At 40.9% G+C, this 144,179-nt stretch overlaps 3 protein-coding genes and 2 long non-coding RNA genes across 10 annotated transcripts; 3 read left to right on the forward strand and 2 right to left on the reverse strand.

Moving 5' to 3' along the window:
• Nucleotides 1-18,198: 18,198 nt before the first annotated feature.
• LOC139179751 (uncharacterized) lies at nucleotides 18,199-24,770 on the reverse strand. Its single transcript, XR_011564098.1, has 3 exons — nucleotides 24,642-24,770; nucleotides 22,333-22,464; nucleotides 18,199-18,289 (listed from the first exon to the last, which is right to left on the reverse strand). It is a non-coding gene; the product is annotated as an uncharacterized lncRNA (long non-coding RNA).
• LOC109556087 (guanylate-binding protein 6-like) lies at nucleotides 24,650-45,128 on the forward strand. The gene is made up of 7 exons (XM_019957129.2): nucleotides 24,650-24,767; nucleotides 27,330-27,457; nucleotides 30,410-30,519; nucleotides 30,723-30,919; nucleotides 33,634-33,879; nucleotides 34,932-35,212; nucleotides 39,790-45,128. Exons 1-7 carry the CDS (start codon nucleotides 24,740-24,742, stop codon nucleotides 40,075-40,077), a joined length of 1,278 nt encoding a protein of 425 aa, XP_019812688.2. The 5' UTR covers nucleotides 24,650-24,739; the 3' UTR covers nucleotides 40,078-45,128.
• A 7,080-nt stretch (nucleotides 45,129-52,208) lies between these two features.
• LOC109556085 (guanylate-binding protein 6-like) lies at nucleotides 52,209-80,091 on the forward strand. Of its 4 annotated transcripts, none has more exons than XM_070780046.1 (11): nucleotides 52,209-52,355; nucleotides 56,725-56,920; nucleotides 60,571-60,698; nucleotides 63,388-63,497; nucleotides 63,708-63,904; nucleotides 66,079-66,324; nucleotides 67,339-67,619; nucleotides 71,143-71,355; nucleotides 75,046-75,148; nucleotides 75,468-75,661; nucleotides 78,157-80,091. In XM_070780046.1, the coding sequence occupies exons 2-11, from the start codon at nucleotides 56,752-56,754 to the stop codon at nucleotides 78,271-78,273; spliced, it is 1,758 nt and encodes a 585-aa protein (XP_070636147.1). In that variant the 5' UTR covers nucleotides 52,209-52,355; nucleotides 56,725-56,751; the 3' UTR covers nucleotides 78,274-80,091. The 4 variants fall into 4 exon arrangements, with proteins under 4 accessions (XP_070636147.1, XP_070636161.1, XP_070636155.1 ...); XM_070780054.1 differs by lacking the exon at nucleotides 52,209-52,355 and adding an exon at nucleotides 52,378-52,610; XM_070780057.1 differs by lacking the exon at nucleotides 52,209-52,355 and adding an exon at nucleotides 60,088-60,175 and having other exon boundaries at nucleotides 56,794-56,920.
• Nucleotides 80,092-80,480: 389 nt separating this feature from the next.
• On the reverse strand, nucleotides 80,481-89,568 carry LOC139179752 (uncharacterized). Its single transcript, XR_011564099.1, has 2 exons — nucleotides 89,442-89,568; nucleotides 80,481-81,437 (listed from the first exon to the last, which is right to left on the reverse strand). It is a non-coding gene; the product is annotated as an uncharacterized lncRNA (long non-coding RNA).
• A 69-nt stretch (nucleotides 89,569-89,637) lies between these two features.
• On the forward strand, nucleotides 89,638-115,469 carry LOC109556089 (guanylate-binding protein 4-like). Of its 3 annotated transcripts, none has more exons than XM_070780037.1 (11): nucleotides 89,638-89,776; nucleotides 93,668-93,863; nucleotides 98,016-98,143; nucleotides 100,295-100,404; nucleotides 100,606-100,802; nucleotides 103,884-104,129; nucleotides 105,032-105,312; nucleotides 106,774-106,986; nucleotides 108,196-108,298; nucleotides 108,624-108,817; nucleotides 114,542-115,469. In XM_070780037.1, the coding sequence occupies exons 2-11, from the start codon at nucleotides 93,674-93,676 to the stop codon at nucleotides 114,764-114,766; spliced, it is 1,887 nt and encodes a 628-aa protein (XP_070636138.1). In that variant the 5' UTR covers nucleotides 89,638-89,776; nucleotides 93,668-93,673; the 3' UTR covers nucleotides 114,767-115,469. The 3 variants fall into 3 exon arrangements, with proteins under 3 accessions (XP_070636138.1, XP_070636128.1, XP_070636137.1); XM_070780027.1 differs by lacking the exon at nucleotides 114,542-115,469 and adding an exon at nucleotides 109,680-111,972; XM_070780036.1 differs by lacking the exons at nucleotides 89,638-89,776; nucleotides 114,542-115,469 and adding exons at nucleotides 89,910-90,031; nucleotides 109,680-111,972.
• The last annotated feature ends 28,710 nt before the right edge of the window (nucleotides 115,470-144,179 follow it).

Below are 144,179 nucleotides of genomic sequence, written 5' to 3' on the forward strand. Positions count from 1 at the left end.
ATATCATTCATTAATTAATACTCATCAAGTAAATGTATGACAAGGGATTTCACCACCCATCGCCTAGCAGAAAATTTTTCTTAATATAAATGATTTCTCTCTTTCAGAGGAAAAGTACTTTCCTGTTGGGTATATGTTCTTCTATGAGTATCAAAGAATTTAGTATCATTTTAAAGATTTACTATTCACAGAAAGGCTCCTTCATAGCTCCGTTGGTAAAGAATCCACCTGGAATGCAGGAGACCCTGAATCGATTCCTGGGTCAGGAAGATCTCCTGGAGAAGGGATAGGCTACCCATGCCAGTTTTCTTGGGCTTCCCTGGTGGCTTAGCTGATAAAGAATCCGCCTGCAATGTGGCAGAACTGGAGTGGATCTCTGGGTTGGGAAGATGCCCTGGAGAAGGGAAAGGCTACCCACTCCAGTATTCTGGCCTAGAGAGTTCCATGGAGTTGCAAAGAGTCAGACACAACGTAGCGACTTTCACTTTCACTTATTCACAGAAAAGTATAAAACTAATAAACTGCAATCCCAATAGTGAGTTAAAAATGCCATTCATGCTGCTGCTGCTGCTGCTGCTGCTAAGTCGCTTCAGTCGTGTCCGACTCTGTGCAACCCCATAGACGGCAGCCCACTAGGCTCCTCTGTACCTGGGATTCTCCAGGCAAGAGTACTGGAGTGGGTTGCCATTGCCTTCTCCAGTGCATGAAAGTGAAAAGTGAAAGTGAAGTTGCTCAGTCGTGCCCGACTCTTAGTGACTCCATGGACTGCAGCCTACCAGGCTCCTCCGTCCATGGGATTTTCCAGGCAAGAGTATGGGAGTGGGTTGCCATTGCCTTCTCCGTTAAAAAAAATGCTGTTCATAATGGAATGCAAATGTTCAAAGCTCTGATTTATTTATTGTTGTTCTTGTTTATTCACTAAGTTGTGTCTGACTCTGCAATCCCTTGGACTGTAGCCCAGTAGGCTCCTCTGTCCACGGGATTTCCCAGGCAAGAATACTGGAGTGGGTTGCCATCTCCTCCTTCCCAACACAGGGATCCAACCCACATCTCCTGCTTGGCAGGCAGATTCTTTACCACTAAGCTACCTGGGTAGACTCTGATCTACTTATTATTGATATATAAATACTGTGCAAAACAGAACAGTATTGCACCTATTATGAACTGAGTTATTCACAGCCAACATGCCCAAATTTGTTGATAACAATAACTTTGATTATCTAGAAAAGGGTGTGGAATATGGGCAAAAAATTCATTCCTTCATATTATTGATGAATTAAAAGTCTTAAAGAAATTCCTCTTCATAACAACAGAAAAAGAGAACACTTTATATTATTGAATAAGCAGTACCCAGTATGTGTATCAGTAGATTGAAATGACTAAAAAGAATAAACTCATGTTAATTATATATCTAAGCAAATGAGTCCTTTACTATTGCAGTTTTTAGCCAGTATAGAGCATGTTTCCTTAAGATCAATGAGATCTTATTTTCTGTTAAGCAGATAGGATGGCACAATTTACTATTACATGCTAAACTTTCTGTACCTTGCTTCAGAGAGTCAAACTCATGCTAAATTAGAAACTGAATAATCGATATTTTGGATACTTGAAAGAATAATCTAATGTCTTTCATCTCCCTGAGAAGAAATGGTTACAGCCAGGATTGAACCTATGTTAAGATTCCAAGGTGTCAAGGAGCCTGTAGATACAACTACCATATATCCTAGCTATTCCAAGTTTGTGGAATAGTACAGGGTAAACTCCGGGAGTTGGTGATGGACAGGGAGGCCTGGTGTGCTGCAGTCCATAGGGTCGCAGGGAGTCAGACATGACTGAGTGACTAAACTGAACTGAAACGAACAGGAAATTACCCAAAGTACAGGAAAACAGTAATTCAAACTGATATAGGCACTGAGATCTTCTTTGTAGCATTATTTATATCAGCCAAGATATGGAAACAACCGAAGTGCCAGTCAATGACTGAAAGGATAGAAAGATATGAGATATATATATATATAATACTCAGCCATAAAATAGAATCCAAGTCTGACATTTGTGACAACATGCATGGACCTTGACAGTATAATGTTGACTGAAATAGGTCAAGTGAAGAAAGACAAATGCCATATGATTTCACTCACATGAGGAGACAAAAAAAAAAAAAAAAAAGCAAATGAGCAAACAGGGTAAAACAAACAAACAAACAAAGCCCTCATAGATACAGTGAACAACTGGTGGTCACTAGAGGCAAGGGGGGACAGGGCGGAGGAGGCAGACAAATGGTGAAGGGGGTCAACTGTATGGTGATCACTTTTTGTGTAAACAGAAATCAAATTGTAATACTTAACATGAAACTTTTGAAGTTAAAAAATAGGGAAAGGATCCTTACCCAGCTGTCTCCAAAGAAAATTTCTAAAAAGGAGATGGACAAATGGGCTTTCTTCAGGTTAGAAACATGAAGAATTCACCATCACTTACGTTTACCTGGCACATAGTATATAAGAACATTTACTTGTCCCTGGTATCAATGTTTTGGTTTGTTTGCCACATAAATAGTAGATTTTTTGATCAAAGTAAGAAGCTGGTTTCCTAGCATTAGTCCCATTTCAAAGCAGTCCTGCCCCTACTTTCATTTGCAATCTCACTTCTAATAACCATAGACTGCATTTCACACTTTGTCCTAAAATAGACACCAGCATTTTACATTCATGAAGAAAGGTGGAGATAAATTTTAGAACTTACCATTTATAAAATGTTAATCAGACAAAACAAGAAATGAAAGGCAAGGGAGGAGACAGGCAGAATTCATTCATTGTTGCCCAATTTTTCTCAAATTAGAGTTAAATATAGCCTGAAACTCTATGGACACACTGACTTATCATTTGAGTACCTGACACCAATTCCTTGAAAGCTTAGGTAAGAAATAACTTTTGAGAGCAGCCGAAATGGCATTGTAGAAAGACCCTGAGCTTACTCCCTCTCATGAGCACACCAAACCACAAATATCTGCAGAGCAGACATCAGTGAAAAAGACAGGAACACACCAGAATAGATCTTCTACAATTAAAGACATAAGGAGGGAATGACAAGGAGATGGGTAGGAGAGGCAAAATCATATCATCAGATCCCATAGTCCCTGGGTGAGTGACCCTCCAACTGGAGAATAATTATCTTGCAGAGGTTCTCCTGCAGGAGTGAGAGTTCTGAGCCCCTCTGCAGGCTCTTAAACACAGGGCTCCAGCACAAGGAAGATGAGCTCCAGAGCAAGTGGCTTTGAAGGCCAATAGGGCTTAGTTGCAGAAACCCCACAGAACTTGGGAAAACAGAGACTTCAGTCTAAAGGGGTTCACACAAAATTTCACCCACACGTGGACCCAGGGGAAAAGCAGTAACCTGATAGGAGCCTGGGCCAGACCTACTGGCTAATTTTGGAGTCTCCTGGAGAGGCAGGGTAGTGATTGTGGCTCACTCTGAGGACATAGACACTGGAAAGTGAAAGTGAATGGGTTATCACTCACTTGTGTCTGACTCTTTCCAACCTCATAGACTGTAGCTCACCAGGCTCCTCTGTCGATGGGATTTTCCAGGGAAGAATACTGGAGTGGTTTCCCTTGCCCTCCTACAGGGGATCTGCCCCACTAAGGAATTGAACCTGGCCCTCCCAAATTGCAGGCAGATTCTTTACCATCTTAGCCACCAGGAAAGCCCATAGAATACTGAAGTGGGTTGCCATGCCCTCCTCCAGGGGATATTTCCCACCTGCAGATCAAACCCATGTCTCTTACATTTCCTGCATTGACAGGTGGCTTCTTTACCACTAGCACCAACATTGGGGTGGCAGCCATACCTGGGGAACTTTGAACCACATGAACACTCTCGGCAGCTGCCATATTGACTCTTTAGTGCCGAGATTTTTCCCTACTCAATACACTGAGGACAATTTAAGAGACCCTTATACCATTAAGCTCACACATATTTGCATTGTAGTATAGGAGTCCCAGAAGGAGAAGAGAGAGTGGAAACGGGATGAAAGTATAACTGAAGACATAATAGCTGAAATCTCCCAAACCTGGGAAAGGAAACAGTCACTCAAGTATAGGACGTGCAGAGTGTCCCATATAGGATGAACCCAAAGAGGAATATAGACCAAGATACACTGCAATTAAAATGACAAAAAATAGGGGGAGGAGCCAAGATGGCGGAGGAGCAGGACAGGGAGAACACTTTCTCCCCCACAAATTCATCAGAAGAGCATTTAAACATCGAGTAAATTCCACAAAACAACTTCTGAACGCCGGCAGAAGACATCAGGCACCCAGAAAAGCAACCCAACTCTTCAAAAGGAGGTAGGAAAAAATATAAAAGACAAAAAAAGAGACAAAAGAGGGAGGGACGGAGTTCCGTCCCGGGAAGGGAGTCTTAAAAAGAGAGAAGTTTCCAAACACCAGGAAACCTTCTCACTACCGAATCTGTGCCGAGCTTTGGAAGCACAGAGGGCAACATAACAGGGAGAAAAAATAAATAAACAATTAAAACTCGCAGATCGCGAGCCCTATGGTAACTCCCTCAGTGGAGAAGCAGCGCAGATGCCTGCACACGCCATAGGCAAGCGGGGGCTGGGCAGGGAGGCGCGGTGCGGGCTGCATCGCTCAGAGTAAGAATCTGGCCTGAATACCCTGAGCGCTATCTGAGCGAAATAATTTGGGCTAGCAAACCAGACTGTGGTATATCTACCACGGGAAAAGCCAGCCCCAACCTAAGACACCGCCAGGTCCGCGCACGGAACAAAGGACTGAACATAGATAGCCGGCTGCAGACTTTCCCCTCTGGTGACAGGCAGCCAGAGCTGGAAGGGGGCAATCACAGCCCCAGAGAGACATTATCTATAAAACTGTAAGCAGGCTTCTTTGCTAACTAAAAGTTCTTGGGGGTCTGGACGGTTAACATCTGCCTGAGAAGGTGCGCCGGTTGTACACCCAGGTAACCGAGTGGCGGGGAGGCGGTAAGTCGCAGCATTGGCATTCGCCAAACACCTCATCACCTGAGCTGCTCGAACCTGGGAAGAGCACAAAACGCAGGCCCAACTGAGTCTGCGACTCTGAGGACTACCCAAGTGCCTGAACCCGAGCGGCTTGGACCTGGGAGGTACATGCAGCCCAGGGCCGGCCTTGGATTGATCCCGGAGGAACAACCTAGAGCCCGAGCAGTGTGGGCAGGGAGGCTACACGCGCCGTGAGCGGGGGCAGACCCAGTGTGGCTGAGGCACTGCGAGTGCACGCCAGTGTTACTTGTTTGCAGCATCCCCCTCCCTCCCCACAGCGCGACTGAACAAGTGAGCCTAAAAAAAAAAAAAAAAAGTTTCTTCCACTGTCCCCTTTGTGTCAGGGCGGAAACCAGACACTGAAGAGACCAGCAAACAGAAGAAGCTATAACAGAGGGAAACGCCCTGGAAGCTACAGGCAATAGATGAAAACCCTGTGGTTACTACAGACTACATAGGAAGGGGCCTATAGATCTTGAGAAATATAAGTCGGACCAAGGAACTAGCCAAAAATGAACTGAACCCACAATACTCACAACAAAACCAGAAAAAGTCCTAGATATATTTTCACTATTTTTACGATCATTCTTTCTTTCTTTCTTTTTTTTTTAATTAAAAAAATATTTTTAAGTCCTCTATTGTTCCTTTAATTTTCACTTTTATAACCTATTACTTTGCAAAAAAAAAAAAAGACCCTAATTTTTTCTTCTTCAGCAAACTTCATATATATATATTTTATAATTTTTTGACCTTGTTTTTTTTTTTTTCTTCTTCTTTTCTTTAACATTGTATTTTTGAAATTTCAAACTCTACTCTAGTTTTTCAATTTTAGCTTTTTGGTATATGTTATCAATTTTGTACCTATAGTTCTTTTTATAATTTTTGTGACTTTTTTTTTTGTTTTTCTGTTTCTTTCTCTTCTTCTTTTATATAACATTGTATATCTGAAATTCCAAATTCTACTCTAGATTTTTAATTTATGCTTTTTGGTATTTGATATCAATTTTGTACCTGTATTTTCTTTATGATTTTTGGACATTGTTTTTGTTTGTTTGTTTGTCTTCTCTCTTTATGCTTCTTCTTCCTTTTTTTTAACATTGTATTTTTGAAATTCCAAACTCTACTCTAGATTTTTGATTTTTGCTTTTTGGTATCAGTTATCAATTTTGTACCTATATTTTCTTTATAATTTTCACAACCTTGTTTGTTTTTCTTTGTTCGTTTTTTTCTCTCTTTCTCTTCCTTCTTCTTTTCTTTAACATTGTATTTTTGAAATTCCAAACTCTACTCTAGATTTTTAATTTTTGCTTTTATGTATTTGTTACCAATTTTGTACCTTTAAGAACCCAATCTTCAGGACCCATTTTTCACTAGGGAGCGAGATTACTGGCTTGACTGCTCTCTCTCCCTTTGGACTCTCCTTTTTCTCCACCAGGTCGCCTGTGTCTCCTCCCTAACCCCTCTCTACTCTACCCAACTCTGTGAATTTCTGTGTGTTCCAGACGGTGGAGAACACTTAGGGAACTGATTACTGGCTGGATCTGTCTCCCTCCTTTTCATTCCCCCCTTTTATCCTTCTAGCCACCTCTGTCTCCTTCCTCCTTCTTCTCTTCTCTGTATAACTCCGTGAACATCTCTGAGTGGTCCAGATGTGGAGTGCACATAAGGAAGTGACTGCTGGCTAGCCCACTCTCTCCACTATTGATTCCACCTCATTTCATTTGGGTCACCTCTAACTCCCTCCTCCCTCTTCTCTTCTCCATGTAATGCTGTGAACCTCTCTGAGTGACCCTCACAGTAGAGAAACTTCTCATCTTTAACGTAGATGTTTTATCAATGGTGCTGTATAGAAGGAGAAGTTTTGAAACTTCTGTAAAAATAAGACCGATAACTAGAAGCAGGAGGCTTAAGTCCAAACCCTAACTCCAGGGAACTCCTGACTCCAAGCAACATTAATTGACAGGAGCTCATCAAACGCCTCCATACTGACACTGAAACCAAGCACCACACAAGGGCCAACGAGTTCCAGGGCAAGACATACCAAGCAAATTCTCCAGCAACAAAGGAACACAGCCCTGAGCTTCAAAATACAAGCTGCACAAAGTCACCCCAAAACCATAGACATCTCATAACTCATTACTGGATATTTCATTGCACTTCAGAGAGAAGAAATACAGCTCCACCCACCAGAACACTGACACAAGCTTCCCTAACCAGGAAACCTTGACAAGCCACCTGTACAAACCCACACACAGCGAGGAAAAGCCACAATAAAGAGAACTCCACAAACTGCCAGAATACAGAAAGGACACCCCAAACTCAGCAATTTAAACAAGATGAAGAGACAGAGGAATACCCAGCAGATAAAGGAACAGGATAAATGCCCACCAAACCAAACTAAAGGGGAAGAGATACGGAAGCTACCTGATAAAGAATTCCAAATAATGATAGTGAAATTGATCCAAAATCTTGAAACTAAAATGGAATCACAGATAAATAGCCTGGAGACAAGGATTGAGAAGATGCAAGAAAGGTTTAACAAGGACCTAGAAGAAATAAAAAAGAGTCAATACATAATGAATAATGCAATAAATGAAATTAAAACCACTCTGGAGGCAACAAATAGTAGAATAACAGAGGCAGAAGATAGGATTAGTGAATTAGAAGATAGAATGGTAGAAATAAGTGAATCAGAGAGGATAAAAGAAAAACGAATTAAAAGAAATGAGGACAATCTCAGAGACCTCCAAGACAATATTAAACACTACAACATTCGAATCATAGGGGTTCCAGAAGAAGAAGACAAAAAGAAAGACCATGAGAAAATACTTGAGGAGATAATAGTTGAAAACTTCCCTAAAATGGGGAAGGAAATAATCACCCAAGTCCAAGAAACCCAGAGAGTCCCAAACAGGATAAACCCAAGGCGAAACACCCCAAGACACATATTAATCAAATTAACAAAGATCAAACACAAAGAACAAATATTAAAAGCAGCAAGGGATAAACAACAAATAACACACAAGGGAATTCCCATAAGGATAACAGCTGATCTTTCAATAGAAACTCTTCAAGCCAGGAGGGAATGGCAAGACATACTTAAAATGATGTAAGAAAATAACCTACAGCCCGGATTATTGTACCCAGCAAGGATTTCATTCAAGTATGAAGGAGAAATCAAAAGCTTTTTAGACAAGCAAAAGCTGAGAGAATTCTGCACCATCAAACCAGCTCTCCAACAAATACTAAAGGATATTCTCTAGACAGGAAACACAAAAACGGTGTATAAACTCGAACCCAAAACAATAAAGTAAATGGCAATGGCATCATACTTATCAGTAATAACCTTAAACGTAAATGGATTGAATGCCCCAACCAAAAGACAAAGACTGGCTGAATGGATACAAAGAAAAGATCCCTACATATGTTGTCTACAGGAGACCCACCTCAAAACAGGGGACACATACAGACTGAAAGTGAAGGGCTGGAAAAAGATTTTCCATGCAAATAGGGACCAAAAGAAAGCAGGAGTAGCAATACTCATATCAGATAAAATAGACTTTAAAACAAAGGCTGTGAAAAGAGACAAAGAAGGTCACTACATAATGATCAAAGGATCAATCCAAGAAGAAGATATAACAATTATAAATATATATGCACCCAACACAGGAGCACCACAGTATGTAAGACAAATGCTAACAAGTATGAAAGGAGAAATTAACAATAACACAATAATAGTGGGAGACTTTAATACCCCACTCACACCTATGGATAGATCAACTAAACAGAAAATTAACAAGGAAACACAAACTTTAAATGATGCAATAGACCAGTTAGACCTAATTGATATCTATAGGACATTTCATCCCAAAACAATGAATTTCACCTTTTTCTCAAGCGCACATGGAACCTTCTCCAGGATAGATCACATCCTGGGCCATAAAGCTAACCTTGGTAAATTCTAAAAAATAGAAATTCTATTTCTAAAAAATAGAAATCATTCCAAGCATCTTTTCTGACCACAATGCAGTAACATTAGATCTCAATTACAAGAGAAAAACTATTAAAAATTCCAACATATGGAGGCTGAACAACACGCTGCTGAATAACCAACAAATCACAGAAGAAATCAAAAAAGAAATCAAAATTTGCATAGAAACGAATGAAAATGAAAACACAGCAACCCAAAACCTGTGGGACACGGTAAAAGCAGTCCTAAGGGGAAAGTTCATAGCAATACAGGCACACCTCAAGAAACAAGAAAAAAGTCAAATAAATAACCTAACTCTACACCTAAAGCAACTAGAAAAGGAAGAAATGAAGAACCCCAGGGTTAGTATAAGGAAAAATCTTGAAAATTAGAGCAGAAATAAATGCAAAAGAAACAAAAGAGACCATAGCAAAAATCAACAAAACCAAAAGCTGGTTCTTTGAAAGGATAAATAAAATTGACAAACCATTAGCCAGACTCATCAAGAAACAAAGGGAGAAAAATCAAATCAATAAAATTAGAAATGAAAATGGAGAGATCACAACAGACAACACAGAAATACAAAGGATCATAAGAGACTACTATCAACAATTATATGCCAATAAAATGGACAACAAGGAAGAAATGGACAAATTCTTAGAAAAGTACAGCTTTCCAAAACTCGACCAAGAAGAAATAGAAAATCTTAACAGACCCATCACAAGCACGGAAATTGAAACTGTAATCAAAAATCTTCCAGCAAACAAAAGCCCAGGTCCAGATGGCTTCACAGCTGAATTCTACCAAAAATTTAGAGAAGAGCTAACACCTATCCTGCTCAAACTCTTAGAGAACATTGCAGAGGAAGGTAAACTTCCAAACTCATTCTAGGAGGCCACCATCACCCTAATACCAAAACCTGACAAAGATCCCACAAAAAAAGAAAACTACAGTGAACTACTATGTTCACTGATGAACATAGATGCAAAAATCCTTAACAAAATCCTAGCAATCAGAATCCAACAACACATTAAAAAGACCATACACCATGACCAAGTGGGTTTTATCCCAGGGATGCAAGGATTCTTCAATATCCGCAAATCAATCAATGTAATACACCACATTAACAAATTGAAAAATAAAAACCATATGATTATCTCAATAGATGCAGAGAAAGCCTTTGACAAAATTCAACACCCATTTATGATAAAAACTCTCCAGAAAGCAGGAATAGAAGGAACATACCTCAACATAATAAAAGCTATTTATGACAAACCCACAGCAAACATTATCCTCAATGGTGAAAAATTGAAAGCATTTCCTCTAAAGTCAGGAACAAGACAAGGGTGCCCACTTTCACCATTATTATTCAACATAGTTTTGGAAGTTTTGGCCACAGCAATCAGAGCAGAAAAAGAAATAAAAGGAATCCAAATTGGAAAAGAAGTAAAACTCTCACTATTTGCAGATGACATGATCCTCTACATAGAAAACCCTAAGGACTCCACCAGAAAATTACTAGAGCTAATCAATGACTATAGTAAAGTTGCAGGATATAAAATCAACACACAGAAATCCCTTGCATTCCTATATACTAATAATGAGAAAACAGAAAGAGAAATTAAGGAATCAATTCCATTCACCATTGCAACGGAAAGAATAAAATACTTAGGAATATATCTACCTAAAGAAACTAAAGACCTATATATAGAAAACTATAAAACACTGGTGAAAGAAATCAAAGAGGACACTAATAGATGGAGAAATATACCATGTTCATGGATTGGAAGAATCAATATAGTGAAAATGAGTATACTACCCAAAGCAATTTATAGATTCAATGCAATCCCTATCAAGCTACCAACAGTATTCTTCACAGAGATAGAACAAATAATTTCACAATTTGTACGGAAATACAAAAAACCTCGAATAGCCAAAGCGATCTTGAGAAAGAAGAATGGAACTGGAGGAATCAACCTACCTGACGTCAGGCTCTACTACAAAGCCACAGTTATCAACACAGTATGGTACTGGCACAAAGACAAAAATATAGATCAATGGAACAAAATAGAAAGCCCAGAGATAAATCCAGGCACCTATGGACACCTTATCTTTGACAAAGGAGGCAAGAATATACAATGGATTAAAGACAATCTCTTTAACAAGTGGTGCTGGGAAAACTGGTCAACCACTTGTAAAAGAATGAAACTAGAACACTTTCTAACACCATACACAAAAATAAACTCAAAATGGATTAAAGATCTAAATGTAAGACCAGAAACTATAAAACTCCTAGAGGAGAACATAGGCAAAACACTCTCTGACATACATCACAGCAGGATCCTCTATGACCCACCTCCCAGAATATTGGAAATAAAAGCAAAAATAAACAAATGGGACCTAATTAACCTTAAAAGCTTCTGCACATCAAAGGAAACTATTAGCAAGGTGAAAAGACAGCCTTCAGAATGGGAGAAAATAATAGCAAATGAAGCAACTGACAAACAACTAATCTCAAAAATATACAAGCAACTCCTCCAGCTCAACTCCAGAAAAATAAATGACCCAATCAAAAAATGGGCCAAAGAACTAACAGACATTTCTCCAAAGAAGACATACAGATGGCTAACAAACACATGAAAAGATGCTCAACATCACTCATTATCAGAGAAATGCAAATCAAAACCACTATGAGGTACCATTTCACACCAGTCAGAATGGCTGCGATCCAAAAGTCTACAAATAATAAATGCTGGAGAGGGTGTGGAGAAAAGGGAACCCTCTTACACTGTTGGTGGGAATGCAAACTAGTACAGCCACTATGGAGAACAGTGTGGAGATTCCTTAAAAAACTGGAAATAGAACTGCCTTATGATCCAGCAATCCCACTGCTGGGCATACACACTGAGGAAACCAGAAGGGAAAGAGACATGTGTACCCCAATGTTCATCGCAGCACTGTTTATAATAGCCAGGACATGGAAGCAACTTAGATGTCCATCAGCAGATGAATGGATAAGAAAGCCGTGGTACATATACACAATGGAGTATTACTCAGCCATTAAAAAGAATTCATTTGAATCAGTTCTAATGAGATGGATCAAACTGGAACCTATTATACAGAGTGAAGTAAGCCAGAAGGAAAAACACCAATACAGTATACTAACGCATATATATGGAATTTAGAAAGATGGTAACAATAACCCTGTGTACGAGACAGTAAAAGAGACACTGATGTACAGAACAGTCTTATGGACTCTATGGGAGAGGGAGAGGGTGGGAAGATTTGGGAGAATGGCACTGAAACATGTAAAATATCATGTATGAAATGAGATGCCAGTCCAGGTTCGATGCACGATACTGGATGCTTGGGGCTAGTGCACTGGGACGACCCAGAGGGATGGTATGGGGAGGGAGGAGGGAGGAGGGTTCAGGATGAGGAACACATGTATACTGGTGGTGGATTCATTTTGATATTTGGCAAAACTAATACAATTATGTAAAGTTTAAAAATAAAATAAAATTTAAAAAAAATAAAATGAAAAAAAATAAAGATAAAGAGACAATATTGAAAGAACCAAGGGAAAATAAACAAATAACATGCAAAAGAACTCCCATAAGCTATCAGCTAATTTTTCATCAGAAAGTCAACAGGCTAGATGAAAAATGGCATGATATAGTTAAAGTGATAAAAGGGAAAACCCAAAACCAAGCTTACTCTATGCAACAAGGCAATCATTAAGACTTGATGGAAAAATCAAAAGCTTTATGGATAAGCAAAAGCTTAAAGGGTTCAATACCACCAAACCACCATGACAACAAATGATAAAGGAATTTCTTCTAGGCAAAAAAGGCCACAAGTAGAAACAAGAAAAGTTATGAAATGAAAGGCACACCAATAAAGGCAGACGTACAGTAAAGGCAGAAAATCAGCCACACATAAAGCTAGTATGGAGGTTACAAGACAAAAGTAGTAAAATGGTCTCTAATCACAGATCAGATCAGAACAGATCAGTCGCTCAGTCGTGTCCGACTCTTTGCGACCCCATGAATCATAGCATGCCAGCCCTCCCTGTCCATCACCAACTCCCGGAGTTCACTCAGACTCACGTCCATTGAGTCAGTGATGCCATCCAGCCATCTCATCCTGTGTCGTCCCCTTTGCCTCCTGCCTCCAATCCCTCCGAGCATCAGAGTCTTTACTAATGAGTCAACTCTTTGCATGAGGTGGCCAAAGTACTGGAGTTTCAGCTTTAGCATCATTCCTTCCAAAGAAATCCCAGGGCTGATCTCCTTCAGAATGGACTGGTTGGATCTCCTTGCAGTCCAAGGGACTCTCAAGAGTCTTCTCCAACACCACAGTTCAAAAGCATCAATTCTTCTGTGCTTAGCTTTCTTCACAGTCCAACTCTTGCATCCTTACATGACCACAGGAAAAAACCATAGCCTTGACTAGACGGACCTTTGTTGGCAAAGTAATGTCTCTGCTTTTGAATATGCTATCTAGGCTGGTCATAACCTTCCTTTCAAGGAGTAAGCGTCTTCTAATTTCATGGCTGCAGTCACCATCCGCAGTGATTTTGGAGCCCAGAAAAATAAAGTTTGACACTGTTTCCACTGTTTTCTCATCTATTTCCCATGAAGTGATGGGACCAGATGCCATGATCTTTGTTTTCTGAATGTTGAGCTTTAAGCCAACTTTTTCACTCTCCACTTTCACTTTCATCAAGAGGCTTTTGAGTTCCTCTTCATTTTCTGCCATAAGGGAGGTGTCATCTGCGTATCTGAGGTTATTGATATTTCTCCTGGCAACCTTGATTCCAGCTTGTGTTTCTTCCAGTCCAGCGTTTCTTCCAGTCCAGTGTTTCTCATGATGTACTCTGCATTTAAGTTAAATAAGCAGGGTGACAATATACAGCCTTGATGTACTTCTTTTCGTATTTGGAACCAGTCTGTTGATCCATGTCCAGTTATAACTGTTGCTTCCTGACCTGCATACAAATTTCTCAAGAGGCAGATCAGGTGGTCTGGTATTCCCATCTCTTTCAGAATTTTCCACAGTTTATTGTGATCCACACAGTCAAAGGCTTTGGCATAGTCAATAAAACAGAAATAGATGTTTTTCTGGAACTCTCTTGCTTTTTCTATGATCCAGTGGATGTAGGCAATTTGACCTCTGGTTCCTCTGCCTTTTCTAAAACCAGCTTGAACATCAGGAAGTTCACGGTTGACATATTGCTAAAGCCTGGCTTGGAGAATTTTGAGCATTAGGAAGTCATGAAACACCTGGAGTAACAGGGAAATTTGGCCTTGGAATACAGAATGAAGCAGGGCAAAGACTAATAGAGTTTTGCCAAGAAAATGCACTGGTCATAACAAACACCCTCTTCCAACAACACAAGAGAAGACTCTACACATGGACATCAGCAGATGGTCAACACCGAAATCAGATTGATTATATTCTTTGCAGCCAAAGATAGAGAAGCTCTATACAGTCAGCAAAAACAAGACCAGGAGCTGACTGTGGCTCAGACCATGAACTCCTTATTGCCAAATTCAGACTTAAATTGAAGAAAGTAGGGAAAACCACTAGACCATTCAGGTATGACCTAAATCATATGCCTTATGATTATACAATAGAAGTGAGAAATAAATTTAAGGGACTAGATCTGATAGACAGAGTGCCTGATGAACTATGGAATGAGGTTCATGACATTGTACAGGAGACAGGGATCAAGACCATCCTCATAGAAAAGAAATGCAAAAAAGCAAAATGGCTGTCTGGGGAGGGCTTACAAATAGCTGTGGAAAGAAGAGAAGCAAAAAGCAAAGGAGAAAAGGAAAGATATAAACATCTCAATGCAGAGTTCCAAAGAATAGCAAGAAGAGATAAGAAAGCCTTCCTCAGAGATCAGTGCAAAGAAATATAGGAAAACAACAGAATGGGAAAGACTAGAGATCTCTTCAAGAAAATCAGAGATACCAAAGGAACATTTCATGCAAAGATGGGCTTGATAAAGGACAGAAATGGTATGGACCTAACAGAAGCAGAAGATATTAAGAAGAGATGGCAAGAATACACAGAAGAACTGTACAAAACAGATCTTCACAACCCAGATAATCACGATGGTGTGATCACTGACCTAGAGACAGCCATCCTGAAATGTGAAGTCAAGTGGGCCTTAGAAAGCATCACTACCAACAAAGCTAGTGGAGGTGATAGAATTCCAGTTGAGCTATTCCAAATCCTGAAAGATGATGCTGTGAAAGTGCTGGACTCAATATGCCAGCAAATGTGGAAAACTCAGCAGTGGCCAAAGGACTGGAAAAGGTCAGTTTTCATTCCAATTCCAAAGAAAGGCAATGCCAAAGAATGCTCAAACTACTGCACAATTGCACTCTAAACACAAGAAGCAGTTAAAAAAGACACAAAATAACTAGATGTAAAACAGGCTATCAAAAACAGCAATCTTGAAGGGAGGAGAGTACAGATGCAGGGTTTTGAAAATGTATTTGAAAATGAGAGATCAACAACTTAAAACAATCACCTATACATATAGCCTGGAGAAGGAAATGGCAACCCACTCCAGTATTCCTGTCTGGAGAATCCCATGGACTGAGAAGCCTGGCGGGCCACAGTCTATAGGGTCACAAGTAGTTGGACATGACTGAAGTGACTTAGCACGCATGGATACACATAGCTTTTCATTAAAAAAAAAAAAAAAGAAACCTCTTGGTAACTGCAAACAAAAAAATCTATAATAGATACACACACACAACACAAGGAAAAAGGAATCTAAACATAACATTACAGTTAGTCATCAAATCACAAGAGAAGAGAGCAAAAGATGAAGTAAGAGGAAAAGAAGACCTACAAAAACATTTCCAAAACAATTCACCAAATGGCCATAAGAATATACATATTGGTCATTATCTTAAGTGAAAATATCCAAAATGCACCAACCAAAAGACACAGAGTGGCTGAATGGAAACAAGTCAAAACCTGTGTATATGCTGCCTACAGAGGTCACTTCAGATCTAGAGACACACACAGTGTGAAAGTGAGTGTATGGCAAAAGGAGTTCATGCAAATGGAAATCAAATGAAAGTCAGAATAGCAACACTTGACAAAGTACTCTTTAAAATAAAAGAGAGAAAGACACTACCTAATCAATCAAGGGATCAATCCAAGAAGAAGATATAACAATGCTTATCCTCTGGCTCAGACAATAATCCACCTGCAATGCAGGAAACCTAGGTTTGATCTCTAGGTTCTGAAGATTCCCAAGAAGAAGGAAATGGCAACCCTCTCCAGTGTTCTTGCCTGGGTAATCCTATGTAAAGAGGTCTGTGGGTACAATCCATGGGGTCACAGACGAGTTGGCATGACTCAACAATGAAACAACAACAAAAATACACGTGCACTCAGCATAGGAGCACCTCAATATACAAGGTAAATCAGACATGTAACAGAGCAAGATAATGGAGTAGTGTGTGTCTCCTCACACAGGGCATTAAGTAGGCACTGGTGGGGGTCCTCAGACACCTAAGGAGACAGGAGGAAGCCCCTCGGTACCAGGTGAGACTTGGGAAAGAGGAGAAGGAGGGAAAGTAGAGGCAGGGTGGGATCAGTGCACCTGTGGGTTTTGGGGGTGTGGAGAGGCTCTGATGCTCAGAGGGGCCCACTCACCAAAGTGGGATCAGCAGGAGCAGAAAGGCAATTCTGTGGATCCAATGATTGGAAGGGAACCCTGCCAGTATATCCTCTCACCCTCTGAGGCTCAGGCAAGCCTGTTGGGGTGCCCTGCCTGAACCCCTACTCTCCTCTGCCCCTTCAGAGTGAAGGCACAGTGAAGGGACTGGTGAGAATGGAGAGTGACCTTGAGGGGTTTGAGGGAAAGGCTGCCAGAGACTCTCCTACCTGCTCAGGCCCTGGCCAGCCTGATGAGGGCCCAGGCTTGAAATTTCAACCCCCAGGGCCCCTTCTGGGTGAATGGATCCTGGGCCAGAGCACCCCACCTTAGGCCTCTTCTAGCCATGTAGGTCCCCTCTGGGACACACCCACCCCCTAAGGGCCTTTCCTGGTGCATGGGACCCCAGGCCTGAAGTGCACTCCCTGGGCCCCCACCCGCACCAAGGCCTGTTATGGAAATGTGGGTCTTGGCAGCCCGAGTGCCACCCTTGACAGGGTTTCCTGGCTGTGTGGGGCCAGGAGGACTGAGCACCAGCTCAGTCCAAGGCTTACTCTAGCTGCACCAGCCCTTGCAGGGATGCCTGTGGAAATCTGCATCTCTGATGGCCTGCACAGGCACCTGTGCTCAGAAGCAGCTCCAGGAGCAAACGCTGGTGAGAAAAGCACACACAGAGATGGACTGACACAACAGGACCAGAGAGCTGCCTAGGAGCCTTGGAGGCCTGCCTGGGGGTGCGGGGGTTGGTTGTAGCTCACTGCGGGAGTAAGGCCACTGAAAGAGAAGGCACCAGGGAATTGTTTATTTTTTATATTATTATTATTGTTGTTTTATTTTTTTTATCTTATTTTCAGTTTTTATTTATTGATTGATTTTGCTGTTGCGGTTCTCGTTTCTTTGTTGTTGTTTCATTTTTATTGTTATTTTTTATTGTTTTATTTTTATTTTATATTGTTATTGTATGTTTTTTATTCTTTTCATTTTACCTTAGCTTTTATTGTGTGTTATTGTTCTTCTCCTTACTGCTCGTTGCTTTTTGTCTTTTTCCCACATAGCATGACTTGCAGGGGCCTGGATCTCCGGCCAGGGATTGGGCTTGAGTTTTTGCGCTAAATCCAGTCCAGTGGACTAACAGAGAATATCAGGTCCCAAGGAATATTAATTGGTGTGAGATCTCCTGGAAGTCCTTGTCTCAGCACCAAAACCAATAGATGAAAAGATGTAACATGTTCCAGGGTTGGAAGAATCAATATTGGTCAGATAACTATACTACCCAAGGCAATCTACAGATTCAATACAATCCCTATCAAGTTACCAATGGCATTTTTCACAGAAATAGAACTAAAATCTCCTGAAGTTAGGAAGGAGACACAAAATTAGTAAACAGAAATCTATTGCACTCAACAGACTAAAAATGAGCCACCAGAAAGAGAAATTAAGGAAACAATCCCATTTACCATTCCATCAAAAACAATAAACGACATAGGAATAATCTTACCTAAAAAAAGTGCTGCACTCAATATTCCAGAAAATTTGGAAAACTCAGCAGTGGCCACAGGGCTGGAAAAGGTCAGTTTTCATTCCAATCCTAAAGAAAGGAAATGCCAAAGAATGCTCAAAATACCCCACAATTGCACTCATCTCACGCTCTAGTAAAGTAATGCTCAAAATTCTCCAAGCCAGGCTTCAGCAATATGTGAAATGTGAACTTTCAGATGTTCAAGTTGGATTTAGAAAAGGTAGAGGAACCAGAGATCAAATTGCCAATATCTGCTGGATCATGGAAAAAGCAAGAAAGTTCCAGAAAAACATCTATTTCTGCTTTATTGACTATGCCAAAGCCTTTGACAGTGTGGATCACAACAAACTGTGGAAAATTCTGAAAGAGATGGGAATACCAGACCACCTGACTTGCCTCTTGAGAAACCTGTATGCAGGTCAGGAAGCAACAGTTAGAACTGGACATGGAACAAAAGATTGGTTCCAAATTGGGAAAGGAGTACATCAAGGCTGTATATTGTGACCCTGCTTATTTAACGTCTATGTAGAGTACATCATGAGAAACGCTGAGCTGGATGAAGCACAAGTTGGAATCAAGATTGCTGGGAGAAATATCAATAACCTCAGATATGCAGATGACACCACCCTTACGGCAGAAAGCAAAGAAGAACTAAAGAGTCTCTTGATGAAAGTGAAAGAGGAGAGTGAAAAAGTTGGCTTAAAACTCAACATTCAGAAAACTAAGATCATGACATCTGGTCCCATCATTTCATGGCAAATAGATGGGGAAACAGTGGAAACAGTGACAAACTTGATTTTGGGGGTGTTCCGAAATCACTGCAGATGGTGACTGCAGCCATAAAATTAAAAGATACTTGCTCCTTGGAAGAAAAGCTATGACCAACCTAGACAGCATGCTAAAAAGCAGAGACAATTCTTTGCCAAAAAAGGTCTGTCTAGTCAAAGCTGTGGTTTTTCCAGTAGACATGTATGGATGTGAGAGTTGAACTATAAAGAAAGCTGATCGCCGAAGAATTGATGCTTTTTTTTTTTTTTTAATTTTATTTTATTTTTAAACTTTACATAATTGTATTAGTTTTGACAAATATCAAAATGAATCCACCACAGGTATACATGTGTTCCCCATCCTGAACCCTCCTCCCTCCTCCCTCCCCATACCATCCCTCTGGGTCGTCCCAGTGCACCAGCCCCAAGCATCCAGTATCGTGGATCGAACCTGGACTGGCAACTCGTTTCTTACATGATATTTTACATGTTACAATGTCATTCTCCCAAATCTTCCCACCCTCTCCCTCTCCCACAGAGTCCATAAGACTGTTCTATACATCAGTGTCTCTTTTGCTGTCTCGTACACAGGGTTATTGTTACCATCTTTCTAGAATTGATGCTTTTGAACTGTGGTGTTGGAGGAGACTCTTGAGAGTCCCTAGGACAGCAAGGAGATCCAACCAGTCCGTCCTAAAGGAAATCAGACCTGAATATTCATTGGAAGGACTGATGCTGAAGCTGAAACTCCAATACTTTGGCCACCTGATGCAAAGAACTGACTCTTTGAAAAGACCTTGATGCTGGGAAAGATTGAAGGCGGGAGGAGAAGGGGACAACACAGGATGAGATAGTTGGATGGCATCACCCACTCAATGGACGTGAGTTTGAGTAAACTCCTGGAGTTAGTGATGTACAGGGAGGCCTAGCGTCCGGTAGTCCATGGGGTTGCAAAGAGTTGGATACAACAGGGCGACTGAACTGAATGAACTGAAGGAGACAAAAGACATATATCAAAATACCAGTATTTTTCACACATATAGAAGAAAAAATTTTCAGTGCATATGTAAACAAAAGACCCCCAAAATCCAACTGGGGAGGAAGACTGAGGGTGGGTTTGTGAACTTGACTGTGAAGGAAGTGATGTCATTACTCCCACCTCATCTCATTCCTGCCTCAAAGAATAAAAAGGAAAGAAAGAAAATCTAATAACTAACCTCTCCAGAAAAGGTCATGTGGTTTAGACTTGATTTCCTCTCCTTTGGGGGCTTCCGTGATAGTTCAGTTGGTAAAGAATCCGCTAGCAATGCGGGAGACCCCTGTTCTATTCCTGTATCGGAAAGATCTGCTGGAGAAGGGATAGGCTACCCACTCCAGTATTCTTGGGTCTCCCTTGTGGCTCAGCTGGTAAAGAATCTGCCCTCAATGCAGGAGACGTGGTTTCAATCCCTGGGTTAAGAAGATCCCCTGGAGAAGGGAAAGGCTACCCACTCCAGTATTCTGGCCTGGAGAATTCCATGGACTGTATATTCCATGGGGTCACAAAGAGCTGGACACGCCTGAGCAACTTTCATGCCACTTTGTTTTTTCTCTTTTTATCAACTCAACCCATAACAGGATGGGTGTAACACCCTGCTCCATTTTCAGTTTCAAAATAGACGTGTTTTCTCAAAACCAAACACAGGAGGGGCTCAGGAAACAAGTGAGGACAGCTGAGAAATTGTTTCCTGGCTGCAGAATACACACAAAGTACACTCCTAAAATTTACTTATACGTACTTTCTTGTTGACTAGAAAGAGCGATAAGTCCCCCAGCACAGTGCCCACACTTTGGGAGGGGAGGCAGGAGAGTATGGAGGGAGTGAAGGACAAGCAGCCTGCAGGGAGCTTTCCTCCTGCCGCTCGGTATCTCGGTTTGGACCTGAGGCAGCTGGCAGGTAACAGCCTGTGCACCATGTCCTGGATGGATGCTCCTCCTCCAGCATCCATCCAGGAGTGCAGAAAGGAGCCCACCACGGAATACAGAGGTGTGCATCCTAACTCTTCTGAGGTAAGGGGGCTGAAGTCCTTCCTAGGACTGCATGACCCAACACCTACCTCTTCACAGAGGCACTGGTTGGGGCTGTTTCCCCTGCCCCTACCCACCCCCCCCGACTCTGACTGAGTCCTGACTTTACTTTGCTGGGCATTGAAAAAACTAGAGAGAGTGGAAGTCCCATAATATACAGATTATGTAAACTCTAAGAGATAAACACGATTATTTTTGTATTAAAAATATTTAACAATCCATGGGGGAAGGATGGGAAGAAGGGATAGTTAAGGAGTTTGGGACTGACATGTACTCAATGCAATATTGAAAATGGCTAACCAATGAGGTCCTACTGTATGGCACATGGAACTCTCCTCAGCATTACGAGGCAGCCTAGATGGGATGGAAGTTTGTGGAAGAATATGTATGACAGAGTTCCTTTGCTGTCCACCTGAAACTATCACAACATTGTTAATCAGCTGTACTCCAATATAAAATAAAAAGTTTTTTTAAAAAAATTAAATATTCCACATACTATTAAACTGTATTATATGGAATAATTCAATCTTAGTCTCATTAACCAACTATAAATAATAGCTTTAAGGTCTAATCGTGTTGATTTATCATGCACTGCTTTTAATACCTTTCCCATATAAGAACTGCCTCATAATAACTTTTGGTATTTCCTGAAAATACAAAGATTAGAGTACTTTTAACCATCACTTCAGATAACTCTCCTGAACAGTAGCCTTTGGAAAACGTTAGTCATCTGCCGTGTAGTATCATTATTTCATTCTATTTGGTTAGTTTTAAAGTGAAAAGTTTCTTGGTTTGGGTACCTCAGTATACTTTGAATTCTAAAAAATACATTGCAAACTTATGGACTCTTACACAAAACTTTATCACTATTTAATCTCAGAAAGAAAGTCTACAATTCCTCTTGCTTATGACTGCTCACCTTAAAAATTAAACAGCTATTTTTCAAGTAAAAGTGGATTTATTCAGGAATAGCAGAGGAATTGTAATTCAGAAGTAGTAAGTTACAGGAAAGCCATGGGCAAATCTCACAAAGAAAGAATATTATTTTATTGAGAAAAGGAAGGAGTTGGGAAAGATCATTTTGAAAACAAGTCCATTAGTAAAAAAAAATAAGAGGTCGGGGTGATGACCCATCCTCATTGGCTGAATTGCTGGGGGAGACAATTCTTCTTGGAGATGCAGTGTACATCTTTTCCTGTTGGGGACTGTCATTGATGATTCCCCTGTTGAAGGTTTTGTCCTTGGGGTCTATATTTGACAGTTTTCCTTATAACTTACCTCCAGTTGTACTGCATGCGAGCTCTTCTTTCTGGCATGCTGACTCCATTTGAGTGAAGTTTCCCCTTATTAAGTTTCACATAACACGGAAGTAAAAGATCATTTTGTTCTCCCATCTCTGCTGCCAATCTACTATAGGAAAAAAAAAAAAAAAAGATACGTGTAGAGAGGAATTCTGCTGAAAAAAATTCATGTTTTTTTTTTTTAAAGGTTTTAGATACCTTGATTATTTACAACTTACTGGAAGCACTAACAGATTATTACATTTTCTAACATGTTCATCGTTAAAACAGTACATTAATGCAGGAAATTTTCTTAAAATTTTCTGAGACCCTATATGTTATCAACTGTACAGCAATGAATCAGGCAGGAATTATTCTTTTTCCTACAACATTGATAGAAAATGGAGGCTTCCAAAGTTAAATTCCTTTTACAAGGTCTCAACAGCAAACAAGTCACGTGAACCCTCTGATTGAACCCTGGCAGCCCAACTCCAGAACTTGCACTTGGACTTGGCCAGGCAGCTCTGAGCTCCTCCAGCCTGACTCTCCCCCATCACCATCCTCCCTCTCAGCTGTCCCCACTGGATCTCCCCAGCCTGCTCATCTTCCTCTTGGGATGTGTCCTCCCACTTGCTTGCAACCAGGGAGGGAAGTGTCACTGTTTCAGGCCAGAGCCAATCCTCCTCTTTCATTCAGAAATTATCTTCCCCTTCTGCAGAGGACTCAACTGTAAAGCAATACTTACATTGGATTTACTATGAACCAGCATAATGTTAAGAATAGTGTAAGTATTATGAGGTATTTAATTCTCCTAATGACCCTAACAACAAACTGATTTTTACTTTTAGCGTCACCAGTTTATAGCAGAGAAACATAAGGCACAGAGAAATTAATTTTCCCAGTTGTCACATGGTTAATAAAGTATGGGAACATGTACATACTGCTTAACATGGTCTGTGAGAAAAGAAACAATGGGACTGTCAAAGCCCTCAGAGTGCTGTTTGTCTCTTGAGATCATGAAACACCTGATCATTGTGACAAAATCATTTTAAGTAGAGCCTGGCCCAAATGTGAGACTCTGACACACCTAGGCAGACCTTTAAACACCCTGGCTGCTTGCATCTCTTCCCTATCAGCTTAAGTAATAAGAAAAGTCTTATAATTTCAGCTAATAAATTAATTCGTACATACACAACTTTGAGTAGCCACATTAAAGGTCTATCCTTTTGTGTTTGAGAGAGAGCTATGTTCTTTATCTCAATTTTTTTCCCACACTCACTCTTCCAGCTTGTTCCAGATCCCACTGATTCCCTGCATCCATCTGTCTTCATCAAATCATTGATTACATTCATTTTCCTTACTTGGCATGGTCTTCCCTGGCTACTGACTTCATAAATTCAACCCCCAGTGCTCTATAGGCCATTCCTTTATCCTTTCCTTCTGATCTCTTCCCATCCCCTAATATACACATATATGTTTTGTTTGGGGTCGTGGTGGGGGGCGGTTTCCCTGGTAACTCAGTGGTAAAGAATCTGCCTGCCAAGCAGGAAACGTGGGTTTGATTCCTGGGTCAGGAAGTTTCCCCTGGAGAACAAAATGGCAACCCACTCCAGTATTCTTGCCTGGGAATCCCGTACATGGAAAAGCCTGGCAGGTTACTGTACATGGCGTTGGACAAGATTTAGCAACAAAACAACAACAGCAATTTTGGTTTTACTTTATTATCTGTCTCCTCTAGAATAGAGCTCCATGATGCTGAGATTTGTCTCCATGTTGTTCACTGTTTGTTTCTGAGCCCCTAGAACTGTGTCCAGCACATGGTAGTTTCTCAATAAATATTTGTGCAATTACTGAGTGACCAAATCATTTGGAATTCCAGAAACGGTGTCTGGTCACTCCTCATCCCCTTCATATCCCATCTGCCTCTCAGATCAGATAAGATCAGTCGCTCAGTCGTGTCCGACTCTTTGCGACCCCGTGAACTTCAGCATGCCAGGCCTCCCTGTCCATCACCAACTCCCGGAGTTCACCCAGACTCATGTCCATCGAGTCAGTGACGCCATCCAGCCATCTCATCCTCTGTCGTCCCTTTCTCCTCCTGCACCCAATCCCTCCCAGCATCAGAGTCTGCCTCTAATACCCACTAAATGCTTGTGTTCTTAAGGCTTCATCATCAGTGCTTTGTGTTCTCATTGTATTCACTGCATGCCTCCCATGGACAGGTTGCTTTAGGGTTCATTAAGGATCCATGAGGAAATGTACATAATTCACGTGTACAGGCCTAGGCACACTAGGCTAAATACTTACCTTTAAACCCCAGAGCACTGAAGATTCTCGAGCAGATATCTCAGCCTGTGGTGGTGGTGGCCATCGCAGGGCTCTATCAGACGGGGAAGTCCTACCTGATGAACCACCTGGCAGGACAGAACCATGGTGAGTGTTGTTCAAGACCTTTTACTTGGAAGCAGTGATAACACAGTCTGCTGATCCTCCTCCTCTAGGGTCATGTTACTGAAGAGCCTAACTCCCTACTGAAGAAAACGCCTAATTCTCACCTCCGAATTTATAACTTCAAACCCATCCCTCCACAATGTTAACTCTTTTATCCAGTAATTGAGAATTCCCAACGTCATCCAAAAATCTACCTCATTCGTCCTGATCCTATCCATTGCCAACTGCTCAGGAGCTCATCTTCAACAATCATTCCCTTCCCTTCTCCTTCTCCATGTTTGCCCTAAACCACAGGGACATTTCAGGTAGCACACAAATTTTGTTCAACATGTTCTGTTTTTTAAAAAGGATAGAAGGAAGTACAGACAGATGAATCTCTGTAAAACCCATATCTCAATGGGGCTACCACCCACCTTTTACTTCATTTAATTTGCTTATTTCCAATTTGGTAAATTATACTTTCGTTTTCTCTTTTTCCTACTATCAGCTATAACACATACAGAATGGTGCATAAAATATACACATATAAATACTATAAAATTGATAAACATAATGTAATCATCTGTCTAATCACTACTGAGATCAAAAAATAATACTTCAACACCCAAAATCCCAAGTTATGTCCTCTCACACCTTCATTAGACTTCACCAGTGTTCTGATTTTCATGGGGTATTCTTTCACTCTTCCTTTTAAAAAATTGCTTCATATTATGTTTCTCCATTTGTAAAACATGAAGTGAAAGTCGCTCAGTCGTGTCCACCTCTTTGCAACCCCATGTAATATACAGGTGTTTCAACAACATTCTTTTTATTCTATTTGAGATAACATCAGATAATAAGGAGGTGAATGGCATCACTGATACAATGGACATGAACTTGGGCAAACTCCAGGAGTTCATGAGGGACAGGGAAGCCTGGCTTGCTGCCATCCATGATGTTGTGATGAGTCAGACTTGACTGAGCAACTGAACAACAAATTCTGTTACTAAGGAAATCCCTCACTTAGTTATGTTTTAAAGAACTTGAATTGTGACTCTACCACTCCAGTTGTATGACAAGGAGACAAAAACCAAAAATGAAACAAAATTGGTGCCCAGTCAAAGTCCACGAGCAGAAGCAAGTCACTGCACTCTGCCCTTGTGGTGACTTCTTTGTCTGTCCTTTACCTCACATAACTGACAGCGATGATCCCCAGTTATACCTTGTCTTTTCTCCCTGTGGGAAATGGGAGCTTATATTTCTCTGTATTAATTGGCAAACAGTGAAAAGCCATCACGATGTTGAAGAGTGCAGATCACCTCAGGTGTTATATCCTCTCTGAACAGAACACACAGGATATGATCATTGAACGGCCTGAGCCGTGCTGAACCATGCTCCACTAGGGATATCATCATATCCATTTCTAGTCTCATTGAAGGGACCATGGGCATCTGGTGGGCACTTAAAATCTTGCACTATAGATAAGATTCACTGCCTGCAGCTTTTAGGCATATACCTCACATAATCTCCCTCTGGGCCTCCCTGGTGTCTCAGCGGTAAACAATCTGCCTGCAATGCAGCAACCATGCGAGACTCAAGTTAGATCCCTGGGTGAGGGAGATGAACTGGAGGAAGAAATGCAGCCCACTCCAGTATTCCTGCCTGGGAAATCCATGGCCAGAGGAGCCTGGTGGGCTACAGACCGAGCACACACACAATCTCCCTCAGTTGTTTTAAGACTCTAGAAAGAAGGGCAAACAATTCTCATGGGTCTTTTCTGATTCACTGCTGTAATATCAGCAACCTCGGGTCAATGAATGAAGAATTCATCATTTCTTGAAGAGGAAAACAGAAATGAGGAAAATACAGGGAGGAAGGGAAGGAAAAACAAATCTATCAAGAGTGTTATATCAGTCTAAGTCCTGGAAGGACATATGGAAGTCACTTAGGGGGTAAATCAAGATGTTTAATGAAGAAACAATCACAAAGGAACAAGCAGAGCAAAAGGAATCAATGAAGGATGCAGAAGCAGTCAGAGGGTGGCAGGAACAATGGCCATGTAGCCTTTGTATCTTCTGTAGTGTGAAGAAGCAAGCAATGAATGGATTCCAGAATGTGACAAACACCAGAGCTACTGGATGGAGCTAAACAAAAGGAGATGTGGTCAAGGTAGAGGAACAGAGCTGCTGGGACAACGTGGCTCACGAGGGTGGAAGCCAGCGGAACAGGAGGCTTACTCCTGATCTCCTACTGGTACTGGTGGGACTCCATCAGAAAGTGGAGGATATGGAAGCTCTTTAATATCAGATAACTAGAAAGGTTAACAGAGTTTACACTGACCTCTTAATGTGATACAGTATGAGCCATTAATGTTAGAAGGTGAATAAGGGACATTAAATATTTCTTGGGAAGGTCCTGAGTATGTGTAGCACTTGTCCTTGCTGAAATGGAAACACCTGTCCCCAACCCAGGCACTCACATTCCAACCATTTTACCCAAAGCAACCCCTGGGTAGCCTGAACTCTCTGGTCTTACTGTGCGTTGCTTCCTCCTCTTTCTGTGCAGGTTTCTGTCTGGGCTCCACAGTGCAGTCTGAAACCAAGGGAATCTGGATGTGGTATGTGCCCCACCCCTCCAAGGAGAACCACACCCTGGTCCTTCTGGACACTGAGGGTCTGGGTGATATGGAAAAGGTGAGGCAGGGAATCTTCTTTATTCCTTACTCTACTTACATTTCAATTTCCCACCTCAGTTCAATTTTTATGACATGTCCCAATCAAATTATGCAAAGCAAACTATGAATGATGAGGCTAAAAAAACTTTGCTTCAATTTATTCTATAATAAATTCAATAGTTTGGTTATTATAGATAGATCTTATTTTCAGCACTGAGACAAAAAACGTGCTGTGCTGTTGCTTAGTTGCTCAGTTGTGATGGATTCTTTGCAATCACATGGACTGTAGCCCACCAGGCTCCTCTGTCCATGGGGATTCTTCAGGCAAGAATACTGGAGTGGGTTGCCATGACCTCCTCCAGGGGAGACGAAAGATACCAGTTAATAAATATTTATTGGGCATATGAATCCCAGGGCTTTGTGTTGAATGCAACAGGTATCAGAGTGATGGAGCTAAAGGCCCAGAGCTCAGTTGGGGAGGTAAGAAATATGCAGTGTTATCAGCACACAGAACCATGTTTACACAAAGTGATAACCTACACCAGTTGTTAGTTTGGGAAGTCTGGTGAAAGCTAGACTGGTGGAAGCCTGGCTATAGTCGGAAGACGATAACCAGTCTTCCACCAGTTATAATGGTGGAAGACTATAGTTACAGTCCAGTAGAAGCTATAACCCATGGGAACAATGGGCTCTACTAGTTGAGAACTGTGGAGTTGATGAGGTTGTAAGTAGAAACCATGAAATAGAGTTTCTCTGAGTAAAAATCTATATTATTAAAAAAATATATTTAATAAAATAACATTTTTAAAAATAAATAAAATTTAAAAGTCTATTTAACAAAAATCTATTTTATGTATATATATTTAAATCTCCAAAAAAGCTCCTTCTATACCAGGAACATTTTATTACAAGGCTCTGGGCATTGTCAGTGAACTCTTAACTGAAAAGCTTTGTAAATGGGATAATTTTAGATATTTTGACTTTATAGTGTTAGTTACAATCAGTTTTTTTCTCCTTATTTGTATTAATCTGCATCTAAATTAAATGTAGGAGCATTGAAACTTGGGTTTCATCACTGCAGAAAAGAGTTGGGACATGAATTCATGAATTCTGAATTATAAATCAAAATTTAACTTATTCAGTAGTCATGTCAGTGTCAACCCAAGTTGCTCTATGATTCATAATAGATTGTACTTTGCATAATCTGCTTCCTTCACCTAACCTCATTTACCATAAGCCTACGCACAACAAACTGCACACTGATAATAGCAGAACCATTTGCTGGTCTCACTATCTGTAATGTATCTGGTTGAAAAAAGTGAAAGTGTTAGTCACTCAGTCGTGTCCAACTCTTTGTAACCCCATAGACTGTAGCCAGCCAGGCTCCCCTGTCCACAGAATTCTCCAGGCAGGAATACTGGAGTGGGTAGCCATTCCCTTTTCCAGGGGATCTTCTGGACCTAGTAATCAAACCCAGGTCTCCTGTATTGCAGGAAGATTCTTTACTGTCTGAGCCACCAGGGAAGCCCAGAATTATGGAGTGGGCAGTATACATATAAATCAGTTCCAAAGTCACTCATGACTTGTTATGAATATCATTTTCCACCTCATTATCTACTACTACATGGGTAACACCACTTCAGCCAAATAAAATAACCTGGTAATACCTCTGCTGCTTCTGCTGCTAAGTCGCTTCAGTCATGTCTGACTCTGTGCGACCCTATAGACGGCAGCCCACCAGGCTCTGCTGTCCCTTGGATTCTCCAGGCAAGACACTGGAGTGGGTTGCCATTTCCTTCTTCAGTGCATGGAAGTGAAAAGTAAAAGTGAAGTCGCTCAGTTGTGTCTGAATTTTCGCGACCCAATGGACTGCAGCCCACCAGGCTCCCCTGTCCATGGGATTCTCCAAGCAAGAGTACTGGAGTGGGGTGCCATCACCTTCTCCAGGTAATACCTCTATATAACCACAGTTTCTGGCAATCATGATCAGCTTCTGTGGGTCCTTCCACTTGCATGGTTCATGAAGTGACTGAAGCGAAAGCCCTCAGTCATGTCTGACTTTTGCGACCCCATAGACTCTAGAGTCCATGGAATTCTCCAAGCCAGCATATTGGACTGGGTAGCCTTTCCCTTCTCCAGGGGATCTTCGAAACCCAGGGATCAAACCCAGGTCTCCCGCATTCTAGAAAGATTCTTTACTATACCACACTGCCGGCAAATTCTTCACCAACTGATCCATCAGGGAAGCCCTACAGCTTCACAAATCCACTTTCTGTCAATTCTTTAATGCCCAGTTCTTTTCAACTTCATGTCATCACATCACTGTAAGACACAATCACTCTTGGCTCTGAATGCACAGAGTTGTTTTTTTTTTTTTTTTTTTCTGTCTTTGTGGTATTACTCCTTTGTCTATTACATAACACATTTGCTTCCACACTGAGTTGTTTATCATCATGGATAAATAGGTATGTTCCCATATATATCTGACCCTCCAGAAAGCCATCTCTCTAGGGTAGGGATTATTATGTGGAACTTTATATTCAAGTAAGCAAATGAGTGTCTCCTGTTATCTAGATGAACAGTTAGTAGTTGAATTTAATTGATTAGTATTTCTATTCCTAATATCCATCATGATCTAGAAAATGTTGCAAAGGAATCATTGTCCACTTTCTACTGGAAAACATCTATGTTCCAGGTGCTCTAGTAAACATTCAAACATATATATGATGTCATTCACTTCTGCTAATAGCTAATCACACAAAAGAGCTTAGATGGGTCAATATCAACACCAGAAAGATTTGCATTTAGTCCATGGGGTCGCAAAGAGTTGGACACGACTGAGCCACTGAACTGAACTGAGATGAAAATTTATGTTGCTTGCCTTCCTATCGAGTTACAGTCTGCTGTTACAGCAAATGAACAATTGAATGAGAGCATGAGTAGTGTCCTCACCCTGTAATGTACTTTCTAGGGTGACTCCAAAAATGACTCATGGATCTTTGCCCTGGCTGTGCTCCTGAGCAGTACCTGTATCTACAACAGCATGGGCACCATCAACCACCAGGCCCTGGAGCAGCTGCAGTATCCTTCCAGAGCTGAACTAGCACATGTCATTGAGTTTATGGGAATAGCAGCTGACACCGTTTCTCCTATTCCATGACTCCATTCTGTTGATGGATGAGATTGCAAAATGGGGCAAAAAGGAATATTTGTAAAACTTGCTTTGGGGTAGGATCTGGAAATTTTGTTGGAGAGTGCTTCTTTTTCCTTACCTAAGATCCCAGCTATGTGACTGAATTAACAGAGCTGATCAGAATCAAATCATCTCCCATCTCTGATGATGTAGAGGACTCAGTCGAGTTTGTGAGATTCTTTCCAGACTTTGTCTGGACTGTGCGGGATTTCATGTTGGAGCTGGAGTTTGATGGAAACCCCATCACTGAAGATGAGTACCTGGAGAATGCCTTGAAGCTGATTCCAGGCATCAGAGCAGGGGCAAGGTGGTAGAAAGCTCAGTAGGAAGTGGGATCAAGAGCTCTGATATTCAGCACTTGATGTCACTCTTAATTTGGGGTTGGAATGAGGTCATGCTAATGGTGCCTGGTGAATGACTGGTGGGTGGATTCAGTCATTGTTTTTACTGGAAGAACTTCAGAGACCAGAGCATAAGTTCGCTGAGGAAATTTAGAATCTAGTATTAAACGAACAATTTTAGAAAAATTTATATCATGAAGAAAAAGTCTCACATATTGTATTAAATATTAAGTGCCTCTTTTTTCCTGTTTGAGAAAAATAACCCATCAAATTGAAATTGGTAGATGTAGAATCATAAGGTAAATAAAAGGATTAGTTTGTGAAATATTGATACATTTCACAGAGTGTTTTTTATTGCCCTATATAGATATATTCTTAATAGACAAACTATTTATACTCTAATTCGTTCAAAAGAAAAGCATTGCTACATCCTTCCATTGAGACTATCAGACTTCAGAGTCTTTCTCACAACATCATACTCTTCATTCTAGACACTTACACCATATGTACATGCATGCTCGTGTGCTCAGTTGCTCAGTCATGTTTGACTCTTTTAGACTCTATGGACTATAGCCCGCCAGGCCCCTGTGTCCTCGAGATTTTCCAGGCAAGAATAGTGGAGTGGGTTGCCATTTCCTCCTCTGGGGATTCTCCCTCCCCAGGGATTGAACTCACATTTCCCGTGTCTCCTGCACTGGCGGATGGATTCTTTATGACTGAGCCACATATAACCTCTCTTACATGGTATATGTCATATTCATATACTAAGTTGTTTACTCAAATTATATTTAGCAGAGAGAATAATAGGTGGTACCTAAAAGCAATATTGATTGTGTTTAATCATATACTTAAACCTTTCAATAAATATTTACTGAACTGATGATATATGCCCCAAATCCCTCTCTATGATACTGTCACATCCAATAGAAAGTGTTGCAGAGGACTGATGGAGTGTCCTCATTTCCTTTAGGCCAATCTAACCATGAGATTGTGTATGCTAAAGTAATCTCAAAACATATTTATAGAATATGCATTTTTATTTGATTTTATAAAGCTTTTCTTTCCTGTATGTCATTTGTGCCCAATGTGATTTCTTTCCCAGATATATTGTGAATATCCTTATTTCCACCATTACTTTTCATGTCTGAAATGGAGATTGTAACATCAAACTAGTGTTTTTGACAGTTATTTGGATTGGCTTAACTTTCAAGAAGCACCTAATAAATAATTGATCCAGTGCACACTATGCAATGGCTGAGGAAAACAAACATTTCTTCAGTTGGTATAAGCATTTCTTTTTCCTCCCCAGAAGTATTTCCTTCAATCTTGGCTCAGTATAAAAATAGAGTTTCTATGTTAGATAACTTTAACTTATTTAACTTTATTTTGGGGGGCTCCAAAATCACTGTAGATGGTGATTGCAGCCATGAAATTAAAAGACACTTAATCCACAATGGAGTATTACTCAACCATTAAAAAGAATACATTTGAATCAATTCTAATGAGGTGGATGGAACTGGAGCCTATTATACAGAGTGAAGTAAGCCAGAAAGAAAAACACCAATGCAGTATACTAATGCATATATATGGAATTTAGAAAAATGGTAACAATAACCCTGTATACGAGACAGCAAAAGAGACACTGATGTATAGAACAGTCTTTTGGACTCTGTGGGAGAGGGAGAGGGTGGGATGATTTGGGAAATGGCATTGAAATATGTATAATATCATATACGAAACGAGTCACCAGTCCAGCTTCGAGGCATGATACTGGATGCTTGGGGCTGGTGCACTGGGATGACCCAGAGGGATGGTATGGGGAGGGAGGAGGGAGGACGGTTCAGGATGGGGAACACATGTATACCTGGGGAAGATTCATTTTGATATATGGTGAAACCAATACAATATTGTAAAGTTAAATAAAATAAAATTTTAAAAAAATGATGGCAAGATGTAGAAATTTTCAAAGGTAAAAAAAAAAAAAAAAAGACGCTTACTCCTTGGAAGGAAAGTTATGACCAACCTAGATAGCATATTCAAAAGCAGAGACATTACTTTGCCAACAAAGGTCCGTCTAGTCAAGGCTATGGTTTTTCCAGTGGTCATGTATGGATGTGAGAGTTGGACTGTGAAGAAAGCTGAGCACCAAAGAATTGATGCTTTTGAACTGTGGTCTTGGAGACTCTCAAAGATATCCAACGACTCCATTCTAAAGGAGATGGGTCCTGTGTGTTCTTTGGAAGGAATGATGCTAAAGCTGAAACTCCAGTACTTTGGCCACCTCATGCGAAGAGTTGACTCATTGGAAAAGATTCTGATGCTGGGAGGGATTGGAGGCAGGAGGAGATGGGGACGACAGAGGATGAGATTGCTGGATGGCAGCACCAACTCGATGGACATGAGTCTGAGTGAACTCCGGGAGTTGGTGATGGACAGGGAGGCCTGGCGTGCTGCAATTCATGGTGTCGCAAAGAGTCGGACACAGCTGAGCAACTGAACTGAACTGAACTGATGATAGATTAGAGTAAGGTTGATTTTCAAATAGAAAAGATTTATAGGCATAGGCATTAGAATGATTGTAAAAATTCATGGAAATCAAAGTCCTCAGCACCCTTACCAAGAGTCTGTCTCTTCTTTGATTGTTCTTTTCTGCTTTTGCAGAAGAAAATCACCAAATTCAAAATTCCAACTTACTTAGAGAGTGTATTAAGAAGTTCTTTCCCAAATGGAAGTGTTTCATCTTTGACCGCCCTGCAAGTAACAGAAAACAATTACTCCATCTTGAGGAAATACCAGACAATGAACTGGATGTGAATTTCAAGAAGCAGTCAAAAGTTTTCTACTCATATATCTATACCCATGCAAAGACCAAGACCTTAAAAGAGGGAATCACTATCACTGGGAAAAGTGAGCCTCCTTTGCTACAGCATGTCTCTCTGTGATTCACAGTGGTTGAGGAATGTCTGGTGCAGTTGAAGTTGTAAATGTACTCTGGGATTGTCGATAATGGTGCTTTCTTCTTTTTTTCTTCATTAACTGTGTTCTCTATACAATTTGGAAAATCAGATATTCATCCCCACATAGAAATGCATGCTTCTTCATTAAAATTGCTCTGTATGAGGCTTTTTTGAAGCATAGCAAATCTCATGAAACTATTGCGTTGGCCAGAATGTTCTTTCAGGTTTTTCAGTAAGATATTATGGGAAAACCCCAACAAACATTTTGGCCAACCCAATATTACACTAAAGATATGTTAAGGATACACCCATATTCATGGTGATGAACCACTGAGTGGGTAAGTGTTTCTAGTGAGGATATACAAGGTATTCTGTGAATTTACATGAATCAATAATAAGTAGTAGGTCATGAATCCATGTAAACTCATTGAGAGTCTGAGAAACAAATCTAAATATAATCTTATGTAGTGCTGGCTTCATGCCCATGTCAATGGGGCAGTCACATAGTGCCCTGTGCTGAGATGGGGCTGCTTGCTTTAAAGTTCGTATCATGGTCTGGAAATTCTTGATGACATTTTTGCATGTGGCACTACATTTTCATTTGGAAATAGTGCTCACAAAATATGCAGTTTACACACACACACACACACACACACACACACACACATATATATATATAAGTTCTTTGTATTTTATTACAATGGGAAAAGTGTTACAGGAGAACCTTGAACATACTGTTTGAGATAATTCAGTTAATACTGTATTGTGATGAAATGAGAACTATAAAATAGCATGAATGGGTGACACAGTGATGTTAGTGTAAGAAAGTTATAGAAGGTGGAGGTTACAGTGATGAGGATAAGGATGAAGATGAGGAAAAGAAAGAGAAGAAAGAGAACCACAAATTTAATAAAACTTTAGTAATTTTAAGAGTATTGATTTAAAGTTCGTAAAACAAGGGAGAATGTTCTGTTTATTTTCAAAATATAATGTGTCATTCAGGGTTGGGGACTCTGGTGGAGGCCTACGTAAATGCCATCAACAGTGGATCAGTTCCTTGTCTGGAGAACGCGGTGACAACTCTGGCCCAGCTAGAGAACTCAGCAGCCGTGCAGAAGGCAGCAGACCACTACAGTGAGCAGATGACCAAGAGACTGAGCCTCCCCACAGACACGCTTCAGGAGCTGCTGGAGGTGCACGCAGCCTGTGAGAAGGAAGCCATTGCAGTCTTCATGAAGCACTCCTTCAAGGATGAAAAGAAGGATTTCCAGAAGAAACTTCTGGTAATGTAGCCTAGAATATAGCCTTCCTGATACATTTTCTTCTAGAAATGTACTTAGGCTCCTTCTTTTTACCTGTGGTTCACATGCTTCTCACTTGTAAAAGGAGTTTGGATTCATGTGAAAGACAGGATTCTACAGGCTGCATTCCATCCCTTTTTCTAAAAACTGGCCTCTTTATTTTCTACTGTAAGCAAATTACCCTGTACTTAGCTGTTTAAAACAACACACATTTATTAGCTCAAAATTCTTCAGGTTAGATCCCAGCTCAAGGTGTACAGGTGATGTGCTCTGTGTACAACAAGATGGAGGGGGGAAAAGGCTCAAAGGGCTTAGTAATACTCCCAAGAATAAACAGCAGTTTGTCATAGCATAAGAAGAATATGATTTGAGCCAAATGAGGACTAGAGCCTTGAAGATACACATACAAGAAGCATTTGAATTGTGCTCCACTGGACTCCAAAATGGGTGCAGGGAGGAGGGGCTGCAAAACCCTCAATATAGGCAAAACCCACAAAACTACCTGTAGTATTTGTTAAGAATTAAGACCGGAGTTGGAAAGAAGTAAGAGTGCTTGTTAAAGGATTGTTTGGAGTCTGAAACCATTGCCTGTTTACAATGGGATCTTTGAGACCATAAGTTTTCACCTTCCAGTTGCTATTATAGCAGACACTGTTTTGGGAATGGATGGTGGCATCCTTGAGTGTGACAAAGTTCAGGAGATTCAAGTTCTCAGTGATGCAGAAACATGCCTGAAACCACATCCAGAATGGCCACCAAGGTCAGTTTTGAATTTCTGCACAAGTTATTCCATTTTGATTTTTAAATGTATTCCTTTAATGATTGAAGCAGATGTAAATGCATGCTTGATAGGACACAAACTGATTACTGTATTTAGCATAAAGTTTAATTTAAATCATGATAAGCCACACTGTCATCCCTGCATGTAAATATGTGAATGTATCTTTCTTCAGCACTCATATGGGCTCTGGATAACCACCCTGCTCCATCTTTGGGCCAGCAATGGTGCCCTGTATTCTTCTTTTCTTTCTAATCTCATTGATTGCTTCTTCTGCCACCAACAGGAGAAGACTACATGTGAAAGACTTAAGTGATTAGGTAATGTCCACTAGGGTCATCTCTACTTTTTAAAGTATCCTGTGGAAAATTCTGAAAGAGATGGGAATACCAGACCACCTGATCTGCCTCTTGAGAAATTTGTATGTAGGTCAGGAAGCAACAGTTAGAACTGGACATGGAACAACAGACTGGTTCCAAATAGGAAAAGGAGTTCATCAAGGCTGTATATTGTCACCCTGTTTATTTAACTTATATGCAGAGTACATCATGAGAAACGCTGGACTGGAACAAACACAAACTGGAATCAAGATTGCTGGGAGAAATATCGATAACCTCAGGTATGCAGATGACACCACCCTTATGGCAGAAAGTGAAGAGGAACTCAAAGGCCTCTTGATGAAAGTGAAAGTGGAGAGTGAAAAAGTTGGCTTAAAGCTCAACATTCAGAAAACAAAGATCATGGCATCAGGTCCCACCACTTCATGGGAAATAGATGGGGAAACAGTGGAAACAGTGTCAGACTTTATTTTTCTGGGTCCAAAATCACTACAGATGGTGACTGCAGCCATGAGGCTTACTCCTTGGAAGGAAGGTTATGGCCAACCTAGATAGCATATTCAAAAGCAGAGACATTACTTTGCCAACAAAAGTCAGTCTAGTCAAGGCTATGGTTTTTCCTGTGGTCGTGTATGGGTGGGAGAGTTGGACTGTGAAGAAGGCTGAGCACCAAAGAATTGATGCTTTTGAACTGTGGTGTTTAAGACTCTTGAGAGTCCCTTGGACTGCAAGGAGATCCAACCAGTCCATTCTGAAGGAGATCAACCCTGGGATTTCTTTGGAAGGAATGATGCTAAAGCTGAAACTCCAGTACTTTGGCCACCTCATGCCAAGAGTTGACTCATTGGAAAAGTCTCTGATGCTGGGAGGGATTCCGGGCAGGAGGAAAAGGGGACGACAGAGGATGAGATGGCTGGATGGCATCACTGACTCGATGGATGTGAGTCTGAGTGAACTCTGGGAGTTGGTGACGGACAGGGAGGCCTGGCGTGCTGCGATTCACTGGGTCGCAAAGAGTCGGACACGACTGAGCGACTGATCTGATCTGACCCTATATATCATAATCTAAAGGCTAATAGAGTTTTGCCAAGAGAATACACTGGTTATAGCAAACACCCTCTTCCAACAACACAAGAGACGACTCTATACATGGACATCACCAGATGGACAACACCGAAATCAGATTGATTATATTCTTTGCAGCCCAAGATGGAGAAGCTCTATACAGCCAGCAAAAACAAGACCGGAAGCTGACTGTGGCTCAGATCATGAACTCCTTATTGACAAATTCAGACTTAAACTGAAGAAAGTGAGGGAAAACACTAAACCATTCATTTCAGTTCGGTTCAGTCGCTTAGTCATGTCCGACTCATTGAAAACCCAAGAACGGCAGCACGCCAGGCCTCCCTTTCCTTCACCAAACCAGAGCACACCCAGACTCATGGCCATCGAGTCGATAATGCCATCCAACCATCTCATCCTCTGTCGTCCCCTTCTCCTCCTGCCCTCATCTTTCTCAGCATCAGGGTCTTTTCAAATGAGTAAACTTTTCTCATCAGGTAGCCAGAGTATTGGAGTTTCAGCTCCAACATCCACTGGATCATCGAAAAAGCAAGAGAGATACAGAAAAACATCTATTTCTGCTTTATTGACTATGCCAAAGCCTTTGACTATGTGGATCACAGTAAACCATGGGAAATTCTGAAAGAGATGGGAATACCAGACCACCTGACCTCTCTCTCTTGAGAAACCTGTATGCAGGTCAGGAAGCAACAGTTAGAACTGGACATGGAACAACAGACTGGTTCCAAATAGGAAAAGGAGTACGTCAAGGCTGTATATTGCCTCCCTGCTTATTTAACTTCTATGCAGAGTACCTCATGAGAAATGCTGGGCTGGATGAAGCACAAGCTGGAATCAAGATTACTGGGAGAAATATCAATAACCTCAGATAGGCAGATAACACCACCCTTATAACAGAAAGTGAAGAAGAACTAAAGAGCCTCTTGATGAAAGTGAAAGAGGAGAGTGAAAAAGTTGGCTTAAAGCTCAACATCCAGAAAACTATGATCATGGCATCCAGTCCCATCACCTTATGGCAAATAGATGGGGAAACAGTGGAAAGAGTGACATACTTTATTTTTCTGGGCTCCAAAATCACTGCAGAAGGTTATTGCAGCCATTAAATTAAAAGATGCTTTCTCCTTGGAAGTAAAATTATGACCAACCTAGACAGCAAAAAAAAGAAAATAAAAATAAAATGCAGAGACATTACTTTGCCAACAAAGGTCCACCTAGTCAAGGCTATGGTTTTTCCAGTGGTCATGTATGGATGTGTGAGTTGGACTATAAAGAAAGCTGAGCGCCGAAGAATTGATGCTTTTGAACTGTGGTGTTGGAGAAGACTCTTGAGAGTCCCTTGGACTGCAAGGAGATCCAACCAGTCCATCCTCAAGGAAATCAGTGCGGGGTGTTCATTAGTTGGTCTGATGTTGAAGCTGAAACTCCAGTACTTTGGCTACCTGATGTGAAGAGCTGACTCATTGGAAAAGACCCTGATGCTAGGAAAGATTGAGGGCAGGAAGAGAAGGGGATGACAGAGGATGAGATGGTTGAATGGTATCACTGACTCAATGGACATGAGTTTGGGTATGCTCCGGGAGTTGGTGTTGGACAGGGAGGCCTGGCATGCTGCAGTTCATGGGATTTCAAAGAGTTGGACATGACTGAGCAACTCAACTGAACTGAAACATATGATCAATGTTCAACTTACTCACAGGTCCAGGAATGTGTATACCAGGGAGAAAATTTTTGGTGATCATAATTCTGCTTACCATTGACATATTCACAGAAACTTTGTCTTTTAGTCTACCTTTGTCCATCCTCCCAGTTAAAAAATCTTTTAGAGGAAAATCAGATCAATTATAGTTTACAAGTACAAAGGTGACAAATAAAATTCCTATGTTTTTGTACACTCACCCCCTCAATGAAGCAACAATTCAGAAAGAGTCAAAATTCTGTTGTGTATACTTAACTCATTAAGTTAGGCAATTGATTAGCTATGTATTAATATATATCTTTATCTATAGCACCTAGGAGGCATAGGAAGCCCTACTTCAAGTCATAATTGAGCTTTCCATTTTTCTTAGTTGATGGGTGGATCACAATTAATCCTATTACTGTTAAAGAACAATGGAATTCACAGCTGCCAATCCATCAGTTCACAGATATTGAGACTAAGCCAACAGAGTTTAGAGACTTCCTAAAAGTCACACAAAAAGTTGGTCAGATCTAGAACTAAAACTAGTCTCGTGTCTCTGTATCTATTATTCTGTTTCTCATGTGCCCTGATGTTTTGTGACTGCTTCCTTCAAGAGGATCACAGTTGGACCTTCTCTTCTAACAGCTTCTTTCTACTGAATTTCTCTTCATTTCCTTGACAGGTCATGATCAAGAAAAAGAAAGAAGATTTCTTGCTGCAAGATGAAGAAGCATCTGTCAAGTATTGTCAGGCTGAGCTTAAGAAGCTTTCAGACCCCTTGATGAAGAGTATTTCAGAAGGAACTTTCTCTCTCACTGGAGGACACCTTCACTACTTAGAAGCACGGAACAGGTTTGAAGAGAACTATAAACTCATTCCCAGGAAAGGAGTTAAGGTGAGGAGTAAGGGGATTGGGAAAGAACAGAAGATTGGAGTCAAAGGGTCTTTGCTGGTTCTTTTGAAATTCTAAGACCATAGCACCATTTTTGTAGAGAAAGCAGAGCATGGTGGTATTGCTACACTTTTAGCTTTTATATCCACAATTTTGCAGCTGCTTGGAGATCCGGGTTCAATCCCGGGGTTGGAAAGATCCCCTGGTGGAGGAAATGGCAACCCACTCCAGTATTCTTGCCTGGACAATTCCATGGATACAGGAGCCTCATGGGCTATCTACAGTCCATGGGCACACAAGAAGTTGGACATGACTACGTGACTAACACTTTCACTTTCTTTAAATAAACTAGAGACACTTCTTCTCAAAGACAGGATCTATTATCAAGAATCTAGATGGAAGAGAACATTCCTTTCAATTAGCAAACACTGTAATAAGTTTTGAAAAAACACTAAATCAAAAAGATACCAGCATCCCAATGTTCATAGCAGCATTATTTACAATAGCCAAGACATGGAAGCAACGTAAGTGTCCATCAACAGATGAATGGATAAAGGAGATGTGGAATGTGCATATACTGGGATGCTACTCAGTTATCAAAAAGAATGAAATTTTGCCATTTGTGGCAACCTGGATGGACTTGGAGGGCATTATTCTCAAAGCAATGTCAGACAGAGAAAGACAAATGCTGTATGATATCACTTACATGTGAAATCCAAAAAATACAACAAACTTGTTAGTATAACTGAAAAGAAGAAGACTCACAGATATAGAGAACAAATTAGTGGTTACTAACGTGGAGTGGGGGCAATATAGGAGTGAGGGTGGGAGGTACAAGTAAGTGACTGGGTATAAGATAGGCTACAAAGATATATTGTAAAATACAGGAAATATAGCCAATATTTTGCATTAACTATAAATAGAGTATAACCTCTAAAAATTGTGTAAAAAATAAAATAATAAAAAATTTAAATGAGTACCCCCAAAGTGGACTTTCTGCAAAGTGTAGGGAAAATTAAAGATAAGTTGTTGTTCTCAAGAAGTTTATAATCTTACTTGAGGACACATAAATAGCCATTGGATATGGTGGCACAATGGTTATCATACAGGCACACACTGATAGAGATAGTGACAGGGACGAATGTAGTGGTAGTGATGATGACTGACGTATGTTGAGCACTCACTACTTCAAGTGTACTTCAGGTGTTTCGGTTAGACCATCGCTTTAGTCCTCAGAATAATATAGATTAGATACTGCTATCATCTTCATTACAAAATTGATAAGTATGACATAAGGAAAAGGAACTCAGTTACCTAATGTCACATATCTATCAAGTGGTAGTGCTGATAGGGTAGCTGTTAGGTTCTTGGCAGCCATTCAGAACTCAGAATAACACTTAAGAAAGCTTCCTGGAGAAGGGGGCAAAAGCTACACACTGAAATGCCAATAAACGATAACTTAATACAGAAAGGATAGGTGAGCATGAGTCAGAAGGAAAGCAATGTGCAGCTAGAGCAGTTGCAAACAGTGGAGGATGGGTGATTTTACAGCCGCACATAATTCCAGCATCTACAACCACTGTGGGGTCTGAAGAAAGGTGAAGAATTTACAGGGTCAAATCTGGAGGGTCGATGCTGTTGTTCAGTCACTAAGTCATGTCTGACTCTGTAATCACATGGACTGCAGCATGCCAGGCTTCTCTGTCCACCATATCCTTGAGTTGCACAAATTTATGTCAGCAATGCTATCTAAACATCTCATCCACTGTTGCCCACTTCTCCTCCTGCCTTCAGTCTTTCCCAGCATCAGGGTCCCACTGAAAAGTGGGTCAGCTCTCTACATCAAGTTGCCAAAGTATTAGAGCTTCAGCTGCAGCATCAGTCCTTCCAATGAATATTCAGGGCTGATTTCCTTTAGAATTGACTAGTTTGATCTCCTGCTGCCCAAGGGACTCTCAAGAGTCTTCTGCAGTATCATAGTTCGAAAGAATCAGTTCTTCAGTGCTTAGCCTTCTTTAGGGTCCAACTCTCACATCTGTACTTGACTACTGGAAAAACCATAGCTTTGACTATATGTACCTTTTTTTGCAAAGTGATGTCTCTGCTTTTTAATACACTGTCTAGGTTGGTCGTAGCTTTCCTTCCAAGGAATAAGCATATTTAATTTCATGTTTACACTCATCATCCACAGTGATTTTAGAGCCCAGGAAAATAAAATCTGTCTGCTTCCACTTTTTCCCCTTCTATTTGCCATGAAGCAATTGGTCTGGATGCCATGATCTTACTTTTTGTTTTAATGTTAGGTTTTAAGCCAGCTTTTTCCACTCTTCTCTTTCACCCTCATGAGGCTCTTTAGTTCCTCTTCACTTTCTGCCATTAGAGTGGTATCACAGGCATATCTGAGGTTGTTAATATTTTGCCCAGCAACCTTGATTTCAGCTTGTGCTTCATCCAGTCCCACATTTAGCACGATGTACTCTGCATGTCAGTTAAATAAGCAGAGAGACAATATACAGCCTTCACATACTCCTTTCCCAACTTTGAACCAGTTTGTTTCAAACTAACCGTTGCTTCTTGATTTGAATACACGTTTCTCAAGGGACAGATAAGGTGGACTGGTAATCCCACTTCTTGAAGAATTTTCCACACTTTGTTGTGATCCTCACAGTCAAAGGCTTTTGCATAGTCAATGAAGCAGAAGTAGATTATTTTCTGCAATGCCCTTGCTTTCTCTGTGATCCAACAAACGTTGGCAATTTGACCTCTTTGAAACCCTACTTATACATCTGTAAGTTCTTGGTCCATGTAATGCTGAAGCCTAGCTTGAAGGATTTTGAGCATTTGCTAGCATCTGAAATGAGCACAATTGTATGGTAGTTTGAACCTTCTTTGACATTGCCCTTCTTTGGGGTTCGAATCAAAACTGACCTTTTCCAGTCCTGTGGCCACTGTTCTTTTCCAAATTTGCTGATGTAGTGAGATGCTGATTTAACAGCATCATCTTTTAGGATTTTAAATAGCTCAGCTGGAATCTGTCACCTCCACTAATTTGTAGTAATGCTTCCTAAGGCCCATTTGACTTCACACTACAGGATGTCTGGCTTTAGGTGAGTGAGCACACCACTGTATTATCCAGGTCATTGAAACCTTTCTTGTGTAGTTCTCCTGTGTATTCTTGTCACCTCTTCTTAATCTCTTCTGCTTCTGATTAGGTCCTTATCGCTTCTGTCCTTTATCATGCCCATTCTTTGCATGAAATGTTGCCTTGATATCTCCCATTTTATTGAAGAGATCTCTAGTCTTTCCCATTCTACTGTTTTCCTCTATTTCTCTGCATTGTCCATGTCAAAAAACCTTCTTATCTCTCCTTGCTATTCTCTGGAACTCTGCATTCAGTTGGGTATATACTTACCTTTCTCCCTTGCAGAGGGAAAACTACTAGGCCATTGAGCTATGACCTAAATCAAATCCCTGATGATTATACAGTGGAGGTGACAAATAGATTCAAGAGATTAGATTCTGTTAGACAGAGTGCCTGAAGAGCTATGGGTGGAGGTGTGTAACATTGAACAGGAGGCGGTGACCAAAACCATCCCAAAGAAATCTGTAGGTTCACTGAACAATAATTTCCCCAGGAAGATACTATATTGAGGTTGCCTGACAAGTCTTTGCTCTTTGTTGTTTCCTCATGCAAACCACATCCTCCAGAGCTTCCTGGAGTCACAGGCAGGAATAGAGGAAGACATCCTGCAGGCAGACCAGGTCCTCGCTGATGCAGACAAAGCCATGGCAGGTACAGGGAGGACTGAGCTCTCAGAGGGGAAGGTGGCTCCCATGCTGCCCTTTGGCAGGTTTGGGAGGAATCACTTTCTGACACTAGAGCTTCCTCTTCTTATGTGGATCTTCTCTGCTACACATGGAAATAAACAAGGGAGTTTGGGTTGTATGTACACCCAATCAGTGTGTCTACATCACGTACCAAAGCATGTTGTCTGATGTGATAGCAGGAACAGTCAGACTCCTTCCCACCACTTTAATGTCATTTTAGTCTTTGAGCTCGGGAAGGTATAGCTCAGAATAACTGTTTTTAAGAACTAGTACTAAAAGGATGGGCTTCCCTGGTAAAGAACTCGTCTACCAATGCAGGAGACAAGGGTTCGATCCCTGGGTCAGGAAGATTCCCTTGAGAACAAAATGGAAACCCATTTTCAGTATTCTATCTTTTTTTTTTTTTTTTCTAATATTCTTGCCTGGGAAATCCCACGGACAGAGGAGGCTAGTGGTCTACAGTCAAAGTGGTTGCAAAGAGTTGGAAACCATTCCTCAATTAAAACAACAACAACTGAAAGGAGTTGGTTGAAAAGTACATGCACACCCATCTGAACCTGCTGCTATTCTCTGGAAGGGACTGGACACCCCATGTGCTCTGGGTTCCTCGAACTTCTCTGCAAGAAAACTATCCAGCAATGAAGTCATCACCTTTGACCCATGAACAATGATACAGTAATTGGAAAGACTCCAGTTGTCATCATAATTGCAGCTGTTCAAGGAGCTTCTGTTGAAATAAAACTATACTTTTGGTAGGAAGATATATTTCTCACTAATATGACACCCACAAGCTGACAGACCGTGGCATCTACCAGATGACTCTGCTTTCTTAAGGGATGTGAGTTAACACTCAGTTTCCACTTCTGTAACCAAACTCTCTGGAATAAGTCCTGCAGCTTGTCTAGTCCCCAGAGACCCTCTGGTGTCACCAGAAGAATGCCCTGAATACCGGAAGTCTGGATGGTCTGGTAAGGGGGGCAATGAGGAGTTCTGCTTTCCCATCAAATCTCCCTGACACACGTGACAAATAACGCAAACAAGAAAGAGGCACGCATGTTTCCACCATGAAGTGATCATGGTTCAGAGAAACAAAGGGGTCAAGAGTAAGGGACTGGACAATTACAGCAGAGTGAAAGGAACCTGCATTGCTCTGATGTTCAGTTCTAAGTGGTCATCTATTGGAATAAAGTTATACTCATCTCAAGACAAACCTCCAGGTGAAAAGCTACTTCTATACTTCATAACTAATAAATATATGCTAATTGCTAATGGAATTAAAGATCTATACAAGTATTTGTTGAGCAATTCTGTAGGAAGGCAGCATCACAGTCATTCTTTCACACAACATTTGGTACAGGAAGAAGTGAGCTACTCTGGACATCTCTACATTCCTTACTCCTTCTCCTCAGACTTATGTACGGCATGCTCATGAGGGTCTCTTGCCTGTTGACTGGGTATTACACAATCCTCACAGAATGTATTTATTAAGAAAATTCTTTAGTGTTACAGATGGATTGTCAGAACTCAGTAGAAATGCAAATAGAAAATCCAACTCTTTGAGACCTTATGGACTGTAGCCTGCCACACTCCCCTGTCCACGGGATTCTCCAGGCAAGGGTACTGGACACGACTTTGTGACTGAATAACAACAACAACAGTGTTTTTATTCTGCTCCCAAGAAAACAAGGTCTGCAAAGACACATGCATGCCCTTAGGACTTGTAGGCTAGTATTTTCACCAAAATATTCCTCCCTGCTCCCAATCAGATGGTAGCAACAGTACCTCTTCATGATGATCAAAGTCAATTGTCATGATAAACTACTCCTGTGCCTGCTGCTTTATTGGCAAAAGATGCCCAGAGAAAACAGGCAGCATCTATAGCTTTAGGTTTAAGGTGCCTTTAGTGTGCCCCCTCAATGAAACACTCCTTCTCTAGAACCACAGGCCTAGATTTTCAAGGTCAAGGAGCACAAATTTCCCTAAAGAAGTCCCTGTGAGTGATACTGTGTGCCATTGGCCTCCAAATCCATGTATTATGCCTATTGGGTGCACAGCGTTCTATAATGACTTTGGGCTTACATTATTGACCACATCCTGAACAATGATGTCCCATCCTCTCAAGAGTTATGATCAAATTGGCATCTCAATTGCCTCCTGAGAGTGTTCTACAATTCTACTGGGCAGGCTAGTTCTGAACTGTGTGATTGTGGTAGAACCAGTTGAATTCATGTCACATGATCTTAAGCTCATTCTGTATTGTGTGAGTGGCCAAACACATCCCCAAGAACTGAAAAAAGGCTCATCTTCGAAAGGATGTTGAAATCCTGCTATAATTAGAGCCAGCATACAAGAAGCTAACTACAAAGCTATAGCTTTAAAAAGAGATTTACATATTCTCATCCAAATTTGTCTGCATTAGCTTCCCTTTGTTTGCTTATCATTATAAGGTACATTTAAAGGGTACAAAATAGGGAGTGGAATTCAGCTGGACATATTGAACAGCTGGGAATACTTTGAAAAAGAAAATATTTGTGCTTAACTAGCTTTTGTCTGTGTCGGGTAATGGCTGCAGTTCCTATTCCCCTCATTCGAAGTAAGAACCAAGACAAAACAGAGTAGTAGTTTAATTGATAGATGTCCACACCACTTCTCATGCAAGAATTAGATAGACTAGTTTAAGATAATTAGAGATACAGTTTAAGATTTTAACTATAGTAATACCATTGTGACATGACTATTGGCTCCAATATTCTTAAAAAGTAGTGGAGATGAGTGAGAAAGTAATAATTCCTGGTGAAGTACATGTGGATCCTAAAAATTTAGAACAATGGACAACACAGAATGAGACTGCTAAGTCGCTTCAGTCGTGTCCGACTGTGTGCGACCCCATAGACAGCAGCCCACCAGGCTCCCCCATCCCTGGGATTCTCCAGGCAAGAACACTGGAGTGGGTTGCCATTTCCTTCTCCAATGCATGAAACTAAAAAGTGAAAGTGAAGTCGCTCAGTCCTATCCGACTCTTAATGACCCCATGGACTGCAGCCTACCAGGCTCCTCGGTCCATGGGATTTTCCAGGCAAGAGTACTGGAGTGGGGTGCCATGGCCTTCTCCGCAGAATGAGACTAACGGTGTATGAATGCACAGATACTTGGGGCTTTCGGTTTGTATTAGATCCTGCTTTCTGTTTCTGTATAGCTCTAGTAGACTCCGCCCCCTGAACTCCTACCTAACTGTATTAAAGTCTGCGGACTTTGATCATGAGAACTCTCTGACACTTCAAAAATGGTAAAAGGAACCTTAAGCCAGAAATAACTTTTTCCTTTAAAAATGAGATCTAAAGAGAGTTTAGCTTGAACACTATCAGCTATCCCTTTACCTCGTGTTGCAGATACACTGAGGCTGAATTTCCTCAGGTGATACACCTCCACTCCAGCTTGCAAGCAGAGTGACATACTTATTATAGCCAAATAAGCAATCAAGGTCTATCACCTTACAATTTTATAGTCCTGAATGCCTATTCTTTTCTCTTATTTATTTCAGTGCTCAGCAATATCCAAGGTGCTTTTAATTTTGCACATTTTTACAAATATTTTGTCTCAGTGGCTACTCTCTCCAATTCTACAGCTCCCCAAACCTAGGAATTTTATCCCCAAAGGCTATTATTCCTTTGAATCCACATTTTCCACACCTGATGAACTACACTCATATTTCAGAACTGAAAGTGTGTCAGGTTTGAACTATTTACAATGCAGGTCAATCCACAGCCCATGGTCTTTCATGAAACTCTGAGGATGTGAAAATGAGACTCTTCCTCTCAAAAGTTTCACTAGACACAAAGTTCAGTGCACTAGATGACAAACAAGCACAATTTCTAAAGCAAGATGCAAGACCACTTATTCTGGAGTTCAGTTCAGTTCAGTCGCTTAGTCGTGTCCAACTCTTTGTGACTCCATGAACCACAGCACGCCAGGCCTCCCTGTCCATCACCAACTCCCGGAGTCTACCAAATCCATGTCCATTGAGTTGGTGATGCCATTCAACCATCTCATCTTCTGTCGTCCCCTTCTTCTCCTGCTCTCAATCTTTCCCAGCATCAGGGTCTTTTCCAGTGAGTCAGCTCTTTGCATCAGGTGGCCAAAGTCTTCCATTTAGGAACACATTTTAATCATTCTTAAGTTCAGTTCAGTGGCTCAGCTTTGCGACCCCATGAATCTCAGCACGCCAGGCCTCCCTGTCCATCACCAACTACCGAAGTTCACTCAGATTCATGTCCATTAAGTTGGTGATGCCATTCTTACTTACTTAAGTAATTATTCTTACTTTTCCAAAATAGTATACTTTTGTCAATTATACCTATGGGATATAATTTTAAAAGGATTTTTCCTGAAGCAGTGACAAACCATGGAAACTGAAAATAAGACTCCAAATATATTTGTAAGTAGTAATATATATCATGTTTATAATATGTGTAATATATATTATGTTTCAGAGCCAAACATATCTAAGTGGCCTTATGGTCTTCATTTTGAAACATATATCTTTATACTCACATTGACAAAAACAAAGTTAATGAACACAGTCCCTTGGACTGAAAGGAGATCCAACCAGTCCATTCTGAAGGAGATCAGCCCTGGGATTTCTTTGCAGGGAATGATGCTGCTGAAACTCCAGTACTTTGGCCACCTCATGCAAAGAGTTGACTCATTGGAAAAGACTCTGATGCTGGGAGGGATTGGGGGCAGGAGGAGAAGGGGACGACAGAGGATGAGATGGCTGTGTGGCATCACTGACTCGATGGACATGAGTCTGAGTGAACTCCAGGAGTTGGTGATGGATGGGGAGGCCTGGCGTGCTGCAATTCATGGGGTCGCCATGAGTTGGACATGACTGAGTGACTGAACTGAACTGAACTGAATGAAAACAGAAGAGAATAGGTCAAGAGATCCAGAACAAGACCAAGAGTGAGGGAGGAAAAGAGAAAAATTTCTGGGATCCAGATAACTGAGAAAAGAAAAGTTAATTAATTTGGCTTTAGGTTACGTGCTCAATCTCCCCCTAAATCCATCTCAGTGGCTCAGGGATTGTAGAGCCACGGTAGTTTTCCCAGTTTGGGTTCAAGTCTTGAATCTACCAAGGGAAGTCTCAGAATTCTAGATATATCTGGCCCTGATATTGTAGTATACACATTTAGAGTCATATAACACGCTTTGCAGCTCCAAATATGGTCTCATTCTAATTTTACAAAATAAGCATACGGCAATCTGAACTATGGAATGAGGTTCGTGACATTGTACAAGAGACAGGGATCAAGACCATCCCCATGGAAAAGAAATGCAAAAAGCCAAAATGGCTGTTTGGGGAGGCCTTACAAATAGCTGTGAAAAGAAAAGAAATGAAAAGCAAAGGAGAAAAGGAAAGATATAAGCATCTGAATGCAGACTTCCAAAGAATAGCAAGAAGAGATAAGAAAGCCTTCCTCAGCGATCAATGCAAAGAAATAGAGGGAAACAACAGAAGGGGAAAGACTAGAGATGTCTTCAAGAAAATTAGAGATACCAAGGGAACATTTCATGCAAAGAGGGGCTCGATAAAGGACAGAAATGGTATGGACCTAACAGAAGCAGAAGATATTAAGAAGAGATGGCAAGAATACACAGAAGAACTGTACAAAAAAGATCTTCACGACCCAGATAATCATGATGGTGTGATCATTGACCTAGAGCCAGATATCCTGGAATGTGAAGTCAAGTGGGCCTTAGAAAGCATAACTAAGAACAAAGCTGTGGAGGTGATGGAATTTCAGTTGAGCTCTTTCAAATCCTGAAAGATGATGCTGTGAAAGTGCTGCACTCAATATGCCAGCAAATTTGGAAAACTCAGCAGTGGCCACAGGACTGGAAAAGGTCAGTGTTCATTCCAATCCCAAAGAAAGGCAATGCCAAAGAATGTTCAAACTACCACACAATTGCACTCATCTCACACGCTAGTAAAGTAATGCTCAAAATTCTCCAAGCCAGGCTTCAGCAATATGTGAACCATGAACTTCCTGATGTTCAAGCTGGTTTTAGAAAAGGCAGAGGAACCAGAGATCAAATTGCCAATATCCGCTGGATCATGGAAAAAGCAAGAGAGTTCCAGAAAAACATCTATTTCTGCTTTATTGACTATGCCAAAGCCTTTGACTGTGTGGATCACAATAAACTGTGGAAAATTCTGAAAGAGATGGGAATACCAGACCACCTGATCTGCCTCTTGAGAAATTTGAATGCAGGTCAGGAAGTAACAGTTAGAACTAGACATGGAACAACAGACTGGTTCCAAATAAAAAAAGGAATACGTCAAGGCTGTATATTGTCACCTGCTTATTTATCTTATATGCAGAGTACATCATCAGAAACGCTGGACTGGAAGAAGCACAAGCTGGAATCAAGATTGCCGGGAGAAATATCAATAACCTCAGATATGCAGATAACACCACCGTTATGGCAGAAAGTGAAGAGGAACGAAAAAGCCTCTTGATGAAAGTGAAAGTGGAGAGTGAAAAAGTTGGCTTAAAGCTCAACATTCAGAAAATGAAGATCATGGCATCTGGTCCCATCACTTCATGAGAAATAGATGGGGAAACAGTGTCAGACTTTATTTTTGGGGGTTCCAAAATCACTACAGATGGTGACTGCAGCCATGAAATTAAAAGACACTTACTCCTTGGAAGGAAAGTTATGACCAAACTAGATAGCATATTGAAAAGCAGAGACATTACTTTGCTAATAAAGGTTTGTCTAGTCAAGGCTATGGTTTTTCCAGTGTTCATGTATGGATATGAGAGTTGGACTGTGAAGAAGGCTGAGCGCCGAAGAATTGATGCTTTTGAACTGTGGTGTTGGAGAAGACTCTTGAGAGTCCCCTGGACTGCAAGGAGATCCAACCAGTCCATTCTGAAGGAGATCAGCCCTGGGATTTCTTTGGAAGGAATGGTGCTAAAGCTGAAACTCCAGTACTTTGGCCACCTCATGCGAAGAGTTGACTCATTGGAAAAGACTCTGATGCTGGGAGGGATTGGGGGCAGGAGGAGACGGGGATGACAGAGGATGAGATGGCTGGATGGCATCACTGACTCGATGGATGTGAGTCTGGGTGAACTCTGGGAGTTGGTGATGGACAGGGAGGCATGGCATCCTGCAATTCATGGGATTGCAAAGATTCGGACACGACTGAGTGACTGAACTGAACTGAACTGAATCTGGCTAAGGATTTTTATATTTTTCTAGCTGCTTTTCAACTTAAAGAAGTCTGCATAGGGAATATGTGCCAAAGCACTTCCTCTTGGGAACATTTGGCCATAGAACTTTGAGATTATATTCTGCCTGTCCTTCCTTTCCCTCACTTCCATCTGAAATACAAATGGGATAGTGAAACCCTGCTTCATAGGATAGAAACCTGACACAGAAACTGCAGACTAAGGGAAATTCTTGAGCTCATCTTACAGAATGAGCAGATAAGGGAACAGCTTGTTTGAAAACGCCTTCCTCTTGTAACACAGCAAAACTGTCTGAGGCCAGGTGAAACCAATATAGCTGATCAGAGTCAGAATAGACCCGCCTGCCCCATAAGGGACCTAGTGTCATCACAGCCCCTGCAGCCTTACTGGGTTGCCTCACAAATCAACTCTCTGCTGCAAATCTCCTGCTCTCAGTGTTTTGGCTTGCAGCTCCTTGGGCAAAAGAACCTGGTTCCCTAACAGCAGCAGTCAGCCTTTTAACTTACAGGTTAGTACAATGCCTTAAAGGATACAGAAAAGAACGGAAGGAATCTGAATCAACCCCTAACCTCCAAATCTGGATCCACACTAGTAAAAGGAAAGAGGAAAATTCTAACAAAATAATAGTGAAGCTCAAGAGGGAGGGGAAATACATATAATTATGGCTGATTTGTGTTATTGTGTGGCAGAAACCAGCACAACAATGTAAAGCAATTGTTCTCCAATTAAAAAAATAGTGAATATGTCTGGGCTATAAAATTGAGGGTTTTATACACACATATTCATTTTGCTAATGAAAAAAAAAAATCGAGTTAAAACACTTTTTAAAAAGGAAAGAGAAAGGAAAAAATGAAACATTTTTCAAGTGAAGAAACATTAATAAACTCCCTCTCTGACAAACCACCCCTGAGAGACAGACTGTTGAACTCATCCTACCATTGCTTGTACCTCCTTCAAACCAACTGTGGAGGAGGGACAAAGTTGCCCTGACCCAGCCAGGCCTGGAGGAACACCTGTCTCCCTGTCTTTCCTGGAATTCATCCAGATTCCTGCCTCCATTAAAAAAAGAAACAAAGAATTATCCCTTTCGGTTTTGATTTCATTTCCCATAATCGCCACCCATTTTAATAACCAGCTGGCTTTTCAGCTTCCTCCCCCGCCCCCCCTGCCAGCTTCTGAGCATAAGAGTGGTTTCCAGAGGAGCCAGAAACAGGAAGAGCCCTAGGAGCCAGCCAGAGCAACTGACTTGACCCCCAGCTGCAGCTCCAGGTAAGTCTGCTCCTAAACTTGACCTTCCAAGCACACTTCGGTTAAATAACAATAAATCTCCCTGCGCAGACCCCACACTGGGGGAGGAGAGGAGCAGATGGAGGCGCGGGGCCAGCGGGTGGCGCCGGCCAGGCGCATTGTTCAGGCAGCTCCGAGTCTCCTTTTGGATCCCAGGCTGCTTTCAGGCTTGTCGCCCGGATGCGCCGCTGCTCCCGGAGCATCTAAGCAGGGCTGCAGCAAAAAGCAGGAGAGCAGGTATGTCTTCTGAGGAAAGGAAGCTGAAGTCATTTTTGAGATCGAAGACGCAAACTCACCCTCACTCCCCAGCCCGCCCTTCGCAGAGGCGATGGGTGCGGTCTCTTCTCCTAGCCCCCTCTTGCCCTCCTCAGGCACATCCTGACTGCACCCCGCTGGGCAGTGGTCAAACAAAAAAGATGGTCCTACACACAGAGCCAATTTAAATCCTAAAAGATGGACTCGGGATTATTTTTGTCTTAACATTTGATACTCTGAATACATACAGAACTGTTTTCTTTGGAATAATTCAATCTCACTCTTACTAAAAAAAAAAAACTCTTAATAATAACTGTAAGATCTAATTATGTTTGTTGATCATGCATGATTTTTTAATGAGTGGCACATACATTAACAGCCTCAGAATAACCTCTGGTACTTGCTGAAAATCTCCAGTGTGGGGTATTCTTGACTATCAGATAATTCTGAACAGTCACCTTTGGAAACTTGTTGGTCATCTTCTGCCTTCTATTAGCACTGTTCTTTTCTATTTGTTTAGTTTATTTTTTATGGCTTTCTGTTGTTTTATATGTATTTATTTATGAGGCCATGCCATGCAGCACGTGGGGATCTTAGTTCCTGGACCAGGGAACCCCTGTCTCTTGCATTGGGAACAGGGAGTCTTACACTGGACTTCTGGGAAAGTCCCTCCAAGTGCTTAGTTTTGAAGTTAAAAGCTTCTTGGTTTTGGTCCCTCAGTATACTTTGAGTTAAAATACAAAATCTTTGTAGACTCATTGACTTACACAAAGCTTTATCAATATTTGGTCTAAGATATAAACTCCACAATTTCTCTTGCTTATAGCTATTCACCTTAAAAATAAGAGTTATTCCCACTGTGGGGAGGGAGGGACGCTGCAAACAAATAACACTGGGGTGTGCTGGCAGCGCCTCAACCACACTGGGCCTGCCCCTGCTCACGGTGCATGCGCCCTTCCTGCCCACACTGCTCAGGCTCTAGGTTGCTCCACCAGGAACCGCCAGGAACCGTCTGAGGCCGGCCTTGGGCTGCATGCACCTCCCAGGTCTAAGCCACTCAGGTTCAGGCACTTGGGTGGTTCTTAGAGGTGCAGACTCAGTGGGGCCTGGGTTTTGTGCCCTTCCCATGTCCGAGCAGCTCAGGTGATGAGGTGTTTGGCGAGCGTGGTCACTGGGACTTATCTCCTCCCCCATCCCTGCCACTCGGTTTTCTGGGTGTACAACCGGCACACCTTCTCAGGCGGATGTTGACTGTCCAGAACCCCAAGAAGTCTTAGTTAGCAAAGAAGCCTGCTTGCAGTTTGGTAGATAATGTCTCTCTGGGGCTGCAACTGCCCCATTCCGGCTCTGGCTGCCTGTCACAGGAGGGGGATGGTTGCAACTGGCTAGTTCTGTTCAGTCCTTTGTTCTGTGCGCAGGCCTGGGGTGTCTTAGGTTAGGGGTTTTCACGTGGTAGCTATCCCACAGTCTGGTTTGCTAGCCCAAGTTAGTTCGCTCAGATTGCCCTTGGGGCATCAGGGCCAGGTCCTTACTCTAAGCAATGCAGCCTGCGCCTCCCTGACCAGCCCCTGCTTGCTAGTGCTGGGTGCAGGCGTCTGCGCTGCTTCTCCGCTGGGGGAGTTACCATTGGGCTCGTAATCTGTGGGTTTTAATTATTTATTTATTTTTCCTCCCTGTTATGTTGCCCTCTGTGCTTCCAAGGCTCGCCACAGACTTGGCAGTGAGAGTGTTTCCTTGTGTTTGGAAACTTCTCTCTTTTTAAGACTCCCTTCCCGGGACAGAGCTCCATCCCTACCTCTTTTGTCTCTTTTTTTGTGTTTTATATTTTTCCTACCTCCTTTCGAAGACAATGGGCTGCTTTTCTGGGTGCCTGATGTCCTCTGCCGGCATTCAGAAGTGGTTTTGTGGAATTTGCTCAGCGTTTAAATGTTCTTCTGATGAATTTGTGGGGGAGAAAGTGGTCTCCCCGTCCTATTGCTCTGCCATCTTAGGACCACCCACCAATCTACTATAGGAAAAAAAAAAAAAAGATACATGTTAGAGAGGAATTCTGCTGAAAAAATTCATGACTTTTTTTTTTAAAGGTTTTAGATACCTTGATTATGTACAACTTATTGGAAGCACTAATAGACTATTACATTTTCTAACATGTTCATTGTTAAAACAGTACATTAATGCAGGAAATTTTCTTAAAATTTTCTAAGAGCCTATATGTTATCACATGTACAGCAATGAATCAGGTAGGAATTATTCTTCTTCCTACAACATTGATAGAAAATGGAGGCTTCCAGAGTTAAGTTCCTTTTACAAGGTCTCAACAGCAAACATGTCACGTGAACCCTCTGACTGAACCCTGGCAGCCCAACTCCAGAACTTGTACTTGGACTTGGCCAGGCAGCTCTGAGCTCCTCCAGCCTGACTCTCCCCCATCACCGTCCTCCCTCTCAGCTGTTCCCACTGGATCTCCCCAGCCTGCTCATCTTCCTCTTGGGATGTGTCCTCCCACTTGCTTGCAACCAGGGAGGGAAGTGTCACTGTTCAGGCCAGAGCCAATCCTCCATTTTCATTCAGAAATTATCTTCCCCTTCTTCAGAGGACTCAACTGTAAAGCAATACTTACATAGGATTTACTATGAACCAGCATAATGTTAAGAATAGTTTAAGTATTATGAGGTATTTAATTCTCCTAATGACCCTAACAACAGACTGTTTTTTACTTTTAGTGTCACCAGTTTATAGCAGAGAAACATGAGGCACAGATAAATTAATCTTCCCAGTTGTCACATGGTTAATAAAGTATGGGAACATGTACATACTGCTTAACATAGTCTGAGAAAAAAACAATGGGACTGTCAAATCCCTCAGAGTGCCGTTTGTCTCTTGAGATCATGAAACACCTGATCATTGTGACAAAATCATTTTAAGTAGAGCCTGGCCCAAATGTGAGACTCTGACACACCTAGGCAGACCTTTAAACACCCTGGTTGCTTGCATCTCTTCCCTATCAGCTTAAATAATAAGAAAGTCTTATAATTTCAGCTAATAAATTAATTCGTACAAGCACAACTTTGAGTAGCCACATTAAAGGTCTATCCTTTTGTGTTTGAGAGAGAGCTATGTTCTTTATCTCAATTTTTTTCCCACACTCACTCTTCCAGCTTGTTCCAGATCCCACTGATTCCCTGCATCCATCTGTCTTCATCAAATCATTGATTACATTCGTTTTCCTTACTTGGCACGGTCTTCCCTGGCTACTGACTACATAAATTCAACCCCCAGTGCTCTATAGGCCATTCCTTTATCCTTTCCTTCTGATCTCTTCCCATCCCCTAATATACATATATATGTTTTTTTGGGGGTCGTGGTGGGGGGCGGTTTCCCTGGTAACTCAGTGGTAAAGAATCTGCCTGCCAAGCAGGAAATGTGGGTTTGATCCCTGGGTCAGGAAGTTTCCCCTGGAGAACAAAATGGCAACCCACTCCAGTATTCTTGCCTGGGAATCCTGTACATGGAAAAGCCTGGCAGGTTACTGTACATGGCGTTGGACAAGACTTAGCGACAAAACAACAACAACAGCAATTTTGGTTTTACTTTATTATCTGTCTCCTCTAGAATAGAGCTCCATGGTGCTGAGATTTGTCTCCATTTTGTTCACTATTTGCTTCTGAGCCCCTAGAACTGTGTCCAGCACATGAGAGTTTCTCAATAAATATTTGTGCAATTACTGAGTGACCAAATCATTCAGAATTCCAGAAATGGTGTCTGGTCACTCCTCATCCCCTTCATATCCCATCTGCCTCTAATACCCCCTAAATGCTTTTGTTCTCAAGGCTTCATCATCAGTGCTTTGTGTTCTCATTGTATTCACTGCATGCCTCCCATGGACAGGTTGCTTTCGGGTTCATTAAGGATCCATGAGGAAATGTACATAATTCACGTGTACAGGCCTTAGCACACTAAGCTGAATACTTACCTTTTAGAAACATACAAAGAATAGAGAATTGATGTACAGGTTCCACAAGCAGAAGCCTGGTGTGCACCATGAGAGATGACTTGCGGATCTTGTGTTTTACTGAACTGTTCCTCTGGGTTACAGTTTCGAGTGTCATCTGGGTCCAATATAATGGACCCCATCTGTCTGGTGGAAAACCGGAACAATCAGCTGCTGGTAAACCCCAGAGCACTGAAGATTCTTGAGCAGATATCTCAGCCTGTGGTGGTGGTGGCCATCGCAGGGCTCTATCGGACGGGGAAGTCCTACCTGATGAACCGCCTGGCCGGACAGAACCATGGTGAGTGTTGTTCAAGACCTTTTACTTGGAAGCAGTGATAACACAGTCTGCTGATCCTCCTCCTCTAGGGTCATGTTACTGAAGAGCCTAACTCCCTACTGAAGAAAACGCCTAATTCTCACCACCGAATTTATAACTTCAAACCCATCTCTCCACAATGTTAACTCTTTTATCCAGTAATCGAGAATTCCCAACCTCATCCAAAAATCTACCTCATTTGTCCTGATCCTATCCATTGCCAACGGCTCAGGAGCTCATCTTCAGCAATCATTCCATTCCCTTCTCCTTCACCACGTTTGCCCTAAACCATAGGGTCATTTCAGGTAGCATGTTGTTTTTTAAAAAGGATAGAAGGAAGTACAGGCAGATGAATCTCTGTAAAACTCATATCTCAATGGGGCTACCACCCACCTTTTTTACTTCATTTAATTTGCTTATTTCCAATTTGGTAAATTATACTTTTGTTTTCTCTTTTTCCTACTATCAGCTATAACACATACAGAATGGTGCATAAAATATACATATACAAATATTGTAAAATTGGTAAACATAATGTAATCATCTGTCTAATCACTATTCAGATCAAGAAATAATACTTCAACACCCAAAATCCCAAGTTATGTCCTCTCACACCTTCATTAGACTTCACCAGTGTTCTGATTTTCATGGGGTATTCTTTCACTCTTCCTTTTAAAAAATTGCTTCATATTATGTTTCTCCATTTGTAAAACATGAAGTGAAAGTTGCTCAGTCATGTCCACCTCTTTGTGACCCTGTGGACTATACAGTCTTTCCTTTCTCCAGGAGACTTTCCTAACCCAGGGATCAAACCCATGTCTCCCACATTGCAGGCGGATTCTTTACCAGCTGAGCCACACCCAGGTTGTAAAATATACCTTGAACTTAATACAAGGGGAACTAAAGTGTGCCAATCATTGGGGTCTTGCTTCTTTTGCTCAACAAGAAGTTTATAAGGTTCATCTAGTTTGTCATACTTGACTGTAATTTATTTTTGTTCACTACTTTATAGTATGCTATTGACAAAGGGTAGAAGAATTCACTCATTGTTAATGAACACTGTTATTATCTGTAGTTTACCTTTTATGGATGCTGCTGTCGTGAATATTCTTGTTTCTATCCTGGTGCACATGTACACTAGCTACCCCTGTGTGATATACTCAGAAATGTAGCTGCTGGATCATAGAGTCCATATATTTTCAGGCATTCAAGACAATATCAAACAGTTTTTGAAGTTTTATGTGCAATTTATGTGCTTATTAGAAGTAACTGGAATTCTCCACATCATTAAAAAAATCTGGTAAAAGGCTTATTTTAACTTTGGCTGATTTGGTGTCTATACAGTTGCATGTTATTTGCCTCACTACAAATAAACATCTGTACCTTTGAACATATTAATTTACTCTTTACATTTGCAATTTCATGGAATCTTTCTTTTTCTACCGAATTGCTTGCTTGGTTCTTATTGATTTTAGGGGCAATCTGCCGATGTCTTGGATATTGCTGTCTAAGAAAACTACACACTATTTCTTTCCTAATGCCTTCTTATGTGCCTCAGTGTCTCAGCATGATTAGAGAGTACAACCTCAGCCAACTAAAATCTAAGAATCTTAGCTATTTCTCAATGTCTCTCTCAGACTCTGTCTCTTATCTCTCTTACTCTATTTTCTCCTTTTCTTCCTCTTTTTGCTTTGCAATCTCCCATTGGCCTCAAAAATATTTTATATTTGCTTTTCTTTTAGAAAAACTCTTGACAACTAGTCAGGGGAGGACTGATTTCTCTGTCAGGCTGTATTACTTAATATGTCATTTTTGAGTGATTAGAGATTTGAAAACTGTGAGAAAAGTCATCAGTCAAAGTGTTTAAACAATTAAGGTGTTTAAACAACATTCTTTTTATTCTATTTGAGATAACATCAGGTAATAAGGAGGCGAATGGCATCACTGATACAATGGACATGAACTTGGGCAAACTCCAGGAGTTGGTGAGGGACAGGGAAGCCTGGCTTGCTGCCATCCATGATGTTGTGATGAGTCAGACTTGACTGAGCAACTGAACAACAAATTCTGTTACTAAGGAAATCCCTCACTTAGTTATGTTTTAAAGAACTTGAATTGTGATTCTACCACTCCAGTTGAATGACAAGGAGACAAAAACCAAAAATGAAACAAAATTGGTGCCCAGTCAAAGTCCACGAGCAGAAGCAAGTCACTGCACTCTGCCCTTGTGGTGACTTCTTTGTCTGTCCTTGACCTCACATAACTGACAGCGATGACCCGCAGTTATACCTCATCTTTTCTCCATGAAGGAAATGGGAGCTTATATTTCTCTGTATTAATCGGCAAACAGTGAAAAGCTATCACGATGTTGAAGAGTGCAGATCACCTCAGGTGTTATATCCTCTCTGAACAGAACACACAGGATATGATCATTGAACGGCCTGAGCCGTGCTGAACCATGCTCCACTAGGGATATCATCATATCCATTTCTAGTCTCATTGAAGAGACCATGGGCATCTGGTGGGCACTTAAAATCTTGCACTATGGATAAGATTCACTGCCTGCAGCTTTTAGGCATATACCTCACATAATCTCCCTCTGGGCCTCCCTGGTGTCTCAGCGGTAAACAATCTGCCTGCAATGCAGCAACCATGCGAGACTCAAGTTAGATCCCTGGGTGAGGAAGACGAAGGGAGGAAGAAATGCAGCCCCCTCCAATATTCCTGCCTGGGAAATCCATGGACAGAGGGAGCCTGGTGGGCTACAGACTGAGCACACACACAATCTCCCTCAGTTGTTTTAATACTCTAGAAAGAAGGGCAAACAATTCTCATGGGTCTTTTCTGATTCAGTGCTGTAATATCAGCAACCTTGAGTCAATGAACGAAGAATTCATCATTTCTTGAAGAGGAGAATAGAAATGAGGAAAATACAGGGAGGAAGGGAAGGAAAAATAAATCTATCAAGAGTTGATATATCAGTTCAGGACCTGGAAGAACATATGGAAGTCACTTAAGGGGTAAATCAAGATATTTAATGAAAAAATAATCAGAAAGGAACAAGCAGAGGAAAAGGAATCAATGAAGGATGCAGAAGCAGTCAGAGGGTGGCAGGAACAATGGCCATGTAGCCTTTGTATCTTCTGTAGTGTGAAGAAGCAAGCAATGAATGGATTCCAGAATGTGACAAACACCAGAGCTACTGGATGGAGCTAAACAAAAGGAGATGTGGTCAAGGTGGAGGAACAGAGCTGCTGGGACAACGTGGCTCACGAGGGTGGAAGCCAGCGGAACAGGAGGCTTACTCCTGATCTCCTACTGGTACTGGTGGGACTCCATCAGAAAGTGGAGGATATGGAAGCTCTTTAATATCAGATAACTAAAAGGTTAACAGAGTTTACACTGACCTCTTAATGTGATACAGTATGAGCCATTAATGTTAGAAGGTGAATAAGGGACATTAAATATTTCTTGGGAAGATCCTGAGTATGTGTAGCACTTGTCCTTGCTGAAATGGAAACACCTGTCCCCAACCCAGGCACTCACATTCCAACCATTTTACCCAAAGCAACCCCTGGGTAGCCTGAACTCTCTGGTCTTACTGTGCGTTGCTTCCTCCTCTTTCTGTGCAGGTTTCTGTCTGGGCTCCACAGTGCAGTCTGAAACCAAGGGAATCTGGATGTGGTGTGTGCCCCACCCCTCCAAGGAGAACCACACCCTGGTCCTTCTGGACACTGAGGGTCTGGGTGATGTGGAAAAGGTAAGGCAGGGAATCTTCTTTATTCCTTACTCTACTTACATTTCAATTTCCCACCTCAGTTCAATTTTTATGACATGTCCCAATCAAATAATGCAAAGCAAACTATGAATGATGAGGCTAAAAAAACCTTTGCTTGAACTTATTGTATAATAAATTCAACAGTTTGGTTATTATAGATAGATCTTCTTATTTTCAGCACTGAGACGAAAAATGTGATGTGCTGTTGCTTAGTTGCTCAGTTGTGACTGATTCCTTGCAACTGCATGGACTGTAGCCCACCAGGCTCCTCTGTCCATGGGGATTCTCCAGGCAAGAATACTGGAGTGGGTTGCCATGACCTCCTCCAGGGGAGACGAAAGATACAAGTTAATAAATATTTATTGGGCATCTGAATCCCAGGGCTTTGTGTTGAATGCAACAGGTATCAGAGTGATGGAGCTAAAGGCCCAGAGCTCAGTTGGGGAGGTAAGAAATGTGCAGTGTTATCAGCACACAGAACCATGTTTACACAAAGTGATAACCTATACCAGTTGTTAGTTTGGGAAGTCTGGTGAAAGCTAGACTGGTGGAAGTCTGGCTATAGTCAGAAGATGATAACCAGTCTTTCACCAGTTATAGTGGTTTTATATATATATATATATATATATATATATATATATATATAACTGGTTTCACCAGTTATAACTGGTGAAAGACTATAGTTATAGTCCAGTAGAAGCTATAACCCATGGGAACAATGGGCTCTACTAGTTGAGAGCTGTGGAGTTGATGGGGTTGTAAGTAGAAAACATGAAATAGTTTATCTGAATAAAAATCTATTTTAATAAAAAATATATTTAATAAAATAACATTTTTAAACATAAATAAAATTTAAAACTCTATTTAACAAAAATCTATTATATATATGTTTTTTAAATCTCCAGAAAAGCTCCTTCTGTACCCGGAACATTTTAGTCCAAGGCTCTGAGCATTGTCAGTGAACTCTTAACTAAAAAGCTTTGTAAATGGGAAAAATTTAGATATTTTGACTTTATAGTGTTAGTTACAATCAGTTTTTTTCTCCTATTTGTATTAATCTGCATCTAAATTAAATGTAGGAACACTGAATCTTGGGTTTCATCACTGCAGAAAAGAGCTGGGACATGAATTCTGAATTATAAATTAAAATTTAATTTATTCTTAATCACATCAGTGTCAACCCAAGATGGTCTATGATTCATAATAGGTTGTAGTTTGCATAATCTGCCGCCTTTATCTAACCTCATTTGCCATAAGCCAGTGCACAACAAACTGCACACTGATAGTAGCAGAACCACTTGCTGGTCTCACTATCTGTAACGTATCTGGGTGAAAAAAGTGAAAGTGTTAGTCACTCAGTCGTGTCCAACTCTTTGTAACCCCATAGACTGTATCCAGCCAGGCTCCCCTGTCCACGGAATTCTCCAGGCAGGAATACTGGAGTGGGTAGCCATTCCCTTTTCCAAGGGATCTTCTGGACCCAGGGATCAAACCCAGGTCTCCTGTATTGAAGGCAGATTCTTTACTGTCTGAGCCACCAGGGAAGCCCAAGAATTCTGGAGTGGGCAGTATACATATAAATCAGTTCCAAAGTCACTCATGACTTGTTCTGAATATCATTTTCCACCTCGTTATCTACTACTACATGGGTAACACCACTTCGGCCAAATAAAATAACCTGGTAATACCTCTATATAACCACAGTTTCTGGCAATCATGATCAGCTTCTGTGGGTCCTTCCACTTGCATGGTTCCTGAAGTGACTGATGTGAAAGACCTCAGTCGTGTCCAACTCTTTGTGACCCCATAGACTACAGAGTCCATGGAATTCTCCAGGCCAGCATACTGGACTGGGTAGCATTTCCCTTCTCCAGGGGATCTTCGAAACCCAGGGATCAAACCCAGGTCTCCCGCATTCTAGGAAGATTCTTGCCACATTGCAGGCAAATTCTTCACCAACTGAGCTATCAGGGAAGTTTCTGTCAATTCTTTAATGTCCAGTTCTTTTCAACTTCATGTCATCACATCACTGTAGACACAATCACCCTTTGCTCTGAATGCACAGAGTATTTTTTTTTTTTTCTGTCTTTGTGGTATTACTCCTTTATCTATTACAGTAACACATTTGGTTCTACACTGAGTTGTTTATCATCTTGGATAAATAGGTATGTTCCCATATATATCTGACCCTCCAGAAAGCCATCTCTCTAGGGTAGGGATTATTATGTGGAACTTTATATTCAAGTAAGCAAATGAGTGTCTCCTATTATCTAGATGAACAGTTAGTAGTTGAATTTAATTGATTAGTATTTCTATTCCTAATATCCATCATGATCTAGAAAATGTTGCAAAGGAATCATTGTCCACTTTCTACTGGAAAACTTCTATGTTCCAAGTGCTCTAGTAAACATTCAAACATATATAAGATGTCATTCATTTCTGCTAATAGCTAATCACACAAAGGAGCTTAGATGGGTCAATATAAACACCAGAATGATTTGCATTTAGTCCATGGGGTCACAAAGAGTCGGACACGACTGAGCCACTGAACTGAACTGAGATGAAAATTTATGTTGCTTGCCTTCCTATCGAGTTAGAGTCTGCTGTTACAGCAAATGAACAATTGAATGAGAGCATGAGTAGTGTCCTCACCCTGTAATGTACTTTCTAGGGTGACTCCAAAAATGACTCATGGATCTTTGCCCTGGCTGTGCTCCTGAGCAGTACCTGTATCTACAACAGCATGGGCACCATCAACCACCAGGCCCTGGAACAGCTGCAGTATCCTTCCAGAGCTGAACTAGCACATTTCATTGAGTTTATGGGAATAGCAGCTGACACCGTTTCTCCTTTTCCATGACTCCATTCTGTTGATTGATGAGATGGTAAAATGGGGCAAATTTTAAAAGGGAATATTTGTAAAACTTGCTTTGGGGTATGATCTGGAAATTTTGTTGGAGAGTGCTTCTTTTTCCTTACCTAAGATCCCAGCTATGTGACTGAATTAACAGAGCTGATCAGAATCAAATCATCTCCCATCTCTGATGATGTAGAGGACTCAGTCGAGTTTGTGAGATTCTTTCCAGACTTTGTCTGGACTGTGCGGGATTTCATGTTGGAGCTGAAGTTTAATGGAAACCCCATCACTGAAGATGAGTACCTGGAGAATGCCTTGAAGTTGATTCCAGGTATCAGAGCAGGGGCAAGGTGGTAGAAAGCTCAGTAGGAAGTGGGATCAAGAGCCCTGATATTCAGCACTTGATGTCACTCTTAATTTGGGGTTGGAATGAGGCTATGCTAATGGTGCCTGGTGAATGACTGGTGGGTGGCTTCAGTCATTGTTGTTACTGGAAGAACTTCAGAGACCAGAGCATAAGCTCACTGAGGAAATTTAGAATCTAGTATTAAACAAACAATTTTAGAAAAATTAATATGAAGAAAAAGTCTCACATATTGTATTACATATTAAGTGCTCTTCTTTTCTCTTTGAGAAAAATAACCCATCAAATTGAAATTGGTAGATGTAGAATCATAAAGTAAATAAAAGGATTAATTTGTGAAATATTGATACATTTCACAGAGTGTTTTTTATTGCCCTATATAGATATATTCTTAATAGACAAACTATTTATACTCTAATTCCTTCAAAAGAAAAACATTGCTACATCCTTCCATTGAGACTATCAGACTTCAAAGGCTTTCTCATAACATCATACTCTTCATTCTAGAAACTTACACCATATGTACATGCATGCTCGTGTGCTCAGTTGCTCAGTCATGTTTGACTCTTTTTGAATGTATGGACTGTAGCCCACCAGGCTCCTGTGTCCTTGAGATTTTCCAGGCAAAAATAGTGGAGTGGGTTGCCATTTCCTCCTCTGGGGATCTCCCCTACCCAGGGATTAAACTCACATCTCCCATGTCTCCTGCACTGGCGGATGAATTCTTTATGATTGAGCCACATATAACCTCTCTTACATGGTATATGTCATATTCATCCAGTAAGTTGTTTACTCAGATTATATTTAGCAGAGAGAATAATAGGTGGTACCTAGAAGCAATATTGACTTTGTTTAATCATATACTTAAACCTTTCAATAAATATTTATTGAACTGATGATATATGCCCCAAAATCCCTCTGTATGATACTGTCACATCCAATAGAAAGTGTTGCAGAGGACTGATGGAGTGTCCTCATTTCCTTTAAGCCAATCTAACCATGAGATTGGTATGCTAAAGTAATCTCAAAACATATTTATAGAATGTGCATTTTTATTCAATTTTATAAAGCATTTCTTTCCTGTATGTCATTTGTTCCCAATGTGATTTCTTTCCCAGATATATTGTGAATATCCTTATTTCCACCATTACTTTTCATGTCTGAAATGGAGATTGTAACATCAAACTAGTGTTTTTGACAGTTATTTGGATTGGCTTAACTTTCAAGAAACACCTTATAGATCCAGTGCATACTATGCAATGGCTGAGGAAAACAAAAGTTTCTTCAGTTGGTATAAACAGTTCTTTTTCCTCCCCAGAAGTATTTCCTTCAATCTTGGCTCAGTATAAAAATAGAGTTTCTATGGTAGATAACTTTAACTTATTTAACTTTATTTTGGGGGGCTCAAAAATCACTGTAGATGGTGATTGCAGCCATGAAATTAAAAGACGCTTATTCCTTGGAAGGAAAGTTATGACCAACCTAGATAGCATATTCAAAAGCAGAGACATTACTTTGCCAACAAAGGTCCATCTAGTCAAGGCTATGGTTTTTCCTGTGGTCATGTAAGGATGCAAGAGTTGGACTGTGAAGAAAGCTGAGCACCGAAGAATTGATGCTTTTGAACTGTGGTGTTGGAGAAGACTCTTGAGAGTCCCCTGGACTGCAAGGAGATCCAACCAGTCCATTCTAAAGGAGATGGGTCCTGGGATTTCTTTGGAAGGAATGATGCTAAAGCTGAAACTCCAGTACTTTGGCCACGTCATGCGAAGAGTTGACTCATTGGAAAAGACTCTGATGCTGGGAAGGATTGGGGGCAGGAGGAGACGGGGACAACAGAGGATGAGATGGCGGGATGGCATCACCGACTGGATGGACATGAGTTTGAGCGAACTCTGGGAGTTGGTGTTGGACAAGGAGGCCTGACGTGTTGCAATTCATGGGGTCACAAAGAGTCCAACACAACTGAGCGACTGAACTGAACTGAACTAATGGTAGATTAGTGTAAGGTTGATTTTCAAATAGAAATGATTTATAGGCATAGGCATTAGAATGATTGTAAAAATTCCTGGAAATCAAAGTCCTCAGCACCCTTATCAAGAGTCTGTCTCTTCTTTGATTGTTTGTTTCCACTTTTGCAGGTGCAAATCACCAAATTCAAAATTCCAATTTACCCAGAGAGTGTATTAAGAAGTTCTTTCCCAGACGGAAGTGTTTCGTCTTTGACCGCCCTGCAAGTAACAGAAAACAATTACTCCATCTTGAGGAAATACCAGACAACGAACTGGATGTGAATTTCAAGAAGCAGTCAAAAGTTTTCTGCTCGTATATCTATACCCATGCAAAGACCAAGACTTTAAAAGAGGGAATCACTATCACTGGGAAAAGTGAGCCTCCTTTGCTACAGCATGTCTCTCTGTGATTCACTGTGGTTGAGGAATGTCTGGTGGAGTTGAAGTTGTAAATGTACTCTGGGATTGTCGATAATGGTGCTTTCTTCTTTTTTTCTTCATTAACTGTGTTCTCTGTATAATTTGGAAAATCAGATATTCATCCCCACATAGAAATGCAGGCTTCTTCACTAAATTGCCCTGTATGAGGCTTTTTTGAAGCATACCAAATCTCATGAAACTATTGGGTTGGCCAGAATGTTCTTTCAGGTTTTTCAGTAAGATATTATGGAAAAAGCCAAACAAACATTTTGGCCAACCCAATATTACACTAAAGATATGTTAAGGATACACATATTCATGGTGATGAACCACTGAGTGGGTAAGTGTTTATAATGAGGATATACAAGGTATTCTGTGAATTCACATGAATCAATAATAAGTAGTAGGTCATGAATCCATGTAAGCTCATTGAGAGTCTGAGAAACAAGTCTAAATATAATCTTACGTAGTTCTGGCTTCATGCCCATGTCAATGGGGCAGTCACATAGTGCCCTGTGCTGAGATGGGGCTGCTTGCTTTAAAGTTTGTATCATGGTCTGGAAATTCTTGATGACATTTTTGCATGTGGCACTACATTTTCATTTGGAAATAGTGCTCACAAAATATGCAGTTTGCTCACATATATATAAGTTCTTTGTATTGTATTACAATGGGAAAAGTGTTACAGGAGAACCTTGAACATACTGTTTGAGATAATTCAGTTAATAATGAATTGTGATGAACTGAGAACTATAAAATAGTGTGAATGGGAGACACAGTGATGTTACTATAAGAAAGTTGTAGAAGGTGGAGGATACAATGATGAGGATAAGGATGAAGATGAGGAAAAGAAAGAGAAGAAAGAAAACCTCAAAGTCAATAAAACTTTAGTAATTTTAAGAGTATTGATCTAAAGTTCATAAAACAAGGGAGAATGTTCTGTTTATTTTCAAAATATGTGTCATTCAGGGTTGGGGACTCTGGTGGAGGCCTACGTAAATGCCATCAACAGTGGATCAGTTCCTTGTCTGGAGAACGCGGTGACAACTCTGGCCCAGCTAGAGAACTCAGCAGCCGTGCAGAAGGCAGCAGACCACTACAGTGAGCAGATGACCAAGAGACTGAGCCTCCCCACAGACACGCTCCAGGAGCTGCTGGAGGTGCATGCAGCCTGTGAGAAGGAAGCCATTGCAGTCTTCATGAAGCACTCCTTCAAGGATGAAAAGAAGGATTTCCAGAAGAAACTTCTGGTAATGTAGCCTAGAATATAGCCTTCCTGATACATTTTCTTCTAGAAATGTACTTAGGCTCCTTCTTTTTACCTGTGGTTCACATGCTTCTCACTTGTAAAAGGAGTTTGGATTCATGTGAAAGACAGGATTCTACAGGCTGCATTCCATCCCTTTTTCTAAAAACTGGCCTCTTTATTTTCTACTGTAAGCAAATTACCCTGTACTTAGCTGTTTAAAACAACACACATTTATTAGCTCAAAATTCTTCAGGTTAGATTCCAGCTCAAGGTGTACAGGTGATGTGCTCTGTGTACAACAAGATGGAGGGGGGAAAAGGCTCAAAGGGCTTAGTAATACTCCCAAGAATAAACAGCAAACAGTTTGTCATAGCATAAGAAGAATATGATTTGAGCCAAATGAGGACTAGAGCCTTGAAGATACACATACAAGAAGCATTTGAATTGTGCTCCACTGGACTCCAAAATGGGTGCAGGGAGGAGGGGCTGCAAAACCCTCAATATAGGCAAAACCCACAAAACTACCTGTAGTATTTGTTAAGAATTAAGACTGGAGTTGGAAAGAAGTAAGAGTGCTTGTTAAAGGATTGTTTGGAGTCTGAAACCATTGCCTATTTACAATGGGATCTTTGAGACCATAAGTTTTCACCTTCCAGTTGCTATTATAGCAGACACTGTTTTGGGAATGGATGGTGGCATCCTTGAGTGTGACAAAGTTCAGGAGATTCAAGTTCTCAGTGATGCAGAAACATGCCTGAAACCACATCCAGAATGGCCACCAAGGTCAGTTTTGAATTTCTGCACAAGTTATTCCATTTTGATTTTTAAATGTATTCCTTTAATGATTGAAGCAGATGTAAATGCATGCTTGATAGGCTACAAACAGATTACTGTATTTAGCATAAAGTTTAATTTAAATCATGTATAAGCCACACTGTCATCCCTGCATGTAAATATGTGAATGTATCTTTCTTCAGCACTCATATGGGCTCTGGATAACCACGCTGCTCCATCTTTGGGCCAGCAATGGTGCCCTGTATTCTTATTTTCTTTCTAATCTCTCTGAATGCGTCTTCTGCCACCAACAGGAGAAGACTACATGTGAAAGACTTAAGTGATTAGGTATTGTCCACTAGGGTCATCTCTACTTTTTAAAGTACCCTACGCTATACAACATAATCTAAAGGCTAATAGAGTTTTGCCAAGAGAATGCGCTGGTCATAGCAAACACCCTCTTCCAACAACACAAGCGACCATGCTATACATGAACATCACCAGATGGCCAACAGCCAAATCAGATTGATTATATTCTTTGCAGCCAAAGATGGAGAAGGTCTGTACAGTCAGCCAAACAAGACCAGGAGCTGACTGTGGCTCAGATTATGAACTTCCTATTGCCAATTTCAGACTTAAATTGAAGAAAGTGGGGAAAAACACTAAACCATTCAGTTCAGTTCAGTTCAGTCACTTAGTCGTGTACAACTCATTGAGAACCCAAGAACTGCAGCACACCAGGCCTCCCTGTCCATCACCAACACAGAGCCCACACAAACGCATGGCCATCGAGTCGATGATGCCATACAACCATCTCATCCTCTGTCGTCCCCTTCTCATACTGCCCTCAATCTTTCCCAGCATCAGGGTCTTTTCAAATGCATCAACTCTTCTCATCAGGTGACCAAAATATTGGAGTTTCAGCTCCAACATCCACTGGATCATCGAAAAAGAAAGAGAGTTCCAGCAAAACATCTATTTCTGCTTTATTGACTATACCAAAGCCAAAGCCTTTGACTGTGGAAAATTCTGAAAGAGATGGGAATACCAGACCACTTGACCTGCCTCTTGAGAAACCTGCATGCAGGTCAGGAAGGAACAGTTAGAACTGGACATGGAACAACGGACTGGTTCCAAATAGGAAAAGGAGTACATCAAGGCTGTATATTGTCACCCTGCATATTTAACTTCTATGCAGAGTACCTCATGAGAAACGCTGGGCTGGATGAAGCACAAGCTGGAATCAAGATTACCGGGAGAAATATCAATAACCTCAGATAGGCCGATAACACCACCCTTATAACAGAAAGTAAAGAAGAACTAAAGAGCCTCATGATGAAAGTGAAAGAGGAGAGTGAAAAAGTTGGCTTAAAGCTCAACATTCAGAAAACGAAGATCATGGTATCCAGTCCCATCACCTCATGGCAGATAGATGGGGAAACAGTGGAAAGAGTGACAGACTATTTTTCTGGGCTCCAAAATCACTGCAGATGGTGATTGCAGCCATGAAATTAAAAGGCGCTTGCTCCTTGGAAGGAAAGTTATGACCAACCTAGACAGCATATTAAAATTCAGAGCCATTACTTTGCTGACAAAGGTGCATCTAGTCAAGGCTATGGTTTTTCCTGTGGTCATGTATGGATGTATGAGTTGGACTATAAAGAAACCTGAGCGCCGAAGAATTGATGCTTTTGAACTGTGGTATTGGAGAAAACTTTTGAGAGTCCCTTGGACTGCAAGGAGATCCAACCAGTCCATTCTAAAGGAGATCAGTCCTGGGTGTTCATTAGAGGCTCTGATGTTGAAGCTGAAACTCCAATACTTTGGCCACCTGATGCGAAGAGCTGACTCATTGGAAAAGACCCTGATGCTGGGAAAGATCGAGGGCAGGAGGAAAAGGGGATGACAGAGAATGAGATGGTTGGATGGTATCACTGACTCAATGACATGAGTCTGGGTAGGCTCCAGGGTTGGTGTTGGACAGGGAGGCCTGGCGTGCTGCAATTCATGGGGTCTCAAGAGTCGGACACGACTGAGCAACTCAACTGAACAGAAACATATGATCAACGTTCAACTTTCTCAGAAGTCCAGGAATGTGCATACCAGGGAGAAAATTCTTGGTGATCATAATTCTGCTTACCATTGGCATATTCACAGAAACTTTGTCTTTTAGTCTACCTTTGTCCATCCTCCCAGTTAAAAAATCTCTTAGAGAAAAATCAGATCAATTATAGTTTACAAGTACAAAAGTGACAAATAAAATTCCTATATTTTCATACACTCAACCCCTCAATGAAGCAACAATTCAGAAAGAGTTCAAAATTCTGTTGTGTATACTTAACTCATTAAGTTAGGCAATTGATTAGCTATGTATTAATATATATCTTTATCTATAGCACGTAGGTTGCATAGGAAGCCCTACTTCAAGTCATAATTGAGCTTTCCATTTTTCTTGGTTGATGGGTGGATCACAATTAATCCTATTACTGTTAAAGAACAATGGAATTCACAGCTGCCAATCCATCAGTTCACAGATATTGAGACTAAGCCAACAGAGTTTAGAGACTTCCTATAAGTCACATAAAAAGTTGGTCAGATCTAGAACTAAAACTAGTCTCGTGACTCTGTATCTATTATTCTGTTTCTCATGTGCCCTGATGTTGTGCGACTGCTTCCTTCAAGAGGATCACAGTTGGACCTTCTCTTCTAACAGCTTCTTTCTACTGAATTTCTCTTCATTTCCTTGACAGGTCATGATCAAGAAAAAGAAAGAAGATTTCTTGCTGCAAGATGAAGAAGCATCTGTCAAGTATTGTCAGGCTGAGCTTAAGAAGCTTTCAGACCCCTTGATGAAGAGTATTTCAGAAGGAACTTTCTCTTTCCCTGGCGGACACCGTCGCTACTTAGAAGCAAGGAACAGGTTTGAAGAGAACTATAAACTCATTCCCAGGAAAGGAGTTAAGGTGAGGAGTAAGGGGATTGGGAAAGAACAGAAGATTGGAGTCAAAGGGTCTTTGCTGGTTCTTTTAAAATTCTAAGACCATAGCACCATTTTTGTAGAGAAAGCAGAGCATGGTGGTATTGCTACACTTTTAGCTTTTATATCCACAATTTTGCAGCTGCTTGGAGATCCTGGTACAATTCCAAGGTTGGGAAGATCCCCTGGTGGAGGGAATGGCAACCCACTCCAGTATTTTTGCCTGGATAAATCCATGGATACAGGAGCCTCATAGGATACATACAGTCCATGGGCACACAAGGAATCGGACATGACTGCGTGACTAACACTTTAATTTTCTTTAAATAAACTAGAAATACTTCTTCTCAAAGACAGGATCTATTATCAAGAATCTAGATGGAAGAGAACATTCCTTTCAATTAGCAAACACTGTAATAAGTTTTGAAAAAACACTAAATCAAAAAGATACCTGCATCCCAATGTTCATAGCAGCATTACTTACAATAGCCAAGACATGGAAGCAACATAAGTGTCCATCAACAGATGAATGGATAAAGGAGATGTGGAATTTGCATATACTGGGATGCTACTCAGTTATCAAAAAGAATGAAATTTTGCCATTTGTGGCAACCTGGATGGACTTGGAGGGCATTATTCTCAAAGCAATGTCAGACAGAGAAAGACAAATGCTGTATGATATCACTTACATGTGAAATCCAAAAAATACAACAAACTAGTTAGTATAACTGAAAAGAAGAAGACTCACAGATATAGAGAACAAATTAGTGGTTACTAACGTGGAGTGGGGGCAATATAGGAGTGAGGGTGGGAGGTACAAGTGACTGGGTGTAAGACAGGCTACAAAGATATAGTGTAAAATACAGGAAATATAGCCAATATTTTGTGTTAACTATAAATAGAGTATAACCTTTAAAAATTGTGTAAAAAATGATTAATAATAAAAAATTTAAATTAGTACCCCAAAATGGACTTTCTGCAAAGTGTAGGGAAAATTAAAGAAAAGTTGTTGTTCTCAAGAAGTTTATAATCTTACCTGAGGACACATAAATAGCCATTGGATATGGTGGCACAATGGTTATCATACAGGTACACACTGATAGAGATAGTGACAGGGACGATGTAGTGGTAGTGATGATGACTGACGTATGTTGAGCCCTCACTACTTCAAGTGTACTTCAGGTGTTTTGGTTAGATCATCGATTTAGTCCTCAGAATAATATAGATTAGATGCTGCTATCATCTTCATTACAAAATTGATAAGTATGACATAAGGAAAAGGAACTCAGTTACCTAATGTCACATATCTATCAAGTGGTAGTGCTGATAGGGTAGCTGTTAGGTTCTTGGCAGCCATTCAGAACTCAGAATAACACTTAAGAAAGCTTCCTGGAGAAGGGGGCAAAAGCTACACATTGAAATGTCAATAAACGATAACTTAATAAAGAAAGGGTAGGTGAGCATGAGTCAGAAGGAAAGCAATGTGCAGCTAGAGCAGTTGCAAACAGTGGAGGATGGGTGATTTTACAGCTGCACATAATTCCAGCATCTACAACCACTGTGGGGTCTGAAGAAAGGTGAAAAATTTACACGGTCGAACCTGGAGGGTCGATGCTGTTGTTCAGTCACTAAGTCATGTCTGACTCTGTAATCACATGGACTGCAGCATGCCAGGCTTCTCTGTCCACCATATCCTTGAGTTTGCACAAATTTATGTCCACTGAGTCAGCAATGCTACCTAAACATCTCATTCTCTGTTGCCCGCTTCTCCTCCTGCCTTCAGTCTTTCCCAGCATCAGGGTCCCACTGAAAAGTGGGTCAGCTCTCTACATCAAGTTGCCAAAGTATTAGAGCTTCAGCTGCAGCATCAGTGCTTCCAATGAATATTCAGGGCTGATTTCCTTTAGGATTGACTAGTTTGATCTCCTGCTGTCCAACGGACTCTCAAGAGTCTTCTGCAGTATCATAGTTCGAAAGAATCAGTTCTTCGGTGCTTAGCCTTCTTTAGGGTCCAAATCTCACATCTGTACTTGACTACTGGAAAAACCATAGCTTTGACTATATGTACCTTTTTTTGCAAAGTGATGTCTCTGCTTTTTAATACAGTGTCTAGGTGGGTCATAGCTTTCTTTCCAAGGAATAAGCATATTTAATTTCATTTTTGATCTCACCATCCACAGTGATTCTAGAGCCCAGGAAAATAAAATCTGTCTGCTTCCACTTTTTCCCCTTCTATTTGCCATGAAGCAATGGGACTGGATGCCATGACCGTAGTTTTTTTTTTTTTTTAATGTTAGATTTTAAGCCAGCTTTTTCCACTCTCCTCTTTCACCCTCATGAGGCTCTTTAGTTCCTCTTCACTTTCTGCCATTAGAGTGGTATCACAGGCATATCTGAGGTTGTTGATATTTTGCCCAGCAATCTTGATTTCAGCTTGTACTTCATCCAGTCCAACATTTGACACAATGTGCTCTGCATGTAAGTTAAAAAAGCAGAGACACAATATACAGCCTTCACATACTCTTTTCCCAACTTTGAACCAGTTTGTTTCAAACTAACTGTTGCTTCTTGATTTGAATACACGTTTCTCAAGGGACAGATAAGGTGGACTGGTAATCCCACCTCTTGAAGAATTTTCCACACTTTGTTGTGATCCTAACAGTCAAAGGCTTTAGCAGAAGCAGAAGTAGATTATTTTCTGCAATGCCTTTGCTTTCTCCGTGATCCAACAAATGTTGGCAATTTGACCTCTTTGAAACCCTACTTATACATCTGTAAGTTCTTGGTCCATGTAATGCTGAAGCCTAGCTTGAAGGATTTTGAGCATTTGCTAGCATCTGAAATGAGCACAATTGTATGGTAGTTTGAACCTTCTTTGACATTGCCCTTCTTTGGGGTTCGAATCAAAACTGACCTTTTCCAGTCCTGTGGCCACTGTTCTTTTCCAAATTTGCTGATGTAGTGAGATGCTGATTTAACAGCATCATCTTTTAGGATTTTAAATAGCTCAGCTGGAATCTGTCACCTCCACTAATTTGTAGTAATGCTTCCTAAGGCCCATTTGACTTCACACTACAGGATGTCTGGCTTTAGGTGAGTGAGCACACCACTGTATTATCCAGGTCATTGAAACCTTTCTTGTGTAGTTCTTCTGTGTATTCTTGTCACCTCTTCTTAATCTCTTCTGCTTCTGATTAGGTCCTTATCGCTTTTGTCCTTTATCATGCCCATTCCTTGCATGAAATGTTGCCTTGATATCTCCCATTTTATTGAAGAGATTTCTAGTCTTGCCCATTCTACTGTTTTCCTCTATTTCTCTGCATTGTCCATGTCAGAAAACCTTTTTATCTCTCCTTGCTATTCTCTGGAACTCTGCATTCAGTTGGGTATATACTTACCTTTCTCCCTTGCAGAGGGAAAACTACTAGACCATTGAGCTATGACCTAAATCAAATCCCTGATGATTATACAGTGGAGGTGACAAATAGATTCAAGAGATTAGATTCTGTTAGACAGAGTGCCTGAAGAGCTATGGATGGAGGTGTGTAACATTGAACAGGAGGCGGTGACCAAAACCATCCCAAAGAAATCTGTAGGTTCACTGAACAATAATTTCCCCAGGAAGATACTATATTGAGGTTGCCTGACAAATCTTTGCTCTTTGTTTTTTCCTCAGGCAAACCACGTCCTCCAGAGCTTCCTGCAGTCACAGGCAGGAGTACAGGCAGCCATCCTGCAGGCAGACCAGGCCCTCGCTGATGTGGACAAAGCCATGAAAGGTACAGGGAGGACTGAGCTCTCAGAGGGGAAGGTGGCTTCTGTGCTGCCCTTTAGCAGGATTGGGAGGAAACACTTTCTGACACTAGAGCTTCCTCTTCTTCTGTGGATCCTCTCTGCTACACGTGGAAATAAACAAGGGAGTTTGGGTTGAATGTACATCTAATCAGTGTGTCTACATCATGTACCAAAGCACATTGTCTGATGTGATAGCAGGAACAGTCAGACTCCTTCCCACCACTTTAATGTCATTTTAGTCTTTGAGCTCAGGAAGGTATAGCTCAGCATAACTGTTTTTTGTTTAAAACTCTTGTGAAACAGAGGAATATACCAAAAGACAAGCAGCAGAGATGAAAAAGGATCTGCTAATACAGAAACTGAATGATAAGATGCAAAAAATGGAGGCACAAGGGAGAAGCCACAAGGAAAGTATAGCCAAACTGAAAGAGAAGTTCATGTTGGAAAGAGAAAACCTTCTTAGAGAGCAGGAAGAACTGCTTGAGTACAAGCTGAAGGTAAGTCTAGATGGGCGTGGGCAGAGTCTGATGGACAAAATGCTAGTTTCTCAGTAATAAAGGGACAGAAATATGACCTATATTCAGATCCCAGAGAGAAATCCAAAGACAGGTTTCATGTAACATCAGTGTGGATTGTGCTGAAGAATTAACCTCTGTAAGACTCAGCATCTTCTGTAGTGCTAAGGCTTGGAAGGAACAAATAAAGGTCCAGGCTCCTGGACTGAGGGTCAAACTTCCCCTAAGTGAACAGGATCCCAGTCTTAGAGTACTTAGGACTTGCAGTACAACCATCGAAGACCTGTAATATTTCCATCTGCTCTCAAAAGTATCAATTGTGCTTCTACCAAATACAGGATGTTGAAAACTTAAAATGGCTACATTATTTCCAGATCTGTCTGATTCACTTTATACACCTAGAGTAAATGAATTCTTTGTCCAAACCTGGAGTTTCAGTGTTCTAAAGAGAGTCAGCAGACCTCATTATTTATGACATGTGCGTGGTCACCCTACCTCAAGGGAACTGAGAAATATTTAGAATTCACCTACAGTTTAGTTCAGTTCAGTTCAGTTGCCCAGTCGGGTCCGACTCTTTGCAACCCCATGAATCGTAGCACGCCAGGCCTCCCTGTCCATCACCAGCTCCTGGAGTTCACTGAGACTCATGTCCATCGAGTTGGTGATGCCATCCAGCCATCTCATCCTCTGTCATCCCCTTTTCCTCCTGCCCCCAATCCCTCCCAGCATCAGAGTCTTTTCCAATGAGTCAACTCTTCGCATGAGGTGGCCAAAGTACTGGAGTTTCAGCTTTAGCATCATTCCTTCCAAAGAAATCCCAGGGCTGATGTCCTTCAGAATGGACTGGTTGGATCTCCTTGCAGTCCAAGGGACTCTCAAGAGTCTTCTCCAACACCACATTCAAAAATATCAATTCTTTGGCACTCAGCCTTCTTCACAGTCCAACTCTCACATCCATACATGTCTACTGGAAAAACCATAGCCTTGACTAGACGAACTTTTGTTGGCAAAGTAATGTCTCTGCTTTTCAATATGCTATCTAGGTTGGTCATAACTTTTGTTCCAAGGAGCAAGCGTCTTTTAATTTCATGGCTGCAGTCACCATCTGCAGTGATTTTAGAGCCCCCTAAAATAAAGTCTGACACTGTTTCCACTGTTTCCCCATCTGTTTCCCATGAAGTGATGGGACCAGATGCCATGATCTTTGTTTTCTGAATGTTGAGCTTTAAGCCAACTTTTTCACTCTCCACTTTCACTTTCATCAAGAGGCTTTTTAGTTCCTCTCCACTTTCTGCCATAAGGGTGGTGTCATCTGCATATCTGAGGTTATTGATATTTCTCCCGGCAATCTTGATTCCAGCTTGTGCTTCTTCCAGCCCAGCGTTTCTCATGATGTACTCTGCATATAAGGTAAATAAGCAGGGTGACAATATACAGCCTCGATGTACTCCTTTTCCTATTTGAAACCAGTCTGTTGTTCCATGTCCAGTTCTAACTGTTCCTACAGTCCCTCCCAAAGTGCAATCTTAGGGCTGGAACACATTAGTGGGGTAGTTTTAAGTCCTGACTTAGGCCTAACTGCTCCTTGCCCAGGGAGATGGTGTTGAGGGATCCTGGGAAGCTAAACCAGGGATGCTTTCACTCCCCACCATGTTCAAACATTTGGAAATACTGGACAAACTCATCAAAGAGCATCTAAAGTAGTAGGGAAATAGACACATGTGCTGAGCTGCTGAGGTTGTTAGATACTGTTCTTTCAGTTCAGTTCAGTTGCTCAGTCGTGTCTGACTCTTTGCCACCACATGAATTGCAGCACGCCAGGCCTCCCTGTCCATCACCAATTCCTTGAGTTCACCCAGACTCATGTCCATCGAGTCAGTGATGCCATCCAGCCATCTCATCCTCTGTCATCCCCTTCTCCTCCTGCCCCCAATCCCTCCCAGCATCAGAGTCTTTTCCAATGAGTCAACTCTTCTCATGAGGTAGCCAAAGTACTGGAGTTTCAGTTTTAGCATCATTCCTTCCAGAGAAATCCCAGGGCTGATCTCCTTCAGAATGGACTGGTTGGATCTCTTTGCAGTCCAAAGGACTCTCAAGAGTCTTCTCCAACACCACAGTTCAAAGGCATCAATTCTTTGGTGCTCAGCCTTCTTCACAGTCCAACTCTCACATCCATACATGAACACTGGAAAAACCATAGCCTTGACTAGACAAACCTTTATTAGCAAAGTAATATCTCTGCTTTTCAATATGCTATTTAGGTTGGTCATAACTTTTCTTCCAGGGAGTAAGCATCTTTTAATTTCATGATCGCAGTCACCATCTGCAGTGATTTTGGAGCCCCCCAAAATAAAATCTGACACTGTTTCCACTGTTTCCTCATCTGTTTCCCATGAAGTGATGGGACCGGATGCCATGTTAGATACAAATAAATGACAATTGGATATTTCCAACAGGGTACTGTCTTCTTTCTACAGGTGCAAAGGGAACTACTCAATGTGGACTTTCAAAAAAAATCTGATGAATTATGTATTGAGATAATTAGACTACGACAAGTAACTACAAGAAATGAAAATACATGCTTACTACTTTAAGGATCCTGGCAGGTTTTACCTTTGTCTTAATGTCCTTATGAAGTGACTTTCTTTAACAATGTGCATAGGGATGATGTATCTCATGTGCATTAAAGATCTAAACATAAGACAGAAACTATAAAAATCTTAGAGGACAACATAGGCAAAACACTCTCCAACATACATCACAGCAGGATCCTCTATGACCCACCTCCCTGAATATTGGAAATAAAAGCAAAAATAAACAAATAGGATCTAATTAAAATTAAAAGCTTCTGCACAACAACAGAAACTATAAACAAGGTGAAAAGACAGCCTTCAGAATGGGAGAAAATAATAGCAAATGAAGCACCTGACAAGCAACTAATCTCAAAAATATTCAAGCAACTCCTGCAGCTCAATTCTAGAAAAATAAACGACCCAGTCAAAAAATGGGCCAAAGAATTAAATAGACATTTATCCAAAGAAGACATACAGATGGCTAACAAACACATGAAAAGATGCTCAACATCACTCATTAGCAGAGAAATGCAAATCAAAACCACAATGAGGTACCATTTCATGCCAGTCAGAATGGCTGTGATCCAAAAGTCGACAAGCAATAAATGCTGGGGAGGATGTGGAGAAACAGGAACCCTCTTACACTGTTGGTGGGAATGCAAACTAGTACAGCCACTATGGAGAACAGTGTGGAGATTCCTTAAAAAAACTGGAAATAGAAGTGCCATATGACCCAGCAATCCCACTGCTGGGCATACACACTGAGGAAACCAGAATCGAAAGAGACACGTGTACCCCAATGTTCATCGCAGCACTGTTTATAATAGCCAGGACATGGAAGCAACCTAGATGTCCATCATCAGATGAATGGATAAGAAAGCTGTGGTACATATACCCAATGGAGTATTACTCAGCCATTAAAAAGAATACATTTGAATCAGTTCTAATGAGGTGGATGAAACTGGAGCCTATTATACAGAGTGAAGTAAGCCAGAAAGAAAAACACCAATACAGTATACTAATGCATATATATGGAATTTAGAAAGATGGTAACGACAACCCTGTATGCGAGACAGCAAAAGAGACACAGATGTACAGAACAGTCTTTTGGACTCTGTGGGAGAGGGAGAGAGGGATCATTTGGGAGAATGGCATTAAAACATGTATAATATCATATAAGAAATGCATCACCAGTCCAGGTTTGATGCAGGATACAGGAAGATTGGGGCTGGTGCACTGAGATGACCCAGAGGGATGGTAAGGGGAGGGCGGTGGGAGGGGGGTTCAGGATGGGGAACACGTGTACACCCTTGGCAGATGCATGTTGATGTATGGCAAAACCAATACAATATTGTAAAGTAAAAAAAAATAATAATAAATAAATAAATAAATAAACTAAATATCTAGAAAAATAAATAAATAAAAGAATTGACAATTCCACTTAAGTACATTATAAAGGGTTTCATATAATAGTTGCTAACCTTTGAAATATGCCACTGTAGTTTCAAAACAGAAAAGTTTAAAAGTAAAAAAGATGTTATTACTGAAGAATCAGGGCCTGATATCCAAATATCTAAGTAATTTTGATTGAAAGTGAAAGTGAACTCGCTCAGTTGACTCTTTGCGACCCCATGGACTGTAGCCTACCAATCTTCTCCATCCATGGGATTTTCCAGGCAAGAGTACTAGAGTGGATTGCCATTTCTTTCTCCAGGGGATCTTCCTGACCCAGGGACTGAACCCAGGTCTCCCGCATTGTAGGCTGATGCTTTACCATCTGAGCCACCAGGGAAGTCCTAATTTTGATTGAATTAATTTAAATAAATGGCGAAGAAGTTATTGGGTAATGGTTGATTCATAGAAAAGTTTTAAGAAAAGTATAAAAAGAAATCATAAGAGGAAAAGTCTCCATGGAACAGGCATGGAGATGATTTCTTTAAGCCATAATGAGCCCTTATACGTCAGTGAGGGAAGAGCAACAATCACATTTTTCAAATGGGTAAAAACATGAGAATATAAATGTCTAATTATACTGATAATAAAAGACATGAGGGGTAAAATTAGGAGGGACCTGTGTCACCTCTCAGCTGGACCAGAAAGTAGTTTAGACAGGACATAGGCCAGCAAGGGTGACAGGAAACTGGCAATCTCTGATATATGCTAGGAAGAGTGAAGATTAATGCAAATATATACCAAACCTTAAGTGAAAATACTGTTGATACAGCAAGTTCTCATTTAGGAATTTATCTTAAACATTTATGTACCCAAGTTGAAAATGGAATGTGTGGTAGTATATTTATTGAGGGGATTGTTGTAATCCCAAAAGACTGGAAACATCTCTAAAGTCCCTCTGTCACATACTAGTGAGATAAATCCTGGGACACACTTACACAGGAGTACTCTACAGTCACTGAAATGAAAAGGGAGATTCTATTTGTGCTAAGGTGAGACAGTCTCCAAGATGTTGTTGCTCAGCTGCACAGTTGCGTCTAACTCTTTGCAACACCACGGACTGCAGCATGCCAGGCTTCCCTGTCCTTCACTATCTCCCAGAGTTTGCTCAGACTCATGTCCATTGAGTTGATAATGCCATCCAACCATCTCATCCTCTGTCACCCCCTTCACCTCCTGCCCTCAATCTTTCCAAGCATCAGGGTCTTTTCCAGTGAGTCGGCTGTTTGCATCAAGTGGCCAAAGTATTGGTGCTTCAGCTTCAGCATCAGTCCTTCCAGGGAATATTCAGGGTTGATTTCCTTTAGGATTGACTGGTTTGATCTCCTTGCTGCCCAAGGGACTCTCAACAGTAGTCCTCTTCAACACCACAGTTTGAAAGCATCAATTCTTCAGCATTCAGCCTTCTTTATGGTATAACTTTCACGTCCATACATAACTAGTGGAAAAACCATGGCTTTGACTATATGGACCTCTGTCGGCAAAGTGATGTCTCTGCTTTTAAACATGCTGTCTAGGTTTGTTGTAGCTTTTCTTCCAAGGAGTGAGTATCTTTTCATTTCAAGGGTGAAGTCACCATCTGCTGTGATTTTTGGAGCCCAAGAAAATAAAGTCTGTCACTGTTGCCATTTTTTTCCCCATCTATTTGCCATGAAGTGATGAGACTGGATGCCATGATCTTTGTTTTTTTGAAGTTTGAGTTTTAAGACAGCTTTTTCACTCTCCTCTTTCACCTTCATCAAGAGGCCAAGATATATCATGAGTGAAAAAAAATAAAGATAAAGAAAGTGTGTAAGTTGCATTACTGATTTAACACATAATCAGCATATACACACATTTTCCTCTATTTCTGGAAATAGGAAAGAAACTGGTATCCCTGAGCACAACAGGAATGGACCTGTATATTTGAGATAAAAAACAAGAGGAGAAATAGGTCCATTTGACATATTCCTCTGTGGGTTTTATATTTTGCATGAATTATTACCTACTCAAAAATAAAAAGATATAATTAATGAAATAAAAATAACAATATATGGAATGGAATGGTTCTCATGACAGGATGAAAGTATCAAACACTATGAGAAATAAAAAGTCAGCTCCAGAGGAGGAATCTGCTTACTACAGCAGGAAACAGTACTAGATCTGCATCCTGACATTGTTGTCATCAAGGCTTTGAAGCCCTAGTCCCTAAGCTACTCTCAGGTGTAAAATCTATTGGAATGTAGGCTGGAATGGCCTCAAAGTTCCTGCACATTTATAAAGATCATGTATTCAAAGGAGACTCATTCCATTTCAACTCAACATTTTATGTATTCTTGTCAGCTGTTCAATGCTAGACTCGTGTACTCGGAATGAACTGAGTGTGGTGTCCCTCCTGTGTGCTGCCATCATACTATGTTTCACTCTGACCACAGGATTTTTATATAATTTTGATATTGAAATAACCTGTTGATATTCTGTCTCCCCTACTGCCTGATGATCTCTTCTACTTGATGATCTTCACTGTATATTTATCTCCCCTGCAAAGCCCAGGTTTTCATAATCCCCAGGTGTTCAAACAATGTATGTGGATAAATACATGACCTTCCACTCATCAGAACCACAGACTGCCATTTCCTTACTCTACTAACTGCTGCCCAGGACACTCAAAATCAAGAACAGTTTTATGAACTAGTACTAGAAGGATGGACTTCCCTGGTAAAGAACTCATCTACCAATGCAGGAGACAAGGGTTCAATCCCTGGGTCAGGAAGATTCCCTGGAGAAGAAAATGGAAACCCATTTTAAGTATTCTCTTTTTTTTTTTTTTCTAATATTCTTGCCTGGGAAATCCATGGACAGAGGAGTCTAGTGGTCTACAGTCAAAGGGGTTGCAAAGAGTTGGAAACCATTCCACAATTAAAACAACAACAACCGAAAGGAGTTGGTTGGAAAGCACATGCACACCCATCTGAACCTGCTGCTTTTCTCTGGAAGGGACTGGACACCCCACGTGCTCTGGGTTCCTTGAACTTCTCTGCAAGAAAACGATCCGGCAATGAAGCCATCACCTTTGACCCATGAACAATGATATTGTAATTGGAAATACTCCAGTTGTCATCATAATTGCAGCTGTTCAAGGAGCTTCTGTTGAAATAAAACTATACTTTTGATGCTGCTGCTGCTTCTGCTAAGTTGCTTCCATCGTGACCGACTCTGTGCAACCCCATAGACAGCAGCCCACCAGGTTCCCCCATCCCTGGGATTCTCAAGGCAAGAACACTGGAGTGGGTTGTCATTTCCTTCTCCAATGCATGAAAGTGAAGAGTGAAAGTGAAGTCGCTCAGTCATGTCATGTCCGATTCCTAGCTACCCCAAGGACTGCAGCCTACCAGGCTCCTCCATCCATGGGATTTTCCAGGCAAAAGTACTGGAGTGGGGTGCCATTGCCTTTCTCACTGAATATGACACCCACACGCTGACAGACCGGGGCATCTGGCAGATGACTCTGCTTTCTTAAGGAATGTGAGTTAACACTCAGTTGCCACTTCTGTAACCAAACTCTCTGGAATAAGTCCTGCAGCTTGTCTAGTCCCCAAAGACACTCTGGTGTCACCAGAAGAATGCCCTGAATACTGGAAGTCTGGATGGTCTGGTAAAGGGGTCAGTGAGGAGTTCTGCTTCCCCATCAAGTCTCTCCGACACACATAGCAAGTAATGCAAACAAGAAACAGGCACACATGCTTCCACCATGAAGTGATCATGGTTTAGAGAAACAAAGGGGTCAAGAGTAAGGGACTGGACAATTACAGCAGAGTGAAAGGAACCTGCATTGCTCTGATGATCAGTCCTAAGTGGTCGTCTATTGGAATAAAGTTATACTCATCTCAAGACAAAGCTCCAGGTGAAAGGCCTCTTCCAGACTTTATAACTAATAAATATATGCTAGCTGCTAATGGAATTAAAGATCTAGACAAGTATTTGTTGAACAATTCTGTAGGAAGGCAGCATCACAATCATTCTCTCACACAACATTTGGTATAGGAAAAGTGAGCTACTCTGGACATCTCTACATTCCTTACTGCTTCTCCTCAGACTTGTTTACAGCATGCTCACAAGGGTCTCTTGCCTGTTGACTGGGTATTACACAGTCCTCACAGAATATATTTATTAAGAAAATTCTTTAGTGTTACAGATGGATTGTCAGAACTCAGTAGAAATGCAAATAGAAAATCCAACTCTTTGAGACCCTATGGACTGTAGCCTGCCACACTCCTCTGTCCATGGGATTCTCCAGGCAAGAGTACTGGACACAACTTTGTGACTGAATAACAACAACAACAGTGTTTTTATTCTGCTCCCAAGAAAACAAGGTCTGCAAAAACACATATATGCCCTTAGGACTTGTAGGCTAGTATTTTCACCAAAATATTCCTCCCTGCTCCCATCACATGGTAGCAATAATACCTCTTCATGAGGATCAAAGTCAATTGTCATGATAAACTTCTCCTGTGCCTGCTGCTTTATTGGCAAAAGATGCCCAGAGAAAACAGGCAGCATTTAAGCTTTAAGTTTAAGGTACTGTTAGTGTGCCCCCTCAATGAAACACTCCCTCTCTAGAACCACAGGCCTAGATTTTCAAGGTCAAGGAGCACAAATTTCCCCAAAGAAGTCCCTGTGAGTGATACTGTGTGCCACTGCCTCCAAACCCATGCATTATGTCTATTGGGTACACAGCATCCTATAATGACTTTGGGCATAAGTTATTGACCACATCCAGAACAATGGTGTCCCATCCTCTCAAGAGTTCTGGTCAAATAGGCATCTCAATTGCCTCCTGAGAGTGTTCCACAATGCTACTGGGCAAGCTAGTTCTGAACTGTGTGATTGTGGTGGAACCAGTAGAATTCATATCACATGATTTTAAGCTCATTCTGTATATGTGAGTGGCCAAACACATCCCAAACACAACATCTGAAAAAAGGCTCATCTTTGAAAGGACACTCAAGTCCTACTGTGATCAGAGCCAGCATAACAAGAAGTAACTACAAAGCTATAGCTTTAAAAAGAGATTCACATGTTTTCCTCCAAATTTGTCTGCATTAGCTTCCCTTTGTTTGCTTATCATTTAAGGCACATTTAAAGGGCACAAAAGATGGAGTGGAATTCAGCTGGGTATATTGAACACTTGGGAATACTTTGAAAAAGAAAATGTTTGTGCCTAACTAGAGTTTGTCCTTGTTGGGTAATGGCTGCAGTTTCTATTCCCCTCATTCGAAGTAAGAACCAAGACAAAAAGAGTAGCAGTTTAATTGATAGATGTCCACACCACTTCTTATGCAAGAATTAGACAGACTAGTTTAAGATACACAGTTTAAGATAATTAGATATATAGTTTAAGATGTTCACTATAGTAATAAAATTGTGACATGACTATTGGCTCCAATATTCTTAAAAAGTAGTGGAGATGAGTGAGAAGGTAACCATCCTGGTGACATACATGTGGATCCTAAAAATTTAAAACAACGGACAACACAGAATGAGACTAACGGTGGATGAGTGCACAGACACTTGGGGCTTTCGGTTTGTATTAGATCCTGCTTTCTGTTTCTGTATAGCGCTAATAGACTCCGTCCCCTGAAACTCCTGCTGCTGTTGCTGCTGCTGCTAAGTCTTGTCAGTCGTGTCCAACTATGTGCGACCCCACAGACGGGCAGCCCACCAGGCTCCCCTGTCCCTGGGATTCTCCAGGCAAGAACACTGGAGCAGGGTGCCATTGCCTTCTCCCTGAAACTCCTACCCAACTATATTAAAGTCTGTGGACTTTGATCATGAGAACTCTCTGACACTTCAAAAATGGTAAAAGGAACCTTAAGCCAGAAATAACTTTTTCCTTTACAAATGAGATCTAAGGAGAGTTTAGCTTGAACACTGTCAGTTATCCCTTTACCTCATGTTGCAGATACACTGAGGCTGAACTTCCTCAGGTGACACACCTCCACTCCAGCTTGCAAGCAGAGTGACATACTTATTATAGCCAAATAAACAATAAAGGTCTATCACCTTACAATTTTATAGTCCTGAATGCCTATTCTTTTATCTTATTTATTTCTGTGCTCAGCAATATCCAAGGTGCTTTTAATTTTGCACATTTTTACAAATATTTTGTCTCAGTGGCTACTCTCTCCAATTCTACAGCTCCCCAAACCAAGGAATTTTATCCCCAAAGGCTATTATTCCTTTGAATCCACATTTTCCACACCTGATGAACTGCACTCATATTTCAGACCTGAAAGTGCTTCAGGTTTGAACTGTTTACAGTGCTGGTCAATCCACAGCCCATGGTCTTTCACGAAACTCTGAGGATGTGAAAAAGAGACTCTTCCTCTCAAAAGTTTCACTAGACACAAAGTTCAGTGCACTAGATGATAAACAAGCACAATTTCTAAAGCAAGATGCAAGACCACTTATTCTGGAATTCAGTTCAGTTCAGTCACTTAGTCGTGTCTGACTCTTTGTGACTCCATGAACCCCAGAACGCTAGGCCTCCCTGTCCATCACCAACTCCTGGAGTCTACCCAAACCCATGTCCATTGAGTCAGTGATGCCAACCAACCATCTTATCCTCTGTCATCCCCTTCTTCTCCTGCCCTCAATCTTTCCCAGCATCAGGGGCTTTTCAAAGGAGTCAGCTCTTCGCATCAGGTGGCCAAAATCTTCCATTTAGGAACACATTTTAATCATTCTTCAGTTCAGTCTAGTGGCTCAGCTGTGTCCGACTCTTTGCGACCCCATGAACCACAGCACGCCAGGCCTCCCTGTCCCTCACCAACTACCGACATTCACTCAAATTCATGTCCATTGAGTTGGTGATGCCATTCTTACTTACTTAAGTAATTATTCTTAGTTTTCCAAAATAGTATACTTTTGTCAATTATACCTATGGGATATAATTTTAAAAGGATTTTTCCTGAAGCAGTGACAAACCATGGAAACTGAAGATAAAACTCCAAATATATTTGTAAGTAATAATATATATCATGTTTATAATATGTATAATATATATCATGTTTCAGAGCCAAATAAATCTAAGTGGCCTTAGGGTCTTCATTTTGAAACATATATCTTTATACTCACATTGACAAAAACAAAAAGTTCATGAAAACAGAAGAGAATAAATCAAGAGATACAGAACAAGACCAAGAGTGAGGGAGGAAAAGAGAGAAATTTCTGGGATCCAGGTAACTGAGAAAAGATTAACATTATTTGGCTTTAGGTTATGTGCCCAATCTCCCCCTAAATCCATCTCAGTGGCTCAGGGATTATAGAGCCATGGTAGTTTTCCCAGTTTGGGTTCAAGTCTTGAATCTACCAAGGGAAGTCTCAGAATTCTAGAAAAATCTGACCCTGATATTATAGCATATACCTTTAGAGTTATATAACACGCTTTGCAGCTCCAAATATGGTCTCATTCTAATTTTACAAAATAAGCATACGGCAATCTAGCTGCTTTTTCTACTTTTATAGCTGCTTTTTCAGCTAAAGAAGTCTGCATAGGGAAGTGCCAAAGCACTTCCTCTTGGGAACATTTGGCCATAGAACTTTGAGATTATATTCTGCCTGTCCTTCCTTTCCCTCACTTCCATCTGAAATACAAATGGGATAGTGAAACCCTGCTTCATAGGGTAAAAACTTGACACAGAAACTGCAGACTAAGGGAAATTCTTGAGCTCATCTTACAGAATGAGCAGATAAGGGAAGAGCTTGTTTGAAAACTCCTTCCTCTTGTAACACAACAAACTGTCTGAGGCCAGGTGAAACTAACATAGCTGATCAGAGTCAGAATAGACCTGCCTGTCCCATAGAGGACCTAGTGTCATCACAGCCCCTGCAGCCTTACTGGGTTGCCTCACAAATCAACTCTCTGCTGCAAATCTCCTGCTCTCAGTGTTTTGGCTTGCAGTTCCTTGGGCAAAAGAACCTGGTTCCCTAACAGCAGCAGTCAAGCTTTTAACTTACAGGTTAGTACAACACCTTAAAGGATACAGAAAAGAATGGAAGGAATCTGAATCAACCCCTAACCTCCAAATCTGGATCCACACTACTAAAAGAAAAGAGGAAAACTCTAACAAAATAATAGTGAAGCTCAAGAGGAAGGGGATATACATATAATTATGGCTGATTTGTGTGTTATTGTGTGGCAGAAACCAGCACAACAATGTAAAGCAATTATTCTCCAATAAAAAAAAAATAGTGAATATGTCTGGGCTATAAAATTGAGGGTTTTATACACACATATTTATTTTACTAATAAAAAAAAGACCGAGTTAAAACACTTTTTTTTTTAATTTATTTATTTTTTTTTTATTCTTCCAATTTTATTTTTAAACTTTACATAATTGTATTAGTTTTGCCAAATATCAAAATGAATCCGCCACAGGTATACATGTGTTCCCCATCCCGAACCCTCCTCCCTCCTCCCTCCCCATACCATCCGTCTGGGCCGTCCCAGTGCACCAGCCCCAAGCATCCAGCATCATGCATCGAACCTGGACTGGCAACTCGTTTCTTACATGATATTTTACATGTTTCATTGCCATTCTCCCACATCTTCCCACCCTCTCCCTCTCCCACAGAGTCCATAAGACTGTTCTATACATCAGTGTCTCTTTTGCTGTCTCGTACACCGGGTTATTGTTACCATCTTTCTAAATTCCATATATATGCGTTAGTATACTGTATTTATGTTTTTCCTTCTGGCTTACTTCACTCTGTATAATAGGCTCCAGTTTCATCCACCTCATTAGAACTGATTCAAATGTATTCTTTTTAATGGCTGAGTAATACTCCATTGTGTATATGTACCACGGCTTTCTTATCCATTCATCTGCTGATGGACATCTAGGTTGCTTCCATGTCTTGGCTATTATAAACAGTGCTGCGATGAACATTGGGGTACACGTGTCTCTTTCCCTTCTGGTTTCCTCAGTGTGTATGCCCAGCAGTGGGGTTGCTGGATCATAAGGCAGTTCTATTTCCAGTTTTTTAAGGAATCTCCACACTGTTCTCCATAGTGGCTGTACTAGTTTGCATTCCCACCAACAGTGTAAGAGGGTTCCCTTTTCTCCACACCCTCTCCAGCATTTATTATTTGTAGACTTTTGGATCGCAGCCATTCTGACTGGTGTGAAATGGTACCTCATAGTGGTTTTGATTTGCATTTCTCTGATAATGAGTGATGTTGAGCATCTTCTCATGTGTTTGTTAGCCATCTGTATGTCTTTTTTGGAGAAATGTCTATTTAGTTCTTTGGCCCATTTTTTGATTGGGTCGTTTATTTTTCTGGAGTTGAGCTGTAGGAGTTGCTTGTATATTTTTGAGATTAGTTGTTTGTCGGTTGCTTCATTTGCTATTATTTTCTCCCATTCTGAAGGCTGTCTTTTCACCTTGCTAATAGTTTCCTTTGATGTGCATAAGCTTTTAAGGTTAATTAGGTCCCATTTGTTTATTTTTGCTTTTATTTACAATATTCTGGGAGGTGGGTCATAGAGGATCCTGCTGTGATGTATGTCGGAGAGTGTTTTGCCTATGTTCTCCTCTAGGAGTTTTATAGTTTCTGGTCTTACGTTTAGATCTTTAACACTTTTTAAAAAGGAAAGAGAAAGGAAAAAATGAAACATTTTTCAAGTGAAGAAACATTAATAAACTCCCTCTCTGACAAACCACCCCTGAGAGACAGACTGTTGAACTCATCCTACCATTACTTGTACTTCCTTCAAGCCAACTGTGGAGGAGGGACAAAGTTGCCCTGACCCAGCCAGGCCTGGAGGAACACCTGTCTCCCTGTCTTTCCTGGAATTCATCCGGATTTCTGCGTCCATTAAAAAAAGAAACAAAGAATTATCCCTTTCGGTTTTGATTTCGTTTCCCATAAGCCCCACCACTTTTAATAACCAGCTGGCTTTTCAGCTTTTTTTTTTTTTTTTTTCCTCCAGCTTCTGAGCATACGAGTCCGTTTCCAGAGGGGCCAGAAGCAGGAAGAGCCCTAGGAGCCAGCCAGAGCAACTGACTTGACCCCCAGCTGCAGCTCCAGGTAAGTCTGCTCCTAAACTTGACCTTCCAAGCACACTTCGGTTAAATAACAATAAATCTCCCTGCGCAGACCCCACACTGGGGGAGGAGAGGAGCAGATGGAGGCGCGGGGCCAGCGGGTGGCGCCGGCCAGGCGCATTGTTCAGGCAGCTCCGAGTCTCCTTTTGGATCCCAGGCTGCTTTCAGGCTTGTCGCCCGGATGCGCCGCTGCTCCCGGAGCATCTAAGCAGGGCTGCAGCAAAAAGCAGGAGAGCAGGTATGTCTTCTGAGGAAAGGAAGCTGAAGTCATTTTTGAGATCGAAGACGCAAACTCACCCTCACTCCCCAGCCCGCCCTTCGCAGAGGCGATGGGTGCGGTCTCTTCTCCTAGCCCCCTCTTGCCCTCCTCAGGCACATCCTGACTGCACCCCGCTGGGCAGTGGTCAAACAAAAAAGATGGTCCTACACACAGAGCCAATTTAAATCCTAAATAATGGACTCAGGATTATTTTTGTCTTAACATTTGATACTCTGAATACATACAGAACTGTTTTCTTTGGAATAATTCAATCTCACTCTTACTAAAAAAAGCTATTAATAATAACTGTAAGATCTAATCATGTTTGTTGATCACGTATTGTTTTTAATGAGTGGCACATACAGCCTCAGAATAACTTCTGGTACTTGCTGAAAATCTCCAGTGTGGGGTATTCTTGACTATCAGATAATTCTGAACAGTCACCTTTGGAAACTTGTTGGTCATCTTCTGCCTTCTATTAGCACTGTTCTTTTCTATTTGTTTAGTTTCTTTTTATGACTTTTTGTTGTTATATTTATTTATTTATTTATGAGGCCATGCCATGCAGCACGTGGAGATCTTAGTTCCTGGACCAGGGAACCCCTGTCTCTTGCATTGGGAACAGGGAGTCTTAACCACTGGACTGCTGGGAAAGTCCCTCCAAGTGCTTAGTTTTGAAGTTAAAAGCTTCTTGGTTTTGGTCCCTCAGTATACTTTGAGTTAAAATACAAAATCTTTGTAGACTCATTGACTTACACAAAGCTTTATCAATATTTGGTCTAAGAAATAAACTCCACAATTTCTCTTGCTTATAGCTATTCACCTTAAAAATAAAAGTTATTTTACAAGCCAAAGTGAATTTATTCAGAAATAGTCGAGTTATTGCAATTTGGGACAAGCGAGCTATTAAAAAAAAAAAAGCCATAAGGAAGTCCAACAAAGAAAAAGAACATTATAGAGAAAAGTAAGGGGCTGGGAGTTTGGTTTGGAAAGAAAAGTCAGAGTTCAAGAGTGATCACCAATTCTCATTGACTGAGTTGCTGGGGTAGTCAATTCTTGTAGCAGATGCAGTGTACACCTTTTCCTCTTGAGCGTTGTCATTGGAAACTCTTTCCTTATTGAAAATTTTTCCCTTGGGGTCCATAATTGACAATTCTTCCGTAACTGACCTCCAGTCTGTAGTTCTGCAACAAGCCCCCTTCTGGCTTGCTGACTCCATTTGAGTGAAGTTCATTTTAGGTGTGGGGGGGTGGGGTTGGGGACACATGAAACCCAGTTGGCTCAGAATCCGCCTGCCAGTGCAGGATATGCAGGAGACACCAGAAACATGGGTTTGATCCCTGGATCAGGATACCTTGGAAGAGAAAATGGCAACAGGCTCCACTATTCTTGCCTGGAGCACACAGCACATACATGATGGGGGAGGGGACACAGGCCTTCAAGTGAGATCTTACTTCCCAGACCAGGGATGGAACCGGCACCCTTGTCAGTGAAAGCACAGAGTCCCAACTACTGTCAGGGAATTCTCCAGGTTTTCCTTTATTAATTTTGACATAACGCAGCAGTAAAAGGTCATGTTTTATTCTCCCATTTCTGCTCCAAATCCACTATAGAAAAAGAAAAGAAATCGTTCTGAAGAAATCTGTTAAATAAATAAATGTTTTTTTCTGATAAAAAAGATTTTAGATACCTTATAATTCTTGGCAATTTGCAGCTTACAGAGCTCACTGACACATTATAACACACTGTCTAATTAAAATAGTACATGAATCAAGAAAAAATTTTTTTCATGATTTAGAGCCTGTTATCAGCTGTACTGTAATGAATCAAGAATTGTTGCTTTACATATAAACCGCTAAGAAAAAAGAAGGTGTTGGAGTTAAGTTCCTTTTTCAAGGCATCAACAGATAATAAGCGCTATAAACCTTCAGGTTTGAACCCTGGCAGCCCGACTCCAGAACCTGTACTTGGACATCCCAGGGCAGCTCTGAACTCCTCCAGCCTGACTCTTCCTACATCACTGCTATTCCCTCTCAGCTATTACCACTGGATCTCCCCAGCCTGATCATCTTCCTCTTGGGCTGTGTCCTCCTACTTTCTTGCAACAGGGAGGGAAGTGTCGGAGCCAATCCTCCACTTTCATTCAGTAATTCCTGTCCCTGTATTCAGACATTCCGTTGTAAAGCAATACTTATATAGAATTTACTATGTACCAGCATAATTTTAAGACTATTGTAAGCATCATGAGATTTTAATCCTCCAAATAACCCTAATGACAGATTGATTTTATGTCTAATGCTGCCATTGTATAGAAGAAAAAACTGAGGCACAAAGAAATTAATCTTCTCCGTCGTCACACAGCCAGTAACATATGGAAACATGTGGATGCTGCTTAGTATTGTTTTTGAGAAAATAAAGGAACAGTCAAAGCCTTCTGACTTCTGTCTGTCTCCTAAGATCATGAAACATCTAGTCATGGTGATGAAATCATTTAGAGTAGAGCCTGGCCCAGATGTGAAACCCTGGCATATCTAGCCAGACTCTATAACACCCAAGTTGCTTGCATCTCTTCCCTATCTGCTTAAATAATAAGAAATACCCTTTAATTTCAGTTAGTAAATTAATTGTTACATGTGCAACTTTGTTAGGTACCTTAAAGATCTGTGCTGTTTTAAGAGAGAGCAGCATCTTTATCTCAACTTCTCTCTCTCACAATCACTCTTCCTCCAGCCTGTCCTACTCCAGTGATTCCTTCATCTGGTCACCAGTCACATTCATTTTTCCTTTGTTGGCAAGGTTTTCCCTGATTAATCTCCATGTAAATTCAAGTCCCATTCCCTGCTCATTTCCTTCTGAGCATTTACCACCCTCTAATATCCATATATGTGGATACTTTATTTCTTCACTTTCTATATTATTTGTCTCCTTTACTAGAATAGAGATCCATGAAGTAAGAATTTGTATCTGTCTTGTTCACTGTTTGATCCTAAGCTCCTAGAACAGTGTCCAGCACATGGAAGGTTCTCAATAAATATTTGTGCAATTAGTGAGTGATCAAATCATTCTGGAACTCAAGAAATCATCTCTGGTCCCTCCTCATCCCGTTCATGTCCCATCTGTCTCTACTTACCCCCAAAATGTTAGTGTTCTCAAAGCTCTATCATCAGTGCTTTGTGTTCTCAGTCTGTTCACTGTATGCCTCATGTGGGGAAGGTTGCATTAGGGTTCATTTAAGGATCAATAAGATAATATACATACTGTACCTGTATAGACCTTGGCACACTAAGCTAAATACTTAACTTTTTGAAATATACAAAGCAAAGAGAATTGATATCTAAGTTCCACAAGCAGAAGACTAATGTGCATATGACTTTGGTAACCATGAGGGATGACCTCAGGACCCTGTAGGGGTTTTTTGTTTTTTTTTTTTCCATATTTCATTATTTTTTAATTGAAATATAATTTCTTTACAATGTTGTGTTAGTTTCTGCTGTACAACAATATGAATCAGCTATATGTATACATATATCCTTTCCCTCTTGAGCCTCCCTCCTGACCCCCATCCCACCCCTCTGGGGACCTTGTGTTCTACTGAGTTGTTTCTCTGTGTTACAGCTTCCCATGGCATCTGGATCCACCATAATGGACCCCATCTGTCTGGTAAGAAACCAGAACAATCAGCTGACAGTCAACCCTAGAGCACTAAAGATTCTCGAGCAGATATCTCAGCCTGTGGTGGTGGTGGCCATCGCAGGGCTGTATAGGACCGGAAAATCCTACCTGATGAACCGCCTGGCAGGACAAAACCACGGTGAGTTTTGTTAAGTGTCGTTCAGGACATTTGCTTGAAAGCATGGTAATGCAGGCTGCTGATCCTCCTCCTCTAGGGTCATGTTAAGGAAGAGCCTAACTCCCCCACCCGCGTCGTTGAAAAAACTTCTAATTCTCACCACTGAGTTTATAACTTCAAACCCATCCCTCCACAATGTTCACTCTTCTGTCCAGTAATCGAGAGTTCCCAATCCCATCAGAACATCTACCTCTTTCATTCTGATTCCATCCACTGCTGTCTTCTCGGGCTCATCTTCAACAATTACTGCCTTCCTTTCTCCTTCACCACATTTGCCCTAAACCACAGAGTCATTCCAAGCAGCACAGAAATATTTTTTAATATGTCTTATTTTTAGAAAACAATAGAAGGGAGCACCGACAGCAAAATCCCCATATCCTATACCTCAACGAGACTACCATGCATTCCTTTTGGTTTAATTTCACAGTAAAACTTTAATAACTATACATATTCTCTTTCTCTAACTAGTCTTTTCTAATATGTGAACTCTAAGGCACATAGATGGGGCTTCCCTAGGGGCTAATATGGTAAAGACTCTGCCTGCAAAGCAGGAGACCTGGTTTCAATCCCTGGGTCAGGAAGATTCCCTGGAGAAGGGAATGGCAGCCCACTCCAGTATTCTTGCCTAGAGAATTCCATGGAGAGAGGAGCCTGGCAGCTATGGGCTACTGTCACTGGGGTTGAAAGAGTCAGGCAGGACTGAGCGACCAACACTTCCAGGTTTCCCAGGTAGTGCCATGGTAAAGAATCTGCCTACCAGCGCAGGAGATGCAGGAGACTCAGGTTTAATCTCTGGGTTGGGAAGATTCTGCGGAGAAGGAAATGGCAAGCCACTCCAGTATTCTTGCCTGGAAAATGCCATGGACAGAGGAGCATGGTGGACTATAGTCCATGGAGTCACAAAGAGTCAGTCAAGACTGAGCACACACATGTAATAACACTTATGGAAGAATACATAAAAATATATATATACATATTAAAAAGTTGATAAGTATGAAGTGATCAACTGTTCAGTTGCTGCCCAGAGTAAGAAATAAAACATCACCAACACCCAAAAGCCCAAATCACACCCTCTTACACCCTCACTGGAGCTCACCGATGTTTTGATTTTCATGGTGCCTTCTTTCATTCTTTGTATTTAAATATTGTTTTACAATCTATGCAACTATATCTTAAAAATAGCTTAAACTTTATAGAGGAAAGTACATTCTGGTATTCATTGGGATCTTGATTCATATTCTCAATAAGAAGTTTATGAGGTTCATCTAGTTTGTCATGGGTGTGTCTGTAAGTACTTTCGCTATTTTGTACTTTTAAACTGACAGAGGATACCACAATTTACTGATCCATTTGTTGTTGATGAACACTGGCATTATTTGCAACTTTTATCTTTGATGAATGGTGCTCTCATGATTATTCTTCATCTATATCCTGGTGTGTGTATATACTAACTTATGTTTTACCTAGAAATGGAATTGCTGCATCAAGAAGTATTTGTCTTCAGCCTTTCTGGATAACATCAAACAGCCTTTTTAGCTTTATGTTCAGTTTATGTGCTTATTAGCAGCAATTTAGATTTTCCACATTTTCACAAAATTTCAGTAAAAACATTTTTAAACTTTTGTCGATCTGGTGTCTGTATGGTTGCTTGTTATATACCTCACTACTAATAGGTTTGAGCACTTTTTCATATATTTGCCTTTTGCCTTTCCTATTTCAAGAGGGTTTTTTTCTACCAAGTTGCCTGACTTGTTTCTGATTTTTAGGATAATACACTCATGTCCTGTTGGACATTTCTAAGAAGACACACCATTTCTTTCTAATGCCTTCCTCTGTGGCCCAGCAGCTTAGTGCAATTAGGGAATAGAACCTCAGTTCACTAAACTCTAAGGGTCCCTAGGAATATCTCAGTGTCTCACTCAAATTCTCTGTTTTCGTGTCTGTCTCTCTCTCTCTCTCTTCCCCCATCTCTCTTTGTTCTTCCTTTCTCCCACTCTCATTTTTCCTTTGCAATCTCTTACTGACTTAAAACAAGACATTTTAAGTTTGTCTTTCTTTGAAAGGAAATTGATCACCAATCAGGGGAGGATGCTTTTGCTTGCCAGTGTAAATTAATAAATAGGTCATTTTGGGAGAGATTTAAGATTTCAGAACTCTAAGAAAGAGATACATACAAGGAGTTTGAGGAACATTCTTTCTTTTCCTACTTGAGATAACATCTGGTAATAAAGAGGTGATTTTCCTACTGAGGAAACCTTTAACCTAGTCATGTTTTAGGGCTTCCCTGGTGTCTCAGTTGGTAAAGAATCCACCTGCAATGCTAGAAGCCTGGGTTTGATCCTGGTTTGGGATGATCCCTTGGATGAGGGCATGACAACCCACTCTAATATTCTTACCTGGACAATCCCCATGAACAGAGAAGCCTGGCAGGCTACTGCCTGTGGGACCACAGAGTCGGACACAACTGAGCAACTAGGCAGTCATGTTTTAACACATCTGAATTGTGACTTACCACATGAGTCATATCACAGGAAGAAGAAAGCACAAATTAGCACCCAGTCAGGGTTGACTAGCAGAAGCAAGTCAGTATTTTCTCTCCTGTGGTAATACCGTTGTCTGTTCTTTACATCTCATAACTGGCTGTGATGACCTCCACTTATAGCTTGTCTTTTCTCCCTGGAGGAACTGATAGTTCACATTTCTCTGTATTAATCAACACACAATCCAATGCCATCATGATGTAGAAGAGTGAAGATCATCTCAGGTCCTATACCCACTTGGAGCAGAAGACACAAGATACGGCACTGAATGGCCTGAGCCATGTTGAACCATGCTCCCTTAGGTATTGCGTCATATCCATTTCTATTCTCAGTTGAAGGGAGCACTGGCATCTGACCAAGGTCAAAATCTTGGACTGTTGGGTGAGATATCTTACCTGCAGCTTCTTAGGCATGTACCTCACATCCTCTCCCATCTCTGGGCTTAAGCCTTGAGAAAGAAGGGCAAGCAAGTCTTACAGGTCTGTTTTGCTTTCCCTTCTGTTATATCTCCGTGTGAGTCAGTAAACAAAGAATTCATCATTTTTGAAGAGGAGAAGAGAAATGAGGAAAATACGAGGAGGAAGAAGAGGAATAAAACTAACAAAAGTTGATGTATCAATGCAGGTTGTGAAAGGACACAGAGAATCCACTTAGAGGGGACCTGAAGATGTTTATTGGAGGGACGATTACAAGGGCATGAGCTGAGCAAAGGGAACCAATGAAGTAATGCAGAAACACTCAGAGGGTGGCAGGAACAATGTCAAGTAGCTTTGATATCTCCTACAGCATGAAGAGACAAGCAGTGAGTGGATTCCAGATGTGGTAAAGATCAAGGTCTTGTGCTTAGTTGCTCAGTCATGTCCGACTCTTTGCGATCCCAGGGACTGTGACTCACCAGGCTACTCTGTCCGTGGGATTCTCCAGGCAAGAATACTGGAGTGGGTTGCCATGTCCTCCTCCAGGGGATCTTCCCAACTCAGGGATTGAACCCAGATCTCCCCCATTGTGGGTGGATTCTTTACCATCTGAACCACCAGGGAAGCCCAAGCATTCTGGAGTAGGTAGCCTATCCCTTCGCCAGGAGATCTTCCTGATCCAGGAATCAAACAGGGTCTCCTGCATTGCAGGCCAATTCTTTACCAAAAAGGAGATGTGACTAAATATGGGAACAGAGGCACCGGGACACCATGGTTCATCAGGGTGGAAGCCAGGGCAACAAGTGCCTGCCTTCTAATCTCCTACTGTTACCTCTCACTAGTAAAAGTCCATCAGAAAGTGGAGGATAAGGGAGCTCTTCAGTGTCAGACAAATGTAGAGAGGTTAATAGAGCTAACATTATTTAAGAATGTGACATAGTTTGAGTTATTAATGCTAAGAGATGAATAGGGGACACAAAGTGTTTCTTGAGAAGGTTCTGAATATGTGTAGAGGTTGGATCTTCTGTACTTGTTGAAGTGAAAGCATCCTCCCCACAGGCAGGCACTCATATGCACACAAGTTCACCCAAAGTAACCTGTGGGCGGCCTGGACTATCTGCTCTTACTTTGCATTGCTTCCTCCTCTTTCTGCGCAGGTTTCCGTCTGGGCTCCACAGTGAGGTCTGAAACCAAGGGCATCTGGATGTGGTATGTGCCCCACCCCTCCAAGGAGAACCACACCCTGGTCCTTCTGGACACTGAGGGTCTCGGTGATGTGGAGAAGGTAAGGCAGGGAATCTTCTTTACTCCTGACACTCCACTTACAAATTCAATTTCTCACCTCAATTCAACTTTTACAACATATTCCTCTAAACTGCAAATCCAGTTATAAATAATGAGGTTAAATTCTCTTTCCTTGAATTTTCTCTTTAATAAGATCAATACTTTGGTTACTGGGGACACATCTCCTTATTTTTAACACTGGGGTGAAAGATGGAAGTTAACAAATATGTATTGGGTTCAAATCTAAGGCTCTGTGTTAAGTGCAACTGTGAGTGAAGTATAACCCAGAGCTGAGTTGGGGAGATAAAAAATAAGCAGACCCATGAAAAAAAGAGTGAGGCCTTACCCCAGGTTTTAGGTTTGGGAAGAAATCTTAGTGAAAGCTGTAATTCATGCAGTCAATTGGATCTACAGGTTCAGATGTGTAGAGTTAATCAAGCTGGAAGTAGGAATCATGAAAGTAGATTCAGCAAATAAACTATTTTTTAAATCTGCAGAAAAGCTTCCAACATACCAGGAGCATTTTATTCCATGTTTTGGATCTCTGAAGAGGAATTCTTCAATAAATTCTATAAAAACTTGAGCTAGACTCATGAACTAGAGAATGTAAATGGGATAATATTAGGTATTTTGTCTTCACAGTGTTACTTGCAATCAAATTTTCTCCTTATTTATATTAATCTGCTTCTAAATTAAAAGTAGTAGCATTGAATCTTTGACTTTCATCACTGCAGAAAAGGATTTAGGGCATGAATTCAGAAATTCTGAGTTTAAAAATCCAGATTTAAAGTATTCAATAATCATCTCAGTGTCAACCCAAGATGGTCTACTAACTCCTGCTAGATTCTAGCTTGCATGACCTTCTTCTTTTTGTCTAATTGTATTTGTTAAGAAACCAAAGCACACCAGACTGCACACTGATAGCAGCAGAACTTGCTGCCCTCCCTACCTGTAGTGTGTCTCAGCAATATATACTCTGTTCCAAAGTCACTCGACTTCTGAATCTCATTTTCAGCCTCATCATCTATGACCACATAGGTAACCACTACTTCAGTCAAATAAAATGAGCATGTAATACGCTTTCTGATCATGCTCTCTGACAACTGAGATTGGTTTCTGTGGGCCCTCCATGTGCATGGTCCCTGTAACTGCACAAGTCCATGTTCGGTCATTTCTTTAAAGCCCAGCTCTTTTTAACCTAATGCCATATTGCTGTCAGACACAATCATGTCTGGCTCTGAAAGCACAGAGTACATTTTCTGGTTCATTTGAAATCATCCCCTTTGTCTTTTATAGTATAGTATTAGGTTTCATGCCTGGCATCTTGGGTGTATTTACATGTTGCCAGATAATCTGCCCCTCTATCTCTCTAAGGAGGGACTGTCATAGGAAACTTTATATCCATATAAGCAGATGTTGTATCCACTGTTTTCTAAATGCACAATGAATAGTTGATGAATTTAATTGAATAACACTAGTTCCTAACATAGCCTATGATCAAGAAAAGAAGTGCAAAGGAATCATGGCCCATTTATTATTGCATAACTTACGTGTTCCAGGCACTGTACTAAACATTTGACATTAAAAAAAATAATTGTTTATTTATTTATTTTTGACTTCACTAGGTCTTTGTTGTTGTGAGGGCTTTTCTCTAGTTGCAGACAGTGGGGGCCACTCTCTAGCTGCAGTGCTTAGGCTTCTCACTCCTGGGTCTTCTCTTGTTGCAGAGCACAGGCTCTAGGGCGCGTGGGCTTCAGTAGTTCCAGTGCATGGGCTCAGTAGTTGCAGCTCTCGGGTACTACAGCACAGGCTCAATAGTTGTGGTGCACGGGCTATGCCTCCACAGCATGTGTGATCTTCCCAGTTTAGGGATCTAACCCACGTCTCCTGCATTGGCAGGTGGGTTCTTTACCACTGAGCCACGAGACAAGCCTGATGCACATTTATGATGTCATTCACTTCTGTTAATAGCTAACCACACCAAAGTGCTTAGAGGGATCAGTGTCAATACCAAAAAGGTTTGCGTTTAGCATTGTCTTGAAAATTTATATTACTTGTCTTACTATTTAATTACAATACAACTGTTATAGTAAATGAACAACCATATAGGAGAAGGAGGAGTAGCATCCTCACGCTGTAATATACTTTTTAGGGGGACTCCAAGAATGACTCGTGGATCTTTGCCCTGGCCGTGCTCCTGAGCAGCACCTTTGTCTACAACAGCATGAGCACCATCAACCACCAGGCCCTGGAGCAGCTGCAGTATCCTTCCAGGAACTGAACCAGCACATTTCATTGAGTTTATGGGACTAGCGACTGAGACTGTTTCTTCTTTCCCATGATTCCATTCTCATGGCTGACATAGAGGAAAATGGGGCAAAAGAGAAGGTTGATATAATGTGTTTTGGGGCCAAATCTGGAAATTGTGTTGGAGGGTGCTTCTTATTCCTTAGCTAATCACAGCTATGTGACTGAACTAACAGAGTTAATCAGAACCAAATCATCTCCCAGCTCCAATGAGGAAGAAGGCTCAGCAGAGTTTCTGAGTTTCTTTCCAGACTTCATCTGGACTGTGCGGGATTTCATATTGGAACTGGAGTTAGATGGATACCCCATCACTGAAGATGAGTACCTGGAGAATGCCTTGAAGTTGATTCCAGGTATCAGAGCAGGGCCAGAGTGTTGGATGGTTCAGTAGGAGGTAGTAGGGTCAACAGAGCTCTGACATTCAGCACTTGCTGTCAGTCTTGATTTGAGGTTGAGTTGAGGCCATGCTAATGGTGCCTGGTGAATGACAGATGGTGGCTTCAGTCATTATTGTTACTGGGAAAACTCTAGTGACCAGAGCTTAAGCTCACAGAGGAAATGTGGAATCCAATATTAGACCAAATGATTTTAGAGAAATAAATACCACGAAAAAAAAAGGCTCACATAAACTTATATTACATAGTAAATCTAAGTGCTTCTCCTTTTCTATTTGAGAAAGATAATCCATCAAACCAGAATTAAAAGGTAAACAAAAGAACAAATTTTCAAAGTACCTTTAACACAGTGCATCTTACCAGCATAGGTAGCTGTATTCTTCATATTGATAGATAGGCTATTTATACACTACAGAGTTCAGGAAAAAAGCACTTCCATGTCCTTCCAGTAAGACTGTCAGATCCTTTATATGCTCTTCCTCATAATATCACACTCTTCATCCTAGAACCTGACATAGTATATGTCAGCTAATATAATAAGTTAGTTATTCAGATTATTTTAGCAGAGTGGTACCTGGAAGCAATATTCATTTTTGTTCCCTTAATCATTTACTTCCCTGGTGGCTCAACTGGTAAAGAATCTGCCTGCAATGCAGGAGACCTGTGTTCAATCCCTGGGTTGGAAAGATCTCCCAGAGAAGAAAATGGCTACCCACTCCAGTATTCTTGCCTGGAGAATTCCATGGACAGAGGAGCCTGGCAAGCTACAGTCCATGAGGTTGCAAAGAGTTGTTCACTTTCAATGACTTGTTCATTCTTTCAATAAATAAGTATTGTTGAACTACCGGTAGATGCCCAGAATCCTTCTATATAATAACCACATCCAGTGTAAAATTATGCAAAGAAGAGATGAGGTCTCTTGGTTTCAGTTAAATTCAGTTCAGTTCATTTCAGTCGCTCAGTCATGTCCAATTCTTTGTGACCCCATGGATGGTAGCACGTCAGGCTTCCCTGTCCATTACCAACTCTCTGAGCTTGCTCAAACTAATGTCCATCAAGTCAGTGATGCCATCCAACCATGTCATTCTCTGTTGTCCCCTTCTCGTCCTGCCTTTGATCTTTCCCAACATTAGGGACTTTTCAAATGAGTCTGTTCTTTGCATCAAGTGGCCAGAGTATTGGAGTTTCAGTTTCAGCATCAGTCTTTCCAATGAATATTCAGGATTGATTTTCTTTAGGATGGACAGGTTGGATCTCCTTGCAGTCCAAAGAATTCTCAAGAGTCTTCTCCAAAACCACAGTTCAAAAGTATCAATTCTTTGGTGCTCAGCTTTTTTTATAGTCCAACTCTCACATTCATACATGACTACTGGAAAAACCATAGCTTAGACTAGATGGACCTTTGTTGGCAAAGTAATGTCTCTGCTTTTTAATATGCTGTCTAGGTTGTCATAACTTTTCTTCCAGTTGGCAAGCGTCTTAAAATTTCATGCCTTCAGTCACCATCTGCAGTGACTTCAGAGCCCCCCAAAATAAAGTCTGTCACTGTTTCCATTGTTTTCCCATCTATTTGCATCAGGTAATGGGACCAGATGCCGTGATCTTGGTTTTTTAAATGTTGAGTTTTAAGCCAACTTTTTCCACTCTCTTCTTTCACTTTCATCAAGAGGCTCTTTATTTCTTCTTCACTTTCTGCTATAAGGATGGTGTCATCTGCGTATCTGAGGTTATCGATATTTCTCCCAGCAATCTTGATTCCAGCTTGTGCTTCATCCAGCCCAGCATGTCTCATGATGTACTCTGCATATAAGTTAAATAAGCAGGGTGACAATATACAGCCTTGACGTACTCCTTTCCCAATTTGGAACCAGTCTGTTGTTTCATGTCCAGTTCGAAATGTTGCTTCGTGACCTGGATACAGATTTCTCAGAAGGAAGGTAAGGTGGCCTGGTATTCCCATCTCTTGAAGAATTTTTCACAGTTTGTGGTGATCCATATAGTCAAAGGCTTTAGCATAGTCAATAAAGCAGAAGTAGATGTTTTTCTATAACTCTGTTGCTTTTTTGTTGATCCAATGGATGTTGGCAATTTGAGCTTTTGTTCCTCTGCCTTTTCTAAATCCAGCTTGAACATCTGGAAGTTCATGGTTCACATACTGTTGAAGCCTGGCTTGGAGAATTTTGAGCATTACTTTGGTAGCATGTGAGATGGGTGCAATTGTGTGGTAGTTTGAACATTCTTTGGCATTGTCTTTCTTTGGGATTGGTCTCATTTAGGCTACACTAACATGAAATGGTGTGTGCTAAAGTAATCGCCAATCATATCTACAATGTGTGTACTTTTTTTCTCTGATTTATGAAGCGTTTCTTCACATCATGAGTATCATTTGTCTTCCACAGGTTATTTTACCAGCAATATCATAAATATATAATAAATATCTTTATTTCTACCATCACATTACTATAGAGCCCATATGTCATTTCTCAAGTGGGAACTCTAATATCAGAAAAATATTTCTGACAATTTCTTGGATTAATCTATTACTCAAGAAACATCTAATAAGTAGTTGATCCACTGCACAGCATGGAAAGTTAAGGAAAAGAATCAGAAGTTTGTCACTACGAATGGATTCCTCCCCCGCCTCCTCAGAAGTACTTCCTTTGTTCTTAGAGATATACAAAAAAAAGGGGGGCGAGGGGAATTTCCACCCCTGGGTAGATTAGTGTAAGATTGATTTTCATAATTCAATAATAGGAGATACACGAGTCATCTGCGTATCTGAGGTTATTGATATTTCTCCCGGCAATCTTGATTCCAGCTTGTGCTTCATCCAGCCCAGCATTTCACATGATGTACTCTGTATATAAGTTAAATAAGCAGGGTGACAATATACAGCTTTGACGTACTCCTTTCCCAATTTGGAACCAGTCTGTTGTTATTCTTGAGAATAACAAGAGTTATAGTGATGCAAAGATCCTTGGAACTGAAAGTCCTCAGGCCTCTATTCCTTTCATGATTGCTCTTTTTCCAATTCTGCAGGCAAGGATCCCAAAATCCAAAATTCCAACATGACCAGAGAGTGTATCAGGAAATTTTTTCCAAAAAGAAAGTGCTTTGTCTTTGACCGGCCTACAAATGACAGAAAGCTATTACTCCGTGTTATGGAACTATCAGATAACCAATTGGATGTGAATTTCCAGAAGCAGTCAGAAGATTTTTGCTCATATATCTTTACCCATGCAAAGCCCAAGACCCTAAGAGAAGGAATCACTGTCACTGGGGGAGGTGAGTCTCCTTCGCTACCTCATGTCTCTCTGTGCTTCAGGGTGTGGTAAACTTGTGATTACACTCTGGATTTCTCTTGGTTTCTCTGTAGTTGCGTTTTCTTCTCCATGTGACTTGGAAAATGGATGTTCACACCACTCATGAAAATGCATGTTTATTCATTTAAAGAAGCATATATAAGTGCTTTGCAGTCTACCAAATCTCATGAAACTATTACATTAATGATATAAATTAAAGATAGAAATCTTCATGGTGATGAGATGTCTGAAGGGATAAGTGTTTCGAGTGAGAATGGGCAAGATATTTTGTGAATTTACATGAATCAGGAAATAAATAGTAGTTATGAATCTGTGTAAGTTCATTGAGAGTCTGAGAAACAAATGTAAATACAATCTTACGTATGGGGCTGGCTTCACGGACATGCCACCTGCGCAGTCATGCTGCAATGAGCCCTGCTTGGTTTCATGTTTGTTTCAACTGTCCTGAAATTCTTGATGACATTTCAACAAGACATTTTCATTTACAAATAATGCCCACAAACTATGTAATGTACTTATATCTATAATAAGTTCTTTTTATTTTATTACAATGGGGAAAGTGATCTAGGAGAATCTTGGGCATATTGTTTGAGATCATTTGTTCGATATTGTAATATGATGAATTTGAGAACCATAAAAGATAGAGTGAATAGTAGACATAGTGATGTTATTATAAACAAGTAGATTCATAGATCAAACAGGAGAGGGATACAAGAATGAGTAAAGAGAATGAGGAGAAGAATAGAGGAAAAGGAAACTTCCACTTCCATAAAATTTTAGTGATTTTTTTAAGGTGCTAATCTCTAAACCTATGAAACAGGTAAGAATTCTCTCTGCATTTAATAAATATTATGTATCTTTCAGGGTTGGGGACTCTGGTGGAGGCCTACGTAGATGCCATCAACAGTGGAGGAGTTCCCTGTTTGGAGAATGCAGTAATAACTCTGGCTGAGCGTGAGAACTCAGCAGCCGTGCAGAAGGCAGCTGATCACTACAGTGAGCAGATGACCCAGCGACTGAACCTTCCCACAGACACACTCCAGGAGCTGCTGGAGGTGCATGCAGCCTGTGAGAAGGAGGCCATTGCCATCTTCATGGAGCGCTCCTTCAAGGATGACAAGCGGATGTTCCAGAAGAAGCTCGTGGTAATGTGTCCTAGAATATATGCTTCCTTATTCCTTTCTTCTGGAATGATACTGAGACTCCCCCTTTTTGACAAAATGGTCCCTGTGCTTCTTATCATAAAAGGAGTTTAGATTCTAATGAGTGATAGGGCTCTACAGGCTACAGGTCATCACTTTTTTAAAAATTGGGCTTCTTATTTTCTGTTGTGGCAAAACAAATTACTCTGCTCTTAGCAGCTTGAAACAACACACATCGATTAGCTTATCGTTCCTTAGGTAAGATCCCACCCAGGGTCTGTGGGTATTCTGCTTGGTGTACCATAGCTAAAAACAAGGTTCACATTGACTTGGTATCCACATGGACGTTCTGGGGAACTCCCCTCCGTCTTCAACGCAGCAATGGTGCACTGTTTTCCTCTTCTATTTCTAATCTCTCAGACTACCACTTCTGCTACCAACTAGAGAAGAATAACATGTAAAGTGCAAGTGTGACCAGGAAATATCCACCTGAGTAATCTCCATTTTATAAAGTCAACATGTTCCATGCAATATAGTCTGTACACAGAATAATTGTTCATCATATTCACAAGTCCAGGGACTAGGTAGAGTGTGGACCCTGGGAAAGAGAATTCTTAGAGATCACAATTCTGCTTACCATTAGCACCTTCACTGAAAGTCTGACTTTCAGTCTTGCTTTACCATTATGTTACAAAAATCTCTTACTTCGTATTGAGAAAACAAGCCTGATTGGAATTTATAAGTACAAGCAAAAATTTCTTTTCCTATATTTTCACACACTCAAATTCTCAATGAAATGAGAGTATAAGAAAAGTTGAAAACTCTAATTGGTGTGGTGTTGTTTCACTAAGTCACGTCTCACTCTGAGATCCCATGGATTATAGCCCCCCAGGCACCTTTGTCCACAGAATTTTCCAGGCAAGAATACTGGAGTGAGCTGCCATTTCCTACTTCAAGGGTTCTTCCCAACCCGAGGACTGAACCAGCATCTGTTGCGTGTCCTGCACTGGCATGTGGATTCTTTACCACTGTGTCACCTGGGAAGCCCTGCTCAGTGTATAGTTAATTCATTAGTAGGAACTTGATTTCCTATGTATGTACGTTTTATCCTTACCACCCAAGTTGGCAGAAGAAGCCCTACTTTCAGTCATGATTGTCTTTTCGTTGTTCATTGGTGATGGATAGATCACTATTAATGCTAATGCTGTTAAAATAGTACTTTGCTTCTGCCAACCCGTTCATTGCACAGATATTGACACTGAGCCCAGGGAATTTAGGGGACTTCATACAAGTCACACAAAGAGTTGGTCAGAACTGGGACTACAACTGAGGCCTGACTCCATGTCTATTATTCTGAGTCTCATGTGCCCTGATGCTGTCAGACTGCTTCTTCCAAGGGAGCACAGCTGGACCATCCTGTCTAACAACTTCTTTCTATCGAATTTGCCCTTATTTCCTTGGCAGGACATCATGGAGAAAATGAAGGACAGTTTCATGATCCAGAATGAAGAGGCTTCTGTCAAATATTATGAGGCTGAGCTTAAACAGCTTTCAGAATCTCTGATGAAAAGTATTTCAGGAGGCACATTCTTTGTCCCTGGAGGACACAGTCTCTATTTAGAAGCAAGGAACAAGTTTGAACAAGATTATAAACTGGTTCCCAGGAAAGGAGTTAAGGTGAGGAGTAATGGGATTGGGAAAGAGCAGCAGATTAGAGTCAAAGGGTCTTTGTTGGTTCATTTGGTTGCCAGATCCTGATTTGCACAGAGGCAGCTGGTCATGAGGAGGCTGACTTGGAACCCCAGGAGGGTTCTGAGTCTAGTGCTGTTTTTCTGATGAGTTGAGTAAGAGTCCAGGAGATCCCAGGTCTGTTGGCTGCCCACTGGTGGGTGAGCCAGGTCCTAGGCCTAGTAACACCCTACTAGAGGAGAGAGCCACGTCCCGGGGATGGGTGCAGGGTCCAGGAGTTCCAGAGCATGTGTTGACAATGGTAGAGCTGTTAGGCTCCTGGATCTGGGGGATTTTGAAGATTCTGTTGGCCTGATATTGGTCCAGGTGGTCTTGAACCCAGCTGATCCCAGGAATGACATGGCCTGCTAGTGAGTGGACTGGCCCTGCAGACTGAGAAACTGAGGTCTTTTGCACCTGGTATCTTTCCCTGATGTGTCCCAGGGTCTCTGGCTGGAGGGTGCTGGGGTTTCAGGTCTCGTGCTTGTGTCCTAGTGAATGGGACTGGGTCCCTGGACCTCTGGTAGACATAGCCATGTCCAGAGGCAGCTGTGGGCTCAGGAGATCTGCTGGTGGATGGAGCTGCATGCATGTCTAGTCCATTGCTTGGCCTGAGGCCTCCCAGTACTGGCATCTGCAGACCATTGCATTAGGGCAGGGCTGGGTCTTGGGGCTAATAAGATTGGGGGAAGATTCCAAAATGGTGCTCGCCAAAACCACTGTCCAAGTGGTGGAAGGAGCTTCCCAGAATGTCTTCTGCCAGTGTCTATGTCCCCAAGAGAAGCTCCAGTTGCCTCCAGCCAATCTGGGAGACTCTGCAGGGTCAGCAGGTAGGTCTGACCCAGGCTCCTATCAAGTTACTGTTTATTCTCTGGGTCCTGGGACACGTGAGATTTAGTGTGCACTGTGTAAGGGCTAGACTCTTATTTACCCAGGCCCTCTGGGACTCCTGAAAATCAGCTCCACTGGCCTTCCAAGCAAATGCTCATGGGTGTTTGTAGACATGCACATAATTCTCAGGTCTGTAACCATTTGGGGAGCCTACAAAGGATGGAGAATTTATAGGATACAGTCTACACTTTACTGAACAATAATTTCCACAGCAGGACACTACGCCTCTTCTACCTGACAAGTCTTCACTCCTTGTTGTTTCCTCAGGCAAACCAGGTCCTCCAGAGCTTCCTGCAGTCACAGGCAGGAGTAGAGGAAGCCATCCTGCAGGCAGACCAGGCCCTCACGGATGCGGACAAAGCCATGGCAGGTACAGGGGTGGACTGAGCTCTCAGAGGAGAAGATGGCTCTTGTGCTGCCGTTTGGCAGGTGTGGGAACAAACACTTTCTAACATCAGAGCTTCCTCTTCTTCCATGGAAGCTCTCTGCTACATGTGGAAGTACACGGGGGAGTTTGGGTTATATGTCCATCCAATCAGTGCTTCTACATCATATGCTGAAGCATGTTGTCTGATGTGGTAGCAGGAACAGTCAGACTCCCTCCCACAATATTAAAGGCACCTTATCTCTGAGCAAAGGAGGTGACAGCTCAGCATAAGTCATGTTCTCCCCTCTTTAAAATTCTTGTGAAACAGCTGAGTGTGCCAAGAAGGATGCAGCTAAGAGGAAACAGGAGCTGCTAAGAGAGAAACAGAATGAAGAGAAACAAAAAATGGAGGCACAAGAGAGAAGCTTCAAAGAAAACCTGGCCCAACTGCAAGAGAAGATGGATAGGGAAAGAGAAAATCTTCTGAGAGAGCAGCAAACGATGCTGGAGCACAAGCTGAAGGTAAGTCTAGATGGGCCTGGGTGGCACCTTGGGGAAACCCTAACTCCTCAGGAATAAAGGGACAGGAATTTGACCTTAAGTCAGGTCCCGGAGGGAAATACAAAAACACAGGACTCACTGTGACATCAAAGAGATGTGAATCGGTTTATGTCTGTAAGACTTGGCACCTTCTGTAGTGTTAGGGTTTGAATGGGACCAACCAGGCTCCTGGACTGCTGTTCATGGTGATTATAGCATCACATGTGTTCCCAAGTGAATAGGACCTCAGTCTTAGAGTCCTTAGAATTTGGGATACAACCGTCAGAGACCTGGAATAGTTCCATCTGCTCCTGAAAATATCAGATTGTGCTGGTATGAAATACTGGATGCTGAAAGCTGTAAAATTTGCTACATTTGTTTCCATGTCTCCTGATCCATTTTATACACCTAAACTTAAATGCATTCTTTGTCCCAGCCTGGAGTTTGATAGCTAGAGTTCTAAGTGAGTCAGCAGTGCCATCTTGGTGACATGTGTGTGGTCATTCTACCTCAGTGAAACTGACAAATATTTAGAACTCACCTACATGTTCTCCTGAAGTGTATTTATGAGGCTGGAACCTCTCCCTGGGGCAGTTTTCAGACCTGACCTATACCCAACTTCTCTGTACCCAAGAAGATGGTGTTGAAGGAACATGGGAAACTCTAAACCCTGGATGCTCTCCCTTCTGTGTTGCAAATGTTTGCAAATATTAGAATAATATTAAAAAAAAAAAAAAAACATCTAAAGTGTTAGAGAAGTAGACACACATGCGTATCAACTGTAGTAGTTTGACACAAAATGCTGATTTGGGGTATTTTCAAAAAGGGACTCTTCTTTTTACAGATGCAAAAAGAGTTACTCACAGAAGGATTCAAAAAGGAAGCTGAGGTGTTAAGTAAAGAGATAAATCAACTAGAAGAAGGTATTCAAACAACTGAAAAGTCCTTCAATATTTCACATGTCCTTGATATGATGAGCATGGCATTGATTGCAGTACTCCCTGGGGCTTATAAAGTACTTGGTATGGGACTGAAACTTCTCAGTGATCGTATGAAAGGGGCTGAGAAACCCTACTAAGTATATTTTGAAAGGCTTCTTATGTTTTAGTAGTGTAACACTACAGTTCATTTTTAAAATATGTATGTCATGATAGTTTTGTTCAAGAGGAGCTTAAAAACTGATTACCAAAGAACTACTAATGTTATTACAAAAGTGATTACCAGTGCTTGATATGCAAAAAATCCCACACAATTTTGAATGAATTAGTTAATTTTAAAAAATGGAAACAAGTTGGGAGATAATGACTAATTATAGATAAGTGTTAAGAAAAGCAAGAAACAAATGAGAAGAGGAAGAACAGTCGCAGTCTCTAATAAAGTCTTGGAGATCAACTCTTTAAGTTATAATGAGCCCTTATAAATCAATGAGGAAAGAACAACCAACGGATTTTTAAATGGGCAAAAATATACCAACAGAATAAATATGTTTAACTTTATTGATTATAAATGATGTACAAGGTAAAATTAGGAGGGACATGTGTCACCTCCCAGATGGGCCAGAAAGAAGAGTTTGGAAGAGACACTGGCTGGCAAGGGTACCAGGAAATTGGGGGTCTCTGATAAACGCTAGAGAGAGTACAAACTGGTGCAAATATGCGTCCAAGATTTAAATGCAAGTACTGCTGATACAGAAGTCCATGTTTAGCCATTTATCTTACAGGTTTTTTACCCAAGTTGCAAATGACATATGTAGCAGTTTATTTGTCACAAAATTGTTGTAATTCCAGAAGACTGGAAACTTCAAAGTCCCTCTGTCACATACTAGTGAGATAAATCCTGAGACACACTTACACAGGAAAACTCTACAGTCACTGAAATGAAAAGGGAAATGCTATTTGTTCTAAGGTGAAAAAATCTCAAGATGCAGAAAGTGTGTATAGTTGTACTACTGATTGAAAAAAATAATGAATATGTGCACATATTATCATCTATCTTGGAAATTAAAAAAGAAATTGGTATCCGTGAGCACAATGAGATAAATATGATAACATGAGAAGATAACTAACTTTGCCTGGCACATTCCTAGGTGACTTTTATACTTTGTAAGAATTCTTACTTCTTGAAACATAAACTAAGTTATTAAAATTAAAAACAGAAGCAGTAATGCACAGATTGGAAAAGAGACTTCTCTTTAAGAATATGCGAAATAACTTCTTAAGGAAGCAGGACTAGTAAAGTGTCTTGAGCTCCTTTGATCTCTTGAACATTTGTGTGAACATTGAGTGTAACACAGGCAAGAACATTTAAACAACCAATCTGCAGTCTGGGGAAGTCCTGCTCTGAAGCAAAGGCCTGGTCCATGGTGACCAGCTGTGGCAAGTCCTCTGGGCTTGAGGTTCTCTCAGGGCCTGGGTTCCCTCTGGAGTGGGGAGAAGTGGGGCAACAGGAGTGAACCTTGGAACATGCACAGCAAGCAGAGCCATGACCTCTCCCTACGTTATGTCCTGTTCATACAAGGAGGTTGGGATCTGTTCAGTTCTCTGGACATATCACATGTTTTACGCCACACTGACTTCATTGTTAATTCTTATGCCACTTAACAAACTCCTTGCTGTTAATTCAGATAAGAAGACCTCCTGTACAAAATCACCTTAACATGTTTCATTCTAGATTTGGTCAGTTCACGTTCTATTAATCACCCTATGGGCATTAATTGGAGTCAGCATCTAAACATAAAGAGCACACTTATTATTCGGAAATATTTTAGTGTTAATTACCACTTGGAAAAAATAACTTTTTCCAGTTCCAACCTGCTTGTTTTCTGAATCTTGGTTTCCTACTTGCTCACTAGAATAAAACACCTTTATTGCACCCCAAAACTATATCATTTACCCCTGGTTTCTGTCTAAACCAAGAGGACTAGTAAAATCTCTTATTGCAGCCTCATTTCTATGTAAGCAACTCTGTTAAAATAATTCATCTGTGTACATCAAACACTCTGTATGACAGATATTATGTAATGTCATTCATTGCTTAATACTCACCTAACAAATGTATGACAATGGATTTCAATACCTATCACCTAGCAGGAAATTTTCTCTTGAAAATAAATATTTCTCTTTTTCAAAGGAAAAGTATTTTCCTGTTGTACATGTGTTATTCTATGATTATAAAAGAATTCAAAATCATTTAAAAAAATTCACTATTCACAGAAAAGTATAAAAGTAATAAGCTACAATCCTAACAATGAGATAGAAATGCTGTTTATAATGGAATACATAATGTTCAAGGCTCTGATGTATTTATTATTGCTGTACAAATGTTTTTATAAAGAGATCAGTTATGTACCTATTATTAATTGATTTATTCACAATGAACATGCCCAAATTTATCTACAGACAGTAACTTTGGTCATCTGGAAAGGCGTGTGAAATGTAGGCAAAAAATTCAATCCTTCATATTATTGGTAAATTAAAAGTCTTAAAGAAATTCCTCTTCTTAATGATGTATAAAGAGGATATTTTTTATATTATTCAATAAACTATACCTAGCCCATGCCTATCGGAGAAGGCGATGGCACCCCACTCCAGTACTCTTGCCTGGACAATCCCATGGACGGAGGAGCCTGGTAGGCAAAGAGTTGGACGTGACTGAGCAACTTCACTTTCACTTTTCACTTTCATGCACTGGAGAAGGAAATCGCAATCCATTCCAGTGTCTTTCCTGGAGAATCCCAGGGACGGCGGAGCCTGGTGGGCTGCCGTCTAAGGGGTTGCACAGAGTTGGACACGACAAGCGACTTAGCAGCAGCAGCAGCACATGCCTATGGGGCTTACCTGGTGGCTCAGAGGTAAAGAAACCGCCTGCAATGCAGGCACCATGGATTTGATCCCTGGGTCAGGAAGATACCCTGGAGGAGGAAATGGCAAGCTACTCCAGTATTCTTGCCTGCACAATCCCATGAACAGAGGAGCCTAGCAGGTTATGGTCCATGGAGTCGCAGAGTCAGACACAGCTGAGCACACATGCATGACAGTACATGCGTATAGGTAGACTATAATGACTAGAAAGGATAAAATCATGTCATTTATAAATCTAAGCAAATGAGCCCTTTCTATGGCAGTTTTTAGCCAATATAGAGGAGGACTTGGGTGGAAAGCACTTACACGCCCATCTGAACCTGCTGTTTTTCTCTGGAAGGAACTGGATACCCCATGTGCTCTGGGTTCCTTGAGTTTCTATGTCAGAAAACTATACAGCAATGAAGTAACCACCTTTGGCCAACAGAACAATGATGCTGTTTAAAATAGTGAAGAAAGAGCCTGTAATTGGCAATACTTCGGTTGTCACCATAATTGTCAGTTGCCTAAGGAGCTTCTGTTGAAATAAAACTGTGCTTTTGATACGAGGATCCATTTCTCACTGAACATGACAGTCACAGGCTGACAGACTGTGGCATCTACAGCATGACTCTGCTTTCTTAAGGATTGTGAGTTAAGGTTCAGTTGCCACTTCTCTGACCAAAGTCTCTGGAATAAGTTCCACAGCTGGTCCAGTCCCCAAAGACCCTCTGGTGTCACCAGAGGAATGCCCTGAATACCGGAAGTCTGGATGGTCTGGTAAGGGGGGAGAGGGGGCAGTGAGGAGTTCTACTTCCCCATCAAGTCTCTCTGACACACATAACAAGTAATGCAAACAAGAAACAGGCACACCCATTTGTGCCAGGAAGTGATCATGGTTTAGAGAAACGAAGCGGTTAAGAGTGAGGGACTGGACAATTACAGCAGAGTGAAAGCAATCTGCCTGACTCTGATGTTCAGTCCTAAGTGGTTTTCTGATGGAATAAAGTTATACATATCTCAAGACAAAGCTCCAGTTGAAAGGCCTTTTCCATACTTCATAATAATAAACATATGTTAAATTACTGATGGAATCAAAAATCTATACAAGCACTTGTTGAGCAATTCTGTAGGAAGGCAACATCATAATCATTCTTTCAACACAACATTTGGTAGAAGTGAGCTTCCCAATGTTCTACCAACATTGGGAAGAAGTGAGCTACTCTGGACATTTCTACATTTCTTACCCCTTCTCCTCAGACTTGTGTATGGCCTGCCTCACAAAGGTCTCTCATCTGTTGACTGGGTATTACATAGTCCTCACAGGATGTATTTATTAAGGCAATTCTTCAGTGCTACAGATGGGTTGCAGGAACTCATTAGAATTGCAAACAAGAGACTTCTCTTCAAGAATACAAGATATGACTTTTTAAAGAAGCAGGACTGAAAAGACAGTGTCAAGGGGTTTCCTTTGGTCTCCTCAGGCTCATGTTCAATTCTGCTAGTTGTGTGAACATTGAGTATAACACAGGCAAGAACATTTAAGCAATCAGTCTGCAGCCTGGGAAAGTCCTGCTCTGTGAAGCAAAGGCCCGGTCCATGGTGAGCAGCTGTGAACAAATGTGGCAGGTCCTCTGGACTTGAAGTTCTCTCAGGGCCTGGTCCTCCCTGGGGTGGGGAGAGGCAGGGCAACAGGAGTGAAACTTAGAACATGCAAAGCTGGCAGGAGCCTCGGCTTCCTACTTTACTTCCTGTTCAGAAAAGGGGCTGGGACTTGCTCAGTTCTCCTAACCTATCACATGTTTTAAGCCACACAGATGTCATTGTCATTACTATTGTTGACTCTTATGCCATTTCACATCTCCAGGGGATCTTCCACACCCAGGAATCAAACCCAGGTCTCCTGCATTGCAGGTGGATTTTTTACCAGCTGAACCACAAGGGAAGCCCAAGAACATTGGGTAGCCTATCCCATGTCCAGGGGATCTTCCCCATCCAGGAACTGAACCAGGGTCTCCTGCAATACAGGCCTATTCTTTACCAAGTGAGCTATAAGGAAAGCCCATCACCAACTCGATGGACATCAGTTTGATGGCATCACCAACTTGATGGACATGAGTTTGAGCAAGCTCCAGGAGTTAGTGATGAACAAGGAAGCCTGGCCTGCTGCAGTCCATGGGGTCACAAAGAGTCAGATATGACTGACCACGGAACTGAACTGAACTGATGCCACTTAGCAAACTCCATGTTGTTAATTCAGAGGACTTCCTGTACAAAACCAACTTATCTTAAAATGTTTTACTCTAGATTTGTCAAGTCACATTCTGTTAACCACCCTATGAGAATAAATTGGAGTCTACATTTAAACATACACAACGCACTATTATTTGGAAATATTTTGATGTTAATTACATGGAAAATAATTTTTTCCAGCCCAACCTACTATTGTTCTGAATCTTTGTCTCCTACTTACACATGGACAGAGGAGCCTGGTGGGATACAGTCCATGGTGGGGTCGCAGAGAGTCAGACACAACTTAGTGACTAAGCATGCACATGTGAACTTACTAGGATAAAACACCTTCACTGTACCCTGCAACTTCATCAGTTGCTCCTGCTTTCAAGCCAAACCTAGAGGAGTAAAATCCCTCATGATTTCAATCCAAACCAAGAGAAGTAAAATCCCTCATGGTGACCACATTTCCTATGTAACCTAACCTACCTAAGATAACTCATCTGTGTACATTGAACACTATATAAGACTGACTTGGCACAATGTCACTGATTATTAAGTACTTGTATATAAAAAATGGCAGATGAATTTCAATACCAAGCACCTAGCAGAAATTTTTTTCTTAAAAGATTTTTTCAAAAGATAATTATTTTACTATTATGTATATGTTCATCCGCCATGACTGTAAAATAATTCAAAGTCATTTAAAAAATTCATTAGTCACAGAAAGAATAAAAATGATAAACTAAAATCCCAACCATGAACTAGAAATTCTAAGAATGACACATATAGTAATTAAGGTTTTTATTATTAGTTTATAAATGTTTCCATAAGTAGAATAATTTTGTACCTATTATGAATTGAATATCCACAAGCAACATGCCCAAATTTATCTATGGACAATAACTTTGGTCATCTGGAAAGGGATATGTAGTGTAGGCAGGAAATTCATTGTTTCATATTATTGGTGAATTAAAAGTCTTAACAATGAAAATTCTCTCCATAACCAATACAACAGAAGGAAATTTGTTATTTTACTGAATAAGCAGTACGTAGTACATGCATAGGCTTCCCAGGCCACACTAGTGGTAAAGAACCTGCCTGCCAATGCAAGAGATATAGAAGACTCAGGTTTGATCCCTGGGTGGGGAAGATCCCCTGGAGAAGGGCATGGCAACCCACTCCAGGATTCTTACCTGGAGAATCCCATGGACAGAGGAGCCTAGCAGGCTACAGTCCATAGGGTCACAAAGAGTCGTACATGACTGAAGCAACTTAGCACTCATGCACGCACATAGTACATGCATATAGATAGACTGAAATGACTAGAAAGAATAAAATCATGTTACTTATGTATGCAAGCAGTTGAATCTTTTTGCATTGCACAATTTTTAATATATAACATATTTTCTTAGAATCAATTGTATCCCATTTTCCCATTAGTAGACTGAACAGCACATTTTGCTGTCATATGCTGAACTTTCTGTACCTTCCTTTATAGAGTTCAACCTATGCTAACATGGGAACTGAGGTATTCATTGTTTGGTTAATTGCCCTCATCTAAAAGAATATTCTAACTTCTCTCATCTCCCTAAAGAGAAATGTTTACAGCCAGGATTGAGCCTAGTTTAAACTCTCAAGGTGTCAGGGAGCCTGGGGCTCTAACTTTCTGGCTATTCACATTTCAAAAGGAATGGAGCTGAAACACTTGGAGACCTCTCAAGGTTATACAGCTGCCAGTCCCTGGGAAGTTTTATTGGCATTCAAAATTTTAGAGAAAATATAGAGATTGGTCCAGCAACTATGGAAAACAGTATGACGTTTCCTCCAAAAAAACCTGGAACTACAATATGACCCAGCTGTTCCAATTCTGAATATTTACCCAAAGAACACAAAAACTAATTTGAAAGGATATATGCATAGCCATGGGCTTCCCTAGTAGCTGAGGCAAAGAATCTGCCTGCAATACAGGAGACCAGGGTTTGATCCCTGGGTCAGGAAGATTCCCTGGAGGAGGAAATGGCAACCTACTCCAGTATTCTTGCCTGGGAAATCCATGGATAGAGAAGCCTGGTGGGCTAGAGTCCACGAGGTAGAGAAGAGTCCGGCACGACTAAGCAACTAAGCTTATACACACACATGACACCTATGTTTATAGCATTATGTGTGATAGCTAAGAAATGGAAACAACCTAAGTGCCTGGCAATGGATGAATGGATAAAGAAGATGAATGGTTTACGCATAAAATAAATACTACTTGGCCATTAAACAGAATGAAATTCTGCCATTTCCAACAACATAGATGGACCTTGAAGGTGTTATCCAAAGTGAAATAACTCAAGCAGGGAAAAGCAAATGCCATATTATTTCACTCGTATGTGGAATCGTAAAAAAAGCAAATGAACAAACAAATAGAACAAAGCACACTCATAGATACTGTAAACTGTTGTCATTTGAGAATCTGACACTATCTTCTTGAAACCTTTGGTAAGAAATTAACTCTAGATCAAGTTGATATTGTCCAGTGATTCTGCAAAGGAGTCTAAGTTCTTGACCTGACTGTGACATAGAAAAACAAGCAGTTCAGGGATGTTTAATTTTCCTTTGTTTTTGATAAAAAACACTGATAATTGGAGGCCTCAACTGACCTTTTTCTTAGTGTTAAAAACTTCTCCCAAAAGATCTTTAAACATTTTAAATTAAAGCAGGACAAAAGAACACAAAAATGCTCAGTTCAAAAGTACATAATAGGTGAAATATTACAAAATGAACACACGCCAGTAATTATTTCTGAGGTCAAAAATAAGAACACTCCCAAGTCCAGATGTTTTCTTGTACCCCTTTTAAATTTTAACCCAAACCCTGCCACTCCAATGCATAGCTATTAGGTTGGTTTAAAAGTAATGGCGGTTTTGCGTTGTAGAAATTTGCCATTTAATATTGGAATATATCCTCAAATAAATGTAGTTATGTCATATATCATTTTAATGTGCATTTCTTGCTTTATATGTTTTTGCTAATGACTTATTACTTGCTGCTTATTTTATATTTATTTTAGACTGTGACATGTTAGACGAAAAGCAAATTTGAGCAATTTTTTTATTTGAGTTCAAAATGGGTTGTAAATCAGCAGAGATAACTTGCAATATCAACAATGGATTTAGCTGAGGAACTGCTAATGAAAGAACAGTACAGTAGTTGTTCAAGAAGTTTTGTAAAGGAGATTAGAGCCTGAAGATGAGGAGTGTATCAGCTGGCCATTGAAAGTTGACAGTGACCAATTGAGAGCAATCATTGAAGTCGATCCTCTTACAACTACATGAGAAGTTGTTGAACTCAATGTTGACCATTCTATGATTGTTCAGTCTTTGAAGCAAATTGGAAAGGTGAAAAAGCTTGATAAGTGGGTGCCTGGCAAGCTGATCGTAAGTCAAAAAACGTCACCGTTTTGAAGTGTCTTATCTTACTGCATGCAACAACAACCAACCAATTCTCAATTGGATTGTGACATGTGATGAAAAGTGGCTTTTATACAACAACCATAAATGTCCAGCTCAGTGGTTGGACCAAAAAGAAGCTCCAAAGCACTTTCCAAAGCCATACTCGCATCAAAAAAAAAGCTCATGACCTTTTGGTGATCTGCTGCTGGTCTGATGCCCTACAGCTTTCTGAATCCTGGCAAAACCATTACATCTGAGAAGTATGCTCAGCTAATTGATGAGATACACTGAAAATTGCAGTGCCTGCATCTGGCATTGGTCAAAAGAAAAGATCCAGCTCTTCTCCATGACAGTGCCTGACCTGTCTGACCACACAAGGTCACATAACCAATGCTTTGAAAGTTGAGCAAATTGGGCTACAAACTTTTGCCTCATCTGCCATATTGCTAACTGACTACCACTTCTTCAATCATCTCGACAACTTTTTGTAGTGAAAATGCTTCCACAACCAGCAGGAGGCAGAAAATGCTTTCCAACAGTTCATTGAATCCTGAAGCACAGATTTTTATGCTACAGGAATAAGCAAACTTATTTCTTCTTGGCAAAAATGTGTTGATTGTTATGGTTCCTATTTTGATTAATAAAGATGTATTTGAGCCTAGTTATAATGATTTGAAATTCACAGTCCAAAACCGAATTACATTTGCACCAATCTTGCAAGAGAGTTCCAGAAAAACATCTATTTATACTTTATTGACTATGCCAAAGCCTTTGACTGTGTGGATCACAATAAACTGTGGAAAATTCTGAAAGAGATGGGAATACCAGACCACCTGACCTGCCTCTTGAGAAACCTATATGCAGGTCAGGAAGCAACAGTTAGAACTGGACATGGAACAACAGGCTGGTTCCAAATAGGAAAAGAAGAAGGTCAAGGCTGTATATTGTCACCCTGCTTATTTAACTTCTATGCAGAGTACATCATGAGAAATGCTGGGCTGGAAGAAGCACAAGCTGGAATCAAGATTGCTGGGAGAAATATCAGTAACCTCAGATACGCAGATGACACCACCCTTGTGGCACAAAGTGAAGAGGAACTGAAAAGCCTCTTGATGAAAATGAAAGAGGAGAGTGAAAAAGTTGGCTTAAAGCTCAATATTCAGAAAACGAAGATCATGGCATCTGGTCCCATCACTTCATGGCAAATAGATGGGGAAACAGTGGAAACAGTGACAGACTTTATTTTGGGGGGCTCCAAAATCACTGCAGATGGTGATTGCAGCCGTGAAATTAAAAGACACTTACTCCCTGGAAGGAAAGTTATGACCAAACTAGATGGCATATTCAAAAGTAGAGGCATTACTTTGCCAACAAAGGTCCGTCTAGTCAAGGCTATGGTTTTTCCAGTAGTCATGTATGGATGTGAGAGTTGGACTTGAAGAAAGCTGAGCACTGAAGAATTGATACTTTTGAACTGTGGTGTTGGAGAAGACTCTTGAGAGTCCCTTGGACTACAAGGAGATCCAACCAGTCCATTCTAAAGGAGATCAGTCCTGGGTGTTCTTTGGAAGGAATGATGCTGAAGCTGAAATTCCAGTACTTTGGCCACTCATGCCAAGAGTTGACTCACTGGAAAAGACTCTGATGCTGGGAGGGATTGGGGACAGGATGGCATCACCAACTCGATGGACATGAGTTTGAGTGAACTCCGGGAGTTGGTGATGGACAAGGAGGCTTGGTCGCAAAGAGTCAGACATGACTGAGCAACTGAACTGAACTGAATAGCTACTACCTGGATTTTAACATCAGAGAGTAGATCTGCTTGCTTGTCAACGTTACATAGATGGAATCAAACAGTATGGATTCTACTGTAGCTGGCTCCTTTCATTCAACATTACCACTAGGAGATTCATCCATGTTGTTAGATTTAACTGTAATTTTGTCATTTTCATGCTTTAAGTCTTTTCATAGTAGTTGTTAGAAGTTATGTTATATAGTGCAAATATACTACAATGTACTTATCCATTTACTGTTTATGAACAATTTGGCTATTTTCACTGCTGAAGTATTTCAAATATTGCTGATATGATCATTATATGTATTTCCTTGGTGTGCATGTGCATACATTTCTGATAGCAATATATTTAAAAGTGAAATGGCCACGTTCTTGGGTATTTATGTTAAACTTTAGTATATAATGCCAAAGAGCTTTACCACTGGTGGACTCTGTTGTCTGTTGCTACATAAGAAACACTGCAAACCTATTGAATAAAAGCAAAAATTATTTTATTTCTCACAATATGAGAAATATTATAAGAGTTGAGTGGGTAGTTCTTTTCCTGGACTCACCTGGTCTCAGTCACATGGCTGTATTCTATGTGTGAATCTGTAGGAGGTGGAGGACCTTGCACTGCCTCGCCCACAAGTCTGTGGCCTGAGTGGGATGGCCAGAAGACTGGAACCTCTCTCTTCACATGGACTTTCATCATCAAGTTGTCTAGCCTTCACTGAGTCAGCCATCGATTGATTTCCATTTTATCATGTTATGCTTATGCTATAAAGTTGAACAGACTATCACCCTATCCAACAAATCTTGTAGGCCTGTTATAAGAGAAAATGGGTCCTGATCATAGAGAGAAAAAAAAAGGTGTTTTTTTTTTTTTTTTTTTAACTATTTTCCTCTGCAGACTTGGTAAACTAAATAGGGGACAGGACTCACTTCCTATTAGAAATAAGCCTTCAGTGTGAGCAGGTCAGAAACAATCAACTCTATAGTGGAAGCAAATCATTCTTCATTATAGGATAAGACTGAAAACTAGGGGGTTATACTCTATGTTTATTTGTATCTCAAAGAGCTAACAAATGTTAGGTCATGATGACCTTAAGTTGTCAAGATTGAGACATTGAAATTAAAAAGACACGGAAAAGCCTACTAACAGAAGGTTTTTGCTGCTTTTAACTCAACAAAATTATCAAATCATCCAGGCCTCGTTAAAGAGGCCATGCCTACAATTGTGTAAATAAATACACTATGGAGAGTAGAATTCAGAGGAAAAAACAAGCCATGATTCATCAAAAACTGCTTCATAATGGTAGCTTTGTTGCATGAATGAATTTAAAGCAATATGCAAGCTAATACATATGGAAGTGATAAAGAATAAATTTAAAAAAAAAAAGAGAGGTCAAAATCTGAAAACACAATTGAGTAAAAAGCCAACAGAATAAGAGTCACATTGAGGTTTCAGGCCTGGTGAGAAACATGTGAATGCAGATGCAAAGATTGAGAACCAGTGAATGGAAGACACGATGGGCCCTGCAGCTCCAGGGGCCATGCTGAACAGTAAGAGGAGAAAGACACTGGGGAGTCTGAATCACTCCATCTGACCCAAACTGTGTTCAGAGACAGACTTAAGAGAAATCAGGACCAAGGCTAGATGAGGACAGTGTCTGTGTTTCAAAGTACAGAGGTATATTTGACACAGTTCTCTACATGCAGGCTACCTACTATTGACACTATACACCTGACCTGAGAAAGCTCAGCTTTGTTCAACGCAGTGACCTAAATATGAAGAAGTGGAGCTTCCAAAGCAAATTTTGTGGTGAAGAGATGAGGGACGGTCCTAAGATGGCAGAGGAATAGGACAGGGAGACCAATTTCTCCCCCACAAATTCATCAAAAGAGCACTTGAACGCTGAGCAAATACCACAAAACAACTTCTGAACACTGGTGAAGGACACCAGGCACCCAGAAAGGCAGCCCATTGTCTTTGAAAGGAGGTAGGACAAAATATGAAAGATAAAAAGAGAGACAAAGAGTCAGGGATGGAGACCCATCCCAGGGAGGGAGTCTTAAAAGAGGAGAAGTTTCCAAACACCAGGAAAGCCTCTCACTGGCAGATCTGTGGGGAGTTTTGGAATCTCAGAGGGCAACATAACGAGGAGGAAAAATTAAATAAATAAAACCCACAGATTATGCACCTAACTGCAACTCCCAGCGGAGAAGTAGCCCAGATGCTTGCGTCTGCCACCAGCAAGCAGGGGCTGAACAGGGAGGTGCGGGCTGCATTGCTTAGGGTAAGGACCAGGCCTGAATGCCCTGAGGGTAATCTGAGGGAGCTAATGTGAGAGAGAAACCCCAACCATGGGATAGCCAGAGAGGAACAAAAAAAAAAAAAAGGAAAGAGAGAGAGAGAGAGAGAACTTTCCAGTGAAAAGTTCTAACCTAAGACTCTGACAGGCCTGCTTACAGAACAAAGGACTGAGCGAATACCAGAGGAGAGTCAGCTTGCTGCAGACCGACCCATCCTCTGCCGGAGGCAGAGAGGCAGGCGGGTGCCAGGCAGAGCCAGAAGGAAAGGGGCAAACTTGGCCCCAGAGATGGCATCCCCTACCAAACTGTGAGCAGGCTCCCTGTTGCTAACCAAGTCTTCCTGGGATCCTGGACAGTTGACATCCATCAGGAGGGTCACAGCCAGAGATCAGTGCCCCAGAAGAGATACACGGCACACCTGAGATGGCGCTCCCAATGTGCACCCAGGAAACCCAGTGGCTGGGACCGGGGAGGTGATAAGAGGCACAGCCCAATTAATATAGTGAAAATGAGTATACTACCCAAAGCAATTTATAGATTCAATGCAATCCCTATCAAGCTACCAACAGTATTCTTCACAGAGCTAGAACAAATAATTTCACAATTTGTATGGAAATACAAAAAACCTCGAATAGCCAAAGCAATCTTGAGAAAGAAGAATGGAACTGGAGGAATCAACCTACCTGACTTCAGGCTCTACTACAAAGCCACAGTCATCAAGACAGTATGGTACTGGCACAAAGACAGAAATATTGATCAATGGAACAAAATAGAAGGCCCAGAGATAAATCCACACACATATGGACACCTTATCTTTGACAAAGGAGGCAAGAATATACAATGGATTAAAGACAATCTCTTTAACAAGTGGTGCTGGGAAATCTGGTCAACCACTTGTAAAAGAATGAAACCAGAACACTTTCTAACACCATACACAAAAATAAACTCAAAATGGATTAAAAATCTCAACGTAAGACCAGAAACTATAAAACTCCTAGAGGAGAACATAGGCAAAACACTCTCTGACATACATCACAGCAGGATCCTCTATGACCCACCTCCCAGAATATTGGAAATAAAAGCAAAAATAAACAAATGGGACCTAATTAACCTTAAAAGCTTCTGCACATCAAAGGAAACTATTAGCAAGGTGAAAAGACAGCCTTCAGAACGGGAGAAAATAATAGCAAATGAAGCAACTGACAAACAACTAATCTCAAAAATATACAAGCAACGCCTACAGCTCAACTCCAGAAAAATAAATGACCCAATCAAAAAATGGGCCAAAGAACTAAATAGACATTTCTCCAAAGAAGACATACAGATGGCTAACAAACACATGAAAAGATGCTCAACATCACTCATTATCAGAGAAATGCAAATCAAAACCACTATGAGGTACCATTTCACACCAGTCAGAATGGCTGCGATCCAAAAGTCTACAAATAATAAATGCTGGAGAGGGTGTGGAGAAAAGAGAACCCTCTTACACTGTTGGTGGGAATGCAAACTAGTACAGCCACTATGGAGAACAGTGTGGAGATTCCTTAAAAAACTGGAAATAGAACTGCCTTATGATCCAGCAATCCCACTGCTGGGCATACACACTGAGGAAACCAGAAGGGAAAGAGACACATGTACCCCAATGTTCTTCGCAGCACTGTTTACAATAGCCAGGACATGGAAGCAACCTAGATGTCCATCATCAGATGAATGGATAAGAAAGCTGTGGTACATATACACAATGGAGTATTACTCAGCCATTAAAAAGAATACATTTGAATCAGTTCTAATGAGGTGGATGAAACGAGCCTATTATACAGAGTGAAGTAAGCCAGAAAGAAAAACACCAATACAGTATACTAACGCATATATATGGAATTTAGAAAGATGGTAACAATAACCCTGTGTATGATACAGCAAAAGAGACACTGATGTATAGAACAGTCTTATGGACTCTGTGGGAGAGGGAGAGGGTGGGAAGATTTGGGAGAATGGCATTGAAACATGTAAAATATCATGTACGAAACGAGTTGCCAGTCCAGGTTCAATGCACGATACTGGATGCTTGGGGCTAGTGCACTGGGACGACCCAGAGGGATGGTATGGGGAGGGAGGAGGGAGGAGGGTTCAGGATAGGGAACACATGTATACCTGTGGCGGATTCATTTTGATATTTGGCAAAACTAATACAATTTTGTAAAGTTTAAAAATAAAATAAAATTGTAGTTGGGAAAAAAAAAAAAGATGCACAGCCCAGCTGGGAAGAGTGTGCTCGCCAGGCACCTGGTCGGCTGAGCTGCTGGGACCTGGGAAGGGCACAAAACTCAGGCCCAACTGAGTCTGTGCCTTTGTGGGAGTACCCGAGAACCTAAACCTGAGCGGCATAGATCTGGGAAGTGTGGGCAACCCAGGGCCCATCTTAGACAGTTCCCTGGCAGAGCAACCCAGAGCCTGAACAGTGTAGACCAAGAAGGCACACATGCCATGAGTGGGGGCAAACCCAGTGTGGCCCAGACACTGCAAGTGATATTTGTTTGTAGTATCATGCCAGTGATATTTGTTTGTAGTGTTCTTCCCTCCCCGCAGTGCAATTGAAAAAATAAGCCTAAGTAAATGATCACCTTCACCCCCTTGTGTCAGGGCAGAAGTTAGATACTGAAGAGACTTGCAAACAGAGGAAGCCAAAATAAACAAAGAAGAGGGAATGGCTTTGGAAGTGACAGGTGCAACAGATTAAAACCCTGTAGTTAGCACTGGCTACATTGGAAGGGACCTATAGACCTTGAGAAGAAGTGTAAGGTGGAACAAGGAACTATCTGAAACTGAACTGATGACACAATGCCCTCAACCCTCCAGAGAAATTCCTAGATATATTTTTACTATTATCATTAAAAAATTTTTAAAGATTTTAAAAATTTTAAGTTATTACTCCTTTAATTTTCATTTTAAAGCCTACTATTACCTTGAAAAAAAGACCCTATTTTTAAAGCAAATTTCATTTTTTTATGTATATAACTTTTGCAATTTTGTTTTTTTTAATATAGTATTTTTGAGAGTCTAACCTCTCCTCTAGATTTTTAATCTTTTCTTTTTGGTATTTGTTATCAATTCTGTACCTTTAAGAATCCAATCTTCAGTGCCCATTTTTACTTAGCACTGTGATTACTGGCTTCATTGCTTTCTCCCCTTTTGATGCTCTTTTTTCTCCCCCAGGTCACCTCTATTTCCTCCCTCCCCCTTCTCTTCTCTACTTAACTCTGTGAATCTCTTTTGGTGTTTCAGGCTGTGGAGAACACTTAGGGAACTGATCACAGGCTAGATTGGTCTCTCTCTTGACTCCCCCGCCTCTCCTCCTGGTCACCACTATCTCATTCCTCCCTCTTCTCTTCTCTATGGAACTCTGTGAATGTCTCTGAGTGTAGTTGGAAGTGACCTTGTTTTATCTGGGTTTAGGCTCAATTATTGAATGAGCTTGTCTGTTGTGTCACTTCATCATATCAGAGAGTTACTGTCTGATGTTAGTGTTCTGTCAGATTGCTATATTGTACCAGGAACCCCCAGGCTAGTTCCTAACACTGAAACCCTAAGAGTAAGTTTCAGTTCAGTCGTTCATACTGGGTCAGATCAAATCAGATCAGATCAGTCGCTCAGTCGTGTCCGACTCTTTGCGACCCCATGAATCGCAGCAAGCCAGGCCTCCCTGTCCATCACCAACTCCCAGAGTTCACTGAGACTCATGTCCATCGAGTCAGTGATGCCATCCAGCCATCTCATCCTCTGTCATCCCCTTCTCCTCCTGCCCCCAATCCTTCCCAGCGTCAGAGTCTTTTCCAATGAGTCAGCTCTTTGCATGAGGTGGCCAAAGTACTGGAGTTTCAGCTTTAGCATCATTCCTTCCAAAGAAATCCCAGGGCTGATCTCCTTCAGAATGGACTGGTTGGATCTCCTTGCAGTCCAAGGGACTCTCAAGAGTCTTCTCCAACACCACAGTTCAAAAGCATCAATTCTTCGGTGCTCAGCCTTCTTCATAGTCCAACTCTCACATCCATACATGACCACAGGAAAAAAAGTAGCCTTGACTAGACGAACCTTTGTTGGCAAAGTAATGTCTCTGCTTTTGAATATGCTATCTAAGTTGGTCATAACTTTCCTTCCAAGGAGTAAGCATCTTTTAATTTCATGGCTGCAGTCGCCATCTGCAGTGATTTTGGAGCCCAGAAAAATAAAGTCTGACACTGTCCTGGTTTTCTTTTTCTCATATTTAACAAATGCACGAAATGACAATGTAGTAGCAAGGCTTATGGAGGTAATGGGTCACAGAAAGTGTCTCAGACCTTAAAGAGGAAGAAACAGACAATAATCAAATAAATACATACAGTGACTTCAGATGGTGATAAGTGCTCTGAAAGAAACAATGAGGGTTGGAGACTGCAGATAGTTTAAATATGATAGTCAGGATGTCTTCTTTTTTGAGCAGGTAACATTTGAACCAGAACTGAATGATAAAGAAGCAGCCCTGCCAAAAGTGATTCTGGAAAGGAAAATAGCAGTTGAAAAGGCTCTGATATGTTAGTAAACTTAGCAAGTGAGGAACAGGAGAGAGGCCAGTGTGTCTAAAACACAGCAATCCAGGGGAACGTGCTTCCAGATGAGGATGGAGAGGAAGACAGGGACCAGATCACACAGATGAAGACCACAGAAAGTTTCTATTTTATATTGAAGTAACTGTTTGAAAACCTTAAGCAGAGGGATAATGTAATATTCAGTTCAGTTCAGTTGAGTCACTCAGTCGTGTCCGAATCTTTGTGACCCCATGAACCGCAGCACGCCAGGCCTCCCTGTCCATCACCAACTCCCGGAGTCTACCCAAACCCATGTCCATCAAGTCAGTGATGCCATCCAACCATCTCATCCTCTGCCGTCCTCTTCTCCTGCCCTCAATCTTTCCCAGCATCAATTCTTAGCCGCTCAGCTTTCTTTAAAGTCCAACTCTCACATCCATTAATGACCACTGGAAAAACCATATAGCCTGGACTAGATGGACCTTTGTTGGCAAAGCAATGTCTCTGCTTTTTTATGTGCTGTCTAGGTTGATCATAACTTTCCTTCCAAGGAGTAAGCGTCTTTTAATTTCATGGCTGCAATCACCACCTGCGGTGATTTTGGAGCCCAGAAAAATAAAGTCAGCCATTGTTGCCACTGTTTCCCCATCTATTTGCCATGAAATGATGGGACCAGATGCCATGATCTTAGTTTTCTGAATGTTGAGTTTTAAGCCAACTTTTTCACTCTCCTCTTGCACTTTCAAGTCACATTTAAGGTAGAAACTCCAGTTCCTTTGGAGAAGAGACTTGTCCTTGGGCCTAGAGTAGAAGCAGAAAAGTCTGAGATTAGAGGAAGAGATGATGTTTTCTGGGCTCGGATGGTAGCAGAGGAGGGAAAGAGGGCTGAGGGTCACAACGTTCATTCTGCTGACATCCACTTATTCCTCTATTTCAGCTCTACCCCTCCACAGTCACCTCTGCCTAGTTTCTCCTGATTCAGACCCTCTGTGTTTACACTCTTCAGAGTATAAACTGCCAATCTCTTGCTGAGGTGAAGTAACACCAATTATTGGAGGTGGGGGGTAGGGATGGGCAGTGAACTTGCTGTGGGGATCTGGGGATCTAGTTGTTTCCTAGAAAAGCCTTTAAATGACCTACTTGTGTTTAGTCCTGAACCTTTGGAGAGTTCTGCGTGGGTAGATGTGGTTGCTTCTTGCCTTTCTTTGTTAGTTGTCTGGGATTGAGCGTTTTGAATCTGCTGTCAATTCCTACCTGTCAGTTTGCTTTCTAACATGTCTAGTCTTGTTGTCACTGTCTTTCCCTCTTTTTTGGCTATCATGGGGCTATGGCTTAAAAGAACTGCCTCATTGTTATTTCAGTGGTGTTTAGGTAAAGAGAGAGAGCATAAGTATGATTTGTTGTTATTGGTTTAATTGCAGGTTCATTAAGTGATTGAAAGACGAAATGCTGGGCATTCGAATATTTTGTGATATGTCAAGCTATGTGTTATTCTTTATACTTGTGTTGGCTTTTAAAAGAGGAGGGTTCGGGATGGGGAACACATGTATACCTGTGGCGGATTCATTTTGATATTTGGCAAAACTAATACAATTATGTAAAGTTTAAAAATAAAATAAAATTAGAAAAAAAAAAATAAAAGAGAAATGTAACTCAATCCTTGGGATTAATAGCTAATGAGTGTACTTTTCTTATACGTTATGCTCATTTGTTTTCTGTGTAAAAGGCAGTATCTCCCTTATGGAGATAAAGCCTTTTCCATTGCCTCATAGAGAAGACTAGAAGTATTCGGAAATACAGCAGAGATGGCAATATAGCTTAGCTGGTGAGCCAAATTGTGTGGTTCAGATCTCAGCTGTGCAGTTTTCTAGCTGTGTAACCTTGGACGAGTTACTTCATATCTCTGCTTCAATTTTCTTATTTGTAAGATATGGATTATACATCCTTACCTATAGTGCTATTTTGAAGATTAAATGACTTAATAGACCTAAAGAAAAAAAAACAAACAAACTTAGACCTGTTTTTCCTAAGTACTGTACAATTGTTCCTTAAGAAAAAGGGAAAGGGAATCTTTAGGATAGGATACTTACTTAAAGACTGTAATCCCAGTCTGTTGTAGCTGGTAGGCCATAGGATATAAGTGGAAGCTGTCTGTGCTGTTTTTAGGAAATGTCTTAAGTGATCTTACGCTCCTATTACTCCCTAGGTTAGTGGTTTCTCTGACAGTTTGAGTCAGGCATGTTGGCTATTTGGACCACCAGGTGGAATCTTCAACTTGAAGATGGTAGGACAATGGGTGGGAGAGACGGAACCTGAGCTGTAATATCATGAAGCCACCACTCTAGCTCCAGACCTCATATACTTACATAGGAGAGAAATCAACCTCAATTTTGTTTAACTCTTGACCCCTTTTGTTGACCCCTTTTGCTTGCTGACCAAAGGCACTCCACTTTACTTTACATGGACCTTCCAGACCTGACAGTAGAGTGAGAACAAAGTGAGAACAGAGTAGACAGAGAGGGGAGAACAAAGTGGAAGATATTAGCAATGCCTTATTATCTGGAAATGCTTCTCAAGTGGCATTTGTTCCTTGTAGGTACTAAGTGTCAGGCAGGCAGAACTATATTCTTCTTTTACTCATAATCCTAGAGCAGTACTAGGAAGGACCTGATCCAGGAAAAAATGACGATTGAGTCTAAGTTTACAAGTTTCTAGAGCCTTTTCCATCTTACATTCCTGCTATAAAGAGTTATGTTCTTGGAAGTTGCTGAGAGTAAATCTTAAGCATTTTCAGCACACACACACACACACACACACACACACACAGGAATTAACTATGTGAGGGGGATATATGTGTTAATTATCTTGATCTCCTTAATCATTCTACAATGTATATGTATATGGAATCACCATCTTGTCTGCTTCTATGTATAAGTATATCCATCAAAAAAAAAAAAAAAGGAGTTACATTTAGTTTTCAGTCTCATGCAGCTATTTTAAATGGAATACTTTGAGTGTGCATATATATTATTACAGTAAATTAGTTTTATTCAGCCAGATTATGATAGTTGTACAAACATTAGCTTAAGCATTTCAAAAATTGTAGTAGAAAGATTGGCCAACATAACTATGTATCTGTTTTTTGTATTTGTTTGTCTACCTGTGAACCTTTTCAAATACACATTTGACTGGATTTATAGCAATTCAACTATTAGCATTGGTTACTGAAGATGAGAAAGTCTTCACAGCTGTAAACAATTTTTAAAAAGCAAACATGAATTGTGACTTTACAAATCAGTTGGGTAATAAAAATTCATTAGGGCTTCCCTGGTGGGCCAGTGGTTAAGAATCCACCTGCCAATGCAGAGGACACAGGTTTGATCCCTGTTTGGGGAAGATTGCACATGCCACGGGGCATCTAAGCCTGTGTGCCACAACTGCTGAGCTTAAATGCTGAAGCCCATGCGCCTAGAGCCTGTGCTCTGCAACAACGGAAGCCACTGCAAGGAGAAGCCTGCACACCACAACTAGAGAGTAGTCCCCACTCACACCTAGAGAAAGCCCGTGCACAGCAAGGAAGACCCAGCACAGCCAGAAATAAATAGTTTTTTCATTCATTCAAAACATAGGGACCATGTGTAAGGTGTAACAATAAAAATTGTGCTGGTAGAAACATTGTTCTTTGGGATTAGAATTTGGGATTGGTATTTCTTTGACTGTGTGGATCACAACAAACTGGAAATTATTCAAGAGATGGGAATACCAGACCACCTGACCTGCCTGCTAAGAAATCTGTATGCAGGTCAAGAAGCAACAGTTAGAACCAGACATGAAGCAACAGACTGGTTCCAAATTGGGAAAGGAGTACATCAAGACTGTATATTGTCACCCCGCTTAATTAACTTATATGCAGAGTACATCATGTGAAATGCAAGCCTAGATGAAGCACAAACTAGAATCAAGATTGCCGGGACAAATATCAATAATCTCAGATATGCAGATGACACCACCCTTATGGAAGAAAGCGAAGAAGAACTAAAGGACCTCTTGATGAAAGTGAAAGAGGAGAGTGAAAAAGTTGGCTTAAAGCTCAATATTCAGAAAACTAAGATCATGGCATCCAGTCCCATCACTACTTGGCAAATAGATGAGGAAACAATGGAAACAATAAGAGACTTTACCTTTTGGGGCTCCAGAATCACTGCAGATGGTGACTGCAGCCATGATATTAAAAGACACTTGCTCCTTGGAAGAAAAGCTATAACTTACCTAGACAGCATATTCAAAAGGAGAGACCTTGCCTTGCCAACAAAGATCCGTGTAGTCAAAGCTATGGTTTTTCCAGTAATCATGTATGGATGTGAGATTTGGACTATAAAGAAAGCTGAGAGCTGAGCTGAAGAATCGATGCTTTTGAACTGTGGTGTTGGAGAAGACTCTTGAGAGTCCCTTGGACAGCAAGGAGACCAAACCAGTCAATCCTAAAGGAAATGAGTCATGAATATTCATTGGAAGGACCGATGCTGAAGCTGAAACTCCAATACTTTGGCCACCTGATGCAAAGAACTGACTCATTGGAAAAGACCCTGATACTGGGAAAGATTGAAGGCAGAAGGAGAAGGGGATGACAGAGGATGAGATGGTTGCATGGCATTACTGTCTCGATGGACATGAGTTTGAGTAAACTCTGGGTGTGGGTAATGTACAGGGAAGCCTGGCATGCACGCTCCATGGAGTCACAAAGAGTCAGACAAGACTGAGTAACTGAACAGATCCATAGACTCTTTCTTTCCTAAGTTTGTTTCTCTTCCTATTTCTCCCTCCCAATTTGGATTTTTTCCTTCTAGTTGATAAGGGAAAACCTTATCAACTAGACTTATGAAGGCATCATCTGAGATATGTTGGTATAGGTGTTTAGATCAACTCCTTCCAAATCATAGAAATCCTCTCCCCTCAAGTTCCTGGGTATTTAATTTTCTGTATTTATTTGTTTAATATCTGTATTCACCATTAGACTGTTTTCTCCTTAGGAGAGAAATTTCAACTGTGTTTTGCAGTCCTTGGCAGCATACCTGCTAGGTCCTCAACACATATTTTGAATGGATGAATCCCTATAGTCTGAGCAACTCCTGTTTTCCACATGATGTCATCTAACTTTCTTGTTGTTGTTGTTCAACTGCTCAGTCATGTCTGACTTTTTGTGACCCCATGGACTGCAGCACCCCAAGCTTTCCTGTCCTTCCCCATCTCCTCAAACTTGCTCAAACCTATGTGCATTGAGTTGGTGATGCCATGCAATCATCTCATACTCTGTCATCCCCTTCTCCTCCTGCCTTCATTCTTTTCCAGCATCAGGGTCTTTCCCAGTGAGTCAGCTCTTCACATCAGGTGGCCAAAGTATTGGAGCTTTAGCCTTAGCATCAGTCCCTCCAATGAATTTTCAGGATTGATTTCCTTTGGAATTGACTGGTTTGATGTCCTTGCAGTCCAAGGGACTCTCATAAGTCTTCTCTAACACTGTGGTCAAAAGCATCAATTCTTCAGTGCTCAGCCTTCTTTATGGTCCAGCTCTCACATCCATACATGAGTACTAGAAAAACCATAGCTTTGACTGTTAGGACCTTTGTTGGCAAAGTGATGTCTCTGCTTTTTAATACGCTGTCTAGGTTTGTCATAGCTTTTCCTTCAAGGAGCAAGTGTCTTTTAGTTTCATGGCTGAAGTCACCATCTGCAGTGATTTTGGAGCCCAAGAAAATAAAGTTAGTCAAAAAAATCTGTCTAGAGAGATTGTTTTGGAGTTAGGTTGGAAAAAATCTCCATGATAAAAACTGGGTGAGTTTGCCTGTCTTGTGTTCTATGAATGGTTCTCTGTCAAAGACCTCCCCAGGGGATGAGAAGAGTAAGGTATGTGTGTTTGCATATGACAGGCAAATAATTTGGCATTTTGAGTTCTAACCCATATTTCCCCCTTTTTATTTGGATAAAAGCCCAACACAACAATGGACGAATTTTTAGTGCCCATTGGAACTTAGCCGCCAGTGTTAGGCACGTGCTTTTGTCAGGGCTGACTCTAGAAAAGCGTCTTAAACCTTCTGCTCTGCAGTGAGTGGCAGGATCATTGTAAAAACTCCTGCTGCTGCTGCTAAGTCGCATCAGTCGTGTCCAACTCTGTGCAACCCCATAGACCGCAGCCCACCAGGCTCTCCCGTCCCTGGGACTCTCCAGGCAAGAACACTGGAGTGGGTTGCCATTTCCTTCTCCAATGCATGAAAGTGAAAAGTAAAAGTGAAGTCGCTCAGTCGTGTCTGACTCTTAGCGACCCCATGGACTGCAGCCTACCAGGCTCCTCGGTCCATGGGATTTTCCAGGCAAGAGTACTGGAGTGGGCCGCCATTGCCAACTCCTAGGTAGATGGAATCTATGCTGTAATCTCTTGATATTAGATTTGTTTTCAATGCAGAGAACATGTACAGGTTTTGTTAGATTTATACCTGAAGTGTCTCATTTTTTGGTAGCTATTGTAAATGGCATTAATTTTTCAGTTTTGGTCTCTGTGTTCATTGCTTGCATGTAGAAGTACAGTTGAAGATAGATTTTTGGGTGTTAATCTTGTATACTACAAGCTTGTTAATAAATTCACTCATTAGTTCTAAGATGTTGATTTCCTGGGACTCTCTATGTGGACGATCTTGTTTGAAAATAAGGACATTTTATTTTATTCTTTCTGATCTATACGCCTTTTATTTCTTTCTCTTGCCATATTATGCTAAAATTTTCAGTGTAACATTGAACTGGAGTAGTGAGAACAGACATCTTTGTCTTATCCTTTAGTAGGGGCCAGGCACTCAATTTTTTCATCATTAAACCTGATGTTAGCAATAGGTTTTTTGGAGATGGCTTTAATCAGTTTGAAGAAGTTGATTTTTACTTCTAGGTTGCTGGGAGTTTTATCATGATAGGTGTTTTGTCAAGGTTTTTCTGCATCTATTTCTATAATTAAGTGATTTTCTTTCTTCATACTGTTATATGGCAAATTACATTAATTGGTTTTTGAACCACTCTTGCATTCACATTATAAACCCCACTTGACTGAGGCTCCTTATGTTTATGTATTGCTGGATTTGACTTTTCATGAGGTTAATGGTCAGTAGTTTTCTTTCTTGAACTGTTTTTGTCTGATCATGGCATCAGAATAATGCTGCTTTGTAAATGAATTGGGAAATCTTTCCTCTTCCATTTTAAATTGGTGTTAATTTTTTCTTTAAATTCTTGATTTAAATTCTTGATTTAATTCATAAGGGACGACACCTCTCCTAAACTCCTCCCTACCTCTTCTTCAGAGGTCATGAATCCAGCACAGTTCACCATAAGCTATCAATTTCAAGTTTATACACACTCCAATTTCACAGAGCCTTGTTTTCCAGCCAACTCCTGTAAGCTGGCTTCCCTTTTTCCTGCAAAAGAGCTCTGATAGATTGTTGTGTTGGATACCACCCACTTCTGTCCTCTCCCTGTTTCCTGGGGTGAAACTGCAGGGTTTTACACCTTCTCTCAATTCTACAGAGCTCTGCAGCCCACCATAACCTCCTGATTCTTTTCCCTAGGTTATTGTACTGAAATGCTGAATCTTTGGGTGCAAGTTTCACTTCTTTCCCTTCCACCTGATGAAGAAGATTCTGAATCACATGTCTTGTCCTTACCTACAGAGCCATTGCAACTATTAAGAGTCACTGATTCCTTTTTCTCTATGGCAGCATAGTAAAATGACAGTTTATGGGAATGGCAGGAGGTTGGGTCAAGTTCTACTTCTTTTCCTTTGTCTTGAAAGATAAGGCTCAGAATTGTGTGCTTTGTCTCAGTCCTGCAGAGCCATGCAGGCTGCTAAGAGCTTCTGCCCCTGTTTTTTGTTCTTAGCTTCTCCCAGGAGTCTAAACAATTTGGTTTATCTCAGAGCTCTGAGGGAGGTGACATGGGAATAGGTTTCTTGAGCAGCATTTGGAAAGTCTAGGGAAGTTGGCTGCATGCTTCACTCGTTCTTTGCCCTCAAGGGAAAAAGTGTGGGCTGAGTGGATTTTTCTAGGTGCTGAGTTGTTCTGGCTTAGGGGAAAGGCTGATGTTATTAAAGGAAAACTGCTTCTCATACCCATTTCAGAGAGATATCTCTAAGTTTGTGTTCATCTGCATGCTAAGTTGCTTCCGTCATGTCTGACTCCGCAACCCAATGGATTTAGCCCACCAGGCTCCTCTCTCCATGGGGATTCTCCAGGCAGGAATACTGGAGTGGGTTGCCATGTCCTCCTCCAGGGCATCTTCCCTACCCAGGATCAAATCCGAGTCTCCTGATCTCTGCATTGCAGGTGGATTCTTTACCTACTGAGCCATTGGGGAAGCCCATGTGTAACTTCACAACAGTTAAAAGTAAGAAAAGAAATAAGAATAACCAATACAGATTTAAACATTTTTTTAATTTAAAGATCAATGGAAATGCTTTCACTACATGAATGTTTTTGTAAATGTCTTATAGTTTATTTTTACGTACATTACTTATTTTTTATTACCACATTAGTCTTTCTAGAAAAGGAACAATTTATGCTTTTAAAAAAGAAACTAAGACAAAGTGCAAAGAGCTGTGATCTGATACAGGTCATAGTGACAATGACAACATGACTGTGAACTGAAAGTTAGCTTTCAATATTCCTTCCGGGTCTCTCACTTCCTCTCCTCACATCACTGTGCTACATGCTTGGAGTATGGGTGGACAGAAGGGACTTGGCTGGGTTCTGCTGGTCTTACTCACCCTTTTTCTCCCCAGCCAGATTGTTCATCAGGTAGGATTTGCCCGTGCAGTAGAGGCCCATAATAGCCACCACCACAACAGGCTGCCTGATGGCAGATAGGATCTTCAGGGCTTTCAGATTAACCAGCAGTTGCCCATTAGTGTTCTCACTGAGGCACTCTGGGCCTGGCATGTGGGCCTCTGAGGCCATGTTGCCTTGTCTGCAGGGGAAGAGATGGGATGAATTAGAATTTCCAGGCTAAACAGATCAAGAGCTTTCATCAGGTTATTTTGCATTCAGAAGGAGGAATGTAAAAATCTCCATGATATAATTGTGTCCCCGGTTAACAGAGACAATATCAACAAAGAGAAAGACAATCCTAACGCATTTTGTGATTTTTTTTTTTTTTTTTTTTGGCCAATCACAAAAAAACCTTGGCCATTTATGTCAGCAGAGTATTAGCAAAGTAGCCCATTTAAAATACTGATATGACAGTGACTTACCAATATTCAATCACCCTCATAAGCAAAGTCTTCCATTTAATTTACCATGGAAATCTTCTGTTAGGATCCACATTAAAAAATTTATGAAAGTGAAAATTGCTCAGTTGTGTCCAACTTTTTGGGACCCCATTTATAGTCCATGGAATTCTCCAGACCAAAATACTGGAGTGGTTAGCCTTTCCCTTTTCCAGAAGATCTTCCCAACCCAGGGATCAAACCCAGGTCTCCCGCATTGCAGGCAGATTCTTTACCAGCTGAGCCTCCAGGGAAGCCCAAGATTATGGGAACGGGTAGTCTATCCCTTCACCAGCAGATCTTTCTAGCCCAGGAATCCAACCGGCATTGCAGGTGGAATTTATACTAGATGTTAAATGTAAAACAAAACAGGGTTCAGAGGGATTTGTTGCACTTCCTAACTGTGAGAATCCATATTTATTTTTTTATTCATTAATTCTTACTATGAATAAAGAATTTCATGAGCAAATGTTCATCACTTGATATGTCTCAAAACTATTTTTAATGATTTGAAATGCATCTTTTTTCTCACTAGTTACCCTTATTTCTACTGGAATAATGGTCCACAGAATTTCTCACATTTCTTTTCTAAAAGTGGAACTTACTTTAGCAAATTTTATAAAAATATGTAACCTTGAGAAACACATGATTTAAGACTCTTCCGAAACCTTGCTATGGACTTGTATAAGCAAGGGGCTCTGAAACTTAAAATTCATTAGCTTCAAAATAAACTAGCCTCCAAATAAGTGGGGATAAACTATACAATTGCAAATACTGTATGGTGCTAAGAATTGTGTGTATGTAAGGGAAGAAAAAGACAATGAATTAAAAGATTAAAGATTAAAATATCAGGAAGAGATCAAGAGAGCTAGAGAAGAAAATTATTGAGAGAAATAGCTATATTTCCAGCCAAACCATTCTAAGTTTTCTGTTTTGTTCTCTTCTCCTGTCTTGTAGAGGAGAAGTAGAAACAAGAAGAGGATGAAGAGAGGTAGGGATAAAGAGAGAGGAGTGGGAAGGGAACCAAGGAGAGGAAACTGAAAAGAAGAGAGAGAGGTGTCAGACAGTAGGTGATGAATGGAGCTAGTGTCAAGTCAAGAAAGTCAGGGGAAGAGTCTCCAGAAGGCAAGATCAGAACTCCTTGAGAGACCATAGAGGGCAAAGTAAACAACAGTGGTGACTTTAGCACTGCTCCAGAGTAGATTCTTTAAAGAAAAAGCTTTTTAGTAAAGTGGTGGGGTCGAATTCTGTCCTAAGGCTTAAGCCGTCCTTGAGGTGGCACCAAGAAATTGAACTTAGTGAACCTGTGCTGTTTCTAAAGGAAGACATCCATTTTGAAGCAGAATTTAAGTGTAGGACCGAAGAGTATGATGTCCTTATAAATCTACATCTTTCACTCTGGGTTTCAGTTTTTTTCCTTGTCTTTAACAGTATCAGGTGGCTGTTTCCACTGTAGCTCACTTACTGTTCTCTCCTTCTCATGAAAAAAAAAAAAAAATCTGTTACCTTTTCAGTTTCTTAGCTGCAGACAAATCAGTATTGAGCAAGTTGTATCAAAGACAATGGTAATACAATTGTGTCCCCAGTCAACATAGACAACATCATCAAAGAGAAAGATAATCCTAATTCATTTCAAACTCTTAGTTTAGCTCCATGTCCTTGATGATTAATTCCACACAAGCACAGTCATGACCCTGGGATGGGCTGCCCCTTGCTCACAGCTAGATCTCATCTGACCAATGTCCCAAATCAGGATGAACTACAGTCTATCTTGATGCTGATCATTTTTTAGAAAACTAACTAACCCTTACAGATTCCTTCCTACCCCTGCACTAATCTTGCCATGGGCTCCTCTTCCCACAGGAGGGCTCCTTTAGCACTGAAGAAGAATCTGCTTTAAGGAAAAAGTAAACTTCTTACCTGTTTTCTGCTCAGCTCAGGTAGAGTGGTTCTGTAACAAAGTTCTCCGTCTCTCACTAGATGGTTAGGCTTTTATTTCACCAGCTCAATTTCCCGGGTCTTGCCTGCTTTCCTTTAGTAAATAGACAGAAGTAAAGCAACCTCTCTAACAGCTTTAGAGTTATATGAAACTGAAAGCACTGAGAACAAAGCAATGACTCAACAACCAGAAAAGGAATTTCTGGAAGCTATCCTAGTAGGAGGGAAGATGGGTTTGATACAATTTCTCTAGAACCTTCACATTAATTGTTTTGAAAGATGTCTTAGAGACCATTTAGTGCTGAAAAAGGTATCTGTTAGATCCTTAAATATAATGCAATGTATCTCAGGATTGGGTGTCAGTTGAATAGAAAGCATATTAATTTTTAGGTTTATATATTTTTGAGATTAGTTCTTTGTCAGTTGCTTTATTTGCTATTATTTTCTCTCATTCTGAAGGCTGTCTTTTCACCTTGCTTAGAGTTTCCTTTGTTGTGCAGAAGCTCTTAATTTTAATTAGGTCCCATTTGTTTATTTTTGCTTTTATTTCCAATATTCTGGGAGGTGGGTCATAGAGGATACTGCTGTGATATATGTCAGAGAGTGTTTTGCCTATGTTCTCCTCTAAGAGTTTTATAGTTTCTGGTCTTACGTTTAGATCTTTAATCCATTTTGAGTTTATTTTTATGTGTGGTGTTAGAAAGTGTTCTAGTTTCATTCTTTTACAAGTGGTTGACCAGATTTCCCAGCACCACTTGTTAAAGAGATTGTCTTTAATCCATTATATATTCTTGCCTCCTTTGTCAAAGATAAGGTGTCCATATGTGTGTGGATTTATCTCTGGGCTTTCTATTTTGTTCCATTGATCTATATTTCTGTCTTTGTGCCAATACCATACTGTTTTGATGACTGTGGCTTTGTAGTAGAGCCTGAAGTCAGGCAGGTTGATTCCTCCAGTTCCAATCTTCTTTCTCAAGATTGCTTTGGCTATTCGAGGTTTTTTGTACTCCCATACAAATTGTGAAATTATTTGTTCTAGTTCTCTGAAAAATACCACTGGTAGCTTGATAGGGATTGCATTGAATCTATAGATTGCTTTGGGTAGTATACTCATTTTCACTATATTGATTCCTCTGATCCGTGAACATGGTATATGTCTCCTTCTATCAGTGTCCTCTTTGGTTTCTTTCACCAGTGTTTTATAGTTTTCTATATATAGGTCTTTAGTTTCTTTAGGTAGATTTATTCCTGTTTTATTCTTTCCGTTGCAATGGTGAATGGAATTGTTTCCTTAATTTCTCTATTTTCTCATTATTACTCTATAGGAATGCAAGGGATTTCTGTGTATTGATTTAAATCCTGAAACGTTACTATATTCATTGATTAGCTCTAGTAATTTTCTGGTGGAGTCTTTAGGGTTTTCTATGTAGAGGATCATGTCATCTGAAAACTGAGAGTTTTACTTCTCCTTTTCCAATTTGGATTCCTTTTATTTCTTTTTCTGCTCTGATTGCTGTGGCTAAAACTTCCAAAACTATGTGGAATAATAGTGGTGAGAGTGGGCACCCTTGTCTTGTTCCTGACTTTAGGGGAAATGCTTTCAAGTTTTCACCATTAAGGATAATGTTTGCTGTGGGTTTGTCATATATAGCTTTTATTATGTTGAGGTATGTTCCTTCTATTTCTGCTTTCTGGAGAGTTTTTATCATAAATGGATGTTGGTTTTTGTCAAAGCCTTTCTCTGCATCTATTGAGATAATCATATGGTTTTTATTTTTCAACTTGTTAATGTGGTGTATTACATTGATTGATTTGCAGATATTGAAGAATCCTTGCATCCCTGGGATAAAGCCCACTTGGTCATGGTGTATGATCTTTTTAATGTGTTGTTGGATTCTGATTGCTAGAATTTTGTTAAGGATTTTTGCATCTATGTTCATCAGTGATATTGGCCCATAGTTTTCTTTTTTTGTGGCATCTTTGTCAGGTTTTGGTAGTAGGGTGATGGTGGCCTCATAGAATGAGTTTGGAAGTTTACCTTCCTCTGCAATTTTCTGGAAGACTTTGAGTAGGATAGGTTTTAGCTCTTCTCTAAATTTTTGGTAGAATTCAGCTGTGAAGCCGTCTGGACCTGGGCTTTTGTTTGCTGGAAGATTTCTGATTACAGTTTTCAATTTCTGTGTGTGTGATGGGTCTGTTAAGATTTTCTATTTCTTTCTGGTTCAGTTTTGAAAGTTGTACTTTTCTAAGAATTTGTCCATTTCTTCCAAGCTGTCCATTTTACTGGCATATAATTGCTGATAGTAGTCTCTTATGATCCTTTGTATTTCTGTGTTGTCTATTGTGATCTCTCCATTTTCATTTCTAATTTTATTGACTTGATTTTTCTCCCTTTGTTTCTTGATGAGTCTGGCTAATGGTCGGTTTTATTTATCCTTTCAAAGAATCAGCTTTTGGCTTTGTTGATTTTTGCTATGGTCTCTTTTGTTTCTTTTGCATTTATATCTGCCCTAATTTTTAAAATTTCTTTCCTTCTACTAACTTTGGGGGTCTTCATTTCTTCTTTTTCTAGTTGTTTTAGGTATAGAGTTAGGTTATTTATTTGACTTTTTTCTTGTTTCTTGAGTATGCCTATATTGCTATGAACTTTCCCCTTAGCATTGCTTTTACAGTATCCCACAGGTTTTGGGTTGTTGTGTTTTCATTTTCATTCATTTCTATGCATATTTTTATTTCTTTTTGATTTCTTCTGTGATTTGTTGGTTATTCAGCAGCATGTTGTTCAGCCTCCATATGTTGGAATTTTTAATAGTTTTTCTCCTGTAACTGAGATCTAATCTTACTGTATTGTGGTCAGAAAATTGAATTTCCTTAAATGATGGACACATAGTGGATGTGGCTCCTCTTTTATGCATGCTGTAAGTGAGGAAAATGACACATCTTACACATTCATGAACACGAATGCCCTGGAACTTATTACCCAGTGAACACACAGCATGTGTTCCATGCTCAGTGTTGATCACTCTACATAGGATAAATAACTGTATTTTGTAATAGACATTTCTCTACCATTTTATAGGAACTGAGGCACAGAAAGATTAAATTTCTTATCCCAAATCACAACACTATAAATAACCTGAACCAAATCACTTTTCATCCCAAACCCTCTTGCTAAGCCGCTTTGCTGTACTGTCTTTCCATGCTTGCTCAGTGAACAGCAGTAGAAGTAACAGCTTTGTTGCTTACTTTCTTTCTAAGAAGCACATATGTTCAGTTCAGTTCAGTCGCTCAGTCATGTCTGACTCTTTGCGACCTCATGAACCACAGCACATATGTTACAATTGTCTGATTCATTTTTGAGTACAACCATGCAAAATGAGTGATTTGTCTCCATCTTGTGAAAACAAGGAGGCTTCAGGAAGATTAAATAATATCCCTGGTCAAGTTCACTAAGCATGTCGTAGAGGTGGGTTGTGAATCTGAAACTCTGTTTACCCTTGAATTATGCTTTTTTCTGACCCCCTCAGCATTGCTTCTTAAGGGAGGAAAAGGGAAGTGAGGACGAAGGGAGATATTTCTACGTTCTTCTCCTGATCTCATGGAACATCAGTATTTCTCTACGCCTAGAAGCCAGTGTCTGAAAGTCAACAAATAGAATTAAGTACTCTCTTTTCTTTTCTTCTTTGCTATTATCTTTTAAAGTGTCTCTGCATAAGTAGCACTGCAACTTGCTTTGAAAAATATGACTTCTCTGGGTCTTTGAGCTGCTGAAACACACCCAGGTTCTTCCTGCCTTAGCAGTCTGAGTATAACAGTTTTCTGTATCTGAATCTTTCTTACCCCAGATCTTGGAAAAGTTGGTTCCTTCTTGTTCGTAATAGCATCTTCTCCCTGAGGCCTTCCCTGAACAGTAATCTCCATCCAATCACTTACTTTTTTTTTTATTCTAACTTTTGCCTGTGACTACCTGAAATTCAAGTTCATAAAAACAGGGACCTCTTGTGTTCACAGATGTATCTCCAGCAAATAGATCAGTGTTTGGCAGAGAGTATAAACTCAATGGATATTATGTGTGACTCAATATAAAATGACTCCAAATATGAGAATAAGCCTACAGTTTGCCAATTTGAAGTATATAAGAAATAGTAAAATGCCTATGTAAAGTGTTTAGTTTGTTTGCTACTTTTGTTACATTTTAAAAATGATATGTTTTGTGTACATATAATACTGATATAGTTTTTTCTCTTACTGAATTTTTATAATAAAATAATTTTTAATTGAAATATAGTTGACATACAATATTACATTAGTGTCAGGTATACTATGTGATGACATAGTTTGACATGTGCATACATTATGAGATGAGCACCACAATAAATCTGTAACCATCTGTCCCCATACAATGTTGTTAAAATATCAGGACCATATAGTTTATGCTGTACATTGAATTCCTGTGGTTTATGCCTTATATAACTGGAGATTTGTAACTCAAGCCCCTTCACCCCTTTGCCTGCCATGGCTCTGTATTTGCAAGAGTGCACTGAAACACTGGTGCTGTGGCCTTACTCACTATACTAACTGTGACATTCCGAGTAGTCATGTTATAGATTTAAAAGTCTCTGACTCTCCTCTACTCTTTCTTATGAGTAAGAGTTTTCTTATGTCAATTAAGGACAGCTTGAAACTATTTTATTGCACATATGTCAGTCAAAAGTGAAAGCAAGAATAGACTTAGTTTCTCAGAAATCCACTGGTTATTAGGAAACCAGCTCCTTCCTGATTAGCATAGTGGGTTGTATGCAGTTTTGTTCATTTTTTATGTCAGGCTGCTTGAAATATTTTCTAGGGACATCTTTTTTCTAAATGCTAGCTGTGAGGAAGCTTTAAATCCTCACTTTCCCATGTACTTGGAGTTGCAGTTACTAGAATACTTATATTCTAAAAGATAGTCACAGATCAAGTTAATTTGCATGTTACTATTATTACATTAAAACTTTTCATGAAAAACTTTGTATATGTATAAGTGCTTAGTGGTTTCATATGTTTTCCAGGACTTTAGTTCCCATAAAACAGCCTCTGAATTTCAGGCATGGAATGTTTTTATATTAGGCTGCTTTTCATGTGAAAAACTCCATGCAGCCTGTTCTAGGGTACCCAGCACCAGAGACACAGCCATTCAGCTAGAGTCGCTAAGTGTCATATACAAAGGAGTCAAGGTCAGCATGTGAGAAAGAGAATCTGCAATATATGTGTATGTATAGGAAGTAGGCTCTGGGAGTTGCTGATGGACAGAGAAGCCTGGCGTGCTGCAGTCTGTGTGGTTGCAAAGAGTTGGATATGACTGAGCAACTGAACTGACTGAACTAATAGGAAGCATATGTACTTGGGTGGGATTCCTGGGTCGGGAAGATCCCCTGGAAGGGGCATGGAAACACACTCCAGTTTTCTTGCTTGGAGAACCCCCATAGACAGAGGAGCCTGGTGGGCTACAGTCCAAGCAGTTGAAAAGAGTCAGACACGACAAATAACACACACAGACAATTTATTTTGATGTCAGCTATGGATGTGAGAGTTGGACTGTGAAGAAGGCTGAGTGCGGAAGAATTGATGCTTTTGAACTCTGGTGATGGAGAAGACTCTTGAGAGTCCCTTGGACTGCAAGGAGATCCAACCAGTCCATTCTGAAGGAGATCAGCCCTGGGATTTCTTTGGAAGGAATGATGCTAAAGCTGAAACTCAAGTACTTTGGCCACCTCATGCCAAGAGTTGACTCATTGGAAAAGACTCTGATGCTGGGAGGGATTGGGGGCAAGAGGAGAAGGGGACGACAGAGGATGAGATGGCTGGACGGCATCACTGACTCAATGGACGTGAGTCTCAGTGAACTCCGGGAGTTGGTGATGGACAGGGTGGCCTGGCGTGCTGTGATTCCTGGGGTCGCAAAG

Source organism: Bos indicus, chromosome 3, assembly GCF_029378745.1.
Source record: "Bos indicus isolate NIAB-ARS_2022 breed Sahiwal x Tharparkar chromosome 3, NIAB-ARS_B.indTharparkar_mat_pri_1.0, whole genome shotgun sequence".
Taxonomy (NCBI): Eukaryota; Metazoa; Chordata; class Mammalia; order Artiodactyla; family Bovidae; genus Bos; species Bos indicus.

Bases quoted from the DNA above. Each gene is read 5' to 3' on its own strand.
- LOC109556087 (XM_019957129.2), top strand. From the start codon at position 24,740: ATGAACCACCTGGCAGGACAGAACCATG. The intron at 27,458-30,409 runs GTGAGGCAGGGA...TGTACTTTCTAG, and splicing joins GTCTGGGTGATATGGAAAAG to GGTGACTCCAAAAATGACTC. The intron at 33,880-34,931 runs GTGAGCCTCCTT...TGTGTCATTCAG, and splicing joins AATCACTATCACTGGGAAAA to GGTTGGGGACTCTGGTGGAG.
- LOC109556085 (XM_070780046.1), top strand. From the start codon at position 56,752: ATGGACCCCATCTGTCTGGTGGAAAACCGGAACAATCAGCTGCTGGTA. The intron at 63,498-63,707 runs GTATCCTTCCAG...CTAAGATCCCAG, and splicing joins CAGGCCCTGGAACAGCTGCA to CTATGTGACTGAATTAACAG. The intron at 75,662-78,156 runs GTAAGTCTAGAT...TTCTTTCTACAG, and splicing joins TGCTTGAGTACAAGCTGAAG to GTGCAAAGGGAACTACTCAA.
- LOC109556089 (XM_070780027.1), top strand. From the start codon at position 93,674: ATGGCATCTGGATCCACCATAATGGACCCCATCTGTCTGGTAAGAAAC. The intron at 104,130-105,031 runs GTGAGTCTCCTT...TGTATCTTTCAG, and splicing joins AATCACTGTCACTGGGGGAG to GGTTGGGGACTCTGGTGGAG. The intron at 108,818-109,679 runs GTAAGTCTAGAT...TTCTTTTTACAG, and splicing joins TGCTGGAGCACAAGCTGAAG to ATGCAAAAAGAGTTACTCAC.